This window comes from Durio zibethinus, chromosome 14 (genome assembly GCF_047325235.1).
Source record: "Durio zibethinus cultivar Kanyao isolate XHJ-2024 chromosome 14, ASM4732523v1, whole genome shotgun sequence".
NCBI lineage: Eukaryota > Viridiplantae > Streptophyta > Magnoliopsida > Malvales > Malvaceae > Durio > Durio zibethinus.
The window spans coordinates 7,698,293-7,842,471 of NC_143175.1; the positions used below are offsets into that span (position 1 = coordinate 7,698,293).

General features: G+C 30.5%; 4 protein-coding genes and 1 pseudogene across 8 annotated transcripts; 2 read left to right on the plus strand and 3 right to left on the minus strand.

Moving 5' to 3' along the window:
- Positions 1-22,703: 22,703 nt before the first annotated feature.
- GLU2 (glutamate synthase 2) lies at positions 22,704-60,297 on the minus strand. Of its 4 annotated transcripts, none has more exons than XR_016327477.1 (33): positions 59,896-60,297; positions 57,859-58,171; positions 54,316-54,758; positions 54,085-54,216; positions 52,834-52,932; positions 52,320-52,390; positions 51,745-51,841; positions 50,971-51,063; positions 50,478-50,623; positions 44,262-44,421; positions 41,756-41,866; positions 41,436-41,651; positions 40,691-40,848; positions 39,918-40,047; positions 39,112-39,170; positions 38,889-38,994; positions 34,983-35,079; positions 34,536-34,651; positions 34,238-34,435; positions 33,816-33,926; positions 32,946-33,185; positions 32,261-32,359; positions 29,456-29,551; positions 29,156-29,353; positions 28,971-29,045; positions 28,706-28,834; positions 28,519-28,617; positions 26,197-26,339; positions 26,015-26,108; positions 25,380-25,723; positions 25,215-25,293; positions 24,666-24,749; positions 22,704-23,375 (listed from the first exon to the last, which is right to left on the minus strand). XR_016327477.1 is itself a non-coding variant. In XM_022886924.2 (33 exons), exons 1-33 carry the CDS (start codon positions 60,175-60,177, stop codon positions 23,214-23,216), a joined length of 4,875 nt encoding a protein of 1,624 aa, XP_022742659.2. In that variant the 5' UTR covers positions 60,178-60,297; the 3' UTR covers positions 22,704-23,213. The 4 variants fall into 4 exon arrangements, 3 of the variants coding, with proteins under 3 accessions (XP_022742659.2, XP_022742661.2, XP_089599526.1); XM_022886924.2 differs by having other exon boundaries at positions 25,380-25,618; XM_022886926.2 differs by having other exon boundaries at positions 25,380-25,618; positions 58,936-60,297.
- A 5,985-nt stretch (positions 60,298-66,282) lies between these two features.
- On the minus strand, positions 66,283-70,420 carry LOC111294219 (phosphatidylinositol 4-phosphate 5-kinase 4-like). The gene is made up of 8 exons (XM_022887449.2): positions 68,726-70,420; positions 68,377-68,544; positions 67,847-68,012; positions 67,634-67,750; positions 67,269-67,462; positions 67,059-67,177; positions 66,895-66,967; positions 66,283-66,738 (listed from the first exon to the last, which is right to left on the minus strand). Exons 1-8 carry the CDS (start codon positions 69,904-69,906, stop codon positions 66,447-66,449), a joined length of 2,310 nt encoding a protein of 769 aa, XP_022743184.2. The 5' UTR covers positions 69,907-70,420; the 3' UTR covers positions 66,283-66,446.
- A 3,327-nt stretch (positions 70,421-73,747) lies between these two features.
- MRL7-L (Thioredoxin superfamily protein) lies at positions 73,748-75,523 on the minus strand. Its single transcript, XM_089743401.1, has 6 exons — positions 75,387-75,523; positions 75,172-75,307; positions 74,525-75,072; positions 74,328-74,409; positions 74,132-74,243; positions 73,748-74,043 (listed from the first exon to the last, which is right to left on the minus strand). The coding sequence occupies exons 2-6, from the start codon at positions 75,271-75,273 to the stop codon at positions 73,916-73,918; spliced, it is 972 nt and encodes a 323-aa protein (XP_089599527.1). The 5' UTR covers positions 75,274-75,307; positions 75,387-75,523; the 3' UTR covers positions 73,748-73,915.
- A 4,818-nt stretch (positions 75,524-80,341) lies between these two features.
- On the plus strand, positions 80,342-87,883 carry LOC111293832 (Transmembrane amino acid transporter family protein). Of its 2 annotated transcripts, none has more exons than XM_089743402.1 (13): positions 80,342-80,649; positions 80,757-80,964; positions 81,553-81,839; positions 82,151-82,365; positions 82,751-82,774; positions 82,864-83,044; positions 83,147-83,366; positions 83,444-83,579; positions 83,669-83,686; positions 83,774-83,921; positions 85,967-86,010; positions 86,438-86,500; positions 87,367-87,883. In XM_089743402.1, the coding sequence occupies exons 2-13, from the start codon at positions 80,762-80,764 to the stop codon at positions 87,457-87,459; spliced, it is 1,632 nt and encodes a 543-aa protein (XP_089599528.1). In that variant the 5' UTR covers positions 80,342-80,649; positions 80,757-80,761; the 3' UTR covers positions 87,460-87,883. The 2 variants fall into 2 exon arrangements, with proteins under 2 accessions (XP_089599528.1, XP_089599529.1); XM_089743403.1 differs by having other exon boundaries at positions 80,760-80,964.
- A 51,439-nt stretch (positions 87,884-139,322) lies between these two features.
- LOC149515009 (uncharacterized) lies at positions 139,323-140,450 on the plus strand (annotated as a pseudogene).
- The last annotated feature ends 3,729 nt before the right edge of the window (positions 140,451-144,179 follow it).

The window sequence follows — 144,179 nt, forward strand, 5'->3', positions numbered from 1 at the left end:
AACCCAAAACCCAATTACATCTTGTTAATAGTCCACTCACATATTCTCTTGATGTCTAACTATTTGGGATTATCAAACCAAAAGTAAAGCATCTTATTTATAAGGGTGAAATCCCTTATACTTTTACTAAACTCTCAATATAAGATACAAAACAAACTTTCAACTTTTATAACTTCACACAACTTTCAATGTGGGATTAAAAAATTCAAGGCAAACCTCAACAAATCTCTCTTGACTTGAATCTCCAAACATTTTAACAGCATCTGTAAAACTAACACACTTATCTTTTTTTTTTCTTTCATCGTAGGAATCCCAACAACTAAGCCTCCATCAAACATGTACAAGTGATTTTTTACCTTATTCTCTTGTAAAATCACACTAACATTATTGTGCACTTTGCACCAATCATTTCATACATAGTATGTATATCCACAAGAAGCTAACCCGCTCAAAGCAATCAAATTGTAGCTACAACTCGATACACATTAAGAGTCCTAACAACACCATTGTGATAACTAAAATGAACACTCCCAATGCTTTGAATCTAAACCTTTTCATTGTTGGCAACCACAATATCCACATTATCTTTGAACTCCACAAAGTAACTCTATCATTGTAGACATAAACAGTACCAGAAGAATCTAAAACCCAACTTTTATCACCCTTCAAAGTCTGAGTCTCATCCACATAAATCATCAAAAGGATATCATCATCATCATCAAACATAATAGCAGTAGTATCATTTTTTTCTTCATCTGATTTTTTCTTGTCATTCACCCTTTTAAAAGTAGCCATATCTCTTCTCAGCTTTATGCAGCATACTTGGATATATCCCTTCTTGCCACAGTAATAAAATTCTATATCACCTCTATCTCTTTATTTAAATCTCCCTCTTGATCTATCAACCTTTTTTTGAGTCATCCCTTAATTAAAACTCTCTACAACTAGTGCACTCTATCCAGGTGATGAGTTCTATGTTCTCATAAACCATTTGTTCTTACACAACAGGGCAGTCACACCATCCAACTTCAAAATAAACCTACCGACCAACAAAGTTTGAACTAAAGGTCTATATGACTTGGGCAAAGATGATAACAAAATTAAAGCCTTCTCTTTATCGTTTAAGTCATCAACATAAATAACCAGCAATTGATAAACTAACCTATTAAATTCATTCAAGCGATTATAAAAACTCGTACATTCTTTCATCTTCAAAGAATATAGATCTATCTTTAAACATAATCTATTAGTTAAATACTTCAATGCGTAGATACCCTCAAGCTTATCCCATAAACTCTTTGGAGTACTTTCAGTCAATACATTGTATTTTATCTCTAGGGCTATGATCAATCTAATAGTATTAACAGCTTTCTTTTAAATTTTATTTCAATTACTATCAGACACTCTCTCAAGATTACTATTTTCTAACGTTTGATCTAACACTTGTTATACTAACAGATCTTGAATAATACTTTGTCATAGCATAAAATTACTCTTTCTATTAAATAAATGATCTCAAACTTAGGTATATTAGACATACCTTCAGACAGTTTGAAATACTCGCACCGTCCTCACAATCTCTTAGGCTTGCCTTTTCTCATGTCTCGAACCTCGTTCTGATATCACTTATTGAGAAATAAACACACACAGCACTCATACACACAAACAATAGAGTAAACCCAAAACAAGAATAAGAACATACAAATATATTTGTTTCGGCCTAACTAAAAATAGCTTACTTTAAACCCAATCCACTAACAAATAAATCTTTACAATTTAGACTCTCGAATGAGAAAAGTCACCAAAAAACTCCTTACTTATAACTTAACTCAAAATCTAATTACATCTTTTTAATAGCCCACTCACTTAGCTAGTGTCTAATTATTTGGGATTATCAAATTAAAAACAAAGTATTTTATTTATAAGGGTGAAACCCTTTATATCTTTACTAAACTCTTGATGTGAGATATAAGATAAACTCACAACTCTTATAACTTCACTCAATTTTCGATGTGTGGTTAAGAGATTCAAGACAAACCTCAACAAAAATTAACCCCAAAGGAATACCAAATTTCAAACAAAATAAATCTTTGATTGAAATTCCCAATTCCAATAAAAAATTTTCTCTATAAAAATTCTCAGTTCATAATATAAAGAGCATTAGTATTTGAAACGCCAAAGAGGAGCTTTGGATGGTGATAAAGTTTGAATTGTGAAGAATCAATAGGTATTTTTTATTCATACATTTTTTTCTATTTTTTGTCAGTTCTTTTGTTCGGTTATATATGTGAGACAACACTCTAAAAGTTTGGGTTTTTCGTATTTTTTATGTCTTTTCTTTATTGGATTTTGTAAATCAATTTATTTTTATTTTTTAAGTGGAATTTTCATACCTTTTTTTTTTATCATTTTTTTTAATTGTATGACTTGATGTTCCACTGATATATTATTGTGTGGTTTGAGATTACATTATTAATGGGATTATACAAGGCTAGATAATCTACAGGAAACTCTTGGCTCTTTAAAGGTACATTTGGGTTAATAGTAGATGTGTTTTGAAATGTGCCATATGTATTCATGTATTTTTAGTTTTAAATAATTTATAAAGATGAATTGTTGAGAACGAAGCAACAAAGAACTAAAGGGCAAGGAAGAATTGACATCGAGACACTTCTATCTGATTTGCAAAGCACTCAAGAGGACAGAAGTGCAAAGAAAAATGCTCTAGGACTAAGCACTCAATAGAGCAGAAATTACAAGAACAACGCTCAAAGCAAAAGAAATGGTGTAGATTCAAGAAAGTGATATGATTTAATGTTTGATGTGCTCCTTTCAAAACTTATTCTTAACTTTTGTGGTTCTTATTTTGTTGACAATTAATGATCGGTTGGGCTCGTGGTAATTTGGAATTTGATGACTTTTTTTTTGTTGACTATGAATTGATTGGTATTTGTCTAATGAATGGATAGAATTTGTAACAAGTTTACTTTTATTCAACTTTACTTTTTATCAATCCAATGTCCAAATACTTTTTCCTGTAATGAATATCTTAATGTTTATTAAAAAATATATATTTAAACATGATATATTAATATTTATCAAAAAATATGTTTAAACATGATATATGTTTGTTTCAAGTACGTTAATCTGCTAATATTAACCATTAACAAGTACCAAAAAAAAAATTGTAGAAGTATATTAACCTGTTGGCATTACAATCCTAAAGCACCAAAACTGACATTAAGTTGGCATTAAGCAAAAAAATGGTGATTCCCTAATGTAAATGTTCAGTATGATGTGCCTTTAATGGCCTAGACAGTAGGCATCCTTGTCATTGATCTGGTCTAATTGTAGAAAATATCAAAGCAGATCATTGAATTGATCTAATATGTCATTTCAGTGAACCTCATTATGTTGAGCTTCTGCAAAAATTGTGGGCCATAATGGAGTATTAGCCATTTCCACTAATGCCGTTTATTAAACCGACGGGAATGCTTGAGCAGGGTCAAAGGTGAAATCAGGAGCCAATAGAAAACGTTCCATGAAAAACTTGGCCCTTCAGACAACTCCAATTTTGTCCGATGGCCATACTGAATCATCAGGATCTAATTCCGGTAGACTTGAGAAGAAAAGGAAGGTTATTGTTGGTTCCAATTTAGGAATTGGTATGTGTAGCATCCCAATCTATTCGGAGTTCTACTTAAGTTAATTTTATTAATCAAAAAATAAAAAAATAAATAGTTAAGTTTGTGTGAAATTGTTGGAACTAGTTTGTAAAGTTGGAGTTAGGTTTAAGGTTGAAATTCAAAGGAAATTAAGATTCCTTTCTGGATTTGAGTTCTTAGATTCAGAATCCTATAAATACATGCCCACATAGATCATAAAAACACACAAAAAAAAAAATCAAGGAGAGAAGCAGAAATCAGAGAAAGCAATCAAAAAAAAATTTAAAAGATTTTTTGGGGTTTTTTTCCAGTCTTTGTCTCAATCAAGCCAAGCTGAGTCACTTTTTGAGCCATTCCAACTTTTTTTCCTACAACCGAGCCAAGCTTCTAGCCGCTGAGCCAAGCAGTTTTTCTGTTTGGTATTTTTCATTTTTTATTTATTTATTTTTTTTATTTTCATAGTATTTTTGCATGATTATATTTAGGAAAAATAAAAAATGTAAAACCAAATAAAATACTTTTTGAGAATAAGTATTAATTATCCAATGATAGAATTTATAAAAATTTCAAATGGTAAATTTTTATAAAATTCTTAGGTGAGAAATTTTATCTAAATTTGTCCCAAATTGTGAAATAATTTATATAAAGTTTCAATAACAATAATTAATATTTATTTTCAATAAAAAAAATAAAAAAAAAATTTTGGTTGAAAATATTTGACAATTATCCAATGATGAGATTCTTAAAAATTTCAAATGATAAATTTTTTAAGAAATCTCTAGGTGAGAAATTTCTTTAAATTTGTCTTATATGGTGGAAGAATTTAGATGAAATTTTAATAAAAAATAATTGTCATATTATTTTTTTCCAAAAAAAAAGAAGAAAAAAATTTTCTAAATTGACCCAAATTGTGAAAAATTTAAAAATCTAAAAAAAATTAATAAATAAAAAGAGTTTCTAAATAGGTCCAAATGGTAGAGAATTTAAAAATTAAAAAAAAATTTAATTTGACCTAAATGGTGGAATAATTAGATATATTTTCAACAAAAAAATAAAATTAAAAAAAAATCTTTCCGACGACAGAGTCTCTTCAAGAAATCAAATGGGATCCTTAAATACTCTTGAAGTAAGAAAATATTTTTCAGAATTCTACAAAATTGATGGAAGAATCTTAAGAATTATTTTCAATATTCAACATAAAATTTGAACCCATTAGAATCAAAATCTTAGAATAAATTTAAAATAATATGGTACCATCTTTTGGATGGGCATGTGGGGATGCTATAACCTTCCCTATATGTAACCAAACTTTCGAACCTTGTTTTGGTTAATAGACCCGAACTTATTCTTTTAAGGACCTTTAGTTAAGCTTAGGAACTTCGTAAAATGATAGGTTTCTTAGGTGATCAATCACACCTAGATAAAAAAGATTGGTGGTGATTCCATCCATTTGTTAAGTCTAGCTATAGATTTACAGATCTATATGTTATGACAGTTTGGTGACTCTACTGGGAATAGCCATAGAAGGTCAAGCCATAAACTTTTAAATTTATCATATTCTTTGGTCTAATGATTTTAAATTGTAATGATTTGTGTTATTTATTTACTAACACTTTTGTTTTTTTTTTATCTTTTATTTTTAAGGCATGAAACCTATATGTTCCTTCACATACACTATCACATGCATTTGCATTAGATTAGCTCTATACCCGGGCTCTGTCCCTCTTAGGAAAGAGTAAAGTACCTACTCTCTCGTGAGATGATAATCTTCGCAATGGCTAGTGAAATACTCCTACTCAAATTGAATCATTTCCATTGGTAGCCGGTAATGGGTGAAAATTGGAATACCTTACTAGTCTATGATGGACTATGATGTAAAGAACAATTTGGGAACCTTTAGTGGTCAAAATCATCTAACCCTGCATATAGTCAACACCTAAGAAGACTAGTTTTAAGATAGAGCCTTTCCTACCCAGTGATGGATGTAACCCAAAGTTAAGACACAAGAAAGAACAATTTATGTTTATCTAACCATTTTGATTGTTTGACTTTGTGCATTTGCATTATCATATCATACATCATTTTCATTGTCATATGTAACATTGTGTATCTGCATCACTTTCATATTAGATTTCATCCATAAAAATGTACATTTCATTAATGCATCAATATACCAAACATAAAACATAGCATCTCATTTCTAATCATAATTATGGTATCAAGGTTCAAGGATAGCTCTACCAACCAAGAATCCCATACAATCAACTCACCAATATCACACAAGAGCTCGAACCAGATAAATGGAACAAAAAAATTTTAATCGTCTCGAGAGGATAGAGAAAGCTTAAGAGAAGCTAGAATGGGAGTTGAATAAGATTTTAGAGGCTTTGAACAAGTTAAACATGAGAAAAGGTATAGAAAAAAGTATTAGCCAACAAGACCATCCCTTATAAAAGATGGATGACCTATTGTACCCTTCTAGTTTTGGGCCACATCAAGTCCAACCCACACAAGATCCACCATCACAGTAGTTCACTTATTTTATAAGGTACACATACCCTATAATGCCATCAGCTTTAAATCTAAGGCAGTATCAGAGTTATATAAATTTTGTCTTTACTAAGAAGGTAGTAGAACCAATACCAGTCCCTAATTTGGATGATCCAGAAGAGAAAAAAAAGTTGAGGCCCAAGGAGAAGGAGACTTTAGAAGCCTTAAAAACTGAACAAAAGATGAACTTGTTAGAGAAAAGACTACGAGTAGTGGAAGGAGTTGGTTTTTATGGTTTGGTGGATGTTGCTAGGCTCTGTTTAGTCCCAGATGTGGTTATTCTTTCAAAATTCAAGGTTCTAGAGTTTGAAAAGTATGATGGTACAAAATGTCCAAAGACCCACATTACCATGTACTATCAAAAAACTGTTGTCCATGCTAATAATGAGAAGCTATTGATGCATATGTTCCAAGACAATCTCATGGGCTCTGCTGCTAAGTGGTATGTCCAATTGGATAGGATCTACATTCATTCTTAGAGTGATATGGCTCATAACTTCATTAATCAGTACCGACATATTATAGACTTGACCCCTGATCGCCTTTCTTTATAGAATATGAAAAAAAAAAAACTGAATCATTCAAGGAATATGCCTAGAGGTGGATGGATATTGCTTCTTAGGTGTAGCCTCTTTTGACTGAAAAAAATTACAATGTTGTTTATCAGCACTTTGAAATCTTCATATTATGAAAAGATGATAGGAAATACAACAAAAAATTTTGTCGATATGGTGATCTCAGGCGAAATCATTGAAAATATCATTAAAAATGACAAGTTGAAGTAAGAGAAAACCAAGAAGGTGCTAGAGAAAAAAGAGATTGAAGCCAAGTCATGAACTTTGACAAATAGTTCAAGGGATATCAACCCTATCCACTATAAGGTTACTCTCCGTACTATCCTGCTGTGAACAATATCTCACCTTACCCTTACCAACCATATCCATAATCAGTTTACCCACAATCAGCCTTTTAATTACCTACATCAGCTTAAAAGCCTAACAACTAAACAAGAGGTTTAAGGAGATCTCAAGATAAATAAGAAAGGGCACATATTGACCTTATCCCCATGACTTACACTGAGTTATTCCCAAAACTAATCAAGAACAACTTGGTATCTTCAGTTATTCTAGAACCATTAAAACCACTATATCTAAAGTGGTACGATGCTAATGCAACGTGCAATTATCATAATGGGAATGTAGGTCATTCTATTGAAACCTACCCTATTTTCAAACACAAATTGCAAAATTTGATCCGAAAAGGCTTGGTGAGCTTCGATGAATTAGAAAGATAAGATATCAATAAAAATTCTTCACTTGATTACACAAAGGCATAATTTTGAGAAGGATGTTAAGGCTGGTTGGAAGCTGCTTATCATTTTAAGATTTCTTTCATAGTAATGTTAGGAATTCTTTCATTCAATAGGATTTCACTTGTTATCATTTTAATAAAAGATAAGTTGATGCATTTCATTACATTTTCTCTTTCATCCAAGTTATTATTCCATGTTTTGCTATTTACCATATCTTTTTATTCTCATTTTTAAATTCAAATAATGAATGTTTAGACAATGACAATAATAATTTTGAGATTTAATTTTAAGAACTTATTCACATTGATTTATGAAAATAAGCCAGCTACCAGTAGATATGAAATAGATATGTCTTGAAGATGTGTAGTTCTTTATAAAGATTCATGAGCTTATTTTTGTTCAATAGATGATATTCAAGGAAAGCGTTTACATTTGAGATGAAAAATAACCATCTTTCTCTTACAATTTGAAAAACCATTCATTGTTACCCCTTTGAGCTTATTATGATTTATTTTTCTAAAGAACCCTGACCAAGGATTATGCTCCACACCGAGGAACAATTTTTGAAAAAAAAAAAAGAGATAAAAGACCATAAAATGTCTCAAAAATAGAAAACAAAAAAGAGAAAAAAAATAAAACAAAGAAAAAATAGAGAAAAAATGAATGCCACACATAATTTGGGGTAAAGTAATGAGAGTCTTTTTGTGAAGACTGTGAATGAAATAGGAAAAAAATAGTGAAATGATGTGGGGTAAAATGCCAAGTTACATCAAATGATGAGAAATGATCATTTAGTTTTGAAACCTTTAAATACATGTTTTGAGCTTATTTTATTCATTTCTTTCATGACCCATCACCATGGCTTGCTTACAACCTTTAAAAGTTCATTTAGATCAAATGTGGGTGCTCGAATTGAATGATCATTTGTTGGGCTAAGACATGCTTATGATGGAACAACGAAATCATGCTACATTACTCTAGATATTAATGTGAGAGAGATATTGTTAATGGATAAAAAAATACAAAAAAAATGAAAAAATGGGAAACGTAAAATGAGAGAAAAGGAAGACTCAAATTGAAAACTCGAAACGGCGATTTAGGTAGAAAAATCTTTAAGCTGAGAGTTAGATAAACAGTTCACAGGGAGAAAGGTCAAAGACATCTGAAGATACCTTAAAGTTGGGACAAAGTTCAATGAGCTTAAAAATGATCTCAAAAGTCAATGGAATGAGTTTTTGGAAAAGAATTCTTAATTAATGTTAAGAATTATCTTAGTATTCATTATTTGGATATTGTTACTCCATTTGTTCAATACCATTCCCAATGATATACTTTGAATTTACTCTTTTCCCCATTTATTTTTGTACCTGACTCACTCATCATTGATCGCCCTTTTGCCAATTCACCTTGTGCTTTTTTGTTCTTACATCCTCTAAATGAATCAAAAAAATGTATGACTACATTATAATTGTCAAAAATTGAAATGATGATGAATGAATGATAATGTGCATAAAAGATTCTTGAATTCCTTTGAAAAAAAATTCATGATGATAGGAGGTAAAAAAATGATGAAGAGATGTCTAAAACTTGAAAAGATGACCATGTATGGTGATGGATTAGTCTATATAACTTATGAGATGTGGTCAAATGATGAAAATAATATGGACCAATGGACGAAATTCATTCTGAAATAGTTAGTGCTGAGAAGCCTATAAATGGTGATCAAGTGATAAATATAATGTGGATCAATTGACAGAATTTATTCTAAGATTACTAATACTAAGAAACCTATGAGTTGTGATTAAATGATATGGGGCAATTGATGAAATTTGTTCTAAAAATTGCTAGTGCTGAAAGGCCTGTGAATCATAATCAAGTATCAATTGAAGAAACTTGTTCTAAATGGTTAATGTTGAGAAGTTGGAAAAAAGATTAGGAATGGTGGAGTATTGAGAACCATATTGCCACAATTAATTAGAATTTCATGACATGGACATCCGCATTATATGTATTACGTTTGCATTATTGTTTGGAAAATATTTGAAACTTTGGTTTAGCTATGCATTTGCATTAGGCAGTAAATATTTGAATCATGATTGAGAATATGGTATTGTAAGGGTCTAGATTGTTGCATTTGCATCATTAAGAAAGCATTTATATCATTGACCATGACATTCATTACATACAAAATTTTGACTTTGGTAAAAGTTTGAAAGTCATCTAAAAAAGAAATTTTGAATCTTTGGATAAAATCTTTTAAGATAAAATTGTGAATCTTCAAATGAGAATCTTTGAGTCATAAATGAGAATCTTTAAGAAATCTTCAAATGAGAATCTTTCAGTCTTAAATGAAAATCTTTAAGAAGAACTCAAATGAGAACCTTTGAGATTCTAGATGTGAAACTTTAACCTTTGAACTCAAATGAGAAGTTTTAACCTTTTGGATGTGAATCACCAAAATTCAAACAAAAAAGCTTAAACTTTTTGGATGTGAATCCCAAATTTGTCAAATGCGAACATTTGAACTTGAAATTTTTTATATGAATCTTCAAAATTCAAATGAGAATCTTTAAATGTTGGATGCAAGTCTTGCAATTTACAAATGTGAATCTTGGGATCTTGCAAATTTGAATTCTTGTGAAATTAAAATTTTGATAATCAGATTTTAGTAAATTCTTACGAAGCTAAAAGGTTCTTGCGAATCTGAACCTTTGAATTTCAAACTCAAATTGTGAATCTTTGAGTTTCCATTACAAATTTCATCAAATATGATCTATGGTTCCTCTAGACATGATTGTCAATGAGTAATTTATTTTTCAAAGTTGTGGTGCCTCTGTTTAAAGGAGCATTTTATTTTTCAAAGTTGTGGTGCCTCTGTTTAAAGGAGCCTTTTATTTTTCAAAGTTGTTATGCTTCTATTTAGAAGAGTTTTTTATTTTCAAAAGTCGTTAAGCCTCTGTTTAAATGAGCTTTGTTTACTTTTTCAAAATTAAAAATAAAAATGTGTGTTGATTCCTTAATGGGTTGTCTACGACTTTGCATAATTTTTGTTTCACATAAAATATGTAAAGAGGGGTAGCTGTAGACATCCCAATCTATTTGGGGTTCTACTTGAGTTAATTTTGTTGATAAAAAAATAAAAATTAAAGGTAGTTAAGTTTGTGTGAAATTGTTGGAACTGGTTTGTAAAGTTGGAATTGGGTTTAAGGTTGAAATTCAAAGGAAATTGAGATTCCTTTTTTGGATTTGAGTTCTTAGATCAGAATCCTATAAATACATGTCCACACAGATCACACATACACATAAAAAAATTAGGGAGAGAGGCAAAAATCGGAGAAAGCAGTTAAGAAAATTTTTTGAAGATTTTTTAGGGTTTTTTTTTTTAAAAAGATTTTTTTGGGAAAAAATCTGAAAAATTCTCATATTCTGATGACTTTTTTCAGTCTATGTTTCAAGTAGAGCCAAGCTGAGTCACTTTTTGAGTCATTTCAGATTTTTTTCCTACAATCGAGCCAAGCTTCTAGCCGTTAAGCCAAGTTGTTTTCCTGTTTGGTATTTTTTATTTTTTTATTAATTTATTTTATTTATTTTCATAGTATTTTGCATGATTATATTTAGGAAAAATAAAAAAATGTAAAACCAAATAAAATATTTTTTTAGAATAAGTATTAATTATCCAATGATAGAATTTATAGAAATTTTAAATGGTAAATTTTTATAAAATTCTTAGGTGAAAAATTTTATCTAAATTTGTCACAAATGATGGAATAATTTAGATAAAGTTTCAATAACAATAATAATATTTATTTTCAATCAAAAAAATAAATAATAAATAAAAAATTTTGGTTGAAAATATTTGACAATTATCCAATAATAAGATTCTTAGAAATTTCAAACGGTAAATTTTTTAAAAAATCTCTAGGTGAGAAATTTCTTTAAATTTATCCCAAATAGTGGAAGAATTTAAATGAGATTTTAGTAAAAAATAATTGTCATATTATTTTCTTTCCAAAAAAAAAAGAAGAAAAAAGAAAAAGAATTTTTAAATTGATCCAAATGATGAAAAATTTAGAAATTAAAAAATAATAATAAATAAAGAGAGTTTTTAAATAAGCCCAAATGGTGAAGAATTTAGAAATTAAAAAAAATTTTTAATTTGGCCCAAATGGTGGAATAATTAGATATATTTTCAACAAAAAATAAAATTAAAAAAAAATCTTTCCGACAACAAAGTCTCTTTAAGAAATCAAGTGAAATCTTTGAATACTCTCAAGGTGAGAAAATATTTTTAAGAATTCTACCAGATTGATGCAAGAATCTTAAAAATTATTTCTAATATTCAACATAAAATTTGAAACCATTAGAATCAAGATCTTAGGATAAATTAAAATAATATGGTACCATCATTTGGATGGACATGTGGGGGTGCTATAATCTTCTCCATATGTAACCAAACTTTCAAACCCTGTTCTGGTTAGTAGACCCAAACTTCTTCTTTTAAGGACCCTTAATTAAGCTTAGAAACTCCTTAAAATGATAGATTCCTTAGGTGACCAATCACACTTAGATAAAAAAGATTGGTGACGACTCTATCCATTTATTAAGTCTAGCTATAGATTTATGGATCTATATGTTATGACAGTATGAAGACAAGGGATTAAAATCTTCAAAAGCATGATTAGCAAATGGAAATGATGTTGTGCCTAATACAAAGCTTTCCTACCCAAGTGAACCTTTAAAAAAGCGATGCTCAATGGCTCTAGCATTTGATGCTAGAAAGTTGTTCATTAACAAGGTGGGGATAAAAATTCGAAATAAATTGGAAGAGATTAAGTTGGCTTCAGAGGCAGCTGTCGGAGCTTCATCAGTTAAATTAGGCATTGAAGATGGTCAACCACCAGAAGCTGGAAAAGCTCTTAAAATGACAAATTTGGCTATTTCTGTTCATTAGTTAACTTTAGATAAAAAGTGCACCAATCTTAATTAACAAATTCTTCAAACCAATGCCTCATTTGTATTGTTTAATTTGCCAGGTTGTCTCTGTAAAATTTGTTACTTACTTGAACTTCAAAACTTATAACGATTTCAGGTCAGTGAAATAAAAACAAATCCCATAAATGATAGAAGAATATTAAATACCATTTATAGCTATTCTAATAACTAGTAATACAAATCTTTAAAAGAAAACCCAAAATTCCTATGATTATAAAGCCTAAAACAATAAGAATTTTAAAGTTGAGTACCCGTTTGAATTTGACTTCCACAAAATCAAAATCTCCAACAAATCCCAAGAACTCCAAAACTGATAATGAATTCTTTGATGCTTCAAAACACTAATGTTATTTATATTCTGAATTGAGAATTTTTATAGAATTTTTTTTTTTTTGGATTTGGGGATTTCAATAAAAAAATTATTTGTGTTTGAAATTAGGTATTTCATTAGGGGTGTCTTTTGGCTTTTTTGTTTTCTATTTATGACGTTTATTTTTTTCCCAAGATGTTAATTTTGATTTTTCAAAAAAAAATAAAAGAAAAACATAGTAGTAAAAAAAACTAAAGCTAGAAAAAGAAATTATTAGACATTTAATTCACGAATTCTTAGGTTTTGGGAAAAAAAGTAATTTTGGGAAAAAATAATATTGAAGGTAAATGTATAATTCCTAAATTTTGTTAACCTAAAAAATGTAAATATTTTTGTGTTTTGTTAAAAAAAAATGTAAGACTATTTAATAAAATTTTTTATTATGTTATACTTGATAACACGTGAATAACACATTATTTTCGTAGCACGTGGTATGTAAATAACAAGTAACATACATAACATACATAACATGTGACATGTGAATAATATTATCTTTGTTGGAACTAAAAAATTCTAAAAAATAGCTTTTTCATATTATTAATAAAAATCACATTGTTTATCTTAAAATCATTGTATTTTTTGTTGAATTCTGAAAAATAATTTTTTCATATTTTTAACAAAAATCATATTTTTTTATATTTATTATACGTCCAATTTAAAATCAATTGTCAATAAATGAAAGGATCCAACTTGAATATACAACTATAGAAATTTACAAATTTATTAAGTTTGGCCGATAAAGATGTTCAAGAAAATCAACCTCAGCCCTACATGAAGAATCATATAATGTTACACTCCCAATTTCAGTAACTTACGAGGGTAGCATTTGACATATAATGTAAGATCATCATGGGAATGTAATTACTGGAGTGATCTTATTACTAAGATAATTTTAACACTCATGATCTGTAATCACTTTGTTTAGTTAACAATGATAAATTTTTAGGAATTAAAGATCATTGTGTTTTATATTATTAAAAAATAAATATTATTTTGTTTAACAGTACGAAAATAACCATGCATATTGTAATAGTTACACAAATTAATAATTTAATAATTATTTAAAGATAATAATTTGTAAAATATTAATAATATTTACTTATTTTGTAATAAATATAATTACATTAAATTAATAAATATATTCATTGACATAAAAATTGATTTTTATAATATAAATTATGTAAAAAAAACATTTGAATTAGAAAATAAAACCAATTTATTAAATTCATAATAAAATAAAAATAAAAATAATGTATATTGTATATAAAATATTAAAAAAAGTAAAAAAAATGTAAATTATTTTAAACTTATTGTAATGAATATTAGTTAGAAAATATAAAAATTTATAATTTAAAATAATTATAATTTTAAATGCAATAAGTTTTTAATTTACATATTAAATGGGCAAATTTAACTATTATTAATTTTACATATCACTTCACCTCATTAATAAAACTTTCCCACCCTTTTGTACAGGAATTAGATCACTTTTCAAAGTAATGATCTTATCACTCTCGGTGATCTAAGATCACTACTACTTAGAATCACTAAGTGTTTACTAAACATAGTAATCTAATCATCATGTATAGATCACAATAAATTTTTGAATAATCACCCCATAACAAACGCTATCTAATAATCTTTTCAACATTGAATCGACTAACCCGAAACACATTTTTCTACTAACCACCCATTATTTATGGCCTTGAAAACCATCTGGCTTCAAATTCTTGACAGCAATTGTAATCCCTAAATGTGGTTTTGCCGGTGCTATCCTATTTTCCTCTTTCCACCCCTCAAAGACATAGCCAAAACCATTGGTCTGAAGTTTCCTGTTGTAGATTTTAGCTTCTGAAAAATAAATTAAAAAAGTTGGCATGTAGATTTGTTAGCCGATGTTGGTGGATCAAAATTATCATATGAAACATAAGCCTCATTTGGAGGATTATCACATCAAAAATAATTTTTTATAAAGATAGTATTTTTTTTATCTTTAAAATGTCATATTTATTGAATTTTAAAAATTAATTTTTTTCATATTCTTAATAAATATCGCATTTTTTATCGTAAAATATTATCTTTGTTGAATTTTAAAAAATAAAGTTTTCATATTTTTAAAAAAATTACGTTTTTTATTTTAGAAACGTTATTTTTTTTTATTTTGAAAAATATTTTTTTATATTTTCAACAAAGATCACATTTTTATCTTAAAAATATTGTCTTTGTTGAATTCTAAAAATAAAAGATTCATATTTTTAACAAAACTTATGTTTTTAATCTTAAAAAGAAAAGTATAAAATTATTACGTTTTTAAAGTCAATAATGCGATCTATATAGTCTAATTAAGTGAGGGTAAATAGAAAAAAAATTTTACTTTGCCTCAAGAATCTAAAAGAACCTCAAGGAGATTAGAGTCTTTTATTCTCTTTCTTTCCCTTTCTTGACACTATTGGAAAGCTTAAAAATAACCTCAGAAATCATATTTCATAAGGAATTAAATTACGAAAAGTAAGATTTTGACCAGAAATCTTACTTTTCTCCAAACCAAACACTCTTTAAAGGTAAAATTCTTGCTCAAGCATACCAATATGGATGTCTTGTGGCATCCACATGGATTTTTATGTTGTGTTTAATAATTGTTTTAATTAACACTTGGCAAATATGTGGCTTGACCTTATTGGTTAGATGTAACATACGCAAATTAAGTTAACGGTGTTAACTGATGGACTAAAATATTACACACTTTGAAAGTGCAAAGGGTGATTTGTACATTTTATTTGTTCATATACCAATTTATACATTTTCTTAAAGTTTGAGTATTAAAACTATAATTAACTCTTTTCATTTATATATTTATACTTAGATCACTTTTGGACTTGAAAACATTTGTACTTCCTAGCATCATCTATAATGAAAAATAACAAATTTATTTTATTTTGTAGCAGATTTATGGGTGTTCTCTTTTGGTTAGATCTCTCTTGTCACTTGCAATTGAAGCAATTTTCAATTTTTTATATTTGATGCTATCAAGATTTAAATTTGATTATTAAAATTAAGAGTTCATGTAAAAAAACAACACAATCAGCTGAAAGGAAAATTACTTGTGTAATATTAGTGGGATTTAAAACCTCATGTAATTCCTTCCAAATCACTGTTTATAAATGCATTAAATTCATGCAAATTGGAGACATACATAGGTTTGGAGTATTAATCATGAATAATAAACATGGAAAGCATTTTTATTTTCTATTTTGGGAAATTTAAAAATAAAATTATCCTCTTCGATTTCAAGACTCAAATCCATATCTTCAAATTGAAATATCAAATTTTAAGGTTTCTAGATTATTTGGGACATAAAGATGTAAAGCATCGATTTGTGATAGTATTCTTTCTTTCCAGATAAATTAGTTATGAATTATAGAAAAAATATGGTAATGTATTTACCATTATTGTGTCTTTAAAGATACATTCCAACAATTGAAAAAAAGAGTTAATATTATGAATGACCCTTAAACTATAGTTAAATGTTTAATATGATATCTAAATTTTAAAAATCTCTAATATGGTACCTAAACTATAGATTTAGTAATTTTAAAAATTTACAAATAGAAAATTTTGCATTTGTATGCCTATAAAATGGCATTTGTACTTTTGAAAGGAAGTTTGTATTTGCATGTGGCATTTGTATCATGAAAAAAATTTTGACATGTTCATCTCTAGTAAGAATTGGTGCATAAGGCATTTGTATCATAAAAAGAGCATTTGCATTTGTATTGTTGGTAATGATTTTCACAAATCATTTGCATTTGAATAAAAATTGTTGCATATGCACTATCATTTTTAGAATAGGCATTTACATCATAGTCTCATTTGTCAATTTTGTAAATATTAAAGAAAAGAAAAAGAGAGAAAAGTTTTCAGGAAAGAAAACAAAAGAGCTCGTCAAGAAAAGAAAAAAAGGAAAGAGTATGTAAAAAAAAAAAATGGCTTACTAAGAGTTTGGAAAAGGTATATGGTATCTGGAAAATAAGAAAAACAAGAAAAGTTTTTCTTAGAAAAAATAAATGTTGATATTTTCAAGATGAGATTCAAGCCCTCGGGAATTTAAGCTCATAGCACCAATTGAGATTTTAGGCCATGGCATTGGTTAAGATTGTCGAGCCCAATGTAGCTAGCATAGCCGAGATTTAAACCCAATTTAGTTGGTATGAGATATAAGATTTTAAGTAGAATTTAATTGCCACAAATGAGATAAAAATCTAGTTAAGTTGGCACAAGAGAAGATATTGTTAAGCCCAATCTAACTAGCATAAATGAAATTTAAGCTTATTTAAATTAGCGCAAAAGTTAAAATTTTAAATCCAATTTAGATGGCACGTGTGGATATTGAGCTTAATTAAATTGGCACAAAATAAGATTTTTAAAGTTTCAAAACCTCTATTTATAAGGAACTTTTTCATATAAAAATTTTTAAGTTTCAAAACTTTTGTTTATGACAAGTTTTTTGGATAAAATTTTTAAAGTTTTAAAATTCTATTTATGAAAAGTTTTTTGAAAGATATTTTTAAAAGTTTCAAAACTTTTGTTTATGTAAAGTTTTATTTCAAATTAAATTTTATAGTTTCAAAACTTTTGTTTATGAGGATTTTTTTTAGACAATTTTTAATATTTCAAAATATCTATTTATGGGAGCTTTTTGAATAGGATTTATAAAATTTCAAATAAACAAAGAATTTTTTTTAAAAGATTCTTAAAAGTTTTTTAGTCTTTATTTACGATGAGCCTTCTTTCAAGTAAGACTTTTAAAACTTTCAAAACCTATGCTTATGGAATTCTTTTTTCAGACGAGATATCAAATAATGAAGAACTTTTTCAAATGAATCATGTTAAAAGTTTTAAAACCTCTTTCTATGGGAAACCTTTTTTTAGATGAGATATTAAAAAAATTCAAACCCTCTATTTATAAAGACTTTTCTTTTAATGAGATTTTCAAAGTTTTAAAGCTTTTGTAGAGAGAAATATTTAGAAAAACAAAACAAAAAAACAAAAACTATAGAAAAATGGAAAAAATTCAAAAAAAAAAGGAGAGGAAAAATATAAAACTTTTGAATTTCTTATCCTACACAAATTTTTTGTTAAATTTTTATCCTATTGTTGAAAATCAACAATGTATAAAGAAAAACAATGGTAAACACCTCAATTTATTTGGGTTAGCTAAAATGGATTGTTATTTTCATACCTAATTTGAGCACATTTGAAAAATTGTTAGACTTATTTGGGCTTTATGTTAGATCTACATTTCTTAGGCCATTTTGCAAGTATTAGATCCAATTAAAGTTGGGTTATATGGGCTTAGGAGCCCAGAATTCAATGAGGTCATATAAATCCAATTTAAGGTCCAAAATTGTTTGACTAAAATTAATTAAATTTTAATTAATTAATTAATTAATCTTAAAATTAAATAAAATAATAAAAAAAAGGTGGTGTAGGGTGTCGTGCACACTACCACTTACAGACCAGTCGGCCACCCCTACCTTGTCCATTCTTCGACCATTCCCTGCAATTTACCTTTCCTGAAGAACAATGATCAATTCTTTTTGGTTGTGACAAGCCAACCATCCCCTTAAAATACCTAATGTAAACCGAAATTAGGAAGACCAAAGTATTAAGCAAACTGTAATTTTTGAAAATCAACAACACAGAAAAAGGACTTGGAAAACCACCATTATAGCTAAAATTTAGCTGCCAACAAGCCCCATCTTACCCACATCTCTAAATATTTTTTCAGTTTTGCTATGAACCTAAAAGTTGAAGATGGTTATAAAATTGTGCAGAAAAATCGACCCAAGAAAAGGCCAATTTTTTACAGCAATTACACTCAAAAAAAAAATCCCATTACCCTTAACCCCGCAACCACCATAGCCTGTAACTACCTTGACCCTTAAGCCCACAGTCACCACCAATCACCGCCACCATACACAAACAATCAAAATCAAAACCCCCTCACTAACCAAAAAACCATAATTACCCAAACGTACCTGAATCTTACACTATGAACAACCTAAAAAACCTTTCCAAACAACAGTCCAAAACTAAAATTAAAACACAAAAAAAATTTCATTCCTATTAGAGGAAGCAGCAATCACACATGCACAAGAAAAAAAATCGAAAAACAAAAAAAGAGAAAAGAGGGTTTCAAAAGATTTTGGGTTCGAGGTATTTTAGGAGGTTTCGAGGCTTGATTCTTGGTGAGGTGAGAGGCTAGGGCTAGATGACGAACATATTGTGAGAAGAAGATTTTTGGTGCGACAGAAGAGGAAATTTCAGGTTTTAAAGCAGCAGGTTTTCAACGTAGATCTAGGCAAATCTTGGTCATTTTGGAAAAATCTAAGCTTAAAAACGAAAAGACGAGGAGAAAATGGAGGAATCCGTCGATCAAGTTTTGACACCAACGATCGACGACCAGTGGCGGAATGATGTGGCTGGCGCAGTTGCCAATGACCAAGATTTGAGTTTACGATTTGTGTAGGATGACAATGGGTCGGGTCGGGATGAGTTTTTTCTCACCCCGAACCTGATCCAAATATTTTTTTAATTTTTTATACTCGAATTTGATCCGATCTGATATTATATAAATCGTATCTGATTTAATACAATTTGAAATTAATAAAATATTATTTTTAAAAATAAAATATTAAATTTTTAAATATAATTATATAATTATGTATATAAATAATTAATTAAAAAATAATTTTTATATAATATCAAATCAAATTGAGTCGAGTTTGTCTAAAATTTAAACTCGTTTCGATCTCAATTTTTTTTTTAACATTATTCGATTCAATCCAATCTAAAATTAAATTTTTAAAATAAATCAAATTTATGAAATTGAATTAGATTAAAACTTATCAAGGATGAATTGGATTGTTAACCCTAAATTTGAGGATGGGTGAAGTTTTTTAATTTTTAGAGAGAGTGGCTTTTTATTTTTTAAGAGAATTGTTTTAAAACTTCGAATGAATTTAAAAAAAAAAAAAAAACTTTGGTTTTATAGCTATTTAAAAAAAAAAAAAAAAAGTTTACCTATGCTTATGCCCGACCCGACTCTACTCTTTGCAATTGATTAGAATTATTGACTGACTCACGACTCGTGTTTACCTGTTGATTGATCGATTTTCATTGACTTTTTTATCAATATTGACCAACGTTTTTTGCATAATTTTTTAAAGCTACTTATTTGTTTATATATACATATTTAAATTTTAAATTTTTAAAATAAATATATTTGCTTTTTTAAAAAACTAGTGTTATAAAATCTAGTACAATTTTTAAAAATAAATAATAATAACAAATAAAAATATTTTTAAAGATGGGATGTTAAGGAATTGGTAATGATTCTTTAAAAATTTTTACATAAAATTTTTTTCTTAAAATACTATATTAAAGTGTATTTAAAAAAATATTTAACATAAAAATATTTTTATTTATTTATTATTTTGTTTAAAAAGGATAAAAAGATTATTTTAAAAGGAATAAAGTGACATATGATAATCATGCTTCATTATTTACATTTCAAACGCATTAATTAATTTTTAAAATAAACATGAATTTTTGAATATGAGATTTAAAGGAATTCAAATATAAATTCTTAAAAAATCTTTATATGAGAAAATCTTTTTTAAAGTTATCAATATATTAAAATATTTTTAGAGTTTTTCAACAAATAATATTTTAGTTTATTTTTCAAAATAAAAAAAATAATACTTAATATTTTTAAGAAAATTTTGAAAATATAAAGCTAGTAAAAAACAAAAATTTTGATAATAAAAAAGAACTAAGAGAATTATTTTTTAATATTAAAATCAAGCTTGTTTTTGTCAAGATTAAATAATAATATATGATTAATTAGTATTATTTTTTAAAATAAATGTTGTGAGAGTGCTAATTTTTGTTTACAAATAATCGTATTCTCGAATTTAATTATTTTTATAAACAAAAAAAATTATTTTATTTTAAATCTTAATTAATTTTAAAATTTTGTTAAATTAATAATTTTTTTTAAAATGCCAATTACACGTAAAAAAAATAACAACTCTTTATTTTTTTTAAAATTGTCGAATTTAAAAAAAAAATCATTATGATATATGTATTTTTTTTCTTTTCTTTTCTTTTTTATTACCGTACACATTGATATGACGTTACATATATATGCATTCGTAGGTTTGGTCATGTCCAATTCACCTTTTGAAAACCTTATCAAAATCAAACCCATTTAAACTCGCCTAGTCACATGTATTTTCTGAGATCAATCGATTCCACTCAAATTTTAAAAAATTATAATTATAAAAATAATAGTAAAATTTATATAACTTTTCTTATTGAATGCGCTCAAATTCAATATAAACATAAAAGGATAAACAAATAAAATTTTTATTCATTTTATAAGGATAATAGTAATATCTAAATTTTCAACAAGATAAAAATCTTTACATTTATGTATAAATATAATCACATATTAAGCACATAAATCCCCAAAATATGCCCATGAACTTTACTAAAAGATGAAAATAAATTATCAATATTTTATTGCACTAAATCAATATATATTCAATTTAATTTATAAATTTAGTTATAATTATAATTATATCATAAGCATAATTAAAAGAAGATAATATTTCTAGGAGTTTTTTTATTTATTTAATATCTAAAACAATTGAATTTACAGAGAAAATTTTTTAATAATACAATGTAAAAAGTATTTATGTATTTATATAATATGATAATTTAGTATAAGAGTATGACTCACTAAAATTATTTTCTAGTTATTAAAATTATTTTCTGGTTACGCCACTACATCCAGCTCAAATAAACCAAATATTGTTTGAAATATATTAAAAATTATTTTTTATTAATACTTAATATTTTTAAAATTTTATGAATTAATTAATATTCTCAATTGAAATTTAAAAAATTCTATCCAAAATCCGAGCCAGGTTATGGAGAGCCAACAGATCTGGCTACTCTTTGCAAAGGAGATCTTTTTCATTGGTTCACGTAAAAGCAAAAGATATGCTCCTTCAATTTAAAATTGAATACTCACGTAAATTCAAAGAGCTAATGATTAAAAAGTTCTTGACAAAATATAAAATGTTTAATTTCGAATCAACACTTCTTCTCTTTTGTCCATGAGTTATGAATGTTTAAAAAACTTTTGTGATTTTAATTTTTTTATTTATTTTTAAAAACCTTTTCTATGAAATTAAAAATCTATAAGCTATAGTTTATAATATAATTAAAGATATCAATGAATCAAATTCTAGTCGAGTCGAAATCATTTGAAAACTTTGTTCGGGTGTGTCATACCTGAGTAGGCTAGACAATATTACAAAAATATTAGAAATTAAAAAAATATATATTAATATTCTAATATTTGAAAATATACATTTGAATTAAAATTAAATAAAGACTAATTATTTCATGATACCCTCCTCTCCCCACATTCTTTTCTCTCTTTCTTTTATTTTTTAAATTTTGAATTAAAAATAAGATATTTATTTTGATTTTTTTTTTGAATTTTTAATTTTTCAAAAAATTTCTTTCATTTTAGTTTTTCTGAATTTTTTTTTCTTTAGATGCTATCATAACAATGAACTCACAAATAATGTGATATTTGTTATCACATGTCCAGATTTTATTGAGGTTTCATACCATTTGATTGTTAGTTGTTAGCATTCAAAAATACATCGAATAAAAGATTTAGTATGCAAATACAAAATTTATTTTGTAAGCATCAAACTAACAAAAAATTATAGTATGAAGACTAAATCAGTATTTAACTTTTTTTAAAAAACATTATTTTCTTGTTCAACATAAATGAAAGAAAATCATTTTTTTCCTTCTTTCTCTTTATTTCTCGCTCCACCTAAAATGGCTCTAAAATGAACCGCAATATCATGTGGCTCACATGAATGGACCACATCACAATTGTAACTGATCCTAATTGTTACCTTTGAAAACAAGCCACGACAGTCTGTAATTGTTGCCAACCAAATAAGCATTGACAAGATTTGTGAAAACTTAAACTAACCCTGAATTTTTCAAACACAGATCACTATACAACTGCTACAATGCTTTGGGGCTGAATGCTCCGGGGATGGATATGCGATGGTTCAAAACCAAACACTGATAAACTACCTTTGATTAACAAAGTTAGTCCCCCAAGCATGAAATGCATTCATAACCCTCAACCCATCCCCTTTTGGTTGATCTGTACAGAGTGAGGCTGCAAAAAGGCTTTTGGTGAACATACCTGCAAATCATTATCTTATGCTGACTGGAATGTCACCTGCTCAGGAGTTGTACTTTGATATGTAGCACAAGCCTCCGGGGTATCTTCTTCACTAGGTGGAACCAGCTGCCAGAACAGTGGTAAGTACCTGTCCCACCCCTTCAGAATCGTAAAACCTTTGCTGCTCCCAGTTTTTTCCTTCACCATGAAGATTTACAAAGTAAAGACATCATTTCCGAATTAAAATAAAGGCAATGCAGTTGATAAAATGATTTGTAATTCTGGAACTACTTGACATCAGAGAGTTAGCATTAGGGTACCAATATAAAAGTTAAACCACAATTTATGAGCAACAAACAGCAAAGCTGATATTTATAAAACTAGTTTTTGGAGTTAATGTAATGACAATCCCCATTGCATAAAATACTATTAATTATAATTTTAACCAACATTATTCAACAATAACATCTCAAAATTGAAAAAAGGAATGTCCTTAACTCCTTACTTAATCCGCCTAAAGAAAATCAAAGATGTTTTCAAGTTGTGTCAGTAGCAGGGGATTAAATTACCACTTGCAAATATAATAAACAAATGGCTACAAGTTTATATATTCATGATATTGATTTACATCCTACTTTTTTTGAGACTTTGTTTTAGTTTGTGGAAAACATTGAGGAACATAAAATTTCAAACAAAAGAATAATATATACATATATAATGTAAAACTTAAAAAAAATTTTGATACATGTAAAAATTAAATTTATTTAGTATACAAAAGAGGCATTGACTTCTGGTGACAACTATTACATAACAAGCAAATCACTTAAAAGTAGAAACATAAGATATGGTTTAAAAAAATATACTCCTTGCATATCACTTTTTTTGTCAATTTTTTTATGTCCCAAATTATATGCTATTTTCTTTTTTGAAAAACTAATTCTCATTTTTTTCAATATTCCAGAATTATTTTTCATGAATTTTTTTACTTTTTGGAATTATATATCATGGTACGTTAATTTTATAAAAGAAATTAAAATTTTAATATAAAATATAAAATATGCCAAAATCAAAGCTTTTTTTTTTTTTCCTTAAATCCCATGATAGCCACATATAGACAAGTAAAATGACATGTAATTTGAGAAATTCTAAATTAGACTCATCATTATTTCAATATTTAATGCTTTTGGGACACTAGAATTTATAAATATTTCCTCAAATAAGAGAAGTTCCTATAAATTTTTAATATCATCTTATACTAAAGGTTTAGGTCTTGAGTGGGCAGATTCATATACTTTTTTGCAAAACCTAAACTAAAGTCCTCATGTATATATGAGAAAACTAAAAGTTAGGCAGCCCATGGTCGTAATGTGACTCTGCCACTTGTTAGCGAGCAGTGGCTCTTAGGGTAGCATCGCAATATGTGAAAGTCAAGTATTTCTGTGTTGTGCTCATTCATGATGATTGTTGGACAATTCTAGGTGAACTTACAACATGAGCCCCAATAAGACTCTTGAGCTGCATCTGTCCAACAGGGGCAGTTACTCTTTGGATCTTCACAATTTCCTTATTTACCTGATCAAACATTTATAAAATTGTAAAGATGAGGATTTGAAGAAATATTGATAATGATGAAGGAGATAAGAGGCAATAGAAGCAGGAAAAGCAGCTTTAGTCATAAAATGAAAAACAATTATGGCTAAATGGTTATGCCAAATAAGTACCGACAATGCAACATGAATGTGTTAAGGAGAGAAGGGGGTGGGAGGGGGATGCAAGAACAAAATTTAAATAAATGGAATCATTTATAAAAAAATCCTCTTGAATAAATAGACAAAGTGCATATATAATATATAGAGAGCGAGAAAGGGAAATCATTTTCTATAGCAGCAGAAAGGCCTCATATCAAATTTAAGTGCATAGCATTTCCAGAGATTATGCTAAAGAATGCAAGACCATTAAACAGGACATTTTCCATTGTATGATATAATTTAGAAGCCAGGGTATAAGAGAGGAAGATAGGCCTGTTGCTGCACAAACCTTGGGGATAAGAGTATCATCCTCGTCAAGTATGTAAGCTAAACCTCCAGTCATTCCAGCAGCAACATTTCTACCCACTCTGTTAAAAATAAATACAAATGTTCAATGAATTCCATCAAGATGCTTCATGATAACCAGTACAAAAAAGAAATAACCATTACTCACTTTCCAAGTACAACCACACAACCACCAGTCATATACTCACAGCAATGGTCACCAGTTCCTTCAACCACTGCTTGTGCGAGTGAGTTTCTCACAGCAAAGCGCTCTCCAGCCTTCCCTCTAACAAAGATTTGGCCACCTGTTGCCCCATACAAACATGTGTTTCCAACTATTGTTGCATCCTCGGGGCAAAACCCAGTATTCTCAACAGGAGTTACTACCAACTCACCTCCAGCCATACCCTTATAATATTTATAGAGCTCATGTTACATTCTATGAAGAAACAACGAAGAGTTGAATCATTGCTTGAAGGCTCAGCTTAAAAGTTGTCTTAAATTCCAATTTAACTAGAAAGTTGGATAACAATGTTCACAAATCAGTTTACATTAAATCAAAATGACTCCACTAGATAGTTTTTGAAAATGGAAACACTTTGATGCTCAGTTTATGTGTTTAGATTGTTTCATAAATAGTTCAGTTCATAGTTGCCAACTGCTGAGTCAATCAAAAAATCAGTTGAACCATAACAATGCAAATTATTGTACTAACCAACTTCAAATTTTGGAAAATCAAAGCATCTTTTTCCAAAGCCTTAAAATTATGCAACAAAGGATGCAGATTGCAATTAAATCAAATACCTTTCCCACATAATCATTAGCTTCTCCAATAAGCCGAATATTCATTCCGGGGGTCAGGAAGCACGCAAACGACTGCCCAGCACTACCAGTAAATCTATGGGCAACAAGAAAACTATTTTAGCTTGCATGAATAAAGATGTGTTTAAAGTACTAACATTGGCTATTAAGAAGTCGGATCTCACGTTATGTTAAGCTGCCCTGCAAAACCAGAGTCACCATATTTCTTTGCAATTACACCTGCAACACGACCACAAGCAGCACGGTCCACATTGTATATCTTTATAGTTTTATGTACCTCTTTCTCATTTTCAATTGCATTTGATATCTGGGAGGAATTAAGAAAGCTTCTTAATAGCTGGCTACTAGTAGCAACTCATGCCACAGATGTTGCAGAATTAATTAAATTCAATTAACATTTTTCATAACATCATTTAACAATTAAACCTATCTACCACTTTGTTTCTTTATTTTGCAATTTTGTGTTTCTATCAACCTATCTAGTTCTTATAAAGGCATCCAACCTAAAACCAATTGACAACAAATGGAGAAGCCCAATATGGAATATAAGGCCACAGCAAACTCAAGACTTAAACAATGTGTGATAATAGCGGCTAACAATCATCACTACATTTAGGTCGATTATTAACAACTGAAACAAAGGGGCCTAGCATGTGGGCAAACAAATAAAGGGTAGCAAACAACAAGAACAATAAGCAACATAACAATCTTGGACTCCAATACCATGTTAGCATCCTACCTAAAACCAATGAGCAATAGGAGAAGAGGGCCAACTCGAATATAAAGCCACAACAAGTCCAAAACCAATGTGGGGAAATACCAGATAATATAGGTTGCTAAGTCAATAAAAAAAATCATGTTTTTCCAAGTTAAAACTGAAAGCCCTTTCCGAATTCCAAACCATTTTATTGAAAGTTGGGAGATGTTGATACTCCTCCATCTATACCTCTTATCTCAACTTGTAGCTCAACTTAATAGTCCTTCTTATTTGGATAGCAACTTAGCATAAGGATTATTAACAGAAACAGCTACAAAGTCTATGACATTAGCAATTTTCTACAGTGCATAAAACTGAGACAAAATTGCACTCAGATATCAGAGATCATGGTCAAATAATTAGAGGACAGATTTTGATTATGAAACTTTGCCACTGTAACTACCAACTATATTGGCATGCTTCATTTGAAAATTCTCCTGGAGTCTTGGAAGTGCAGAAGTGCTGCCAAGGAAGCACAGATAATGACATGGGATAAGGGTACAGGTACGACATGATATGGTCATACCAACATTGCAACTTCTAAGAAATTAGATACAGGCAAAGCTTGATACTGTAACCAAAAATTATATTTTTAATAAATTTTAAATAAGAATACGGTGAAAAGTCATTTAAATAAATAAAATAAAATTTTTTTGTTGTAATAAGTTACTAAGGTAAATTTTGTGATTGTGAAAGTATCTTCATAAATAGACTTAATAGCCTTCAAGTTTGGGCTTTATGCTATTAAAACAGAATGCTATGAGCCAATAAGCTTAGAGACTTACTAGGCCCAGTCCATGCTATATGTGCTATGAAGATTATGTAAGTTGGTTTTTTTGCCACTCAGCTACCCTTGCTGTTGGCCAGAACAAAAGTACCCTTATTCTTTTGCAAAGCCACTGACTTCTCTAGTTGCTTTTCTCTTTTCCAACCCAGACCAATATCAATTTCCTCTCTTTTCTTCTCTTATTTAAGGCTCAAATCAAAATTATCTGAGATTAAAGCAGCCATGTACATCAAGACATTCCCTCTACTTTCTACTATTTCCCTTTGTAAACTCAAATTTTCTAACACCTTTCTGGTCAACGTGATGCCACTTCCATAGCCACTTCATGTGTTATCCCATTTTTAATCTTGTTTTCTGATTTGAATTTCTGGCGTCATTCACCATGTATGAAAAAAATTTTATTATGTTTCAACTTTTTTCCATATTCAGCCATGTTGATACATATCCTGGCGTATAGAAAGTATGAAAGTATCCAAAACAAATACATCACCAATATGCAGGAGGCTGAGGTGTATCTGTGCTTCATACACAATAAGATGACAGAACTGAAGAAGTAAAACTTGCAGAACCAAGTTAAAACAAATTTAAGAACATTTGAAATAGAGGGAACTGCTGGAAGATCTTTTGTTTGTCTAAATCTCACAAGATAGGGCCATTCAATGTCCCAGTCAAGAACAAAGGCATTGATCATAAATATAAAATAACATATATAAAGATTTAGACAACAACAGAAACCCTTAGATGAGAGACAATGTCAGGAACCGAAATCATTAATCAGTGTATGATATGAAAATCTAATCAAATGCCAAAATTCAATCTCAGCTTACCACAGAGCGAACCACCAACCTGAATACTCATAATGCGGAGGCTCTGGGTAAAATATACCACTAAGCATACATATTAACAAAATTATTCATTAATTATTAGTCATGCAAGTGTTACCTCAGGATCAGCAAGTAAAATATCATCCAGAACAGGACCGTTTGAGTGAACTTCTTGATTCCTGATTGCAGTACTGCTCCATTTTGGTAAGCCAACACTCTAGGAAACAAGGACAGTTCTCATGTCGAGTGAGCATATTAACGACAAAATACTCATGACGAGAGCAGGCAGTGATTTGAATACATACCGACAAGATATAATTCAGATCAAGATGCTGGGTTTTCACTAGTGAGATATCTCTTGGTTTTAATAAATCTGTTCGTCCAATTATATCATCTAGCTTTTCATAACCCAGTTGTGCTAAGATGCCACGAACCTACAAATAAAATTAATTCTATTAGAGAAGAATGCAGTAAAGCAAAACTGAGCATGATAATCTAAAATTGAGTCTTAATTGGGAAAAAAAATTTATGCAAAGCAAAACCCCATCAGGAATATGGATTATGGATTACCTCCTCTGCAACATATAAAAAGAAATTGACAAGGTCACCGGGCACACCAGGAAATCGTGCACGAAGTTCTTCTCGCTAAAATTAAATTAAAAGAAATATATTAATAACAAAAGGTATGGGATAATATATAAAATAAGAGCACAAGCAATCAAAGCATCAGATATGGAAAAGGTTTTTCCTAGTACCTGACTGGCAACACCAACTGGGCAATTATTTGTGTGACAAATGCGAGCCATAACACATCCAGTGGCAATCATTGCCACAGAACCAAAACCATACTCATCAGCACCCATTGCTGCAGCCATTAGAACATCAACTCCACTTTTGAAACCACCATCAACTCTAAGAATTACCCTTTCTCTTAGTCCATTTTCAATAAGAGTCTGTAAAATATCGGCAATTTGACATTTCTCAGATAGTCCTACAGTGTCTTATGAAATGATAAATAAATTTCCATGATTTATTTTGGTAGGATAAACAAATACCTGGTGGGTCTCTGTGAGCCCAAGCTCCCAAGGACCACCAGCATGTTTAATGGAACTTATGGGACTGGCTCCAGTACCACCATCATGACCTGATATCTGCCAAAGCAAATTAGAGTCGTTAGTCGACTTCTGATGGATTCCTAAGAGTTATGCTCAAAAACAGCTCTTTTAGATTTTGCTTTCCCCTTATCACATTTATGCATAAATTCACTGATATTAGATCTGTAAATTCATATTTAAAAAGAATATGTAAAGAAAATAGAAGCATTCGATAAAGATGCAAAAAATCTAGACAATGAACAGAGACACAAACACTCTATATCATGAATATACAAGGCAGATATCTCCCTAGCAAGGATGACTCCTTAACATCACTGGCTTCACTCCTTAACAAGGCCAAAAGTCCATTGGCACAAGATTTGTTTCATTTGGATGTGAAGGAAACATTTGAGAACCATGATCAACTTGAATAACTGTTATCTCAGTCTAATCAACTTCAATGCTAGCACTTTGTGGCAGATAATAGATATGCCAAAAGTTTAACTCCAAAATGCCGCTTTGATTTGGAAACGTTAAAGAACCAGATGAAAACTAGGACAGCAGTAGTGACCCTCTTAGACCAACCAGTTTTTGAATATTGCAAATTTCTTTTAAGCATCTACTAAACTCAATTTTTAGAAGTTCTGGAAGCAGCAAGTGTGTGTTAATAAGCTCGTAGGACTGATAATTTAAAGGGATATACATGAATTCAAAATTTATGATCACAGGTACTAAGCTTAGTATAGATTGTCTGTGAATATCATCAGTCTCATCTAGAACATTCAAAATTGAGGTTTTCTAATATCTGTTCACCAAGAAGCTCTATTTCAAGTTCTAAATTGTGATCATTATCTTTGCGTTTTTCCTCTTAATAACTATTTCAAGATTTAAACTTTAAAATACCTTTTCAGCATATATTTTCTATGCCACAATCAACCTAAATATAAATTCAGTCTGTTCAAAGTGCTTCCTAAACTTAGTTTTGAGTACTTAGAGCATTTCCTTTAAATTTGAATATAATTCTTACATTAGAGTTGCATTCTGTTTTTATGTTGTTTTAGGCACACTTAGAGTATTTTAAAGTCCTTTGGTCATCCAAATCTGCATAATGTATTTAACACATTTTTAGACATTTATGCACTATATGATCTTTTCTGACAAAATCTAACATTTTGAATGAATTTGAGATCCAACAAATGAGATTTTGAAATGCTATGACCTCTTTCTTTGACTACAGTAATTTAAAGTTAAGAAAGTAATTTGATTTTTGACCACTTATATACATCGATTAAGCCCTATTTATTGTGCCTGGCATAAGACCTGTTCAAATATTCAGCATGAGCTGTTCACTGATTGTTGTAAGACATTTAGACCTATAGCTAATTGGCAGAGCCCCATTGCGGGGGTTTGACCCATTTTTCACTATAGCCTAAACTTCATTGTAGTGTTTCAAGGAGGAATTATCAATTGCTGAAGTCTTACATGTATGACATGTAGGAGGTTTAAATGGCATAAGAATAATATTTAAAAATGCTCATTTCACGTCATAAATGCAAAATGCACTATTCTCCGTGTTGAATATGTTTCAAAGTGAATCTACGAAATCTACATTTGTCATCATGTACTTTTTATATCTGAGGCATCAATTAAATACTAATCCTTAATAATCTAAAATAAGTGTTTTTAAAGGCTTTTTCATTATACACTTACTCTAGTAAGTAAAAAATACGCCAATTTTGTCTTTCTTTCTTTCATGCATATGTGGTTGTCAATTTTGTTAACTAGGATTAGATCACTCACTAAGCTTTGCACCTTAATAAATTGCTTCCAGTTTCTTGTTAGAGCTTAGGAGAGTTTTAAGTGGATAGTTGGTGTGCTCCATGAATGTTATGGTGGAGGACTTTTTAGGAAGGTTTTATAGATCCTACTTTGGCATTAGGAAAACTTTCTTGGATATTTGAGTAGATATTCATTTAAAAAATTTATTCTTGTTATAAACCCTCTTTTATTTAAAAAAATTAGCCCTCTTTTATTCCCCTTTTATTCTATATCTCTTTATCCAATTTTATGGTGTTTCTCTAATTTGCACCCATGTTTTGTCATATTCATCTAATAAGGTTATTGTTGTTTCAAGAATTGTGTTTAGACTTCATGTTAGATGTCTTAAATTTGTGAAAATGGATTTTTTTTATTTTGTTTTTGTTTTTTTTTATATTTTAATTCCTCTTACATTAAAATTTTGCAGTGATCAGTTCTGACATAATGGGAAGTCATTCAAGTAACATCCATCTACTATGCTCTCCTCCACAATAAATATTTCTAATTGAATGACTTTTATATGCCCTTTTACTGCAGAGACCTTCCTCCAGAAAAATTAATTTTTTTCCCCTTAATGTTACTTTTTCTCTGTTGCACTTATTTTGTTCATCATAGTTGTCAATAATTGCTCTTCAAAATTATCAATGAACATATATCTTCATCATTAGGTAACAATTACACTAATCATTCAAACTTATAATCTGACATGAAGTGCGAACTAGAAAAAAGCATACTCTAATAATAGAAGTATGCATAAACGTTCAGAGCCCATTTGTCAAAGGCGCATCCTATGTTGGTAAACAGTCTTCAGAAAAGATTGATTAAAAGTGTTATGCAATTTTATCAGAAAAAAATAGTTATATTCAAGGTCATGCATATAAATAAAACTGAACAAAAAATGAAACAGTCAAGAGCTGAAGATGCTGGTAATAAATTGTGATGATTCACCTGTATGATATCAGCGTTACCCTTTGAAACCCCCGAAGCAACTGTTCCAATTCCAGCTTCTGCCACTAGCTTTACAGACACCTTAGCCTTAGGGTTGACCTATGTGTTTGGTAGATTAAGATATCATTCTTATCAGTAATTCGAGGATACTGCTTTTAGTAAGACTATAAAACAGATTAAAATGGTTATTGGTAGCTGAACAAAAAATGTGCGCAATTAGTCCCCTTAACATTCAAAATCTGTATCAATTTCGGGCAACCATTAACCTAACATGTTTATGTCACATTAAAATCAGTTATCAACATTTCACAATTGGTTTTTGAGGCAATTGAGACTTGAGGAAAACTTCTGCAACTTAAAATCCCTTTTGGTAAATCAATAATCAGTTGTCATGTTTCAATTGCCAATAATCCCATATTGATTTACCAAAATTGATTTTGAGTTTCCAGAAGCCTTCCTCAAGTTTCACTTGCCTAGAAAACCAATTAACATGTTGAAAACCTATTTGATGCCACATAAGCAAGTTGGTGCAACAGTGTTAATGGTTGAACTACCTTGATACATGTCTTGAAAGTTCAGGTGTCAATTGAACATTTTTTAATTTGGTTACTAAATTGTACATTTGTTATAGTTCAAGTACCATATGTATAATTAACTCTAGATTAAATATGAAGCAATCAATTACCTGATGTAGGTCAAAGATCAATTGAGCAAGATCCTCAATAGAATAAATGTCATGGTGCGGAGGCGGAGATATAAGTGGAACACCTGGTTTAGAATTTCTTAACCTTGCAATGTATGCACTAACTTTTTTCCCAGGCAGCTGACCTCCTTCACCAGGCTTTGCACCTTGTGCAATTTTGATTTCCAACTGATCAGCGTTGGCCAGGAATGTTGGAGTAACACCAAAACGACCAGAAGCAACCTGAAGAAATGGTGATGCATGAGAATAAAAGAAGCAATCTTCATAACCTACTTGATACGTTTAAAAGCACAGACTTCTCCTTACAGATAAAACCCAACACGTTTATCAATGTGATTCACATTTAATAAAAGAATTAAGGTTCATAGTGCACTATCCTATGTGTTTTTCCCAGTTGACTTTAGCACCTGCTGGAATAGTGACAGATTGCCTCCATATTGTATTCAGTATTTTATTTTTTTTAATTTTTCATTCAGAAATATATAAATGCACCAAAAATGTGGCCAACAGTAAAGGAGATTCAAGTATTAAAGGTCATTGTATTGTCTTTTTGATAAAATTTTTACTTTGTTTTACTATAAATTTGAAAAAGCAATTCTTATTTGTATTAATTGTGGCAGAATAAATGAGAAGGTTGCAAGGTAAAGTCACATTTGAAACCAAAGATAGCTAAGTGAAATTGCAGTTTGGGGGCTAATGCATAATTTATCCAAATATATACCATTCACATTTTGCAAGAAATCAACAGGTGTTTTGTTTCGATGTCAGTGCCCTAAAGAAAACCCCATGAGGGCTACATGACAAATTACAGATCATTTGAAAACTTTTACAAGCAAAATTCTGTTTGATGACCTGTTTAATAGCACTTGTAGCAGTATCACCATTTTGAAGACCTTTGAGATGTGGCAGCGTGGGAGAATACCCATCAACAACATCCGTAAGTGGGCTCCAGCGAATTGGATCCTTGGAGAAAATAAAACAAGGGATATCAGTTTCTTCATTTTTTTTCCAAATATTGGATGGTTTAGTTGAGGGGAGGAGAACTTGACCAAACCTATCAATGCTCTCTACCAATTCAACTAAGCCAAAAGACTCATTTCAAGATTATTGAACAAAATGATAAGTTTCAATATCATTCTGGGCTATAATTTGGTAGCAGAATCAAGACTATTCTGGTCTATATGTGTGTGTGTGTGTGTGTGTGTCTATATATAGTGCTCAAAAGAATACAAATAAGACAGAAACAGTATGATATATCACCAGCCCTGGATTACCTCACCACCTTCTCCTGAATTAGACTTTCCACCCAATCTGTTCATAGCAATGGCTATTGCCTCATGAGTTTCCCTTGAAATAGCTCCAAGTGACATTCCACCAGTGCAAAATCTTTGAACAATGGACGAGGCAGGTTCAACTTTTCCAACAGGAATTGGGGCACGGTCACTTTTGAATTCAAGAAGATCACGAAGAACCTGCAGTTAAAATAATAGGAACAAAATATCTAATGTAATTCCATAACGCTAGCAATGGCATTGAGACAAGAAAAAAGAAATATCAAATATATAGACTAACATTGACAGGACGGTTGGTCAAGTGCTGCTGATAAATTGAAAACGCACTTTCACTCTTCTGGCGTACAGCTTTATGAAGTAGTTTTGACATCTCAGGGTTGTTTCCATGATACTCCCCTGTTAACAATTAAAAAAATAATAATAAAGAAAATATAGAAGTTATAAAAGAAAATGAAACGGAATGTACTCAATAAACCATTGCGATTGAGAATATTATTAAATCAAGAAATAACTGATGTGACAAAATTCAGACTTAAGATGATATTACCTCCTTTAAGCTAATTTGCATGAATTGCAACTAAATCCAGCATATTGTTCACTCATTTCCAGATAAAAGTGTCTTAGAGGCACGAAATGAAGAGATACTAAATTATAAATAAAAACATAAAATCATCTATTTCTCATGACTGCCCATAAATGCATATGTATATTGAGAATAAGTGATTACCACCAGGTCTGAATTGTATAAATCCAAAATTTTCCAATCTTTTAGCTGTATCTGCGGAGTAAGCCTTCACCCAAAAAGACAAAGTCTCCCTCGCCAACTGTAGAAAATAGGGTTTGCAGAAAACGAAATCAATGGACATAGGAGTAAACAGCATCATAACACTTAATCAGAAAAATGGGATTAAAATGGCCAAAGAATGAAAGGACTTAAGCAAATTAAGTATGCCACCTGATGTAGGGATAGAGAAATAAATGAAAAAAAATTCACTAGAAATTCAAAAGATGTGGAGAGAATCTTTAAAACCAAGGGAAAATTCAAAATCTCAAGGTCTCAATATTCTCAATCAAATGCCACCAAGAACTGGAAGAATATAGGTACTTGCACAAGTCACGGGCCCACACTTCCAACCCAAAAGACATGACTATTAAGTGGAAGAAGGCCTTTGGTTTATAAGCCCAAGACCCATCCTACGTTTTCCGCTATGGGATCTGTGACATTCTCCCTCACCCAATTGCGCAACGCCCTTTTTTGCATTGGCTCTTTCACCTGTAGAGGAGAGGGACCCACCTTAGTCTTCAACCCTGGAATCTCTCATAAGAGGTTCACATCATTAAAGAGTTAGGTAGGCTATGATACCAAAAGACATACCTATTAGGTTGAGGAAGGCCCTTGACTTATAAGCCCAAGACCCATCCCATCTCATTCTAATGTGGGATCCATGACATATGGTACTTCCTAAACCATAGTACTTGGTAAATAGGAAAGCATGATAAAAATAATATACCAAAACCCTTAACTATATAAGAATTGCATGTGAACCCATAAAATATAGTAAAATTAATAAAAATGCATCCTCAAAAAAATTTTTTATTCTAGAACATCCTTCTGTGCTTCTCAGTCAAAATTCAATACTGGATCAGTTTTCTTTTTCTGAGAAATGAAGAACCAAACATTAAAGGCCACCTTGGGGGGCCAAATTCTCTACAGGGCAGGAATAAGAAAGCGCATTTGATGTTGACCAAAAACAAGGGATTGGTAACTTATTAACTAATGCGCTTAGAAGTTACATTGAAGTTAGTCCTGTGTAATCTCATAGTTAAAGTTCAGCTCCACCCTTATGCTTCTCAAGTTTTCAGTGCAACAAAAAGCTAAATATCACTTTCTTAAATCAGTGGTTATTCACGAAATAAACACTTCCAAGCCTGTCACTATTTATAAAATTCATGGTAAGCCATGAGAAGGTTTTAGTTGAATGGAAAAAGGACCCCATAAAAATAAATTTTGCATGAAAAGGGCCAGAAAAGACACCAAATGATTTTAATCCAAATATTAATTTCATCAATTAACCTGCATTGAGCCAAATTCAGTAGTAAGAAAGTCTCACCCACTAAAACTAGTTCAATTATCAGTAAGAAACAGTAATGTTAGATGTTTCTGCACTCTTGCTCACCTGGCTGTCAGTCTTCCAAAGGCTATGGACTAGCTTTCCAAAGTCGAGGTTTTCAAGGATGATTGCTTATTCAGAAATTAATGTCAAGGGTCAAGTGAATTAGTCCAGATCCTTTGAGAGTTCCCTATAAAACCGGTTTTTGTGCCACATAGTTTCAGGTTCATCAGACTTGAAACGTGTATTAAATTCCGATGCTAATGCATTTTCAATAACATTTTGTGCTAGAACAAAATAAGAAGCTGTTTTTTCTGTAAAATAAAATTTATTAATTAAATACAAAAGTCACAGATGACTTTAGGACTTGGAGATACCTCTTCTTTACAGATGTTGAGGTCATAAGGCCCTGTTTGAGCATTAGGGTAGGATGGGAAAGGAACATGGAGCCTTATTGTGCAAACACAACCTTACATTTTATTGGAAGATTAAAATGCAATTTCCCAGCACTCCAAATTTATAGGTGTTTGTTTAAGTTGCCATCTTGAGCCCCAAGAGTAAGCACTTTAAAAGTGGTGCACCTAAGCAAAGTATTTAAGTAGAATCCAATATTGTATGCAAAGGCCCTAAATTCTTGCAAGGGACCAATAATGATATTTTTCCCAACAATCATCCTTGGTCCCAAAGGCAAGAATTGTTGGCAGAATTTACAGCTAGAGTTTGAAACTGATACCAAGATAGTAACATCCAGATGTGTGTTCAATGAAGATGAAAGATTCCAAATCTGTTGAAAAATACTTTTTTTTTCTTTCAAAACTCATTGATGTCAATCAAATGAGAATTTATAGTTAAAGTATCACAAATGAGCAGATTATTTGAAAATCCATTCTTATCTTAGTACAAAACTTAGGTCATATAGTTATAACTGAGAAGAACAAAAGTCTCAACAGGCTATCCCTTGAAAAATAGGTAGCTTCCTGGCAATCCCATTGACAAAGATGATTGAGCATATTCTTGAATTGCTGGCCAAGGATTTGCAACAAAACTAGCAGTAATTTTTCTTGGATTTTTTGGAAGAAACTATTCAAATATCAAATGAAGGGTGCATCATCAAAAGGAAGGATAAGGACTCCAATTCAAAATACAAGAAAGTCGAATGAAACATGGTTTCTGGTGACTCTAATTCTTCAAGAAAAATAAATAAATAAACCATTAAATGTTACATGAAAATTACAATTTGGAATTGTAAGAAGGTTGAAAATTTTAAGAATTGTCAATTAAAGGAAAACAAACAAACAAACAAACGACTGATAGAGACACTTTTCCCTAATTTCCAACAAAGAATGATCTGTTATTACTTATTAGCTTAATTTTCATAAAATATCAAATCATCAGATTTAATATACAGAATAATAGAATTATAAATGATTTTGGACGTGAGGTGATCTTTAACATACAACAACAATGAAGAAGCTATGCTTTACCCTTTATGCTGTTGACAATTAAATTTATTCATATGTCATGCTTGGAAAGAGAATGACAGAAAAAAAGAGAAGGAAAAACATGTCATTTTTTATGCATACAAAAGCATATACTCATGACATTTTTTAACATTCCTAAACTAATCCATAACTTTCTTAATGTTGAACAGCTCCTGGAAGAGGCTATTCTTTGAGTTTTACAAAAAACCTGTTTTGGACACAAAGAATGTTGACATAGAAATCATAAAAAGCCTTTTTTCATGCAACTCCCAAAGCACAGAAAACACTAGAAACCCCAACTTGGAAAGAAAGATCAGCATGACTCTAAGTCCAAGGCCAAGAAGTTAACAAAGCAATCTGTTTCAAGAAAACAAAATAAAACTAGTGTATATGTATTTTCAGCATTTTGGAGTTTCTTATATATACTACAGATTAGCAACTTTGATCTGCAGCTTGTCAAAGAAAATTTCCAGAACCAGAGAAATTTCAAATCAAGCATATTTCTGTTAAGTGTGTCAAAGATTATTTTCAAAATTATATTGACTGGTAAAGAACACTGTTACGTTGAGTAGGAAAACTAGTTTTTGGCATGTGAGTTAAGGTTTTAAGACCCAAAATATTTATTAAGATAGTGAAGCAAAATTGCAGCTATTTTTGTCTTTTTATGCATAATCTACCCTTTCAAATTCCACCAAACACTCTTTCATAGCAAAAATAGAGTGGAAATTCAAGAATCCACTTTCTCCTTAAGAACTCTTGCATCTCAAATAACAATCAAATCCATTCATTTCCACCACACCTCCACTATTTGAATTTTTCTGTCACAATCACCTCCAAAATAGGTAAGTCTTTTAAGGCCTAATTGCATTAGACATTAGAAAAACAATTATCAATATAAATCCAACCACAACATTGACAGTTCATCTTAGCATTGTCTTAGAAAAGTTCTAAAGGAATGAACAGAGAAATTATTTCATAAGAAGCACAAATTTTCTGATAGGAAGATACTATTCAATTTAAAGAGAAAGTTCTTTTTCTAACCTCATCAAAAGTTAATCCACCAATTTTTGACACACTCCCACAAAATGAAAGATCAACTACTTCCTTCCCCAGTCCATAAATCTCAAATATCTGTGCACCACAATAACTAAATAGAGAATAACAAAAGTAAGTCAATTTGTACAAATAAATGAAACACATAACAATGCATTACAATCCATATTCAAACATTCATAAATAATTTTTTTCCGTTCGGAACTCATACCTTGAAAGCAACGAGATGCCCATCTTAGAAAGAATTTTGAGAAGACCAGCTTTGATTGCCTATATTGTAACAAATAACTAGCACTTATGCAAAACATAAGAAAGAAACTTGATTTAAATGCAATTTAAATCTCTCTCACTCAATATATACACAAAAACACAAGGAAAAGATCAGTGCTAAAGGTGGCTAAATATTTTCATGGACAACTAGGTTTTTTCTCATTAAAAACAAGGAAGAAGAGAACATGATGGTGGTAGACTGATAGTTTTAGGTCTCTTCGGGATTTGAAACAAATTAAGCTTACAGAAGGCAGAAACAAGATTTTAATTTAAGATACGTAAAATTGACAACTAGGCTCATTAGCAACTTAAAGATTAGATCATAAAAAAACTAACAGCAAAAACAAATTTTGAAACACTAGATGAATTTAATAAGAAGAACAAGTTTCCATTTTTTGACCTATACTTTACATTGAAGTTATATCTTTAGCTAAATGCTAGGAAAACTATTGTCCTGATTGACATCTCCAGCTGTTTCATAGTATATTATTTGAGAAGTATCATATCACCAAATCTATTGTATTATGTCCCTATTTTTTAACTATTGCTTCATAGCTATGATAGATGGTAATTGTTTTCCTTAGCAATATCACCCATTTGCTATTGCATGACATTCAAATATAGGAAAATTTGTAGCAAGGATTTAATACATAACAAGACCTAAAAGTCAATGAACATCACAAAACTATTGTATGAGAAGACAACAAAATAACATCCCAAAAATCTTTTTACCATTGGATATCATACCTTGCAAAAGTTTATCTGAGACTGCTCAATTGTCACAGTTGGCATTTTTCCATTCCGCATCAAATTCACAGTTTTAGAACTCAGCCGCCACTGCCGACAAGTCTCCAATGCCAAGTATGGACATACAGCACTTCAAAAATAATATTAACGAAAAAGGTGATGCACTTTCAGGATAATAAAGACAAAAAAAGGTTTTAATCCAGCATAGCTTAGCATTCTTGATAAGGCAAGCATTATGAACCAAAGAATAGAATGACAATAGATAAAATAAAACAAAGTAAATCCTTTGGAAGGGTTCACAAATCATAGCCCATCCATCTCTTTTGCACAAATTTCAGCTACAAAAAATCTGACATCTTTCCTAGTGTGTCATTCATAAGAATCTGACCTTAAGCTACTATCAGTTCAGGAAAGGAACCATGGCAGAAAATTTTATCAACCAAAAGCTCTTTCAAGAGAAGAGAATTCCTCTTTTCCTAAGCAAATTTTTTTAAATGGGCTTCAAGACATTGGCTCCTATACTGCTACCAAACCATCTAGTATTCCCATATGGTACAATCTTAAGGAATATTCAGCATAGTTTGCATCCACCATATCTAGCAAAGAACCAAAAGAGGGCTTTCTATCAATAAGTAACTAACAGACCAGTAAAGTATCCACTGGAGTTCCATCACAAACCTCTGGGGTTGTACATTACGCTTTTCAATAAAACCATAAAAAAAGGGAAACTATAAGTTAAAAAGGCTTCACATAGACATAAAAAGAGAACTGACCTAGCCCCATTTCCAATTAAACAAGCAAATTGATGTGTACTGAAGCACTGAGCAGTATCGGCAACTATGGAAGCTGACATCCGCAGACCATTCTGAATAAGATGTTGATGAACAGTAGCAACAGCTAGAAGTATTGGAATTGCAGGCTGAGTTGCTTCCTGGAGAGGTACAGAAAAAGGAAAAAGATATCCAGAATAAAGTTCTGTCAGAGATCTATAAGATCAAAAGAAAAGCAGCTGTTCTTTGAAAAGAGACTACAACAATACCGGTAAGTTACAAGTTACAAATATCCTTAACTCTCATAATACACAAAAATATAAAGACAAAAACAAATACAAACAGCGATGTGATAACCAAGTATAATGAAATTCTCAGAAATTGACAAAATGAAGAATTAGCGTCCCTGTTATTCAACTCTAGCAGGCCCTTTTGGCCAAAAAAAAAAAAAAGGAAAAAACTAGAACTTCACATATTTAATGAATTCGGGATGGACAGTTGAATAAAATGCAGATAACAAAACTACATCAGCATCAATCTCTTTCCCATATGCTAACGGAAAGGAATCCAAAAAGCACTTGACAACACGACAAACAAGAAACAGCAAATTCTATTATAATGAGTGATGAAGTACATGAAACAATAGCCTTTGATGATTACATACCCAAATAAGAGCTAAACTATTTCTCATAGCAGAAGACTGTTTACTGATTCATAAGGTTTTGTATAAGCATAAAATGGTGCATACCAGCTCATCAGCACGATCAGAGAGCACAAGCAGTTGGGAACCACTACGAACTGCTTCATCAGCAGCTTCACATAGTTTGTAAAGTGTCTTTTCTAGTGAACCTTCAACCCCTTTACGTATATCAAAAAATGATGGCAAGATTTGGGCCCTTAGTTGGGGATCCTTTAGCAACGACTTGAGCTCTCCTTCATTTAGTACAGGACTAGACAAAATGATCTGGTTCAGGAAGACAATTATTTGGATAGTTGGAAATTGATTAAAATTTAAATGATTTCCAATTTGACAGTAACCATCTGATGGCATCATGGGAATGTACAAACCTGAGAAGAATTTTCAGGTCCAACCTCCAATATATTTCCTCGTTTTCCAATATTGACTTCAAGAGACATAACTAATCCTTCTCGGAGAGGGTCGATGGCTGGATTTGTGACCTATATATAAACAGTACCAAACAATTTAAAAAAGCAAATGAAGTCAAAAAATTAGTACATAAAATAAACTTTGCTATGACATGGAATACCAAATTAAATTATCAGATTAAACAAGCCCCAAGTACTCTTGCTTTGCTGTGGAAATATGCATTGAATGGCAAAAAAATTTCTATATTATTATGAAGTGTATAAGTTAAAATTGACTTCATAAATTCAGATATTATTAAAGTTAAAGATGATTAAATTAGAAATATTGTGATTTTATATTCATATAAATTTAAGAACATCTATTATTTAGATTCTTACTTAAAACTGAACTTAAATGTTAATTTAGAAACTAATATTACAGTCTTTAATTCTTTTTTTAGTTAGTATATTATTGTCTCCATACTGGCTCTAAGATACAAACAAAATAAATAACATTATTTTAAATTGAACCCCTTTATAATGATGGATTAATCATTATACTTTTTAAGGTGATGATTTGATTAAATTCATAAATTTAGTCTTCACGATCTAAAATTTATATTCTTAATACTTCAATAAATATCGAATAATGTTCATCACAAAAAATTGGCTCTTCAAACTTCTATTCATAAATATGTTTGCACTTGAATGATTATCATTCAAATCACAAAGTACATGTTGATACCATGTTATTTTGTATAGTTACAAATAATATTAATAAAAAAATTAAAAATAAATAAATATAAGAATACATGGAATATGATTTGTTGAATTGATAATTAATGATTAAGGGACACAAAAAAGTACAATTCTAAGTTCACACAATTTAAACTTTAAACTATAGAGGCATGCTTAAAATGTCAATCCAACCAAAATTTACCAATCCATTATCATAATCGATAATTCATAATTTTTAAGTATAAGTAGTAATTAATAATATAAAAAGTTTGTATAGTTTGATTTAAGTGAACAAGAGACATTAATGAAGCAACACGCCATACATAAACTAGTCAAATTAACAATATAATAAGAATAAGAATGATAATAATACTAAGAACAGAAACATTAGTTGAAAATATGTAAATACAAATTTTAACAAATATTGAATTAAAATAATACAAATTTGTACATTAATTAGTTCATTCAATTTACTATTTTGATAATAAAATGGCTGATTTGTGCAAATAAAACAAAGTAGAGACAAAGAAGCAAATAGTATTAATAATAAACTAAAAAAGAATGAAGTTGAAAAAATGAAATGGAAAAGACAAGCAAAAGATAGAAAAGGCAACTAGTCGCTTAAAAGAAGGACAAAACAGAAGATATAGAGGGAAAAAAAAAAAAAAAAAACCTGTGACAGACAAAGAGTTGCCGCTATTATAGTAACAGTGCCCATGTCAGAGGGTGACACTGTTACCAGACCTAACTTTAGCATATATGAATAATTGGACAGCAAAGGTACTGTACTAGTTTTGGTGTTCCTAGGAACTTAATCTCATGCAACTCTATAAAGGTTTGCATAAAAGAACTGTGACAGAGTTGCCACTGTTACAGTAACAGTGCCCATGTGGGAGGGTGACACTGTTACCAGACCTACTTTATTATATATGAATAACAACTTGACAGCAAAAGTGCTGTGCTAGTTTTGGTGTTCCTAGGAACTCAATCTCATGCAACTCTATAAAGGTTTGCATAAATAACATCGATACAGAAGTCTTTATCCATGGTCTTTAATTGAGTGCCCCACCACCTCCTCCCCCAATAGAAAAATAAATAACAAAAATAAAAACCCTTTAGTGTCAGTTTCCAATTTATTTGCAAGTTTCTTTAAAGTTTATGTCCCTTCTCACTTTTGTACTTTTTTGTTCTCCTTTCTCCAATAGCCGAGGAGCAGAATAAACAAGAAGACACCATTCAAGCTAACAAAGTTTTTTTTTTTTTTTTTTGTTTCCTAGGACGACTGGAGGGGAAGCAGATTGCTCATGAACCCATAAATAGCTGCTATGTCTGCCTCATTGTTGTCCGAATGTCAAGTGCAATTTTATTCCTCAACCTCAGTGCAAAGAACTCATTTATCTTGCATGCTAAATCTTGAACTTAAAAAATTGTCTAGAGTTTCTCATCAATTAGTGCATACAGCATAATCACCAAACAGTGATATTGTATATTTAATCAAACTCAATGTCAAGCATGTAATGGAAATATTCCTTGTGCATCTTAAATAAAAATGATGCATAAAGAATAGCAGAAGAAAGACCAAGGATCATCCAAAAACGAGAGAATAAGGACCGAGGAATGCTAGCTTAAAAAGGAAATATATAGGTAAAACCAAGCATATAGCAAATCAAACACTTAAAACAACATACGATTGTAGGATTTCTAGGCAGAAAGTTATAAGTTCATCAACTTGATTAAAATTCTAACAAACCTGTGCAAAACGCTGCTTAAAATAATCATAAAGCATATGTGGCTTTTGAGACAATATTGCCAATGGAATATCATCACCCATGCAAAATGTCGGCTCCTTCCCTTGTGAAGCCATAGTCTCAATAATCATTTGAACATCCTCGCTTGAATAACCAAAAGCCCTAAACATTATAAAAATAATAAGAATAGTTCAAAGAGTCAATCTTTGGATATTTGATGATAGGCTAAATTATGGTCACTCAAAACCAAGATACTTCGATCACAGTCAATCAAACTCAATAATCGATATACCAACAACCAACACGATGATTTTACATTATATTCAGCTCACCTATGACGATATGCTTAAAACACACTAATATAAAAGTATCATACAGGTGGATACACAGGCATAAATTTGTTAAGCATGCTTTGCCCAACAATTAGGGGAAATTTGTTTTACCACCCTAAGGTTCTTTTATAATGCTTTGACACCTGCTAGGCAGAAATGTGCAGAACCCAAAACATAAATGCATGAAGGTTGATTCAAAGATGTTGTTCCAATCAAGACATGTTTTTACAGTTCGAACATCAAACTTTGAGCACTGTTCTCTTTTTCTTTTATTTTAGACCTTTTGAACCTCTAAAAACTGAGGGAAAAAATATTAATATCATGTGTCTATTAAAATAGCAATACCATTTACAAAAACATGATAAGTCCTTTTAAAACTAATTTTTCGACTTATGATTATAATTTTACAAAAGAGTGAGTATTACCTTACACCAACTTCATCCCCACTCATTATTATAAAGCATACTGTGGGAAAACACTTATTTACAGCTGATTGTAATCTTGTAATCTGTATATTTATATTTACATCTCTAGAATTAAGTATTTGTATCCCTAGAATTAAGGACAAAAAATTAGGATAGACAATCGCTCAATTATAAGATCAGTTTTTAGGAAGAGTTAGTTTCCTAGTTTAACCCCTAGTTAGTTGTATATAAACCTAAGGTTCTTGTATAATTCTTAATGAGCAATTTTTCAATATACATTCAGTTTTACTCTTAGTTTTTCACACAGTTTTATTTCTTAGTTTTTCCACATGGTATCAGAGCTTTAGGCTCTTCTTGGAAAGTAAAATTTTCAGCCTTCATTGTTGACTTCTATTTTAGGCCTTCATTGCCGAACCCTATTTAGGCCTTCATTGTCGAACCCTGTTAAGACCTTCATAGCCATTTTCCCTTCTTTAGCCTTCATTGCTATAAGTCATTTCTGGTTATATCTTAAGACTTGTTTCAGTTTAAAGAAAGATATCACTAACATTCAATTTGACGAAGTGTCAACTGGAAAAATCACCAGAGTACTACAGATGTCTCGCAAACAAGGAGAGTTAGACAGAGAAGAGATTGAGAAGCCTATTGAAACTCTTGAAAAGCCTATTGGGGTATGTTCCTTGGGTAAGGTCTCTAGTTCAGGTAAAACTTCTGGTTCTCATGGATTAAATGTCTCGGTTAAGCCTATTACAAGTTCTTGTGTCATTGACTCAGGAGCCACAGACCATATGACACATTCCTCACAGAAGTTTAGTACATATGCCCTATATCCTAGTAATAAGAAAATTATTGTTGCAGATGGTTCACTTGCTACAGCGACAGGATTAGGAGATTTTCAAATTAATTCTTCGTTTGTTTTTAAAAATGTTCTTCATGTTCCTAGATTGTCTACTAATCTAATATTTATACAAGAACTTACCAAAGATATGAACTGCAAATTGACTTTTTACCCCCCTTATTGTGAATTTCAGGATCAGAGTTTGAGGATTGGACTTGCTAAGGAAAAGGATGGACTATACTATCTTGAGATATCAAACAACACAAGTAATATCAAGAATAGTTTACCTTTGTCATTTCTTTCTAAAAAATCTTCCAATAAAGACAAAATCCGACTTTATCATTTTCATCTTGGACATCCTTCTTTTGGAACTTTGAAAAACATGTTCCCTTCTTTGTTCAAAGGATTAAACGCGAAGATTTTCATTGTGATGTTTGTGAACTTGCAAAGCACAAACGTTTCTTTTCTAATTAGTAACAAAAGAAGTTCTACTCCCTTTTACTTGATTCATAGTGACATTTGGGGTGCCTATACAATTCCTAATATTTCTGGTGCAAGATGGTTTGTTTCATTCATAGATGATTGTACTAGGATTTCTTGGGTTTTTTTACTTAAGTCCAAATCAGATGTGAATAGTATGTTTTTAAGCTTCCAAAATCAATTTGGAGTGAAAATCAAAAGATTTAAGTCTGATAATGCAAGAGACTATTTCAACCGGAGTCTATCCACCTATTTCCAAAAAGAAGGGATTATCTATGACTCATCTTGTGTTAATACTCCACAACAGAATAGAGTGGCAGAGAGGAAAAACAGTCATTTACTAGCCACAACCCAAGCCTTCTTTTTTCAAGCAAATATACCTAAATCTTACTGGGGGGAAGTTGTTCTTACTGCCACACACATTATAAATAGGTTACGTTCAAGGGTTTTGGGATTTAAAACTCCTATAGAACTACTCTCACAATTCTATCCCAACCTTAATACCACAAACAACCTCACACCTAGGATATTTGATTGTACATCATTTGTTCATATTCACAGTCATAATAGGGAAAAGTTGGATCCAAGAGCAATTAAGTGTATCTTTGTGGGGTATTCATCAACTCAAAAAGGGTATAAGTGCTATCATCCTCCTACCAAAACATTCTATGTGTCTGCAGATATCACTTTTGAACAAAGTAAACCATTTTTTACTCAACCTTATCTTCAGGGAGAGACTTCATTCATGGAAGATAAGGATAAAGACTTCTTTTTGCTTGATTTGTCCTCTTCTTCAACATTTTCACCCATTAATTCTTCTGAGTCGAAACCCATTTTTGCTGAACCCAAGTCAAACACTGAATTTTCACCCATTAATTCTTTTGAGTCGAAACACGTTTCTACTGAGCCCAAGTCAAACACTGAATTTAAGTTTGAACCCATTCCAAACATAGAAGATGTGACAAAGGATAATATTGTTTTTGATTCTATAAAGGAATTACAGGTGTACTCAAGAAGGAAAGTTCAAGATCCTGAACCAGTGCTAGTCCAAGAACCTGATCCTAACTTTGGAAATGAGGTAACTACAGTTTTTTACTCTGTTTCTCAAAATGAGCATGAATCTCCTAAAACTATAACTACTGATTATGATCTGCCTATTGCCATTAGGAAAGGAACCAGAGAATGCACCAAGCATCCACTATACCCAATCTCTAATTTTGTGTCATTTGAAAAATTCTCACCATCCCACAAATTTTCTTGTGAGCCTAAACACTATTTTTGTTCCAACTACATTATCTGAGGCATTATCCAGTGAGAAATGGAGGCAAGCCATGAAAATAGAAATAGAGGCCTTAGAGAAAAATAAGACATGAGAACCAGTAGAGTTGCCTAAAGAAAAAAATCCAGTGAGGTGTAAATAGGTTTTCACTATAAAATACAAGACGAATGGTATTGTTGAGAGGTATAAAGCTAGGTTAGTGGCTAAGGGCTACACTCAAACCTATGGAGTGGATTATCAGGAAACCTTTGCTCCAATTGCCAAGATGAATACAGTTAGGATTTTGTTATCATTGGCTACAAATTACAATTGGCAGCTTCAACAATTTGATATAAAGAATGTTTTTCTACATGGTGATTTGGAAGAAGAAATATATAGGAAGATTCCACCGGGATTTAGAGGTCCTCTAGAAGCAAACAAAGTATGCAAGCTAAAAAAGGCTTTATATGGCCTTAAACAGTCTCCTAGGACTTGGTTCGAGAGATTTGCCAAACTGATACTAGCAATGAGATATAAACAGAGTCAAGGAGATCACACATTGTTTATCAAGCACTCTGATTCATGGGGAGTCACAGTTTTATTAGTGTATGTTGATAATATAACTGTAACTGGAGATGATGAAAAAGAGAAAGAATACCTAAAACAATGTTTGGCTAGAGAATTTGAGATAAAAGAGTTAGGGAGATTGAAGTACTTCCTAGGAATTGAAGTAGCTCACTCACGGCATGGTATTTTCAACAGAAATATGTAATGGATCTTTTGAAGGAAACTGGGAAGCTCGCATGTAAACCTGCAAATACCCCTATAGATCCTAATCATAAAATTGGATAAACTAATGAAGATGCTGCTGTAGATAGAAAAATGTACCAAAGATTAGTTGAAAAACTCATTTATCTCTCACATACTAGACTTGATATAGCATATGTTGTAAGTGTGGTAAGTCAATTTATGCATAGTCCTAAAGAAGTGCACCTACAGGCTGTCTACCATATATTGCACTATTTGAAGGCCAATCCTGGTAGAGATATCTTATTCAGAAGAAATTCGATGCTTGTTCTAGAAGCATATACAGATGCTGATTATGCAAGTTCAGTAACTGATAAAAGATCCACCTCAAGCTATTGCACTTTCTTAGGTAGCAATCTTGTGACTTGGAGGAGTAAAAAATAGAATGTGGTGGCAAGATCAAGTGCTGAAGCAGAGTTCAAAGCAATGGCTCAAGGAATTTGTGAACTACTATAGTTAAAGATTATCTTAGAAGACTTGAAGATCAAGTGGGATGGACCAATGAGACTCTACTGTGATAACAAGTTTGCAATAAGCATTGCACACAATCCTGTGCAACATGACAGAACAAAACACATTGAAGTAGACCGGCATTTCATAAAGGAGAAACTAGACAGTGGGTTGATTTGTACACCTTATGTATCAACCAAGGGTCAACTTGCAAATGTGTTGACTAAAGGTCTCAACAGTGCAAACATTTCAAGAAATTATTTCCAAGCTAGGAATGGAAAACACCTATTCACCAACTTGAGGGGGAGTGTGGGAAAACATTTATTTACAGCTGGTTGTAATCTTGTAATCTGTATATTTATATTTGTATCTCTAGAATTAAGTATTTGTATCCCTAGAATTAAGGACAAAAAATTAGGATAGACAATCACTCAATTATAAGATCAGTTTTTAGGAAGATTTAGTTTCCTAGTTTAACCCTAAGTTAGTTGTATATAAACCTAAGGTTCTTGTATAATTCTTAATTAGCAATTTTTCAATATACATTCAGTTTTACTCTTAGTTTTTCACACAGTTTTATTTCTTAGTTTTTCCACACATACTTCAATTTACCAAACTCTTTCAACACTCAATTGATCATAACTTTCTCTTCAATTTAAAAAATATATAAAATAAAATAATAAAGAAAAGAAGACTCTAAATTCAGTAAACCTTCCCCACATTTCTTAATCATCCTTATTTACTGCCACATTATTTACCTTTGATTTTGTGATAACAAACAGCCATGTATAAAACACCCAAGCTGATGGTTCAACTAATGTATCATAACATTATTAGGTTATCTAAAGCACATCTTTTCATGTTACTAACCCTTAACTATATATGATAGGGGAAACAAATTTAGATTCAGTATCCCCATATAATGCCCTATCCTATACTCCATTGTTTAGCCCTAATAAGTCACCATGCGGCATCTGATTATACCTACAGCCACAAAGAAATGTTAATAAATATTTGAATATTTCTCAGCAAAGAAAACCTTGCAAATGAGAAAACCAAAATAGTTTTTCCTCTCTATATATCAGTATAAACCTTGAAACCACTTTCCAATTCAATTAATATGAAATTTCTGAAAAGTAATGTGGTGCTAAGCAGATCCATGGTAAACGGAGTGATCAAGAAGCAGATATGACTAAATAGATACCATAGTTTCTTGCATATGACATCAAATCCTGGTCAACTTAATTATTCATTGATAGAAGCATTTAGATATTCTAGATCTCACTAAACAAACACTGTGAAAAGTGATTCTGAAGTTTGTATCCAAACTTCAATAAGCAGCAAAAAACCTCCCTGTTAAAATGACAAGCTTTCTTTAGATATGGGCCTGTTCTTAGTTGACAAGGATGTAACTCGCTTTAGCATGCCAAGGTACAGAAGCAATACCACTACAGACATGTCAGTCATGAATCGATAAATCTAAATAAATCTCTCATAAGACATCAGTAGCTATTGGTTTTAAGAGGCTAAGAGCATTAAAGGAATTAAAATCAATCTCTTTTGCATTCAGCACAACACCATGAACTACTAGGGCATCTCAAAGTATCTAATGGAAGTAAAATACTTACTGTTGGCGTTTTAAGATAGTTTCGTTGTCCAAAACTGTTGCAGAGAGAAACTTTTCCGGCTTCAAGGATCGCATGTTTTCACTAACCCATTTTCCATAGGGATTTAATGCAGCTACTCGCTTTTTAACCTTTGTATTCTCATATACCTATAAATTAAAGTACTTAAGATGTAAATAAGTATGTAGAAGCACAATGGTGAAATTATTCAGCATTTGAGAATTTACAGATCCTTTGCAAGGAACATTAAAAGAATAGTTTGAAAAAAAATATAGATGGAAAAGCTTATCATAAACCCCAGTATCACACATAGGTTGATTTTGAATGACATAAAAATAATTTTTTAAAAGAAACCCACCAGAAATTCAAAAATAAAAGGAAAAAAAAAAGTTAATATAAATGGAAAGACAAATGATCACAAAATGATCATTATGAACACTTGCAATGCAAAGTTAAACAGGCGCCACATATAACCACAATAAATTGCTATACAAACCTGACCACTTAATAAATCAGCAGTTATCATCATGCCAGGACCTAAGCGGCCCTTCATGGTAACTTTTGAATCATCCACTGGTACAACACCAACCTAATAAGAATATGTAGGGTTGTTATTCTTATGCAGTGATCCAAAATCAGAAGCAAAATGCATAAAACACCAAGAAAAGGTAAGAAATCTATTATTTACTGTCATTTCATATGCATGTAACAAGATACTATATACAATTTCTATGTGCAACAAGAAGAAATAAAATTATGGACATTGAGATCATTGGATATCTAAAATGGCTTAAATTTAGACATAATAAACCTGCAAGGTTTCCTCATATGTCTCTGCAAGAGAAGTGACTCCTTTTCAACAAGGAAGTCATCCAAGCACGTTATTTCATGGAAAAATGAAAATTATTATCATAATAATCTCATCATATTGCATTAATATCATTCAATATAGACTGTTCTAATCTGTTTAATGCAGTAATTTCCCTGCATACAATGAGACAGTTTCATCCTTTAATGCTAGCTCAAGTGCATCAACCTTTTATGTGTAGACTGAACTAAGACAGCTTATATTAATGATGACAGAATTCATTTTGACTCACTATGACATAGCAGTCATCAAAACCGATTAATCAGGAAGTTTCCCATCCATAAGCAAAGTCTAATCTTCTATGTTTCTGAAAGCCAATATCTAAAACTGCTATTGGACAGACTTGGATTCTGACTATTATCAATCACAAGGAACTGCAATTGGTAAGGGATCAAAACACACCTCAGATGCCACGTATACAACATTGTCAATTGTCCTCCAATACCTAGCAGGGCGAAGTCCATTCCGGTCAAGACATGCCCCAACAGTTTTTCCATCACTGAGCCACATGAATTAAAACAGCACCTATTAGAAAATAGAATTAAAAATGCAAATATATATATATATATATATATATAATATAGGAAAGTGGAAATAAGCAACAGACCTATTTACTAGAATTTGTGTGCCAAAAGTTTAGAACAACTATTTACAGTTGAATGTAACAACCTGATGACATGACAAAGGCAATTCATATACACTTCTCTCTTTTTTTGACCATGCATTAGGAACTCTAGTTCTTTTTTATTTATAAGTTATCACGATTCTGTTATTCTGCTAGATAGACACAAGAAAAGAAAAAAGATTACTACCTATCAACATCTCAGTAAATCCACTCAACATGATAGACTGTAATATCAAAAATGCAAACCATCATCCTTAACGTATCAGTTAAATTGACCAACCTTTAAAGCCTGACATAGACAAGAAAACTAACAAGTCCCCTGAGTAGGTAGATTAGTCCCTGAAAGAATTACCTAAATAGGAGTAAGGCAGGTCCATCCCAAGCTTCCATCTGACCTTTGTAATAGTCATAAAAATCTACAACCTAGGAAAAACAATTAACTTAGTATTGTCAGGAAGAAAGATAATTAAATTAACATAAAAAAAAAGAACCTCTAGCAACCAGAAGTAGGATAACTAGAGACATGTTAAACAATGGATAAAACACGCTATCAAAAACTGTCTCAGCATTGCAAGGAAAAAGCAAGTGACACAGTGCTGGATGTGGTTGAGGCACAATTAATAGTTGTAAAATCAAGAGGAATCATCCAACTGACCAAACAGATGGATATACAGATGATTATTTATCAGATTTAATTAAGCTAAAAAGGTAACCTGGAATTGAAAACTAATCTGGCTAAAACTCAGAGAATTCATTATACTTAACTAAAAAGAAGGAATTTTATTTAATGGAAAATAACCACATTTTTTTCCGTTGCACAATTTATAAGCAACTTAAATAAATCAGCACAGTCTTGAGATAAGTACTTCAGGATATTTAATTGTCAATGTTGGATGATTCTTGTATGCTTCCGGGACAAGAATCATGAGAGCCTCATCAGGAGTACGGCCACTTCGTATCAGTAACTGGACAAAAAAAAGAGCATGAAGTAAAATTCTGGCAGCTCATGAATGAAAGTGAATATAAGTACGAGGGAAACATGATTTTGTCAAGGATTCCTCATAGCTCAACTTCAGAACCATAATCTTGACGCATGACAAGGAATAGATAGCCATGATACATGTGGCAAATGGACTGAAGCAAGGTAAATATTAATTCTATTATGCATGACATAAACCTTAAACCACAGTACAGATTCTCCCTCATAACTCAAGCTCTACTACCAAACTTCCAGCAACTCATATGGTGATTCAAAGGTTTTACAATTGGCAACCAAAGCTGAAACAAGAAACAAACATAGAACCTAGTTTGCGACTCTGCAAAGGCTATGGTTCTATGTTAGACTGAAATGGCCTCTGCTAAAAGGCAAACAGTATGCCATTCTACCACATCAAACTGACAAAAATAGAATCATATCCCCACTTTACCATCACATATTGAGAGCATGAGTACAGTAAAAGATCAAAATTGTTCAGAATGATTTTGGGCCAAGTAAAGATTTCGCTTCACCAAAAGTTTACTCTAAGAGACATTTCTAGCTTTTCAATATTGGTGCACAAGAACCGACTCCCTCCTCAAGGACGCATAGTGTTAGATCTTACATGATTTGCCCAACCACATACAAGGAAATAAAATTGCATTCAATGAGTAAATATTTAACTGATGGAAAATTTTTATGCACCCTTATTTCCAATATGTAAATGTCACCCTCACAAAAAAATCATTTTTTACTAGCTTGTATCAGCAGTCAAACAAATTATCAAATTACACAAACTACAACCTATTAGGTTCAAACAAAGCCAATTCCATGATTATTTGCATTCATGCAGGTCCTTAGCAATTTCCATCATCTATGGAAATAGAAGTTATCTTTCCTTTGGTAATGAATTAATTCCACAAACTACAGTTTAGATTTAGCCACAGGCATTATAAAACATCATTCCACCCTCAAACGCTCATCATATTCAATACTAACATATAGACCCAGATCCACATTGCACCAAGACTCTAGTCAAACACTTAATTATGCCATGAATTGTAGAAAGATCACTAACCAATCATTGATATATTATCATGCCAATAGTATTACACTGTACTAATAAAGTCATAGCTCATACTTCTGCTGCACTATCAAGATTTGCTGAGTCAGATGCCTTTGGGTTGCCAAAAGGGCGAATTTCATTTTCCCGACCACACCAAACAGGGGACTTCAACGAGGTTTCTCGAGACTGCATCCAATTCAAGTTCCCCTGCATAAAAGTTCAGACTTAATACATAAAGAACAAATCATACATGTACTTCTGGAAATAATATTTCTAGACAAGCGCAAAATTTAAAGATAAAATAACCTGTATGGTATTGATCTCTCCATTATGACCAAGAAACCTCATTGGCTGAGCAAGAGGCCATCTGGGACTAGTATTTGTGCTATACCTTCGGTGATAAATGGCAAATGGAGACTTATAAAGATCATTCTGAAGGTCAGAATAAAATAATCCAAGAACTTCTGAACGAAGCATGCCCTTGTAAACAATAGTTTGATTGGACAAAGAACAGAAATAAAGCTCACTTCCCCAACTCTCTGAAGCTGCTGCTCTTTCAATCAATTTCCGGCAGATGTATAGTTCCCGTTCTATGTCATCAACATTCTCTTCCTTAACAACTCTAACAAATACCTGCTGTATATTGGGCATGGCTTCTTTTGCATAAAAACCAACCACAGATGTATTTACAGGAACAGGCCTCCATCCAAGCACTTCAAGACCCTCTTGTCTAAAAGTATTTACAATAACTACAGAAGGAATTAAAAATTACAGTCAAAAACCAGAATACACATGTAGAAGACAGATTAGGTCACAATGAAACAGAAACAGAGAATATACTGAACACAGATGAGAAATTTTATTTGCACAGGATTAACACTCTTATGCATTACTGGAAATTCACAAAAGCTATAAAACTAGCGTTAATAAATAAATAAAGAGACATGAGCTTCATAAAAGCTATTAACTGATTAAACTGTTATTAACTGATTAAACTGCATTTCAGAAAGTCCCTTCAAAGCTGTTTAATCAATTTGAAACTGAATCCTCATATACCTAATTCAACTGATCTATAACTCCACTTCATCAGCCGAAAGCCAATAACAATAGCTAATTGAATAAAACCATTAGGAAACTAGTAGCTCTTTTGTTCAAATTAAATAAAAAGTGACCTAAGAAATGTGAAAGAAAAGCAAAATTACAAGTTTCTCTCCTTAAACATTTTTATAACAAAACTTAATGGGATTTAATTCTGTATTAATTTGATTGATGTCAAATTTTAGTTGGGTATTAATTTCTCATCTTAATTCCAAAATAAACTCAATAATGGAAAGCAAAATGCTTTGAAACAGTTAAATTTTACAAAATTCAACCATCACTTGAATTCAAGTTTCTTAAACGTTCACATAGACTCGCAAAGAAAATTCTCTAGTTCAATTACACATTAAAGGTACATCAATAGCTTGATTAGATAAATCCCCTTTGGAATCTAACGGATAAAGTCAAGGGCTCTTCAATAGCACAAAAGTCCTTTTTATCCAAGGGAAAGTTTCCTTTGTTTTTAATTGGTCATCATTGCATTTATTTTCCATTCAGTTGAGTCATTGTTCAGGGATAAATTGTTCACTTTTGGTTATTCTGGTACACAATCGTGGTCCAGCGGGTCTCATATTGGACGGTAAGGTACCTATAATGGGTTTAACTCCTAAAATTAACCGATTTAAGAATCATTTTCCAATTAGGATAAATTTAGTATTTGCTGATTTCTATATCTGTTTATTTCCAAAACGAGTAGAGTTAAATTGAATAAAAATTTGGGTTACCAAAGAGTTAGTCATAGTTGAGTGTTTTAAAGTTAATGTTCACATCAAACTAACCAGTATCTACAGCATCAAAACTAGTTTCCTCTTGTCTTCTCCTTATAAAATCCCCTTTCATTTATATTTCAAACCCAAAACATTCGAAACTTTTAGACATATCTGCACCAATTAAACCCTTTGAATACAGCAATTGAACCCCAACACCACATGGCTCAGAACTTTCATTCCATGATCAAATCTTAATTAATCAAACCATAATTGATGCCCAAACCTAAGTCTAACTCCCACAGCTATAAAACCCTATTTTCCAATCCCAACCAGCACAAACCTAAGTAACCAAACTTACCTGAATCTTTCCTACATCATATGATCGTTCTAGCAAAGGTCCTTTGCAAAACCAAGCCCATATATAAAATAGGTTTCTGGCCAATGGACAGCTATCTTTTAGGTAAAGCTCATTGTTGATATAAAAAATTTGAACCACTGCCTTCATAATATCATTATATTAAAACACAACATCACCAACAAGAAAGTGAAGAGAGAAAATCCTCCAATATTCCTTATGTTCTATCAACAAAGAGGCCAGCCTATAGCTGTCAAACAAGCCATGAAAACAAGAAGGAAAACAAATTTTGTCCAAACCAAAAAACAAAATAAAGAAAATTCCAGCATAAAACTTCTATATGACTAAATGAAGGACATGAAGATGGCCCAAAGGTTATTGTAATAATTCAGCAGATGACAACAATATGACCAATCAAGTCAGCTCAACTAGATCAGAAACCAATTCAGCTGCATCTCTAATTTATTAGTGCCGCAACAATTATGTTTGAATTCTTAACTATCCAAGACAATAAAGCATTTACCAAATGCATCTAGATGATAAACCAGAGGAGCTTTGTGTTTCAACAAAAATGAATACTATAAGTTTCAGTTCCAAAGATGACCAAGGGAATGAACAAACAAGCTACTAGGTTATCAAATTGTGTTTTAAGAGGATTGAAAACTACACCCTAAGAGAATTGAGAATTTTGACATAAAATAATTTCTAGATGAGTAGGAGGATACCGTATGACCTATGTTACTTAGACTTTGGAGCGACTGTAAACTACAGGTATGTGTTCAGCACTGGTACATTCAATTTTTTCTTATGTTCTTACATACATTTGGACAGTCAGACCTCCATACACCATGTTCATTGAATATGTTTAGGAAACAGGTACTTCAAGGAAAATGAAGAATTGTAACACATAGCACATGGCTATAGCATATCTTTTACTTATAGTTCAAACTTCAAATTTCAAAAAACATCATTAGAGATCTTGATAAAGCTATTAAACAAGGAAGGTAGTATGGCATGTCAAAAATTTTGTTCTATTTCGGCTTTAAGTTAATGGGAAAAGCGAAAGAAAGAGGGCAAAGAGAAAGGACAATACTTCTAATATTAAGAACTATACCTAAAGATAAATCTAGATTAAATGCAAGGTTCCTTCATTAGATTGGACTACCATAAGTTACAGGGAATTATCCTTGGCTTCCTGCAGTCCTCATTTAAAATCATAGTGGACTATATCACATACCATCAACAATTTCACCACTTCAAAATGTAATTTTCAGAATTTCAAGAGCCAATATGCTGTTGCACATAGCATGGACTCATTTTTGCGCAAATGATTAAACAATGCAACTGTGAGGACTCTTTGATTAAATCAAGTCAATATATGATTTATATCTCTGAACTCACATCACTATTCCAAATCATAACAAGTTCTTGCCCACATGTGGATATTACTGCTTTCACAACATTTCAAGAAGTCCAAGTAGCTTTTATAGTATATCCTTAATCTTTTTCTATTAAAATCAAATCCCAATCAGGATTTTTAACATCTACATAACAGAACAAAAGCTTCATTCATACCCTAATAATATGCATCAAAAAGGCCTCAAAAATAATTCATTCACACATGTGCACCCAATTTTAGGAAACATAGAAAAGCAAAGGAGTGATGTAATTAAAGCAACCAATTACCATTTTTTGATTTTTCTACCAGGTTATCATCTTTGGGAAGAAAAATCATCCCAACACCAGTGTGCAACTTATCAAAGGATGCAATGCCTTGATTTTCAGCCCAGTTGTCAAACAGATCCCAAGGGATTGAAGTCATCAATCCTGAACCATCACCAGAATCATTATCTGCTCCACAACCCCCACGATGCTCCATGCAACTAAGAGCTGCAAGGGCATCCTTAACAATTCCATGTGATGCTTTATTTTCCAAATTGGCAATGAATCCAACTCCACAAGCTCCTCTTTCTGATATTATATCCTCCAAATTTGCAACCTATGTAAAATTCAGATCATAGGGACAGAAAAGAAAACGCATGAAATAGCTTATTTATGAGAACACAAATGAAGGAAGTGTAAAGAAACGCAATGTTGACAGAAATTTATATTTATAAAAAAAGTTCATATTTGTGTTCTAGAAGTGAGGTGTATTCCTGTTTCTATTAACCCCACTGAGTCCTAGAAACAAAAAGGTTTTCATACCATCATGAAGAAAAACCAAGAGAAAAGTTACAAAGAATCAATACTAAGAAAAGGAGATTCTAAACAAATAAAATTACAAACCCCAGGGATCGTGCATTTCTTCATGAAGCAATGGGAGAGAAAATAACCACTATATAAGAGTACAACCATCATATCTCAAAAGGCAATTTTTTTTTTTTTGGGGGGGGGGGGGGGGGGGGGGATATGTAACATCACTCTTTGACGCTCATACCTTGATTATACATATCATAAGGTGAACCAAACTTAAACATGCTCCCTAGGTCTCAAAAAGTCTAGTCATTTAACCCCTCTTATCTTCTAGAAAGCTTTATGAATGTTCGACCATTTAACATTTGGAAATTATATTGAACACTGAAAGATGAGGAAAACATTATAGGACACATTATTGCTTATTTGTTTTTATCATATCTCCATCTAACAGTAGAATGCCTACGAGAAATAAAACTGGAAAAAGAAAAAGAAATAGAGAAACTTTGGAAACAGAAATAAGTAAATGAAAGCTTATAAATACAAAGAATTGATGATAAAACAACTTACAATTCAAAACACTAGAAACAAAGATCTTTAGGCATCCTAATTGGCCTCCATACTCTGCAAACCGTTCACTACCTAAATCCAATAAGTTGCAGACTATGCTACCCATGTGACTAGCACAAAAACTAGGTTGCACAAGAAGTTGAGATAACAAGGTAATACACTGTTAACCAGTGTTAAAAGATTCAAGAGAATTTTCATCCAAAGACAGCGTTGGAGACCCACTTCAGAGTCCGAGGCATAGAGGTGGCAAGGTGGCCTATTGCTAGACTACCCTTGCCATTATTCATTACATAAAAATAAAAAATAAAAAATAATCCTCAAATTTCTATTTGAATATGCTTTGGCTATTGTAACTACTGAAACTTGAGCCTTTACGAAAGAATTCCAATTCTAAACATGGAGTAAGCATCGTATGGTTATTACACCAAAACTTATGTTGCTCTTTCTATGAGAGCTAAAATTACTTGGATTGTAGACAACAATAAATAAATAAATATATTAAAAGAAATATTAAAAACTTAGTCATTTTTAAACAAAATTTCAAAATCCATATTTGATTTAATTTGATCCTTTCAAAAGTAATTTTAATACATCACTATCGTCATTTAATAATGCGCGGTTTACTTGTTACTTTTACTACTTACATTTTATTTTTTAAAAGAAAAGCAAAATGTTAAAAAGCAACATCATCTAATAATAATTCCTATTAAAGTACAATCGTACAGTTTTTTTGTTCTATTGAGAAAAGGTAAGACTTTCAAATTTCAATTTTTGAACAGAATAAAAACGAAGGGCGCGTTTGGTTCAATGGTAGCCAACCATTGATTGCTTTTTGTTTTGTTGAAAATATACACGTGAATCATTGCATTGAAAAAGTCAAAACCAAACGTGGCCCTTACTAACATTATATTTTCAGTATTATCGTAGAAAAATATGATTGATGGAGAGTGGAAATTCCACCTTTGGTTGAGGAGTGGATGATCGATGATCCGACGCAGAAAAGGAAGTAGGAGAAGATGGAAGATCAAGAATGGCTCTAACAGAATTGTTGGCGGCGGCGGCGGTTGAAAAGCGGCGCTTACTCCGAGTATTGGCGGAGAGGGCGAGTCTCCGGCTGGCGGTAGCCTTGGATTTACAGTAAAAACAGACGAAGTCGACGAGCAGCAATCCATTGTCAGAGGAGAAGAGTGAGGTTGGCTTGGAAGAAAGGTGAGGAATGGGAGATAGAGATTGGAGAGCCATGATTGAGAGCGAGAGAGAAGAGAAATAATATTTGTGGGTGAGCGCTGAGGAAAAAATAAATATGGATTTTGGAGAAGATAAAATGGGAGAGAGCCACCCGCCTCTTCCTCTGCTGTCTACTTCTTCACATTTGTTCCGCGTTTTTTCCTTTTAATTCGATTTTATTATTATATGCTTACGTCAATCTTTTCTGACTTTTTTATTTAGGTCTAGTTGTTTGCCTTGTTTTATGTTGAGATTTAAAAAAGGGTTTGATTTTCGTATATTTTATATTAAAAATTAAATATATTATTAGAAATAAAAAATGAAAAGTATAATTTTAAAATACCTAAAATTAGGACAAAGTGAATATTTGACTTTTTAGCATTTTCATATCTATAACATAATCTAATATCAAGTACAAAATTTTACTGTTTAATAATTATTTAATTTGTTAGAGATATTTGTTGAAATTTTACTTGTAAATGATAGAGATGGAGTCAATTTAGTGTTGATCTTATCTAAATCTTAAGCTGTCTTTTTTTTTTTTCAAACTAATTAATTGAGTAATATTGATCTTATGTAAATCTTCACAAATTATCAAATGAGTTTTAAAAAGTTTTAGAAGTTAAAACACCCTACTTAACGGCCTCTCTTTTTTCCTTTTTTTTTTTTTTTCTTAAGTAGTATTTGGTAGGATGATCATTTTAAGAACTATTGTGGCCTATTCATAGTGATTTTATGTGATAATAATATTGAATCAATGAGAATAGTCAATTTATTATTTTAGAAAATGATCTAATTTTTATTAAAAAATAAAAATTTTTTTATCAACGATGTGAATTAATATGTAAAATTATTAATAGTCAATATTACTTATTTAACATGTGAATTAAATTTTTAATTTTTTTAAATATTATAATTATTTTATATTATAAATTTTTATATTTTCAATATAATATTCATTATAACAAGTTTTAAAATAATTTTTTTATTTTTTTATTTTTTCAATATTTTATATATAATATAATTATTACGTATATAACTTAAAATCAATTAATTATAAATGAAATTGTTCAACTCGAATATAAAATTATAAGAAATTTGATATTTATTAAATATAAGATAATATCGCTTTAACAAGTTTCATTACGTGTAAATAGAGATGAAATAAACATATTACGTGACAGATTTAAACAAGATAACATAATATGATATATTTAGAAAGGATAACAAAAAGGAGTCTACACGTAATAAATTTGAAAGTCTATCGCATGACAAATTTGAAAGTCTATCGCATGACAAATGTGAAAAAATCATTAAAATGTGACAAATTTAAAAAGAATAATATAAAAAAGCCTACACATAACAGATTTGAAAAAGCTAACAAAAAGAAATATTAACTTTGATATTATGTTAAATATCTAATTTAAAGTTATTTTGTTGTAAATAAAGGGACCCAACTTAAATATAAAATTATAAAAATTAAATATTTATTATATTTGAGATCACACCACACTAACAATAATGTCTTTATTTTTAATTGTGATTTTAAATTTTATTTTCAAATTTAAATATTTTTTTACATAACTTGTATTATAAAAATTAATTTACTTAACAAATAAATAAATAAATTTAATTTAATTTAATTATTTTTATTATAAAATAAATAAAATATTACTATGCTTTATAAATTATTATTTTTAAAACAACATTTTAAATCATTAACTTGTTTAATTATTATAATAAAAATAGTTATTTTCATATTTTAAAATAAAATCATATTTGATTTTTAATAATATCAAATATAGTAATCACTAATTCATATGAATTAATAATTGTTAATAAAATAAAATGATTTTAAATTACGAGTGATACGATCATTATAACAATAAGATCAACTCGGTAATTATATTATGATACTAATCTTAAAAATGATATCAAATAGTAACTTATTGTATTTCACCTTTTTATTTTTTTTTTACGTTTTCCTTCTCTATTTTTTATCTTTCATATTTCTCATGGTTTGCAGGTAACTTTTTATTGATTTTATTTTTTACTAAACTTTATGATTTTGAGCAAAAAGCATAACAATTTTATAAACACCTATTATTTTAATTTTATTTTCTTATTTTTTATGTTAATGTATGAGATTTTTTATAGATTTTTTTTACACAAATTACTAATTATTCAATTTCTTGAGATTTGTAGGATTTTTTCTGTTTATTTTTGGAAATCAATAGTGACAACTGAGCGTAGAGGATTGGCTTCCCTAACTCCAACAATGTAGTTGTTGGAGTAGAGTAGGACTTGGAGACAAATTCCTGCACGCTAGAAAACGGAATGCTTAATACTGGAAATAACAAGATCAACTTATTCCGACTATTTTTTTAGATTTAAATTTTTATTAATAGAATTAAACTTCAACACTTTATTAAAAAGTTGACTATTTAAACTCATTGGTATTATAGCTTCTTAGGATTGTTTAGCATTTGTACATGCTAATTTCACAATTGCCACTTTTTTTATAAGGAATATATCATTTACATTTTTATTTATTATAATATTATAATTATTTAATTATAATAAAATATTATTTAGAGGTTTATCTTTATAAATATGAGTTTCATATAAAATTTTGATTAATTTCACATAATTATAAATTTTGATTAATTAATTATATTACAATTATAGCATGTGATATGCTAATCAAAATGTTTTATTATTAATACTTATTTTTTATTTAAATTTAATCTTAAAGTATATTCCAAATATTAATGTAATGATATATTTTAATATTAAATTTTAAATTAAATAAATTTAAATGAGTTTTATTGAAGGGATCGAGCTTGATCTTGAACAATTTATTAAAATATTAATCAAGCATAATTTGTCACTTTAATTTTTTAATATATTATAAAAATTTAACTATAAGATAGATAATAGATTGCTTAAAAAATTTACGTACGTGACAAGAATAAATATGTTGTTGAATTATATTTATTTAGTTTTAAAATAATTTTTTTTATTTTTAATAGCTTTTATTCGTTATAAAAACACAACAAAATCACTCCATTTAAAACTTTATAAAGCTTCATTTGTTTTAAAAAAAATGACTTTTAAAAAATGATTTATAAAAAATGTTTTATATTTTTTGAATTAAAAGAGATTTTTTGTTATTTAAATGAGTTACTGAAAAATATTTTTCATTGTTTGATTGTTATTGAAAAAAATTTATTTATTTTTCAAATAATATTAATAAAATTATTAAAATATTAAAAATTATTTATTATTAAAATATGTCAAATTTATTTATTATTAAAATTATTAATATTTAAATCTAATTATATCTTAATAATAATATTTAATATTAAAATTTTATGTTAATATAAAAATACTTAAAATAAAACTATTTATTATTCTTTTTATTATTTATTAATATATTAATATATTATTTTTTAATATAATATTATTTATAAGTAAAATTATACTCAAAAGTATTGATAAATATTATTTTTCATAATATTATATTTCAAAAAATTGATAAATGTCCATCCCTTTTTAAATTGATAAGATAATTTATAAAAAAATTATTTCATTTTTTATTAATTAATAAATTATTATTCTTTGATTAATTAAATTTTTACTAAATAAATATTTAAAAATATAAAAAAAAATTTTTACAAAACAAACAGAATCTAAATATAAAACATTTGTCAATGAACATTTGACTCTGCAGCATGTCGAGATGGCACTTGAGAAGGTTGCCGGAGAAACTTAATCATTTTCTCAAGTCTTATAACTAAAGAGATAGGTTGAAATCATGAACAAAATAAAATAGAATAAAATATTTAAAAAATATATAAAACATTTTACGTCTCCATGGTCCACTGAACGTATCAAAGTCCAAAAACTTAAAAAGACAATATGCACTTTCATTGTACATTATTATTCTTTTATTTTTATTCTGTTACTTATTAGAAAAATATAAAATATTAAAATACATAAAAATTGTTGTCATATTAAATTGAGTAATTTATAATTTGAATTAATAAAAATATCGGGTTATTACTAGAAATAATAATAATCTCGATAATTGTTGAGAAATTTGTAAATAAACAAGCTTGAGTTAAAAATAAAAAAAAAATTCATATATCATAAATATAATAAGCTGAATATCTTTTTTTTTTAAAGAGAATATCATCTGTTTTCGGCTGTATAGAAAGGTCTTTCAATACATCAGAAAAGCCAATTCCATGTCTTCGTCTTTGTCACATTTAATAGGGCCCAATTAGCAGAGACCTTTTTCTTTATGAGCGCTTCTACATACACGTTTACGTCGCCCACCGCCACATGTGTTTCATCCACATTTCCCCCACTTTTTTATTTAAACGTTTCATCTATTCTCAATCAGCCAATGAAAAAAAATTCATAAAATCCTTCGTATGGTTAAAAATTATCTTCTCGTCTCTGTCTAAGGGTTCCAGTTACGCCTTACAATTTAAAATATGTTACGAGACAAAATAATATTAATTAAATTTTTAATAAAAATTATATATAAATTTAATAAAATAAAAAAAATAGATTTTTTATTTTTTGTCTGAATTATGACATTAATTTCATATAAAATACTATATAAATTATTAGTATTTTAATTTATATAAATATATAAATTATCAGTTATAGTTAAACCATCACACAAACCAATAAATTAGACTTGCTTCACAATTCATACTTGCCTGTTAACTATTAAGATTTATAAGCTTTAGTTTAGAATCTTAGATCTAATTTAAAGCTAATTATTCTTGTGGCATCTAAATTTTTAAAATTTATTTTTTGATTAATCAATTCTAAAAAATCATGTTTCGTTTGTAAATAATTCTTTGATTATTAATTCCTTAAAAAATAAGGAATTTTCCATGTATCATCATATCTTATTAAGGCCTCATTTTTTTATAAAATAAAACAATTCAAATAATAAAAATTTATTTTATAAAATTATGACATATGACAATCAAATGTGCACCACATAATTAACTTGAAATTATTTCTGTAAATGATGTGATAAATATTAAGACACGAGCTATCATCTTATTCGTCGATAGTTTTATTATTATTTTTAAATAATAATATTAAAAGTGAGATGAGATTAACATATAGAATGATAATACGTATATCATATTATATATTTTAAAAATACATGTACCATATTAAAAGTTTTTGAAGTATAGAAACTAAATATGATTATTTTTAACAAAAGCAACCATACTTATAAAATATGTTATTTTTCAAAATTTGTGACCAAATTAAAAAATCCAGAAAAATTAGATAACTCAAAAAAGTAATTTACTTTCAATTTATTTGACTCAAAATATATTTTATTTAAACCAACATTCAAAGAATATGTTTAGAATTATTAAATATTAATATAAAATATTTAAAATTGTTTTAGTAAGAAAAAATTGAGGCCTGCGGTGCATGCTTAAGCTTAGCTTTCTACAAGGGCCCATTGTAGGGTGTATATTTCTCAAATCAATATTTTTTTCATCTTGGACCATAAGACATTTAAAATATTACGTGGTATTTTTAAAAAAATATTTATAATTATAATTATTAAAATAATATTTTTTTGAATTGGTTGATCACGTACTGGCGTATTAATTAGAAATGACAGATTTTTTATCATAAGCAAAGAAAAAATAAAAGAAAAAGGAAAATGAAAGCACAAACTGGAAAAGAAAATGAGAATTAGGGAGGGGGCATTAGAAAAGGATTTTAAAATGAGGAAAATAACGAAGAAATTTGGAAAAATAAGGGAAAATGAAAAAAAAAGATTTAATATTTTATTTCTTAGATTCAAAGTACAAATAAAGTTTATTGTTATAGAACAAACAATCTTCAACCCGTGTTACATCCATAAGAAGAAAGTAAAATTCATTTCTAATCTTTGAACTTTTATTAAAGTTTTATTTTCATTCATGATTTTTAAAAATTGTATTTAGTATATGCGATTTATATTAATATTTTATTTTCATCTATTATATTGAAAAGTTACATTTATCATGTGCAACTTTTCAAATGATTTCACTATATATATGTATATATGTATGTATGTATTTACTTTCTATGCATATAGCAATACATATTCGTTAATCAAGGCTACAGGTTGACTGAAAGAGTTGACATTCTTGGAAAAATTGGTGCTGAATTCAATTACATGAGATGACATGATGTTGATAACAATGGCTACAACAAATAAAAGCTCCTTCTTCAAAGTTGAAATCAACGTCCTAAGTATCTTCAGCAAAAACTTTAAATATGAAGTCTCGGAATCGCTTAGAGTACTGCTTTGGATCCACAGCTGATATTGAAGTAGGATCATAATGGATGGATTTATATGCGTGTTCAAGCTTCTTAGTAATGTCATAATCTTGAAGTATGTCAATGATGCCGAAGAACATTATCACTTCGTAACATTCCCCTGTTTGTTCACCCACGAGCTGCAATAATTCGCATTCAGGTTTTCTAATAGTTCTTTCTGCTCGCGCTGGCATGTTGGCTCCCAGCTTGATGCTACCCCACCTGCAATGTTGGTTTTTGTTCTTAAATGCAAAATTCTTTTACCTTTTATCCATTGTTGTGCTTGTTGATAGGATAGGAGTAGTGACCAGAAAGTGGTTAAAAATTGGAAATCAACGAGATTATATATGGAGATATATATATATTTATATATTTCACCTCTTAGGGTCTAGAAGAAGTTGATCCATCTCTGCTCTAGAAAGACGAGGAGCTGATTCATTCTCGGAATCGCCTGCAACAGATCAGAAAACAAAACTTGTTAATCAAAATAAGAGAAATTAAGTGTGACAGGACAAAAATGTTAAGAAAGATGGAGTACGTACGTCTTCCACAAGGAATTAGCTCTCCATTAGCTGATATATCTCTAAAGTAAAGACCCACCAGAAGACTATAGTCCATAGTTCCCACCTGTTCAAGAAACTCACAATCCTTATCTATTTGCCTGTGATAAAAAAAAATGGTAAAAATTCAGTACTGTAGTTGATCAAGAAAGATTAATAGAAAAATAGAAAGCATGTTTACATATATTTTACCTATAAAACTCTTGAAACCAAGTTTTCTGCAGTTTGAATATGAAATTCAGATCAAGATCCTTAAGTATTGTTGTATCATCGATCTCGGACTCGGGCTTCTCTGTTATGCGTCCTAAAGAAGATCCTTTCAAATCAAAGCGTCTGTGAATTGTATACTCGGAGCGTAAGAGGTTCCCCATAATAATGAACCGTACCTGGATTTTCAACCCTATCATTTGCATCCTTTTAAAACTGTTGTAACTTTCTTTAATAAGTTAAAATGAGAGAAAAAATGATTATTTTTCTCTAGAACACATTTCTAGCAAATATATATATATATATATATATATATATAACTAGATTGTATGAAAATATTGTTTACTGACCTTTTTTTGAGTTGGCCCAGTTAACTTTACGCAGTGCAAGCCATAATATTTTATCACCAAAGTGTTCTCAAAGGATCTAACATGATTATAGTAGGCTGAAAGCATCCTTAAAAGCACCTGTAGAACAAATCCAGGGCAATTATTAAACTGCATTTGCAACAATTAATCAGCATTTCTTTCAAACTATAATGGGTATGAAGATACAGAACTCACTTTAACTTCTGACTTCTTCATTGTCTTTATCATGTATCGATCATCATCGGTCAAGTAAAAGAAGCTACCACTTTTACCAGGGGAAGACAGTTCCCTAAGTGCATCGTTTCCACAAATAGATATCATGTAATCTGCAGGGTCCACCTTGAACAACTTCCTCAAAGTCCTGGAGTTAATTAGCATGCATGATCTAATTAAGAATTCTTAATGAGAATTTGAACATCTAGAGCAATTGTTCTCATCAAGAGAGGTATTTGCTGTAAAACATCGTCATGATTATATAATTTAATATAGTTTGATTCATTTCTTTAGCCTTAAAGAAGAAAAAACGGGTTCCTTGTATTTTAAGGAAATATAATGCTTCACAAATTTGTCTTTAGTTAGCCCCATGAGATGCTCTTTTTAAAGTTATTTGCAAGTTTCATGCCGAGTTCACGTTGCATGATGTGAGGATTGTAAGAAATTATAACACACTTTCTGCATTAAAATGAATATGAATCACATATAAATTCACTTGTAAAATGCCTTACCTGAAAACTACAGGACAATAATCCTTCCATTTAAATTCAGAAGATTGGTGTGGTGGAGTATATTTGCTCCCTTCTGGAGGAAATCTTGTCCATATTTTCTCCTTGGGGTCAAAAGCTGAAGCCTTAAGATCAAGAGCTGTGGCTGGAGCAGGTCTTCCTACTGAATGCCTGTGTAATCACTCCAAATACTGATAATTAATAAATGACAAATTAACTCCACATTACATATATAGAGCATATAGTCTATTTTCTAATATTTGGATAATGATGTTCTTAGACAATTATTTAAACTTGAATATAGTTTAAGATGAGAAAAAAACAAGTTAAAGAAATAGTAGAATACTGATACCTGATTCCTAATTGAAGATTGAGCATAAGTTCATAGTTCTTGTGTCCTTTGGATATTGTTTCTCCTTGCCTTTTTCCCGGCTTTGGCACTTTCAATGGCAATTCGAGGTTAAACTTATGGTTTGTATCGTCATGATGTACAGTACCTAACAACTCACAATCCAAATATGATCTCCTCACTTCTCCTAAATCAAAGCTATCACCATCACTCTCCCACATGTTCATTTTATCAAATGGCATTTCTATGCCTACGCTTACTCTCCCATCAACTGACATTCTCCTTGGTTTGTTTCCACCCTTGGTTGAATAACATATTGCAAGTTTCTTTTGTGATGGCAAAATCGGAACCCTTTCTCCAGGGCAAATCTTGCAGTCAGCCAAGTCGTCATACACAGTTTTAGGATCCCATTCAAGATTTGCAGCTAAGGAGGATTCTGAAGGGTAATATGTCTCATTTTGTTCATCTGGATCTATACTCCAATTTCCTACGTAAAAGCTTCCATCAGGCCAATGATAAGTTCCATTTCCTTTTGGAATACCATCTTCCCAATAGCCATCATACTTATTCCCATTACTCCATACAAAAGTCCCCTTGCCAAAAATCACACCATTCTTCCACTCCCCTACATAATGGTTCTCATTCTGCCATTGATACTTCCCATGTCCTTCTTGCAAACCGCGACGCCATTCCCCATCATACCAATCTCCATTTGAATAATGCTTAACGCCATGGCCATGTTTCAAGTTCATCACCCATTGTCCCTTATAAGTATCCCCATTGGATCCCGTATATATACCATTGCCATCCATATATCCGCTTTTGAACTCCCCTTCATAAGTAGCACCAGAGGGCCAACTAAACCTTCCCCTCCCCATAGGTTTGCCTCTATGCCACTCTCCTATGTACATGCACCCGTCAGTCCATAGATATTTCCCTTGCCCGTTTGGAAAATTATCACACCACTGCCCGGTGTAATAATCCCCATTAGGTAGAATTTTCTCTGCCAAGTGTTCTTCCCCTGAGATGCTTATTCTTTTATCGTTATCATCTTCAAGATCATCGTCCGCTGCACTTGCCAGAGAAATTGTCCCGAAAATGCTATTTGCACGTTTTTTTGCCGCTTGTGTTTTGCGCACGGTGGCCTCCCATGCCCTTAGAACACCACTTTGCTCCTTGTTCATCGCGTGTAACTTCTTTTACACGTTACAATTAACATGATATATATGTTTAAACTGATCACTAGAGTATAATTACGGTTGTGTGCAAGAAATCATGACTACTTTGAAAGAAAAATGTCATACCATTGTTGTAGTTCAATGTTGCCGAGAACTGATTATGCGAAAAAAAAGAAAAAATGATGCGGAAATGAACAAATTGTATGAATCTTACAATGTTTCTCTCCCTTTTTCTCGTCTCAATGAAGGGAAGCTAAAAGAAGGATTGAACCAAAGACTTTCATTTTCTTCTCAGCCCCAACAAAATAAGATTGAAATTTTTTGTATCAAATTCATTTTTCATTGAAAATTTTGTGGAGGTAAATGTTGTGGTGAAGTCACCAAGAGTCACAAGTAGACCGTACAATCAGCATGCATGGGATTTGTGACAAATGAAGCGATGAAGTGGCAATCGATCTTTCCATTACTATGTTTAAAATTAAAATTACATGTTTAAATCCCCGTATTAATCTTGTTAATTGACAACATTTTGGGTATGGGTTTTAATTTCTTGTCTAAAGAATGTTAGAGCGAGGAGCACAATTTTCTCCTATATTCTTTCTCATTGTTATTCAAAGGGTGACTTGTTCATTTCCTACAACCTCTAAAAGCCCCGAATTTGGAGGGACAAACCAAACTAAGATGCAAGTTTTACTATTTTTAGTTATCTTACAAAATAGTTCAAGCAAAATGAAAACCATTCCTAGGACTCTGCATTACCTCCAAAATCCATTTACGGGAAAAAGAACGACTGATTGTTACAGTAGCATTGCAATTTCAATTAATCTGGATGTAAATATACAGTACTGCTATTAATCTTATGCAAAATATCAAGGGAAAATATGCATATGCATATGCATGTGAGAATATAATATATATATATATATATAAATACCAATATTTATTGGTTTGAGTGTGGTAAGGAGTTCGGTTTCCTTAAACAAAGTTTCGATTTTGAGTTTTATGAATGGAAAAAACAGAATGGGGAGAGCTTGCCCCCTTATGGGATCATATTTGACTCGACTCCAGATTAATTGGGACTCAAAGTGATTATTGGAGACCGAGATTTCTAGACAAAATATATATATATATATAGATATAAATGAATAACAATTAATGTTGGCAATAATATGCTTATTGAAGGATTAATCTATTTAAACATTAGTTTTCATTAATCATATATGGATTTAATTGTAATTTTCTATATTTAACCAGTAATTATTTGTGTATTTAGGATTTCATTATTTAATAATTCCAATTTATTTGTGTATTTAGGATTTACAAAATAGTTCAAGCAAAATGTAAGATATTCAAACCAGTCGTCCAAATATCCTGACTAGAGATGAAGATTTTTAAATTTTTTTAGGGACTATAATAGCCTTAATCGGTTTTCTTTTCTTTTTTTTTTCCCTTAAAAAGTCACATTACCCATGTAACATCTGCTAAAAAAGACAAGTATTTTATTTTCTTTATGAACAAACAGTTTTTTCTTTTTTTGAAGAATGCCCTTTCATGTCTTCTACTATTGATGCAACTTTTGATCCAATGTTTTAGAGTTAATTGCTTGCTATTTCAATGATAATGTTGAAATGCCTTATTGTACAAAAAGAAAGGTTTATTGGGGATAAAAAAAAAAGATTATAAGTGTTGAGATTAAAATTTTAGATAAATTAAATTTTATTTTTTAAAAATAATTGTATGAACTATCTAAGTTAGATATTGAATTTAAAGTTTTGGAGTTTTATGAAATTACAAGAAAATTAAACTTTTTGTGAAAACTTATACGAACTTTTGACTGAACCCTTTGTAAATTGCTTGTTTAACCGAGCAACCTTACTTCTATACTCAAGCTTCATTGCCTCTCCTTGCTACAAAAGGGATTAAGCACAAGGTCTACAAGAGAAAGAATAGCATATCAATATCAAAACTAAACGAAGATTTCAGTTATGCAAATACGGTTAAACAGCAATGATTTAACATGAAATCTTAATAATGACATGCCAACTATCTAAATAGGGTACAATTACTCCAAGTATACAGAGGAAGTAATAATAGACTGTCATGGTAAGCGGCTAGCCATATATGAATTTGAAAAGAAACAGATAAAAACAATATATATATATATATATAACTTCTTTACAATGTACCTTTATATATTTATATATATATATATATATATATAACTTCTTTACAATGTACCTTTACTTCATCAAAAGTTTCTTTTCCCACGCTAGCAGCCTGTCAAGAACAGTGGCAAAAGTGCATCCCATTTTCACCATTTTTCATACCTCTGAAAGTTCTATTCCTTGTAATAACAGGCATGACCCTTGCAGAATGATCAATATGTCCTATGATCAAAAGGATTATTAAGATGATCAGTTTTATGCTTACAATATAATACATTAAAGCATTTCTCAATATAATTGCAATTACAAGACAACATCTTATGCCAGAACCCATAATTTCAGCAAGCCGTAAAGAAGAACTCTCAAATCCCCCCAATAGAGATTCTTTTTTTACTTCTAAAAGCTAAATGAGAAGTTTTATGACCGCTGCCCTTCCGAATAAAAAGAGAGAAACCTTAGAATTGTCAACTATCAGGTTCATCTAGGTATAGAATAGAAAGATATAGTATCAAGGTCAGATACTAACAGAAAATTAAATCAAGGACGACAAAATCTAAATGCAAAGCCACCTTTCACTGAAAGCCCATTTGATCATTCAACCCTTGTCTCTTTTTTTTTTTTTTTGGGTTTCAGATCTAATCAGACTGCAAGCTTCAACCTTTCACTTAAAACATATGCAAAACCTCCCCCCCACAAACAACTGCAGAAGATCAACTATGCAAAGCTCTAATTTTCACACTCAATATTTATAACAAACTAACCAGACTAATACACACTTTTATGGATATGTGAATCTAGATGTTGAAATGATTGAAAAACTTGAGCAAGGTCCAATGGAAATCCATTTTTCCACCAATAAGATGAATCATGGATAGGATTCTGGGTATCTCTTAGTACAAGAAAATCCCTTACATTCTATGGGGGGAAGATGAAAACAAAAAGGTGAACTGTTGATGTAGCAAAATGCAAATTTGATGGGTCAAAGTCATACCAAATTTTTGCCTTTCACTTCCAATGCTGAAAAAATTTAGCTGTTCTGACATTTGCAATGATTATATTCCATATGATGGCAGTTAATAGTGATATCACATTAAAGGCATTTCCTAAGAGAAACTCTTATTGACACTTTTCTCATGTCATTCTGATTTAATATACCTCAAGGTATTTCAAAGTAATGCATCTTCAAAGTAAATAAATGGGTCTTAATAAATAGCTATGCCATATATCCAAACAAAGATCTGGGCAGTGCTAGATGATGCCCAGGAATGACAGATAACAGGAGCAGTATATGCTCATGTCATCGCACAAGGTTCGAAATCATCATAGATTCTACCTTTTAACAGGGAATGAATGTAGAACAAGTGCAATGGATCAAACAAATTAAAGAAAAAAGGTTGAGTTAAATGCATACCTCTGCCAAAGAACATTATCCAATGGAGGTAGAAGATGTGTATTGGATCAGAAATAGGGTGATGAAAATGTTGATTTAAAAGAAAGAGTTCAAGAAATATGTAATGCAAATTATCATAAATTAGTGCTTTGTTGTTGCTCAGAGACTGCAGATTTTCCCATCATTCCTGCAGCACACTTGATTTCTTTTGATCTCCAAGGACAAAAGATGCCAAATATCTAGAACTTCAATTTCAATTGAATTCAGGCTGTCGTAAATTTGGATTTAAGAAGAGCAATAAACTGAAAACTCTCAATATAAACCTAAACAGCATGGGCCAACCGTTTTTATAATTTACAATCATACAATAACCACCATTTAATAGATAAAGTTAGCCACATCCACATCAATATTTTTCATACACAAGTTTAAGGCAGCTGCTAGCAACTACCAAATTGTTTTAACTCTTGATGGCAACTGATGGGATCATTTCCTGGCTATTTCCATGGCAATCTAAACAAGGTGGCTTGGCAGCACCATAATAAAAAAAAGCCATAATTTTCGACAGCTCATCTGCAGTTCGAATTCCTGAACAAACAGCAGATTACAAGTTCATATGGTCAATAATAAAACAGAGGCAAGAAGCCAAGATTATTATTTTTAGTTAAGCAAGTACCTTGCTCACGGTATAAAATTTTCCCAGCTTTTGTGAATATTATTTCTGGAAAGACAGAAACTTTTAGAGCAGAGACCAAAGCATCCTCAACTACAGCATCAACTGCTATGCACTGATAGAGTAATTATAAATTAGGACCAATGAATTAAAGAAAGAAATGAAGGTGTATCAGAAACAATAACATAGATATACCCACTCTTGGTGAAGGCAGCCTGCAATTCCATATGATGTTTACAGCTTTCTCTAGCTCATCCCAAACCCTTTCATTTTCTTTTGGCCTGCCGAGTTTCCATATCTTTAAAAGAGATGATAACATATAGCAACTCATTTGAGGTATTTCTGTTTGTATATTGATTGGTGAAAAGGTAAAGAATGAAGCAAAGAAAAACTAACCTTTTGTAGCGGTTATGCACAAGAATGATTAAAGGACTAATGTCCTTGAATACAGTCTCTTCCCATTCAGCAGTCTTAATGTCTTTGATTGGACGAATATAGTTATCATCTTGCCAAACTATTTCATTCTCACTATCATAATCATCATCTTCGATATCTTTCTTGACATTCTTGATGGTTATCTTATCAAAGAACTGTCCCAGGTTGAAACCCCAGCCATCAGCATCTTCAGGCCAATCCGGATCGTCCTCTTCTACAACCAGGGGATAATCAGCCAGTAGCTTTTGCATCTTGTTCAACTTTTCAACAGGGTCAAGTTCCTCCTGAATTTCAGGATGCTTATAAAGGACTTCCCTAATCTTGGCTCTCCATTCACGTCGCTTATCAGTATCAAAATTATATGAATCATCCATCTGACCCTTTTTCGTTGATGGACCATTATCATCATCATCATCATCACTGTCACTTAATTCTCGTCCCATAAATTTCTTTCCAAATTTTTCTACCATTCCATTTGCTCTTACTCCATTCCCTATCGAACTCCGATTCTGCATTTTCTAACCATTGGTTGTAAGGTACATTTGCACTTGGAAATTTATTTATTTCAAAAAAAAAAAAAAAAGAGAGAAAGTTCAGTTCGGACATACCCAGGAAGGCAATTTAAGTGAGTTTGAACGTACGGCCTTTAGTTTGTTCTGTTTTGCTGGAGAAAACCAATACTGCATATGGATCGAGTATTGCAGTGCCATTTCTGTATCCGTGAAATCTTTACCAAAATTCTCACTGCAAAAACACAGAAATATAACACTTTAGCATTTGACAGGAATCAAAACTTTAAATCAACATGCTAAATTTAAGTCACCAGTTTCATCAGCCAAAACGTTCGTCGTCTTCTTCTTTCCTTCTTCCACAAAACTAAAACCCTCCGCTAAACCACGCAATATGGTTTTGGGAATGTAGATAAGGGCGAGGGAACCTTTTCAACAAGTCTTAACCCACGTTGGGCTTATTTCCATATAAGAAAAGCCCATTTCACAACTAATCCAAACAGCCATATATTAAAACAAAACCTGACGGAAAATGGTGGATCATGTAAGAAATTGGAGGTGCTTTCCTTTGAGTCTGACGGAACTGTTAAAATTTAATTATAGCAATTCCTCAATTTGAGACTCATTTGCTTGGAGGGCAACTTAAAATATAAAAGTGACGTAATTTCAAATTTTAATAAAAATTATATACAAATTTAATAAAAATTAAAAAATATATTTTGTGTTTTTCATGTGAAGATGAATATATCTAAAGATATATAAATTATCAGATTTATCTCGTGATTTTTAATTTTGAGAAAAAAAAAAGTAGCAAATTTTCAATTCAAAGAAAAAACATAGAAAAAAGTTACAAAAAGTGCAAAGAAAAAAAATAAAAAACCAAAAATACAGGAAAAAATCAAATAAACAATCAACAAAGAGAAAGTGATAATGGTGTCAATGAAACATTAGGTTTTAAAATAAGGTTTTCGGGTTAATTAAGGATTTCAGTTTTTGGGTGAGGAACTGAACGGAAAAGAAAGAGAGAAGTAAATAAGAAAAACAAAGTTTCATTGATGGTGACACAGTGTGGTAGTTGTTGGCGGCGAAAGTTGCAAGTGCAGCCACTGATGAAGTGGCTATAAAAGAGAAGTGAGAAAAAAAGGAAAAAAAAATCATAACTTTAATTTCATATAACAAAATATCAAACACTAACAAAGTTTAAAAATTTATTTGACTACTATCCGTTTTCTATCTAATTATAACAAATACAATTTAAACATGTAAATTAATTTTTAATTTCATCACCATCATTTTTGAGACTCATTTTTTTATTTATATATAAAAAAAAACTCATAATTTTATTATATAATAACTTATTTTATTTATTTTCATGCTTGAGACTCTCATTATTTTTTAGTTAAATATAGAAAAACTCATAATTTTACTATATGATAACTTGTTTTATTTTTTTCATAACATTAAAAATAAATTTGACAAAATTTAAAATTAAACCATTAATTACTATAAATTGTGAAAGTACATAATTATCTTATTATTGAATTAAAATAATTTCACCGCAAAGAGTGAGCATGTATCTAGTATGTAATAAGGGTAATGTCTTTTGAAATTACCAAGTTATCCCTAAGTCCATGTTTGAATTGTGATAAGTGAAGGGAAAAGAGAGGAAATGAAATGAGGAAGGGGAATTTTATTTACACTTCATATATTATTTTATACATATCACTTTTAAATATATCTTAAATTCAAAATTTTATTTACTATTTCTACTAAATGCATTTCATCTCTTATTTTTTATTTTTTGAAATTAAATTTTTCAAAAATAAATATTCAAAAAATTTTAAAAATTTTCAAAAATAAATATTCGAAAAATTTTAAGGATTCTTGAACTTACACTACATAGGCTTTATAACTTACAACACCTAAGAGATCATGTAACAATCTATCTAAGGTAGAAGGAGGATAAAATAACTTAACAATGTCAAAATCACCGTCATGAGCATAATTTGCTAACAAATCTATACAAAAATTGGCTTCTTTGTAGATGTGAACTATGGAGCAATTCCAATTCATGTGAAGTAGACATTGGCAAGAATGAACAACCTAATACGGTAGATTGTATCTTCTTGTAAACCCAAACATCAAGTAACCCCTACTATTCCTGCACAAGCCACTTGTAAAGTTAAAAAAAAAAAAATATCGAAAAAATTTAAAATTAATTAAAAATTAAAAATTTTAGTTTGATTTAAATCGATTTTTTTATTTAATTCGGACTACATTTGGATATTAAATTTATATACAGATTGGATTTCGGATTAAGGAATGAAAAACTAAAAACTAAACCGTATTATATATTTTTATTAGTTTTATATATATTTTAAATTTTATAAAATAAAAATAATTATTTTGTATCTAAATCTATTTAAATATATAAAAATTTATATTAAAATAATATATAAAAAATAAAAAAATTCAAAAATCGATTAATCGAACCAATAAATTTCAATTGGACTAAGTTAGGATATTAAATATATATACAGATTAGATTTTGATTTGAGAAATGAAAAATTGAAAACTGAACTAAATTGAATATTTTTATTAGTTTTTATATATTTTTTTAAAATTTTATAAAATAAATGTAATTATTTTATATCTAAATTTATTTAAATATATAAAAAAATTTGTATTAAAATAATATATAAAAACAAAAAAATAAAAATAAAAACCTATTAACTGAATCAATAAATTTCAATTGAATTAGATAATATGAAAAGTCAAATCAAATTTGAATTGAATTTTAAAAATTTATAATACTGTATATTATTCAAAAAAATCAAATCAAATTATATTTGATTTGAACTGGTATTACGTTTACCAGCAACTAACTCATTAGGGTTAAATTTAGTTGTTGCATCAGCATTCAACTTGACAAAAGGTTCAGGAGGACATTGCCAAGCAATATAAATGAGTTTTCTAACCGGAGAACAGCCACTGATACTCTTTTACTTTAGTTAATCTTTCATACAAGCGATGATAGAATTGTAGACATTACCTGGCCATACAAACCCAGCTTTAGAGAGGACTTTGTTACGCAATTTTCATGGATACCAACAAGCAAACTCAAAGAATAAAAACCAAGGAATTGAACTCTCAGTCAACTTGTTCTTATTAAATAGGTTGAACCTCAACCATTCTGTCAAAGGCAAAGAATTGAATTTATCCAATTGATCACCATGCAACCATCTAGTCCAGAGTAATTAAGACTCATGATAGTTTTTTAAGACATGCAAGATATTCTCCAAAGCAGCAACGCATCTTGGACACCGGGTTGAAAATGAAATTCTTCTTATGGCACAACTTCTTTAGTAAGAACTCGATTATAAATCACTAGCCATAGAAAGTAGTGGACTCTAGACGACATTTCCGATTTCCAGAATCGGTTTCAACAAAAATCAGCATTAGGATCCCCCTTAATAAGATTATAAGCCGACTTACATGAAAATTTTCCTCTAGGAAAAGCTGTCCAAATAACCCTACCATCCTTAGTATTTATTGGATGCACTAAGGATAGGTGATTAAGAATATCATGACAAAAAAACTGACAATCTCTGCCAATTCCAATCTATATTCTCATCCAAAAGATCACTAATCAAATCTGGCTGACATTGGTCTAATCCAAGATTCATAAAATTTAATAATAAATTTACTTCCAAGCCATTTATCATATCAAAAGGAAGTATTCTGTCCATTACCAACCAATTTCGCACAATCCTTCATCAGTGCCTCCTTGCCCGAGAAAATACCTTATGTAAGTGTCTGAGGCTCCCCGTATAATAGTAGCATAAAGAAAGGTGGAACCTTTCAAATATTTTGAACGCAAAACACGTGCCCAAAAACATGATTTATCCTCCTTTCCTACTTTTCAAAAAAACAAAAAAACTTCTTTGTATTTCAAAAGAGCTTTATCTACTCATTAATCGCTTTACAAGTGCTAACTTTATGCAGTTTCAGAGTTTCAAAAAAGCAAGGCACCGAATGATGAGCAACACAGGTTTACCCCTCTAGGAAAGGTTGTCTCTTCATTACCCAATTTTGGTTTTGTCCTTCTGCGTTCGATTGCTCCCAAAAAAAAAAACAAAAGCATGAAAGTGCAAGAAAATGAAAAGAAAACTGGACAAGCATTAGATATTTAGTTGGTATCCTTGTTATAGAGTTTGAATTAATTGTGCTATGTCTAATTGTATCTAGTTGTATTCTAAATTGTATTGATTGTATCTTTTTGTGTTAATAGTGTTTAATTTATTAATTTTATCATATTACGTGTATAATAAACGTCATATTTATATTTAAATTTTTAATAAATTAAATAATTTATTTATTTATATTATATCTAATATAATATAATATAAATGCACAAATCATCGAGTGTAAGAAGCCGACAAGGGGTTCAAAATTTTGAAATGATCACGTGAAACAAACAACCGTGGTGTAAGAAGTAATGGACAAGCGTAGCAAAGAAATTGCGTAGAATAGAGGAACATCGGAGAACGTGTAAATATGTGGCAGCGGCAGCAGCTCCTATGACTGGCTCACATGAGTAAATAAATGCATTTTAAAAAGCTTCGGCCCAAAACCATTATTCACAAACCGACAAACAATACCCATCAAACGTTCCATAAATTTTGTAATCCCAAACTCCCATGAATCGCTGCATGATTATCGACCATTCCATTGCTATCCCACCCGCAATCTTACAGCGTCTTGCTTTTCTTGTTTGTTTCCTTCGGTTTCTTAGTAACTCCTCCCCCATCTTTTTTTCCTTTTATTTTTTGTTTTGAAGGACTCGTAATAATTTATATATTTTTTATCATATTTAATATATATATAATGATATAAATTATTAAAATATAAAATAATTTAAATTATAAATTATATTTAAATATTAAATATAAATATAATAGTTAATAAATATGTTATATATAATATAATACGATTAATATATATAATTAATTTATTTAAATATAACATAAATAAATATGAATAATATAAATATAAATAAATAAATATAATTAATATGAATATATATCATTATATAATTAATATAAATATATTATATAAATATAATTAAATAAATAAATAATTATAAATTATTTATAATTTATAATTTAATAAATTTAACATATTAATAATATAAAACAATACTTATGTATTAAAAAAATAAAAATTTTTTTCCGAAGGCATATATATTAATGTGGCAACGCCTTAAAATGGGAAGAACAAATGTTTTGCCGGAAGCATCTAGTATCATCTTATCTCTCCTGTATTAAAAAAAAACCCTTGATTTCCTATTCTCCTTATTTGTCTCCTTCCATACTTTGCATTCCAAAACTGTCCCAACTTCTGGAGCTTCATTCACATCCATCCATTCCCCTTGAAACCCTGCCATTTTTTTTTTTTAAATTTAGTAAACATACAACCCGTCTAACTAAGTACCAATATTTCCAATTTTTTTTCATATCTCTCTCACTCTTCTCTCAACACTCACCCAAATCCTCATTGTTTTGTGTCATTGATCAGGTGATTGATCCTATCTTTTCTTTCTTCTTCTTTTTTTTCTTGATTTATTGGAATTGGATTCCAGGGTGCTAGAAGCCTTAAAAATCCGTTGCTTTTCTATTTTATAGCAGTTATGGCTGACAAGGTTAAGGAGATGGATAACGAAGAGTTCTTCATGGAAAATGATGATGAGGACGACCTTGAAGAGAGCAAGATAGAGGATGGTAGTATCAGCAGTAGCAGCAGCAGCAAGAACAATAGTTATGATGACGGTGAGGGAGGCAGAAGAGGCCCTTCTGCCGCTTTCTCTTCCCAACAATGGCCACAAAGTTTCAAGTATATATGCCTCTTTCTTCTCTTCTCATTCTCTATCAATTTACTGCATTTAATATATATCATTTCAGTTCGCAGCACACCATTTTTTCTTATAATATTGATTGTTGAAATAACTAATGAAAGAAACATTATTTAAGCCTGGACTGAACCCTCCGTTAGTGATTCTGGATTGCATAATTTCTTCGTATAAAAGCAACTGAGCAAGTAATGGGTTGTTGCTTTTAAGTATATGACATGCTTTTGACTCAATAAAAGGTTCTACTTGGTAGATAGCATGGAAAGAAGGAAGGAAAATATTTAATCTAATGGTTAGGCTAGAAAATAGGAGCGTGGTCAAATTGTTCAGTGGATTAAAACATTTTATCCTTCTTCTTTCCACCCTCCCTACCTCGAAAAACCTAAATGTTGGCACTTTGCTTCGTGTATATAAAAGTTATAACTTTCACTTATCTTCTATAAACAATTGTTAACCATTTACCTTTTTGTCAAATAGCTGCGCTTTTTGGATACATTCTCTGTTGGCTGATGCTTCACCTAATCTTTTTACTTTTCTTTCTTTTTCTGCTTACTTCTTTGTGTTTGTCCCAGAGAGACCATGGATCCTTACACAATCACAGCATCACCAAGCTTCGGAGTTCTAGGGGGAGTTCCAAATTTTGGATATTTGAGTTTTGGCAGTCAGAGCAGAAGTAATTTGGACCTGGATGGAAAGCTTCCTCTTCTGTCTGAACATCAAAAGAGTTATGGGAAGGGTTTTCTAGATAGCATCTCAAGAGCACAGTCATCATGGTCGCAGAAGTATTCAATTCATAAGCAACTTACAGGAGAGTTTTCCGTTGCTTATGGATGTAGTGTGACCCAGACGGTATTTAATTGTATGCTATGTCGATATCATGATCTATTTCCCTTATTTATGATATCTTTGAGTACTTTTGTTTCCTTTATGTCTATGCTTGAAAATGGTTGAGAACCTCTTGTCAAATGATCTAGAAGGAAAATTTGCCTAGTGTTGTCTCTTTATCTGTTCCTATTCATTCCTACGTGCATCCGCGAAAAGAAAACTGGCAGTTCACCACTTCACCTCTTATTACTCTAATCATTGGAATTTAGAAATTAAGAGATAACGGTTATCTGGATGTTCCCTATGGTTCAAATTTTTAACTCCGCATTTATTCTTTTCTGACAGCGGTAAATGTAATGGTTGGAGTTGGGCTTCTATCCACACCTTATACGATAGCAAAAGGAGGCTGGGCAAGCTTGTTGATGCTAATTCTTTTTGCAGTTGTATGTTGTTATACAGCCACACTGATGAAATACTGCTTTGAAAGCAGAGAAGGAATTATATCTTACCCTGATATGGGTGAAGCTGCCTTTGGACGATTCGGACGCCTTTTTATATCTGTCAGTTATCCTACCTTCTTGCTTGTTAGTTAATAAATAGTTTGTTAGGCTAGGAGGGCATTGCTGACAATAGCCTACTATGATAGCGTACATACTGATATCTAACAGTATGCATCTAAATCTAGTACACATTGTTTATTGTCATAAGCATGATTTCTTGTCGCAATTTCAATGTTTCCTCATGCCTCTGCTCATTTGCTAGAGTATAAATATTAAATTTTATTTCAATAATTATTTCTGCTACATCTAACTATCAATGGTGATGTTGATAATAAATTGTGAAGTTGAATGGAAAAAGAAAAACCATTTTTTAATGTAGATTATATTTATTTTCCTTTTGTTTGTAGCCAAATTCTCTAATGCTGTATTTGTTGGGTTGATGCAGATTGTTCTCTATACAGAATTATATGTAAGCTCGCTCTTCTAATTTAGTTTTTATTGAATTCTATGCTGCGAGTTCTCTATCTAATTTACAAAATTTCATTTTAACCTATACAGTCATATTGTGTGGAATTTATTATCATGGAAGGTGACAATCTTACAAGGCTATTTCCTGGAGTTTCTTTGGATTGGCCTGGTTTAAAGCTGGACTCAATTCACATTTTTGGAATTCTAACTGCCTTTGTTGTTCTACCCACTGTCTGGTTAAAAGATCTCCGCCTTATTTCATATCTTTCAGGTGTTGCAACGTTATTTCAAAGATGCTCAATGTAGTCAACTATCTAAAGTGTTGAAGATACATTATGAACTAACATCAGATTTCACATTACTTATTTTGCAGCTGGTGGGGTTGTTACAACATTGGTGATAGTTCTTTGTCTGGTATTCCTTGGTGCAGCTGGTGGTGTGGGCTTCCATCATACTGGTAAAGCTGCGAATTGGAGTGGCATTCCATTTGTAATTGGTGTATATGGATTTTGTCATTCGGGGCATTCTGTGTTTCCAAATATCTATCAATCAATGGCTGATAAATCACAATTTAAGAGGGCAATGCTATATTGGTAAGGATATTTGTTGTGGCATGGAAGGATGTTTCATGCGGTCCTTTTGTTCTGATTTCTTCTTACATCTTGTGCAGCTTTCTTTTATGTATAGTATTGTATGGGGGTGTTGCAACCATGGGTTTTCTTGAGTTTGGTCAAGGCACCTTCTCTCAGATAACTTTGAATATGCCACCACAGGCTTTTGTTTCTAAAATTGCATTGTGGACAACGGTAAGTGTGAGACTCTGCATTTCACTGGTATTTTCACCCAGAGAGAGATTTGGTTAGGTTTTTAAGCTACCTTTCTTGTTGTGTTCCAGGTTATCAACCCACTCACAAAATATCCTTTTGCTTGTATATATTAGAATTATGAACATTAAATTTATGCCATACCAATACACCTGTTTTCTTCCTTGACATTGACCAAATATGCATTGTTGATGATCCCGTTGGCAAGGAGTATAGAGGAGCTGCTGCCAGATGAAGTTTCAAATAGTTTATGGTGTTTCATTCTTCTGAGAGCAGCACTTGTCTTTTCTACTGTTGGTGCTGCATTTGTTATGCCTTTCTTCGGTAAATTTTGGAATTTGCTTTCTTTCAGTGTTCTAGACTTAGTTACATCTCATGCTTCATGATGCAATAAATCATAAAAGCTAAGAAATAATCATAAGTAAACTTAAACTCTTTTGAATTGTGGACACATTACTTGTCTTCCTATTTTATTTTGTTAATATTTTGCAGAAATTATTCCACAAGAAACTTAGAGATATAAATAGCGATTTACTCAATACACTGCACGCAAGCATTATTTTTTTCCAAACTTGTGCTGAGTTATGATTGTGAGAAAGCAACCTACAAAAATAAGAATGTGACTTACTGAAAGTCACATTCAGGGATTATTACCTTGTTGCCACTGTACTCTTGGTTGATAGTCAATCATACCACTCTACTTTCGTTTGGTTCAATTCACACATTCAACTTTTATTTTGGTCCAAATTTGGTCAAAAGTTAATGGAAAGGGATATTTTATGGAATATTCCCTTTCAACCATTAAAAAAAAAGTAAATTTGCTGATTTGAAAAAAAAAATAAAGTAAAAGAAAATTGTTGATGTGGATTTTGAAACTAAAGTTTTATTTTTTCCTTTCTTTTTATTTTTTCATTTTTCATTTTTTATTTCCTTTTCCTCCCTTTCCTTGGTCACTGGCCGCCAGTGTTTGGCACCAGTCCAATGTTGAACTGGCAAAGGCCTAAGGTAAGCTGGCATTAGTGCCATATGATTTTTTTCCATTAATTCTTTGTAACCCATCCTAGCGGCATATTTGGCTAAAGTTAATGTCAAATTTGGACCAACATATAAGTTCATTGAGAGATTTGACACAAAATGGAAATAGAGCTGTGACACTGGATATTGATGCAAAGTACGATGGCAAATTATCCCTAAAATTTGCGGTATCATTTAGCAATTAAAAGTAATTTGAACTAGTCGTGTTAGATATCTGTAGTTCAATTAATTGTCAGGCATGTGAATCAACAATACAAGGATTATTCTACAAATTAGAACAGGCACATCTACTGATAACTATATTTAAGTTGACAAGAAAAGAGGTGTAATATTAAACCATAGAAAAGATTTGTTTTCCATTGTTATAAAAGAAAATGCCGACACTAAGTTAGGTGAGATGCATCTTGTTTTGTTTACATTTTCTTCTCCTTAGGCGCATTCCTACCTTTAAGCTGTTTTCAGTGTCCACTATTGATTTGTGTGTTTGTGTGGGGGGGGGGGGGGGGATTGTACTGGTCCACTTTGGATAAACTAATCCATCTAATCCATTTAAATTCACCTCAAACTTTATGAATATATTATTCAGTCATCTGGCAACCGGTATATATGGTTTTAGATAAATCTATATTGTGCCCATGAAGATGAGGGTGTGAGCTTGTAGCAAAGGACAAGTCTGCTGGAACCTTTAGGTTGGCTTGGAATGCATGCACGAACAAATTGCTCGGTTGTGTTAAGAATTAAATCTGTCATTTAATTTCTTAGTGCCCAGTTACTGCTAAATTGAGGAAAAATAAAGAAGAAATAGGGATAAGAATTGCAGAAATTAGTTGGTTGCTATACAGCCTGACCGTATTATAATTAATTTCAAATCATTCATCTGCAATTAAACAATTTTGCATGCTTAACTAGTTACTGCTGTCAACTATTGTTGTATACAGAATGACTATCTTTTGAAAGCTTCTTGTCTAGTACCATACTGTATGAGTGGCCTAATGAATCGGATTTGGAATTTGTATAATTTAAATGAGGAAGTTCAGATAAAATCAAAACCTAATTTGGTTAGGTTAAGAGAATGAGTTCCTGTTTGGAATGATGCCAAAGGTTAAAAATCTAAATTATGCTTCAAAATATACTAGTTATAACATGATCACAATTTTAGCTAACATTTTTAATGTTTTAGAATTTTGGAAAATGGTTGTATAATGACTCGAAATAGATTTTTCTTCGTGATTTTGAGTAGCTTCAGCCTTTTTATTGGTACTTTATTATTATCCATACCATTAAATTTATTATTAGAGTTGAGTGATTTAAATGTGACATTGCTTTGATCACAGGTCTTATGATGGCTTTAATTGGTTCTCTTCTCAGCTCTATGGTGGTAAGTACCGTGTTCTGTTTATTCTTTTATTAGAAATGAAAAAAGCTATTTTTGTAGCCTTCATCAAATGTACTGAAAATTTTCATTTATCTGCTACTAAGGACTACCTAATTTCCTTTTGGTTACTTTGGAACTTAACTTTTATTTTTTATTAGTAAAACTGCCCAAATGTAGCCGCAAGTACAATTTTTTTTTTTATTAAAATGGACAAATAATCTCACCTATTTTGAAACATACTTGTATTTCATCAAGGGTTTTGACATGCATTAATGTTCACGCAGTCAAATTTTGCCAAAGATGACAGTCTAGTTTAAGAAATAAAATAAATAGCTTTGATTTCTTTTTAATCCTGGTATTATTCCAAAATATTAAAAGGATTGTTTCTGGACCTTGGCATTCTGTTTATGCATTATTTGCTTTATTTCAGGCTATAATAATGCCATCACTATGCTTCATAAAGATTGTTGGAAGAAAAGCTACAAGGGCACAGGTAAGCAGAATAATTTGTTACTTAAATTTCTGCTCTTTTTCTTTTCTTAAAGAAAAAAAACTTGTTACTTGCATGTGTCTTTTAAATATTTTCTTATGTAAATGGAATAGGAAAAGTAGAATAATTGAGAACAAAGATAATAAATTGAGGTTAAATTTTTCATAGATGCATTTATGCATTGAACAACCATTGAGATTATTTTAAAGTTGCTAGCTTGCATCAGTTATTATTTAAAGACAAAATGCATAATACGTCACCCATGTTGGTTGATGCATTGTAGCAGACAGAATTACATCCAAATGTAGCTTGGTTGATGTGTAGCAATGTTGGCAATGAAACTAGAATATAACAACACTTACATGTGAACCAGAGTCATTATGTACGTATATGTGAATGCATCTGTTATCACGAGTTGAAATTAACTCTTGGCCGGGTAGATTAGAAGCTTGAGATTTTAGATATATTGATGCTTTCTAATAAAAGAAAGATAGCTGTTGGCATCATTAATCCTAAGTTCTAACAATTGATGGAATGCAATTTTAGCGCTAACATATTCTTGGCTAACTGCTTCAAAACAAAAGCAGATGTTGCTTGGATCATGATTAAAAATAACAATGGTATTGAGAAGAATTTGGTGGTTTAATTATAAATTACCACTTTGAATATTTGAGACTAAAGCATGTAGTGTTCTTTTATGTTATTGGTGTCTTATGTGAAAGCCCTTGTTGAGAAATTTCATTGTGTTGCTTTAAAATACCATGTGATCTTCTTGGGTTGCTTCATCTCCATCATATATATATATATATATATATATATGCTCGTATATTGTGCTCACCATTAAAAGAAGGTTTTCAACATATGAACAGATTGTTTTGAGTGCCACAATTGCTGTATTTGGTATTGCCTGTGCTATTGTTGGGACATATTCTACATTAAGAGGAATAACTAGTCATTACTGAAATCTAGAGCATGGCTTCCTCCCTGCTGATTTACAACGTGTAGATTGTCATCATGGTGATGCTAATTCTCGTCGCAGCATCACTACAGTTACATAAATCAATGTCTTTCAGCCGTGAAAAGGACCTTTCACTCGCGAGCTGCCCGGAAAATCTAGTTCCAAATACATTGATAAGGCATTAAAGAATATTAGGATTAAGACATGCGCTTTTTGTTGTTTGTAATGGTGATTGTTTGGATATTTCCCCTGTTTACTTTGTCACATTTTATTTTAGGTAAAGGCCTTGGTTTCCTGGAGTTGAATCTGGCCTGTTAATGACCATGAACTAAGATTTTTCTGAATTCTGATTGTTGCCAATATTTTCTATCTTATTGTAGCAATTACCAAATGAAATTGCTTGAATTAACATGTGGCTTGAAATCTTGGATAGTGGTGTGCACATGATTTTATATTTTTAAAGAATAAATGTGAATATGTAATTGGGAAAGGAAAAAAAAAAGCAAGGGACAATTCTTCCTAGAGGTATTATTGTTAAGGAACTCGAGATTGTGAATGTGGAATATTCTGTCATTGTTTATGGAGTTTGCTAATTCTCAATTTATGAAATGCAAAGCAAAAAAAAAAAAAAAAATGCAAATTTACCATAACATTAAAATTATTTAACATGTTTTAATTATGTAAAATAACGGATTATATAACTAAGTTTCATTACATCAGCAAAATAATAGAAATTATATATACATTAATCGATTAATTTTAAAACCAATAATCATTACTGTATTATGAAAAAATTATATAAAATATAAAATTTAATTTAATTGATTTATGTTATGATCTTTAAAAAGTAATTTTTAACGAATATAAGGTTTGAATCTTATCTTGTACAACCTATTCACTTTATCCTAATATTATAATTTTTTATATAAATTATAAGAAATAAAGATCAATTTTTTTAAAACTATTAAATAATTAACTAACATTATATCAATTTCTTTCCAAACTTTGAATCATGGTTAGTTCGAGCTTAAGTTAACAATGTTTAATTTGCTTTATCTGCCAAAAGAAAATAAAATAAAATGTGCAAAAAAAAGTGTTAACGAAAATTAGTTAAAGAAAAGGCTATTTTTTTTTTTTTTTTTAATTCTTCTTTCTCCTCTCTTTTGTACTCTCACTCTTGATCTCCCTTATCCCAGTTGATTTTGACCGGATAAGGCTAACGGAGGCTGGATCCGACATCAATATTATCAGAAATGACCTTTAAAATAGGTTGGAAAGGTCTAAAAGAAGTCAGACCTCAAATAGATCTCTTTTACTCCAATTGGTGTAGAAATTATTTTTGGTCATGCTAGCTCCTAATCAGGTTTTCATTAGTTTGATCCGATTAGAACAAATTCGGATTGACAAAATTGAAAGTGAAAATAGGAAACAGATGAAAGAAGAAAACAAAAGAAAAATTAAAACATTTTATATTTAAGAAATATTTATTTATTTTTTTTTTGGCCACAATATCTTGCCACATCAACTTCCATGCAGGTAAAAAAGCAACTGGTTAGGGACAACTCGAAGCTTACATCTTGTCAATCTTCGGTTAAGATTAAAAGGTTACATGGGTACAACTAGAAGGATAAATAGTTACTTGGATACGAAAAAAAATATAAAAAATAAAAATTTTTATAATTATTTTAGTATTAAAAAAAAAAAAACTTGAAAAATGGAATTGAGTGCTCTAAACTAGTTTACGTTCTCCTTTTCAGGATTGAGTGCCCGATAGAAGTGACAATAATATGAACGAAACAAGGCTCAAAATCATGTTCGTTTCGAACTAAAAAGTCAAGAATTTAATTTAAAAAATTATGAATCCAACACGAATTAATTTGAAATAATTTAAATTTCGGAGCAAATTAATTCCAAAATAATTTAAACTGAATTAATTCATACTTAAAGTAGTTTTGAAGAGACAAACTTGATTTAAAACTCATAAAAACTTAAATTTTTAACCGAAAAAATCCATTGCGTAATTAAATAATTTTTGTCTCAAATAAGTAAACGAACAAATGATAAACTCTTTTTTAATGAATATTTTAATTTTAAAAAATAATATTATTTATAATTTATACAATTACATAAATAATGTATTTTCAATTTTTCCATGTTGAATAATTGAATTGGATTACTAAAATAATTTAAGACAGTCTAAATATGAATATAAAACGATTTTTTATGCAACATCTGTTATTTAAAAGAGTTAACTATAAAATCAAGGCTGGTGAGAAATGGGTAACTTGGGGGGAGGGTGTTTTGCCTCCTCAGTTGCCACCATTTTATTTTTGTTATTTTAAAAATTTTTTTCTCGAAATTTTAAATCCAATTTTATAAAGGGAAAAAGATTTTAATAAATTAATATTTTAGTTCCATTTGAATTTTAATTAATTAATTATTATTTATTCATAAAATTAAAATTGAATTGAGAATAAAGTTATTTCTTAGCCTAACATAAATATGTACAAATAAAAATTTGTTCTAATTTTAAATAATATATTTTTTTAATTTATGAATATTAAGAATGATTGTATTTAAGTAATTGTATGCATTGAGTTTCTTTAAATAAAATTTAAATGCTTTATTTTTATATTTATATAAAATAAAATTAACACTAAATTATTAAGTGAAAAAAATTTAATCAACCAAGAAATCTTTGTTCTTCAGTATTAATGTTCAAATCACCAAAAGTTAAAATTAAATCAATATTATATGAATACTTTTGGTTTTAAATCTTGTGATTAATTTCCTATAAATTATAAATAACAATTAATAAGGTTAGCAGTAAGACCAATTAATTAATTGATTAGTTAAATATTATACTTATTAAGCCATTTCAAATCAAGATAATAGATACCTTAATTATTAATTATTAATAATTATTATTGCATATATGATCAAATGTTAAAACAAATCTACATCTAATCTAATTATAATTGGTAGCATTACTTAGCATTTATTCATTCGCTGAATTCCGAAATTATTCTGTCATATAATTATAAAGCTTATTCTTACATATAATTATAAAGTTTAAATTCGCTCAAAATATTAATATTTAAAATTAAAAAAAATAATTTTTTTCTTTTTTTTGTAATTTATTAATTTAATTAATTTTAATTGAATTTATGAGTAATTTGATTTAAGTCCAATTTAATTTTGTTAAATGTGGTTTAAAATTAAATCATTATTTTAATATTTTGCATAAAAAATTAGATATTATCTTATTATAAGTAATAAAATAAATATATTTTATCTATTATAAAAAATAAAATAAATGAAGCTTATCCCATTATAATAAAAATATTTTAAAAATTTTTGAGTTTAATTAAATCGAATCTAAATCTCAAACGATGAAACTCAAACCTAATTTTATTTTTTTGATCAAATCTTATTTATTTTTTTAAATTTTTTAACGAATTTAATATTAATATTCAAATCTTTTAAATTGTCGAGCGAACTTTGAGGTTTGGAAGAATCTTCCAAACCATAAACAAGTCTACGTAGCAGCAACACGCGGGAAATAATATTATTATATTAATTAATTTTAAACATCACATGCGTTGTCGGAAACTTTGATTAAAGTTACAAAAAGGGATAACTTCATAGTCAACCCATTTATTTTATCAAAATTTTCAATGTGGTGCTTAAATTTTAAAAATACACAATGTAGCTCTCGTACCATCAGTCCGTGTGTCGATGTGGTACCATGGGTTAACACTGTCAAGTAAACATACTGACGTAGCTACTATCCAATGAAATGGTAATCCATGACAATTTTTAGCCATGTCATCTTACCACATCATCATCAAAATTTGAAGGAACTGTACATGTGGCATTCAAGTGGTTGCCTCATATCATTTTTAATAAAAATAAAAATTTTTATTTTTGAAATATAAAATAACATCAAAATTTTTTTCAAAATTATTATTTTTCTTTCTTTCGTTTTTTTTCTTTCTTCCTTTTGTGAAAAAAAATATTTTCTTTTTAATAAATTAATAAATAAATATTATATTATGAACTTAAAATAAAATTTATTATATTATATTATTATTTTAACAAAAAATGAATAACTACATAATTAATAAAAATTGAAAAAATGATAAATTACTATTATTTTTTATTACTTTTTATTATTTATTAACAAAACTATTATTTGACATAAAAAATTTAATAATTTCAATTATTTAATAATTTTATAAATATTAAATAATTTAAAATTTTTATTACATATACAAATTTTAATATAACATTTTTAATAATTATTTTCTCATCTCATTATAAATTATTTTACTGCAACTGCTGTTTTTATATCTAAATATATATGTAAAGATAGATCTAAAAGTTTTACTCATTGAGAGCAAATTCTTAAGTAATATTTCTTTACACTATTTCCTTTAACATTATTTTAATTTAAAAATAAATTTCATTAACACAAAATATCAAATACTTTTAGAAATGTAAAATAATAAAAGATTAATATAAAAATGATAAAATTATAAAAATTCAATTTTATACAAAAATAAAAAACTCTCTACAAGAGTTTTTTTTTTTACATTTTCTTTCATAAATAATTGTTTTAGAAACAACTTTTATCTATAATTTAAAAGAATATATATTATCCAAGTTTACTTCTAGCATGTTGTAATTAAATAAATTCACACTACCAGGAATACTAAACAAGTCACATAACTTCAAAGAATAAGAAAAAATCCATAACTTCATAAATGTTAAATCTTTATATCATGCTATCAAAATTAATCCAAATCTAAGAACTTAAACAAAAAAAATTTCAAATTATCAAATAAGGCTTACTAGATTGGAAAAATGTAAAAAAAAAAAAAATGCATATATATTTTTTGGTAGCAATGTTATTTGGGTCTTAGTTTTTCTTTTTTTTATTTTTTTATTTAGTTGTTTAATTCCTAATAAGTAATTATCTTTTCTTTTTTTTTTTTCATTATATTTTTCTTTCTTTGTAAAATCTTCTTAACTTTTTTAAAATTATTTTTTGGAGTTAATTTCAACAAGTGTCAAAAGAAATTATTATATTAACTAACAATAATAATTTTATATTTGCATTGTAAAATATTATTTTACTCAATTGCCTTTTTTTGTTAATACATCTATATACCTTTTAATATTATAAAAGCTCCATACTTATTTTTTTTTTTTACAATTTAATGGGGAGCAAAAAAAAAAATTGGGTTTGTTTCTAATAATTCTACTTATTTTTTGAGATTTTAACGGGGAACAAAAATAAAAATCACTAAAATTTTGGATATTTCATTAATGATAATATTTAATTTTCAGGATTCTAGTAGAGTCATTTGCCCTCGCTACCTACTACCCTCAACCTAAATCCGTCTCTACACATATCCAACTATTTTTACTCTTTTCACTATAATAATTAATCTTATTTTTATTATTATTTTTAATTTCATCACAACCAATTGATCTATATATCTGAATGAATGTTACTCATTTATTATCATGCAAGATGATAGACTCTTCCCTCAAAAGCAGGTCAATATTATAAGGCAACCCCACTTACATCAATCTGGAAACTTAGGTTTAAAAGAGAATGCACAGAAAAAGGACAGTGGAGTTCATTATTTGTGGGCTATCACTCTGGACCAGCTTTACTTTGATCGGTACAAAACAATAAATGAATTTTAGCTGAGGGACATCGGACCCCAATTGTTACAAAGTCTGTTTTAAATGCTTCCTTCATGATTTTACTTTTTTTTGGCTTTATGATTTATTGAAATGGCTTAATTGCAGATCTCATAAATTAACATTTATAGATATACTATTTCCATTTAATTTCCCTATACTATGTATGATTTAATCCATATTTTCCACTATTTAATTTTTGTTGGCTAAATGTCATGTCGGTAAGCGCTGGCACAAGCAATTTTGGTTCATATTCAGGTTGCAAAACTAGAGATAATTAAACAACTTGAGTAAATAGATGTATTGTAAGTAAGAGTATAAATGATATATTAATAATAATAAATTATTTAAGTTTGATTCGAATAAAATTTAATTTCGATTCTATTATTATTAAATCAAATTTAAATAATTCGATTTATTGATTGAATTAAATTTAAATATTTTTATTTTTTATTCGAATATATATATATATATATAGAGAGAGAGAAAAGAGAGAGAGAGATTGTAAGCTTAGTATAAAGACAAAAATGGAGCTCACTTAATCTTCAGGAGCAGGCAGAAAAAGCACCATGAAAAAGATGCGGAGGATTGGTCGAATACTTCAATAATGGGAGCTGGCAAGCATTAGCTACAGTCTGAAGGCAAAGCTAGGTCGAGCTTCCCGTGACCAAATTGATTGATAGTATGCATTATGGAGCCCTACTTGGGAAAGGCGTTTGTCCATTTGTTGCAGCAGGGCCCCGTTCTGCATGCCTTCACTTTATATATCTCCCATTTGTCGGCAGCGTAAAATAAAAAAATTTATATATATTTTTATTAATTATTAATTTAAATAGATTCAAAAGAATTTTTTTAATATTTTTTATCTCTCAAATTTATTGTAATCTATAATTAAAAAATGTAAAATTTTTTAATTTTACATTAATATAAATTGATATCTTCTATATATATTAACTATGATATTACTTATTACTAGTTTAAAGCTAATTTAAAACTGAAAAATTAATCCAACTTAATCTGGTTCAATTAAAAAATCAATATCTCTATGGAAATAAAAAATAATTAATTGGTTGAAAATTAATTAATTAATGGTTAATTAACCAATTAAGAGAATGAGTCATAATTTAAGGCCAAACCTGGAAAGCCAATATTTCTAGGTTGTTGTGTACCTAAGGCTTCATTCGGAGTTGAAAGGACGACAAAATTGATTTTAGTTAGATTGAAAATAATAATAAAAATGAAATTAATTATTATAATGGTAAAATTAAAATTAATAGTGAAATATATATATTTAGATGTAAAGATAATAGGGACAATGAGATGAATTATAATGCAAAGAAAAAATAACAATTAAAAACATTGATTAAAGATTGTATATAATAAAAAATTTAAATTATTTAATATTTATAAAATTAATAAACAATTAAAATTATTAAATTATTTTTAAATTAAATAATATTTTTGTTAATAAATAATTAAAATTTATTTATTAGTTTATTATATAATAAAAAATTTATGTATTTATTACATAATAAAATTTATTTTTATATTAAATTAATAAAATTAATTTATAGTTTTTAAATAAAAAAGGAAAATAGGAAAAGAAAAGGTGTGAAACTACTAGCTTATTACAATAAAAACTAAGTTTTATATCCCATAACTTTGAAATTGGTTGTATAAAAGATCAAAAAATGAATCATGCTAAATCATAGTTTTGAATTTTCTTGCACCACTCATTTTTATCAAAATAATATTTTAATCTACTTCTTTAACTTTCATATTATTTCTTATTACTTGTATTCATGTCTTTCACGGTCTACCTCTTTTAAGTTTTGGTCTCTTCTAAATCTAAAAACTCATTTATCTTAATTGGTTTACAAATAGGTCTACATTTCACATGTCTAAACCATCTCAAACAAACCTTTCTCATCTTTTTCTCAATTCGGACTACCCTTAATTTTTCTTAAATCTCTTTATTTTTATTTTATCTCTTCTAATCTTACCACACATTCATCGAAGTATTCCTGTCTCAACTACACTCATTTTTTTCTTATGTTGTTTTTTAACGGTCCAACACTCAATCCCATACAACAATGCAGGGCTTAAAATTATTTTATATAACTTCATCTTTAACTTTAAATGCATGTTGTAATCACACAATACACTTAATGTATTTCGTCAACTCACCTATCTTGTTTTAATCTTATGATTTACATCTCTCTCTATCTCAGTATGGATTTGAATAATTGATCTCAAATATAAAAAATGACTATTATTTGGTACTATCTTACCATCTAACTTAATCACTTTAGCACTTATTTATTTATGACTACTAGACTTTCATTCCATATTTAGTTTTAAATCTACTCAATTTAAAGTCTTGAGCTCTAGCGTATGCATTCATAATTCTAATTTCGTATTAGGATTATCACTAGTTTTAGCAACTAAGGCTATACCGTTAGCAAATAACATACACCATGATACTTTATATTGGATATCTAGTGAGTTTGTCTATATCTAATGCAAAATGTTAGTTTTTTAAGTGAGATGGTGATCCAAGAGGAGTTGAATTGGATTTCTCCAAAATTTTCTCAAATAATAATTTCAAGATAATTGAATGAGAAATTAAATCAATAAACACTTTTGATGAAAATATGATGTAATAAAAAATAATTAATGAACCTAGAATCAAATATAAACAATAATAAATGTAAAGAGTGTAGGGATAGAGAAATCAAACATAATGATTTATAGAGGTTCAGTCTTTCTCCACAAGGCACCTATATCTTCTCTCTTAGTTGTTCACACCAAGGCTTTAATCCATTAATTAAAGAGAGATTACAACCTTTTTTTTTATTAAAGCTTAGGACAGAAACCTAATAATCCTGTTTTTATAGGCTAAGTAGCAACCTTTCACTCTTACAAATTCAAGAGGATAACTTACCTCTTGATTACAAAATCATTCAATAAAAATCCAAACATAAAAGATCTCTTAAAGGCTAAGTATTTGCCTAATGATATACAAAGAAATATGAGTAATGAATAACACAAATAACTTGGATACAACAAATACAAAAGATATAGATTTTAAGCTATAACAACTTTTGATTATTTGAGAGAATGAAAATATAACTTTTTGGTTTTTGGTTTCTTGATTTATTAGCTTTTTGGTGTGTTGAAATACCTAATTTATAGAGGAAAATGAGGACATAGCCATTAGGAATGCTTAGGAAATGAAAAACCATATTTTCCTCATTTAAAACTAGCAGTTGGAACTTATTTGGGATGAAGGGATCGATTGGTATTGATAGATAATCAATTGGTTCTTGAATTTCACTCAACTTTTAACCATTACAGCTAAGTGGATCGATTGGTTTTACTACCCAATTGATTGGGTCAGCCAGGTTTTGTATCCCCAGTGGTTTTAGATGAATAATGCCACTAGTAGTATTTTATTTTGTACTTTACTCACTAATTTGATCATATCTTGAGTTATACAACTCCAAATAAAGAATCGTTTGAAGATTTAGAAACTAAGCTTAAGGAGCTTTCTATCCATATACAATTCATCATTTAATTCAACGTATTAAAATTATAGTGAATTTTCAAATCTACCTATTGTGCAGTTATTAAATAACTGTATAATGTTTAGTAAAAATTTAAAATCTTTTCTTAGAAAATTTGGATTTTGATTTTGTTTAATCTATTAGAAAGGGATGTCTACAATTGCCCACATTTGCATATTTTCTATGAAATAAGAATTGTGTAAAGACGTAGGCACCTCTCATATGCAAATAATCAATTTGATATTTTTTTGATTTTTTAAAATGGATACTCAAACCTTTTGAATAACATAAAAACTCCTCTAAATAGAAGCTCAACAACTTTGAAAAATAAATAAGGTTCCTCTAAATAAAGGCTTAACAACTTTGAAAAAATAAATAAAGCTTTTCTAAACAGAGGCTCAATGGCTTTGAAAAATAAATAAGGCTTCTCTAAGTAAATACTCAACAATTTTGAAAAATAAATAAGGCTCATCTTAGCAAAGACTCAATAATTTTTGAAAAATAAATAAGGCTCCCATAAGCAAGGGCTCAACAACTTTGAAAAATAAATAAAGCTTCTCTAAGTAAAAGCTCAATAACTTTAAAAATTAAATAAAACTTCTCTAAATAGAGGCTTAACAACTTTGAAAAATAAATAAGACTCCTATAAACAGAGGCTCAATCAATTTTTGAAAAATAAATAAGTCTCATTTAAGCAGAGGCTCAACAACTTTGAAAAATAAATAAGGCTCATCGACAATCATATCTAGAGGTCTTATAGATCATCAGAAGAAATTATAAGAGATTATGCCCTAAGGTCTTACAAATCATTCATAATAATGAGAAATATCCTTTTTTAAGGATTAAAATCTTATCTCAAAGATTTTTTTTTTCAAATGAGAATTTGAAATTCATTCATTAGAAAGTTTTCATATCTATCTTCATGTGAGATTTTGAAATATCCATACTTTCTAAATTCATGCACAAGACATTCTTAAATGCAATGCATGTTATGCAAAATGTTAATTAATTAGTTTTTTTTCAACCATGGTACTCAAGTTTTCAAGACACTTTTTTTTAAATCTTGAACTCTTCCAACTTCGAACAAATTGACTCGATTCTCAATCAAGTCCAAAGATTCACATTTGATAAATTTTAAAGTTTCACATCTAAATTCAAAGGTTCTCATTCAAAAAATTTAGAGGTTCACATCCAAAATTTCAAAGCTTCTCATTCGAAAACTTTTGGCGATTCACATATGATTCTTTAAAGATTCGAATTCAAAAAATTTTGAAGATTCACATAAATTCTCAATATTCTTATTTAATACTCAAAGACAAATTCTTATTCAAAGATTCTCATTTAAAACTTCTTAAAATTTCTCAATCAAAGACTCTTATTCAAAATTCAAAGATTCTAATCATTTCTAACATTAAAAATGCTCTTTTAGAAGACTCCACAACTTTAGAATTCTAAATGTTTTCCTCATAAAACATTTTTCCATTTAAGGATTCCTAACTTTATCTTAAAAAGCTTTCCTCAAAAAGTTTTAAATTTTTTGTCATGAAAATTCTCAATTTTTCATCAAAGTCAGAATTTTGCATATAATGAATATCATGATAATGGTGCAAATGTTTTCTTAATGATGCAAATGCAACAATTTAGATTCTCACAATAATGCAAATGCCATACTTTAAACCATTATTCAAATGTTCATTACTTGAGGTAAATGCATGGCCAGCCAAGATTCAAATATTCACCAAATTATATACATATATTGTTCAAACAACAATACAAATGCAATGCATGTAATGAAAATGTCACTAACATTAATATCATAAAATTTTAATTAATTATGATAATATGGTTCTCAAGACTCCACCATCTCATATTTCTTTTTTAGCGTCTCAACACTAACAATTTCAAAACAAACTTCATCAACTGATCTATGTTATTTTCATCACTTGATCACAATTCACAGGTTTCTTAGCACTAGCAATTTTAGAACAAATTTCATCCACTGATCCACATTATTTTTATCATTTGATCATAAATCATAAGTTATGTCGATCAATCCATTACCATATTAGTCACTTGGTCATCTTATATGTCTTTTCAAACCATTTTCTTAGGCTTCTTCCATTTTTTTTTTCATTTTTTTACCCTCTAAATTCTTTTTCAAAGGAATGCAAGAGTCTTTTATGAGCATTATCATTAATTAATTATCATTTCAAATCATGATAAATATAATGCAATCATATATTTTTTTGATTTATTCTAGGGATGCAAAAATAAGAGAGTATAAGGTGAATTGAGAGAAAAATAATAATACAAGAATAAGTTTAGTACAAAAATAAATGGGCAAAGGAATAAATTCAAAGCATGTTATTAGGATAAATGGTATTGAATGGTACAACGATGTCTAAACAATGAATACTCAGACAATTTTTAACATTAATTTAGAATTATTTTTCAAAAACTCAATCTATTTACTTTCAAAATCATTTTGAGCCCATTGAACTTTGCCCCAGCTTTGAGGAATTTTTATATGTCTTTGATCTTGCATATATTTGAATTGTCCATCCAACTTTCAATTCATATATTTTTATACCTAAATCATTTTTTTGGGTTTTCAAATTGAGTTTTCATTTTCTCTCATTTTTACATTTTTTACATTTTTTACATTTTTCATTTTCATTTTCATTTTTTATTTTTTCACTTTTTCATTTTTCATTTTTTCTTCATTTTTTATTTTTTTATTTTTTTCTTCATCCATTATTGATATCTCCTACACATTAATCTTTAAAACAACATAGCATGATTTCATTATTCCATCACAAGCATGTGTTAGCCCAACATATGATCATTCAATTTGAGCATTCATATTTGATCAAAATGAACTTATAAATGTTATAATGTAGGTTATGGTGAGGGGTCATGAAAAAAATAGATAAAATAGGCTCAAAACATATGTTTAAAGGGTTTAAAACTAAAGGATCATTTTTTATCATTTGATGCAACTCAGCATTTCGCCCTATTCCACATTATTTCACTATTTTTTCTTTTTTCATTCATCTTATTCCTCATAAAATGATTCTTATTACTTTGCCCTAACTCATTTGTAGCATTCATTTTTTTTTCCTTGTAAGGGGTTCTTTTTTTTTTCTTATTTTTTTGACTCTTTATCTTTAAAGCCTTTTGTGATATTTTGCCTCTTTCTTTTTTCAAGTAGATTTTTCAAAATTTACCCTCTAGTATGACGGGTGATCCTTGATCGAAGTTCTTTTGAAAAAAAAAATCATAATAGGCTTAAAAGAGGTAGCAATTGATGGTTTTATGAATGTTAAAAGAAAGACGATCATTTTTCATTTCAAATATAAATGCTTTCTTTGAAAATCATTTATTGGACAAAGATAAACTTATGGATCATTATAAAAGACTATATATCTTTAAGACATATCTATTTCATATTAGCTAGCAACTTATTTCTTTTACTCAAATAGTTTCCATAGATTGAGCTTTATCAATGAGAATGAGTTTCCAAAATTAAATTTCAAATTTATTGTTATCATTGTCTAAACATTAATCATTTAAAATTTGAGAATGAGAATAAAAAGATATAAGAAATAACAATGCACGAAATAATGGCTTGAATGAAAGAGAAACTGTAATAAATGCATCAATTTGCCTTTTATTAAAATGATAAAAAATGAAATCTTATTGCATAAAAGAAATCCTAACATTACTTTGAAAAAAATCTCAAAATGACAAATAACTTTTAACTAGCCTTAATATCCTTGTCTTTTTCAAAATTATGCCCCTATGTGATCAAGTGAAGGGTTTTTATTGGCATTTGGCTCCCCTAATTGGTTGAAACTTACCAAGCCTTTTTGGATCAAACTCACTCTCGATCTTCACTTAGAGCATTGACATTGTGATTGGGCAATGGATTGATACTAACATTAGGTGTTGTTATCCCTTCTAAATCAAAGTTTATCATTCATCATTGTTCAATCATTGCATCTTATGTTTTAGGGCAGTGTGATTTTTAATGGAATAACCACCGATTTTATAGTGCTAGTCATAGTGAGTTGTAAGATCATACCACTTAGGATAGAGTGGCTTGAGTGGTTCTAAATGGTTGAAGGCAATTAGGTGATTATTGTAGAGCTCTCAGTATAACTTCGTATAGGTCATGAGGATTGGGTCAAATACAAATTTTTCTTGAGTAGTTTGTAGCTTTCATGAACCACTTGTCGGGTTAGTAGGATGAATTTGAGGTCTTGTGAGAGGTTGGGTGTAAAGACTATGCATAGGTATGCATAGGGGTTTAGGGTTTGAAAGCGAGTTGATATGTTAGTGGGTAAGATGGTTGTGGAGTTGGCTAGTATAGGTAAGTGATGTATTATTCACAATAGGGTAGTATATGGAATAAGCTTGTGGTGGATAAGGTTGGTAACCCTTAAACTATTATCTTTCAAAGCTTACAGCTTGAGCTTCAATTTTTTTTTTTGCCTTTTTGGTGTGAACTTCTCCTCTTTTCAACTTGCCATTTTTAATGGCATTCTTAATAATTTGCCTGATATTCACTATGTCAGTGAAATCTTTTGTTACATTTCCTATCATCTTTTTATAATAAAGAGATTTTAGAGTGTTCACAAATAATACTGTGGTCTATTTTTCAGTTAAAAGAGGCTAAACTTGAGTAGTTGTATACCTCAACCTCTGGACATACTCCTTGAATGATTTAGTTGTAATATTTTCTATATTCTGCATAGAAAGATGATCAGAAGCTAAATCTATGATATACCAATACTAACTAATGAAGTTGCAGGTCATATCACTCTAGGATTGAATGTGGGTCTTATCTAACTGGATATACCATCTAGCAACAGAGCTAATAAGGTTATCTTAGAATACATGTATTAATAGCTTCTTATTATTAACATAAGCTGCCATCTTTTGAAAGTACATGGTAATGTGAGTCTTTGGGCACTTTGTATCATCATATTTTTCAAACTTTAAAATTTTAAACTTTAGAGAAATAACAATATTTGGGACTAAATAGAGCCTAGCAGCATCCACGAAACCATAAAAATTAATGTTTTTATTGTCTGTAACTTTTTTTCAAGCATATTCATCTTTCTGTCAGCTATTGAGTCCCTTAATAACTTAACCACTTTTGGTTTTAATTTTTTTTTATTTTAGATCATCTATATTAGGGACTTAGTTTACTGCTTTTTCAGTAAAGGTAGTATTTACAATCTTTGGTACTATCCTAAATTTAAAGTCGATGGCATTTCGAGGTATGTATATCTTATAGGGTATATGAACTATCGTAGTAGTGCATCCTGTATGGACTGGGCTTGATGCAGACCAAAACTAGAAGGGTATAGAGGCTTATCCACTTCTTGTGATAGATGGTCATGTTGGCTACCATTTTTTTCTACATTCTTTCCCATGTTCAACTTATTCAAAGCCTCCAGAATCTTATTCAACTCTCTTTCAAGCTTCTTTTGAGCTTTTTTTATTTTTTTAAGACGATTGAAGTTTTTTTGTTTCATTTGTCTAGCTCAAGTTCTTATATTGTATTGGTGAGTTAATTGTGTAGGGTTTTTACTTGGTGGAGCTATTCTTGATCCTTGAGTACCATAATTGTATTATTATTAGAAATGACATGCTTTATGTTTGATATTTTAATGCATGAATGTAATGTACTAATATTTTCCACATAACTAAAATTGATAAAAAAAATCTTAATTAAAAATTTTATTTAATAAAATTTCAAATCTACATCCTGAAAAAGCCAAAACAATATTTTAAAATCCTAAACATCAGTGTAATATTTCCTAAACATCATTATAATGCCTCCTTATGAATTTCCTAGCTTGCTGATAATGATATTGTGCCTCATCTAGGAAGTCAAGTAATTGCTACCCATGAGCTCCTACTGGTTGCACCACGGCCTTCAATTCCTTCATTTTTTTTCCATTTTCAATGCTTTGTCTACAACTATGCATAGCTGATCGAACAAGTGTTTTAAATATTTTTATTTTTTCGTACACATGCCTTTTCATTGCTTACTTTGTTCAACATGTTTCTTGCATTCACTAGTCAAAACTTCTACTTGTGCTGTATGTTGATCCACTATCATTTGTAGAATCTGGTTATGTCTTACACTCTAGCAGTAGCCTTTTGACTTTCTTCCACCCTTGTTTTCAATAATTCATTTTCTTTAAAAGTCGAGCAAGCTTGGGTGTGACTAATGAGTGTTTCTTATCTAGATCATGGAATAAGATTTTCTATCGATCTTTTTACTCATTGAGGCTTTGGATTTTTTGTTCTTGTAGCTTCAAACTTTTCCCTATTTCTTTCTTTAATAACTTATTTTCTTATTCAAGTTCATCTTTTTCAGTTTGAAATTTTCTTTTAGAAATTTCTACCTTCAGCAAAGGATCTTGAGAAGTTGAATTTGGGGAATGGTCAACTTTTTGTTTTGAAAGCAGCACAATGTCCTTGCCTCTTTTTGCATGCCATATAACATATTCTGAGGTAACATCATAAGTAAATCTCCCCTAGTTAACCCTGATGGTTTGTTTCTATGCCTTTTTTATTATTTCAATCATCCCATACGTTATTTTTTTTGTGAAGAAAAATTCTCACTGGTTTAGTCCGTATGTTTTTGGAATAAATTGTTCACATCCAAACTATCTACTTACCAAAATTGGGGCATAAGTAACAGCACCCCATAGGCCCAATAAAAAATCCCAAGGTTGATTCCTACAACTATATAACACTATATCGTGATGCATCCAAGGTGCTCTTCAAATTATCCTTTGGCTATCAAGGGCATGAAAATAAGAAATTCATTCTTTTTTTTACTTTGCTTTAGGCCATGTGCTACAACAAAACTCTTTAATTGGAACACTGGAACGAATGTATGGTTTGCGAAACTTACTTTCTTCACACTTAATATAACTCTTTTTCCATACATAAAACTGTTGTAAGCACCCATTAAAATGACTTTTACCATTTTTGTGAGAATAATTCAAGGATTGAATGGTTTTTGACAAAATTGTTGGTGTTGCATTGACTTTGTGCTCTTACTAATCAATAAAATCTATCACTGCAACATCAATATATCCAATGACCTTTGAAAATATTACTAATCCATATAAAGCTATAGCTATCGCCATTAATCCCTGATCATCACTCAAATGTTCTTAAATGAAGTCTTACAAAAAAATCCCATGGAATACCTTTACTCTCACCTTTGTTTTGACACGTGCATCAACTTGAGGCAAGCTGAGTTTAAACATTTGCAGAAGCCTCTTACGATAACCCATCTTGTTTGACCAATAAATTGTGTCTAGGTTTGGCAAATCCAAGTAGAGTAAGATCATGTACTCTTCAATTGTGGGTACCACATCTATCTCATTGAAGATGAAACACTTGTAAGAAATATCCCAAAACTAAAGGATAGCTCTAATTAGATTCTTATCCACATCTACTTGATGTAATGAGGCTATGTTTTCATATTTACCCTCAAATACCTCTTATCTTATTCTACATATACATCTTTAAACATTATTTAAGTCAGCTAGGTCATTTTGTTGGAGATCAAGATGAACTTTCTCAGAAAATGATGAGATAAAACCTTCAAGTAGGCAATTACCCTTTTTTCTTTAACCTTATTTTGACTTGATTTTCAATTGGTATGTAGATTCAAAATGAACTGATGTAGACTTTGATTGCATTTGGCTTTCCATGGATGTAAGTATGAGATTTGATTTATCAATAATTGATATGTGGCAAATATTCCCTATATAAAAATGATGCAAATGCATAATGTTAAATGACAATGAAAATGATGCATATGATGAGAAGGCAATGCAAGCACTAATTAAAATGATACAAATGCACAAAATCAAACAAATAAAATGGTTAGATAATCAATATATCACACAAATTATTCCTTATTGTGTCATAACTTTGGGTTACATCTATCAAGAGGTTGGAAGGGTTCTATCTTAAAGCTGACCTTTTAAGTGTAGATTATATGGTGAGTTAAGTAATTTTGACCACTAAATGTTCTCAAATTATTCCTTATATCAATGTTTATCACAGACTAGTAAGGCATTCCTATCCTTACCCATCATAAGCTATCAACGAAAAAGATTCAAATTGAGTAAGAGTATTTTGCTAGCCATTACGGAGATTATTATCTTTGAGAGTGTAGGTACTTTACTCCCTCTTAAGAGGGACAGAGCCTGTATATAGAGCTTATGTATTGCTAATGTATGTGATAGTATGTGTGTGTGTGTAAAGGAATATATAATTGTCAACCCCCATAAATCAAATGAAAGATAAAAAAAAAGTGTTAGTAAATAAATAACATAATCATTACACTTCAAAATCATTAGACCAAAGAATAAGATAAATTTAAAATTTATAGCTTGACTTTTTATTATCCCCAATGGAATTGTCAAACTATCATAACGTATAAATTCAAAAATCTATAGCTAGACACAACTTAAAGAATTGCCACCAATTTTTTTAAATAGGTATGATTGGTCACATAAGGAATTTATCATTTTATGGATCTCCTAAGCTTGACTAAGGTCCATAAAAATAGGTTCTGATCTACTAATTAGAATAGGATTCAGAAGTTCGATTACATATGGAGCATGTTATAGCAGTCCCACATGCCCATCAAAGGATGATATCATTTTATTTTAAATTATCCTAAGGTTTTGATTCTAATAATTTTAATGTTGAATATTGAAAATAACTTTTATGATTCTCTATCAATCTAATAGAATTTTTAAAAATACTTTCATCATCTCAAGCGTATTCAAGAATCTTATTCGTTTTCTTGAAAAAGCTCTATCATCGAAAAAAGATTTAATCATTTTTTTATTTTGATTTTTTTATTAAAAATATATCTAATTCTTCCACAATTTGGGCCGAACTAGAAATATCTTCTCACTTAGATTTATCTTAGATAGTCATTTATTTGTGATTACTAAGAATTTCATCATTAATTTTTTTTTTATTTCTAAATTTTATACTATTTAGTCTATTTAGAAAATTTTTTACAAGTTTTATTTCTAAATTTTCTACCATTTGGGTCTATTTAAAAAAAAAACTTTTGTTGGTTTCCTAATCTTTGGAAAGAAAATAATATGATAATTATTTTTGAAGTTTCATTTAAATTCTTTCAGAATTTGGGAGAAATTTAAAGAAAATTTTCACCTAAAGATTTGTTAGAAAATTTACAATTTGAAATTTTTAAGATTTTCATCCTTGAATAATTGTCAAATATTTTTCCTTCAATTTTAAGTTATATTTTTTTATTTGGAAAAGAATACAATTATTTTTACTAAAATTTTATCTAAATTATTCCACAATTTGGAACAAATTTAAAGAAATTTCTCACATAAAGATTTCTTAAAAAATTAACCATTTGAAATTTCTAAGAATCTCATCATTGAGTAATTAATATTTAATTCCAAAATTTTTATTAAAATTTATGTTTTTTATTTTTATTTTTTAAAATTGAAAATAAATATTAATTAATATTATTGAAGCCTTATTTAAATTATTCCACCATTTAGGACAAATTTAAAAAAATTTCTCACCTAAAAATTTTATAAAAATTAACCTTTTACAATTTCTAAAAATTTCATTATTGGATAATTATTATTTATTCTCAAAAAAATTTATTAATGTTTTATTTTTTTTTATATTTTGTATTTAATTTTTTAATTTTAAAAAAAATTTAATCAGGAAAAAATACTTTAAAAATAAAATAAATAAATAAATAAATAAATAAATAAAATAAAAATACCAAAATAGGAAAGCGACTCGGCTTAGCTAGAGAACTAGCTCGATTGAAATGGCTTGGCTCACAGCTCGGCTTGGTTGGAACCATGGGCTTTAGAACACGAGTTAAGGTGGGTTAACGCTATGGGTTGGACTTCCAAGTGGTAAAATGAGCGGATCTTAGGCTGGATTAAACGTTAAAGTGACATCATTTAACCATGCGTATAAAAGGCTAAATTTTTTCTTTTCTTTTCAAATATCCTTTATCCTTCTCTCTCTCTTCTTTTCTTTTCTCTCCCTCTCTTTAGACCAAGAAGAACTTTAATTGAATCTTCATCGAATTCTAAAAACTCTTGATGGAATCTAGGTTGAGTCACGAAAGTTTATTAGCTTTTAAAAAGCTAATGCTAGAAAACTGAGAATCTCATCGAAAACTAAGATTTTTGCCAGAAAATCATCGAAATCTTCAAAGATCACAAAAAAATTTCATCAAAAATTGAGATTTTCAAAACAAATTCAAGAAAAAAATCTTACAAATCTTTTTTTTCATACCTTTCTGTTCCTTTGTATTTTTCTCTATGATAATCTATGTCTTTTGCTGTTTGGCATGGATATGCATTTATAAGATTCTAATCAAGAAAACTTTATACCAGAAAGGAATTCAAATTTCCTTTAAATTCCAACTCAAAATTCTAAGCCTAATTTAAACTTTTCAGTCTATACAAATAATTTCACACAAACTCAACTATATGATTTTTTTTGTTATTTTTTATTTTTATTAACAAAAAATAATTATATCCTAGATAATTTGGGGTGTCTACAAAATGTTCTCATATGAGTCACCATGCAAGAATGCAGTATTGACATCAAGTTGCTCGAGCTTAATATTCAAACTAGCTACTAATCTCAATACCACTAGAATAAAACTCATCTTCACAATTGGAGAACATATTTCATGAAAATCGATGCTAGGTTTTTAAGAAAAACTTTTTACTACCAATCAAGTTTTGTACCTCACTAGCTTGTCACAATCTTTTTTCAACTTGAACACCCATTTATTCTTTAATGGCTTTTTCCCTTTTAAAAGTTTAATAAGATCATGTGTACCATTTTTTTACAATGATTTCATTTTTTCTTTTATTGCTTTTAATTAGTGCTCTTTATCTGGAGTAGTTTGTACATCTTGGAAGCTTTTTGGCTCCCTCTCATTGGTAACTAAAATAAAATCTAAACTTGGATACTTGGTGGATGGCTATGTTCTCTAATAGATCTCCTAGGCTGAGACTCTACACCACTTAATGCTAAAGGTAGCTCCTCTTGTTCAACAATCTCTTGTGGAGAGGATTGTTCACCCTGTTCAACATTCTTAGGTAGAGAAGATTACTCTCTCTATTTAAAACTAATTGTATCTAGCTCATCACTAACTATAGCTAGCTCATTTATATCACAAAATTCTATTTCTTGCTTGTTTTTACCATCTGTGGCTCTTTTTTGTGAAGCTTCTATCGATGTTGAAATATCATACTTAACAGTAACTTGTGTAGTCTTCTCATTTTTCTTAAGGTTTGCTATAGTTTTTTTTTTATGAAAGACCACATCTCTTCTTCTGACTATCTTTCTCTTCACTAGATCCTATATCTTGTAGTCAAATTTTTTAACACCATATCTTACAAGCACACACTGTGTTATTTTACTGTCAAGCTTTGATCTCTACTCTTTTGGCATATGCATAAAATGCTTTACACTCGAAAACTTTTAAGTGAGAGTATGAAACATCTTTTTCTATCCACACTTTTTTTAGAATGTCAAAGCCCAAAGGAATTAATAGTGATCTGTTAAACAAATAACAAGCTATGTTAAGTACTTTACCCTAAAATGGCTTTGGTAATTTTGCCATCTTTAACATACATTTGATTTTTTCATAATGGTGCAGTTCATCCTTTCAGCTATACTATTATGTTGCGATGTTCCAAGTTCTATCATCTCAAGCCTAATTTGATGCTTTGAATAGTATTTTTCAAAGTCTTTATATGTGAGTACTTTACCCTATGTTGAGTACTTTACCCTAAAATGGCTTTGGTAATTTTGCCATCTTCAACATACATTTGATTTTTCCACAATGGTGTAGTTCATCCTTTCAGCTATACTATTATGTTGCGATGTTCCAAGTTCTATCATCTCAAGCCTAATTTGATGCTTTGAATAGTATTCTTCAAAGTCTTTATATGTGTATTCTTCACCATTATCAGTCTGAATATATTTTAAGGGTAGCATTGTCAACCTTTCCATCATGGCATGAAAATTTTAAAAATAGTACAGTATATAACTTTTACTTTTCAACATTACACCTAAGTTTTATGTGAAGCATCATTAATAAAAGTAATAAAATACTTCCTACCACCTAATGACTCAATCTCAATGGGATCACATACATCAAAATGAATCAATTCCAATCTATTTTCTTTTTTTCTAAAAATTTTTACAAAAAAAAAACTTTACGATGCTTGCCAAACAAATAATAATCATATGAAATGAGAGACATACCTTTATTCAAGGTAGTGAGAGATTATCTTACCAAAACCTGTAATTCTTGTTTGCTCATATGTGCTAGCCTCTTATGTCACAAGTTTGCTAAAGCATCACCTTCAATAGTATTTATCTGGTTGTCGTTCAATTACATTTATGTCTTGTACATTGTGTAACATAGTTTTTCTCTTGCAACAACCATAGATCCTTTGAGAAGTTTTCATTGTTTATTTTTTTGTCGACTCTCATATCCTTTCTTATCAAGGACATTAATAGAAAACAAGTTCATTTTCATATCCGAAATGTGTTTGACATCTTTTAAAGTTAACTTACAGCCTGTACTAGTTTGTACAATAATATTATCAATTTTAACAATTTGTGACACACTCTTGTTCTTATCTTGTTGTAACCAAAGTCTCTTACTTTGTAAGTTGTAAACAACTCTCTTAGAAACACAATGATATGTCGCTCTTGTGTCAACTATCCACTTAATGCGAAGATTACCAACATGATTACAATCACTATGTGTATAAGTCAAAGAAACTGAATCACTATCTAAATTCATTGCTGTAATATTGTCATCATCTGAACTCTTGCCTTTATCATCTTTTTGCTTTTGCTTCAAAATTTTGTAGTATCACTTTATATGACTTATTTTACCATAATGAAAACATTTTATTTTATTTCTGGACTTGGATTTATGTTTAAACTTACTACGATCTTTTGAGTTCTGACTTCTATGGATATTTTTACCTCTATTTTCTATGACTAGAGCTCGATTCCTAGGGTCTAAATCTTTTCACCTTGCTTTTCATTAAGCATACTATCCTTTACCATTTCTAAAATCACCTTGTAATCAAGATTTGAGTTAAGAACAGTCATAATTAGAGTATTTCAACTATCTAGCAATGAACCCAAAAAAAATAATACTTTCATTTCATTATCCATCATAAGCTCCAAAGTAGTCATTTGATTAAATATATCTTGAAAATCACTTAAGTACTCTATAATCGATTATTCATCCCTATACTGTAAAGTTGCAAACTTTTTAACAAGCATAACTTTATTCATACATGTTTTTCTCTCATACAATGCTGTAAATTTTTTTCAAACAGTGTGGGTATCTATTTCCTACATTACATGATAGAACACACTAATATCAACCCATTTTTTTATTGTAGTCAACATATTTTTCCTAACTTCTTTCAGTTTTCATTTTTCATATTTAATGGTTTAGCCAAATCACCCGATATTGACTCATACAGATCTTTGTAATATAAATGATCATCCATCATAGGCTTCTAAATGGAATAATTTGATGTCGTTAATTTTATCATAGAACTTGTATCACCCTTAATGATCTCAAATGGAATTTACTTCTGTCCTGTATTATTTTTGTATTAATGTCTCAAAAATAACCCTTGCTTTGATACCACTAGTTAGGCCTAAAACAACAAGCATAATAATGCAAAAGCACTATATTGTAATAAACCCACAAAAATAGACAATAATCAACAATTAACAACTTAAAAAAAATAAAACACAATAAGATTTACATGAAAAATCCTTCAGTGTAGAGGAAAAAAATCATGAACCACCAAAAAAATCTTCACTATTAAATAATAGATATATAAAGTTCTCCTCTAGCTAAAACTAGAGCTAATCAATAATTAGAGAGACAATTGGAGAAATCTCACTAAATAGGTGATTCAACAAGTATACCTTAGATTTGTTCCTAGAGAGCTTCAAACCCGATCTTTACAATTTAGAATGTAAAACTTTGAATTATAAACTTGTTGATAAAATTTTAGCTTAATTAGACCACATATCAACTTTCATTCAACTAACTCTCTCTTTTTTATTTTCTCTCTATTTTGTTTTTGCTTTTCTTCTTTCTATTCAACGCCTCACCCTTCATGCCAAAACTGTCCACTTTTTTTTTTATTGTAAGGCTCTTTTTCTAGGTCAAAGACTAAAGGCTTTAGGCTTTTTAATTGTCCAAAACCAATTACATGGGGTTGGACCTCACATATTCCTAACAGATATGGGGTAAGTCCTCGGGTCTAAACTTTTCAATTGCAAGTGTCTTTATTTTGGTAGCTAGCTATTAGTCGAAAAACTAGTAAAAATTGAAAAAGAAAGGAAAAAAGAAGAAGGCGTATGTAGGCTTTGAAAATTAGGCTGAAGTGTTACTGATGGATTTTTTAGTAGTAGGTAATGGATAGGGGGCAGCAGAGATGAAGAAGATGCTGAAGGTAAAGTGGGTAGTAGTGTGCACACCCAAACAATTTGGAGGCTTGGGCATATCAAGCCTAATAAACAAAAATATAACCTTACTATGTAAGTGATGATGGAGATACATGACAAAGAATGTTGCATTATAGACAAGGCTGATTGAAGAGGAGTACGGCAAAAGTGAGTTGCAATGGATCCTTTCATATATGTAGAAGAAATATGACGAAAATAGAAAGGAAAGTGATAAATATAAAAAAAAAAAAGAAGAGGAGGGAGTTGGAAACATGATAGATTTAGAAGGCAATATGTGGATAAGTGGAAATAGGAGCAGCATATTATTTTGGCTAGACAAATGGATTGCTGACAAGCCACTACAAGAAATTTTTCCAAGACTTTTCCTGTTGGCAACCTATTGGGGGCATTTGGTGGTCAAAAGGGTATAGTAGTTTTCTCTTCATTAAGAGCCTTCAAAAAATAGTCAAGGGTAATTTCGATATTTGTGTCGACTTGACATACTCAGTGCCATATCAGCTTGGCCATGTCATTATTGTTCCATGATGGTTCCTTATCTCTTATTTATAAATACACACATCTCGGCATCACTAAGGCAAGTTCGATCTACTTTTAATTCCTCTTACCACTCTCATTTTGACCTCACTTATTTTGACTTATGTGTCAAAGTGCAAACGCAAGGAACACTCTTTGTCTTTCCCTGTAACTGTTATTTTCTTTTACCTTTCCAAAAATACCCTTGGATCAGAGCTCGATACAAACATAAATGATAAAGAAAGCAGAGTATCAGATCGAATGATTAGGGCAGAAGGAGAATAGCAGATTGAATTTAAAAGAGAATTATTTCAGTGGGAGAAGGAACAACTAAAGATTTTACAACCTATGATTAAAGAAGCGGCATTAAGGCCTAAAGTGAAAGACATATTGGTGTAGGGAGCTGATATAAAGGGAAGATTTTCCGTTAAAAGGTTGGCAGCTTCACTGGAGAAACAGGTGTGGTTTTCATTCATATGGAAGTACAACACCCATCCTAAATGGTGTAAAGATGCTGAGTAAGACTGTTATCATATTCTTATAAATTGTCAGTATGCATGGATTGTGTGGCGCTCCATATTTAGTTGTTTAGGATTGAACTGGGTGGTACCGTATAGAGTGAAAGATTTTTTATGCCAGTGTGAAGCTGTGGAGCGGTATGGATCTATAAAAAAGAGATGGCTTTTGGTGTGTGGGGATACTTTATGGGGGTTGTGGCAAGCAGATTCCATGCTTGGTTGTAATTGATAAGATGGTAATGAGAAGAAAATATGTAGATGCTGGTTTACTACCAGAAGAGGACCATTAAGGTGCAATTGATTTTATAAGTAATAAAATGATTTTGGCTGAGAAAAAAAAAAAAGACTTTTGGAGATATAAAACGAGTTTTACAAACCACAATCAACATTGCAATTTCAAAAATTATCGTAGTTTTCAATTTTTTATTATTTAATTTTACTTTACCATACATTTTTCATTACCTTTTTCAGCAATAGGCTTAATTGTAACTCAGAAATATATCCTACGTACCTTTCGTCTTCATGCAGTTGTTTTTGTTCTTGCTGGAGTTGTCAAGGATGAGAACCCTTAGATAGCTTGAGCAGACGGATTGCTATAGGTTTTCCTAAAATTTCACCCAACAAAACCCAAACCTAAAACAATTAGAACTCAAGAATGATATGAACTAGAAGTGATCTGAGCACGAAATGGTTTGAGCTCAAAATGACTCAAACATGTACAACTAAAAAAATTAACCTTGAAACATCCGAATTTAAATGAAGTATAATTTTACTTTTAAAAATATAAACACATAATCTCATTTTTTAAAATATTCATATGCCAAAAGAAATAAGTCATTTACATCAACATTTTTTATGGAAGGTTATAGATATATATATATATATTTATATATTAGTTTCTGTCTATCAAACTTGGTTCACGACAACATAATTAATCACACCTTATTAGAAAAAAAAAAAAAAAAAAGAGCCACCAAAATTACATAGATCATTAAAAACTAAAATATATGTGTAAAGTATTAGTCAAGATTATTCAAATTCAGGCTAGCCGAATTTGTAATCAAATTTATAATCTGAACTTGGTTAGCTTTAAGGAACCACAAATTCAGCAAAACCAAATCACAATATCAAATTCAACCACAATAATTTTCGTTCAAAAAATAAATAAATAAAATTTAGGCAACACATAAACTGCTTTTATTTTATTGAATTGATTCTCAATAGAATCGCGTGAAGTACGATTAGGTTTGATGTATGTTGTTTTTAATTATTTTTTGCCTATGCATATTAATGAGGTGATACGAATTAACATGAGCATTAAGTTTAGGAATTTTAATTATCTATTATAAAAAAATTGAGTTAGAAGAATAAATAAAATTAATATAAAATACAGCAAAACATAAATGTTTATATTGTTAAAATTTACTTCAGTCCCAAATCTTTTCTTCCATCAGTTATGATAAGAAAATGAGACCGCAATTAGAACTAGCTTAAAAACTTAAAGGAGTAGAATGAAATTAAGGTTAAGGTCAATATTTATATGATGTTAGACTTTTATTTTCAATAATTAAGACTTAAACCCTTTTTTTTTGCTAAGTCAGGTTTTATTTCTTTACTGCAACCAGTAAGAGTGAAGCCACCCTTCCTGGTACAGAGCCAAGCTTCACAATACAAATAGAGCATAGCAAAACAACTTTCATGACACCGCAGCTCACTCTGTATAACATGACATACAAATCACAATCCCATGATTCATCAATAACAACACCTATAATTTCACATATACCTATGGTTCACACACAGAATCTTACCACCAGGCCACAAGCATGTCCTCTCTCTCCACCCCCGCGCTTTGCCAATGCATCAGCCCTGCTGTTTGCTTCGCGGAATATATTGGTAAAGCTGACGTCTCCCAGCTCCAATACTAAAGCGTCAATCTCAGAGAAAATGTTCCAAAACTTTCCATTTTCTTGTCGTCCCATTCAACACCCAACCAACCGCAATCGTTGAATCTGACTCCACAATAAGTTTTTTTCCTAAGCTTCCACTCAGTCTGTTTAAATACTTCCAATGCCGTTTTGATCGCTAGTAACTCCACCATATATGGCTTTTGAGAACCGCATGGCCCTGAAACATAGCCACCACCATGCCTTTATCATCGCGCAGCACCCCACCACATCCCGTCTGTCCGGGGTTCCCTCTTGGCGAACCATCTAAGTTGAACTTTAACACTCCTGCAACAGGTGGCATCCACTCAATATGTTCTTTTCTGCGTTTCCCATTTATCACAGGCACACCCTCACGTGGATCGGACCACCAAGTTGATTCTACTGGGCAATCATCCTTGCTAATAGCTTTGATCCAATAAAATGCTCTTAATTTTATCACAAAAATAATATCCTCTGCGGACATGCTTTTCTGCTTAAAAACCAACTCATTTCCTGCTAGCCATATAGACCACAAAGCTGCTGAAAAGGAAGCATACCACCATGCTTTTACGGCCCCAGTAAACGGCGGTTCCATACAGTTCAGCATGAACGATCTCAATGTCTTCGGTTGGCACCATGTCAAACTCCACCATCGAAAAAGGTAAACCCAGATTTTAGTGATCCATTAACAATTATATAAAACATGATCTGTGCTCTTAAGAGGACTTTTACACCACGGGTACATACGATATAAGTGACTTAGGATTCATTTAGATGGACAGTGAAGTTAATTTTGGTGAAATTGAAAATAATGATGGAATTGAAATTAATTATTGTAGTAATAAAATTAAATATAGTAGTAGTGAAATTAAAATAAGTGATGAGATATATGTTTATATATTAAAACAATGATGATGGTGAAGTGAAAAGAAAAAATGATCATTAAAAACATTAGAATAAAAATTATATTAACAAAAAATTTAAATTATTTAATATTTATAAAATTAATTCGAATTTTATTTATTAATTAATTTATTATATAATAAATAAAACTTATTTATTATAATAAATTAATAAATTAATTTTATAATTTTAAATAAAAAACTAAAAAAATTAAAGTATAAGGATATTTTTATCTTTGTAATATAAAATGAAAGATGAAAAAGAAAAAAAAAATGAAGTCCATTGCGTTTTTTCGACTGGAGTTAAATCCTCCAGTGAAAAAAAATAGATAAACGTGACGCAGCTTTGACTTCCAAATGGATGTTAAACATCAGTGAGCAAAAATTTTGTTGGCAATTGCATCTCACTTGAGGTGCAGTTGAAACCGAATGGAGCCTTAGTGATAGACCTCTCCGAATAAGGAAATCTTTTGTGGGTAGTCTGTCTAATGTCTCCAACCAAATAAAGCACTGAATTTTTTGGGGAATTATGAACGACCACAACTTGCTAAACTCAGATGGGATTGTTCAAATGAAGTGTTTAGTATACTTTTGGCCTTTTTAACCGATAATACTCCATGCAAGTACTGTTCCCATATTATTTTGTCATTCTTACCAATTTGTAGATGACAATTTTGTACCATACTACACATACCTCTAAGTGTCCCTTTTTCCCACTTAAGCAGCTCTCTCCTGAAATATCCCTGCCACTCCTGATGATCCAAGAAATTGTCCCTGGTATATTCGGCCACCTCTGCTAACTTGTAATTTGCAAGATAGAAACGTCGAGGGAATACTTCTTTGAACGATCTTTCAGAGCACCACCGATCAAGCCAAATAAAGTATCCTGCCCATTGCCCACCAACCATCTACAAGAATCGTTCCCAACCAGTTTTTTTGTTCCCTGTTCCATTGCTATTCCAACCACATCACGCCACACAATTGACATCGTCCTAACATACAGCTCACACGGCAACCATTGTTGTATATTCTCCCCATATTTTGTGACTACCACCTTTCTCCGCAAAGACTCTTTTTCGTTTGCATACCTCCACCACCACTTAGCTAACAGGGCTTGATTTTTCACTTGTAGCTCAGTTACTCCAAGTCCTCCTGATCTTTTTGGATGACAAACGTCAGACCATCTCACCTTTGCACTTTCCACTGAGTGTCACCTCCACCCCAGAGAAAATTCCTCCTTATTTTGTCAATTTTCCTTATTACTCCTTTAGGCGCTTTAAAGACTGACATGCAAAATATTGGGAGACAAGATAGGACCGAATTTATGAGCGTTACTCTACCCCCAAAGGACAGTATATTTCTTTTCCATAGGGCCAATTTTCAGTTTATATAATAATTTTATAATATTTTAAAATATTTTGATTGGTCCAACATTGATGACTTAATAAAAGTTGTCACTAATATAATAGCGATTGAGGTATTTGAGATGACAAGTGATGACTTGAAAATTGATCATTATAAACTGTAGTGGCTAAAATTTATACCTTTAGTGACTATTTTTTCTCCAAAAGTATTTTTTCTTGTAGTGTGAGCTAATACAACACGTACGGGTATTGGAGTTGCAGATTTCCATTTGGCATATGTATGAATTTGTCTTGCTTTGCTCTTCTGTGTTTGTTGTTCCTTCATATATATGTCTGCAATCCTACAAAAATAAAAACAAAAAGATATCAAAATATAATTGTTTTACATTAAAAATGCTATTATCCAAAAATAAAAGAAAGGAAGTAAAAAAAAAACAAAATTAACGCAGATAGAATAAATTGTAAAGAGTTATCCAACTAAACCATCTCAACAAAACACTCTAATTAAACCAATTATGCATGCGTCCTCCTATTAGAATAAATTTCGAAATTTTAAAATTTAAACTTGAGTTAACTGAAAATGAAAGTAATAAGAGTAATTTATATGTGAAATGTAATAATAATTGCCAAACAATAATATTCTAAAAGATGTAGAAATTTTCATAAAAGAAAAGAAAAAAATGGAACATGTAGAAATTATATTCTAAAAATGTACATGCCAAATATAAAACTATAAGCATTTGACTTATAAACAAAAATACAAACGTATAAACACAAATACCAAGAGGCATAACAGTAAATATAAAGAATATATAATACATTTTTTATACTTAATCATGCAGAAGATCAAGCAAATTTTTTTAATTTAAAATGTATAAAATAAAATTAAAATAATTAAATGTAAAACATATGGTTTTTATTCAAGAGTATTCACAAGTCTAAAAGTTAGACTATCCAAATAGGACAATTGCTTTTTTTGCCAAAAATTTTAACTTGTATATATTTATATATAAGATTAATAAACGTTCATATTTTATTTTTACAATTATAACTTGAAAGTCAAATCCAAATATAAAACGATTCAAACCTAAAATAACTCACTCAATATGATAAAGAAAAACTATATGAATTTCTTTCTATATGAAATGACCTGACCAAATCCCAATTGATCTTATTTGGCACCTCTAATTGCGAAATGCATATGCTTAGTTTAGACTACATATGAAGATAAAAGTCAATGAAATTACATAGATATGATCACGTTAATGCAAATTTGGCATTAATCTTTTAGACTATTAAGGCTAATCTATATTTTATTTCAAATTTCTTAACTTAATAGTAAAAAAATTATAGATAAGACCAAATGTATGAAAAGCTGGCATCTATTTTTCATAGCAACATTATTTAATTTCTTCAGAATCAGGTTCTTATGGCTGGATACAGTTAATCATCATTGAAGTGTTGTGTTAATGGAAATCTCTCTCTCTCTCTCTCTCTCTCTCTCTCTCTCTCTCTCTTTAACAAGAATACATTAAGCTAGCTTTCTTATTAGATTGCCTTTCCTAGAGGGCGTCGGCCATCCTTGAATTAAAGGATATTATAATACATAGGAAATTAAAGAACACGTAGAGAAAAGAAACTAGCCTAGTCATATAACAAGTTGCAGCAGCAAGTGGCCTTGTAATTGTGACAGTACATGCTATCTGACAAAAGCATCTGAACAGTGAAGTAATCTGTTTTGTGGTGGACCATTGATGGCCACCTACCACTATAACTCCATCTATAATTTCATACCCTATGCTAAAAAGGTTTTTTTTAAAGGAGAAATTAAGATTCAAATTTTACTTTTTGAGTAAAGAAATCATACATTGAATATTGAGTCAAATGCTCAAAGGCTGAAAAAAAAAATCTTATAACTATTAAAAAAAAGAAAATAGAAGCAACACATTTAAACTCCCTACAATGCACATATTATATATAGCTATAAATTAATTCTCTTTTTTTGCAATAATTTTGAGTGAATATTGAAGAGGAATTTGAAATCGATTTTTTTGAATAAGGATTTATGTTGAACTCACTATATATGCATTTCAAACCGGGCATTGTGAAACACCTTTACCCAAAAGGCGGCTGGAATAATATCCCAAATTTGTGGATATTAGTTTGAAGCAGCCACTATCTATCCATCCATGTGTTTCTCACAACTTTTGTTTCCACTTGCCTTTTACCCTTTTAACCAAATGATTCTTTTTATCAAAACTACTTTAAAAAGGCTTTTCTTCATTTCTTTCTTCTTTTCCTTGTATTTTTTTCCCTTTCAATATTATAAATAGGCTCTCTCTCTCTCTCTCTCTCTCTCTCTCTCTCTCTCTCTCTCTTACAAGCGACGCAGAGCATAGTACTATACATATATTCATTCCCCTTTACGTATAAGAGAATTGCCAAGTGGGATACAACTCGCATATATATAAACTTTAATAGTAGATAAAGGACGAAAATGAGGGTGCGCACTAGCTAGTAGGCTTATTGTATATCCATCCTCCCTGGAGAGGAAAGCATCTTTTCATGGGACTACAAGGTTGAGAATGAGAGAGACATTTCCTTCCCATAGCAAGCCAAAAGTAAGGAAAATGAACCCTAGAAATTATCGCTACAAGGACAAAATGTAATGAAATATTTCAAAAAGCTTTCCCGTCTCTCTATCATGCATCACAATTATCAAAGTTATATATAAATATATAGCATAATCCCAACAATATGAAATGATGAGTATATAAATATTACCACTACTATGGCTACATGAATAAAGTAAACAAATCTAATTACCTGATTGCACAACATTGTATTATAAAAATTTATGTAATGAAATCAAAGAAAAATAAAGTTTTTCCAAACTCTACGGACTACCCAAGTTTAGATTTGGTTAGTATTTTCAGCTTTATGGGTTCCCCTAGAAAATCTTACTTTTTCGGGACCAGGAAAATCGATTTGAAACCACTGGTTTGCCTTTAGCCTTCAAAAACCAGTCTTTTCACAAACACGGCAGCACTTACTGTCACATGTTTTTCACATCACCCCATACAAACGAAGGCTTTTGGTTTTACAAAGGGTGAGGTTTTCTATTTGCTTAAGGCCTCTTTTGAATTGAACTTTTTCCATTAAGTGAGATTTAGCATCTTTTCGATGCAATTGCGCCATTTGGTAACCATCAGTGCAGTTGGGCTCTGGTGCTTCAATTCAGACGGGAGAAAAAAGTTCACAGAGTTATTTCACTGACTTTGTGTATAATACCTAATTTTTTATTTTTTAATTTTGTTTTATCTACTTAATTAATAAGGTTAATTCTCATGAACATCAAGTCAATACATGTTCGATTGTCACATCATCACGAGAAAAAGGTTGATATCTAGATTTCTCGTCACAAAATGGACTCACCCTAGTCAAGGAAGGACTCGTCCAATCTACTTCCACTAACATTCCATCGAGGTATCACTTCACAACAGGCTAATTGATTTCGAATTTTTTTTGAGATGATTAAATGTAGCTCACATTTACCTAAAATCATTCAATGCAATCTACACTCACCCAAATGACCCTTTTTTGAATTTTATATTGACTTATCATTAATTATCAGTTGTCCTAATCATATCATTGTAGACATCAATTTTGTCCGGGTCTACTAATTTCAATCCTTGTTAATATTAATAAATTAATAATAATAATATATATTTTAAAAAACTTTAATTAGAAAAAAATGAAAAAACAAAAAACAAAAAGTAGGGTGGTTGGTATACGATGCCATTGTCGCCCCTAACCAGCCACCCTCTACAACATACCCAGCCCACCCACAGCCTACCCCTACAGCCACCCTACAATCCACCTATAGCCTACCCCTACAGCCACCATGTAGTCCACCTACAGCCTTGCAGTCCACCTACAGCCTACCTCTACTGTCACGGGTTGAGACTTAAACTCCAAACCCACGCGGTTTCGGGACTCGGGCATTCACCCTTCCGGCATTTCGAATCAGCCTGACCATCACGGTTCACACCCTTGTGAGGTATTGTCCGCTCTGGCTCCCTTGGCCTCACGATTTTGTCCTACAAAAGGCGCCTCACAAGGTTGAGGTTTTGTGAATCTTTTTATACCCCAGTGACCCTACTATTATATTTGATGTGGGATTCAGGACTCTTCCTTAGGTCCGTGACATTCTCCCGCACCCAACCTCGTGACGCCCTCGTCACAGAGGCTGACCACCCTACCTACCTCCCTCGAGGTGTTTGACGTGGATCGAACAGTTTAGGGCTGGCTCTGATACCACTTGTCACGGGTCGAGACTTAAGCTCCAAACCCACGCGGTTTCGGGACTTGGGCATTCACCCTTCCGGCATCTCGAATCAGCCTGACCGCCACGATTCACACCCTTGTGAGGTATTGTCCGTTCTAGCTCCCTTGGCCTCACAGTTTTATCCTACAAAAGGTGCCTCACAAGGTTAAGGTGTTGTGAACCCTTTTATACCCCAGTGACCCTTTTATTATGTTCGATGTGGGATTCAGGACTCCTCCTTAGGTCTGTGACACTACAACCACCCTACAGCCACATCCTATTCCCCTTTTGAACTCCTTAAAAATCCCCTAACTTTTTCCCCTTGAGCTTTCTCTCGGACACCCCCTTTCGAAAACCTTCAGACAGATTTTCAAAACCTTCAGACATACTGCCCTTAGCAACATTTCGTTTCGAGCCTAAACACCAAACCAAACCTTTCCTTTTAACAACCATAAACAGACCTACACCAACCACAAAAAAATCAAACAAAAAAATCAAACAGAAAAACAAAAACAAAAAGACAAACACAGTCTTTCCTGCAAGGAGGAACCCAGGATCGAGCTACCTGCAAAAGCAAAAAAAAAAATCAGTCTCATTTCAAAAAAAAAAAAAAAGAAGGTAGAAAACTTCAAGCTTGATCTACGACGATCAGGGCTATTTCTGGCAAAACAGACGTTGAATCTAGAAAGAGGGCATTGAGGTGAACGTTTGAGAATATTTTTGACATTTTTCGACAACTAGAGACCACCGTCAGTAACTGTCGACAGTGACCCAGGCGACGGTCGACGCGACGATCCGACGCCGGATTCTGGTAGAAGCCAGAGAGGATTTTTTTGGGCGAGAAATCTTTTTTTTCTGAGAAAAGGGTGAAATGAATTAAAAAAATTAACTTTTATAGAAAATATAGGAGCAAAACGACGTCGTTTTGAGCATAAGATCAAAACGAAATCGTTTCAAGCATAAGATGATCCGCGTGTGGATTGAACCTGACCCGAGATCCGCGTAAACCGACCCACCAACCCCTTCGATCATCTTCCAGCTGGTTCGAACGAGCCACAGTGAACCAATCCAACTAAACCAGATCGAACTGCCCTTAGTCGACTCAATCGAATGCACGCCAAACTGAACCTTTTTCGATCCAACCGAACTATCGTTGATCGAACCATTGATAAGTTCGGTTCAGGTAAAATTTTTTTTTTTACATTTTCTAATTTTTTTATATATTGTTATTTTTGTTATTTTAAGTATTTTCTTTATATTTATGCATGATAAATTTTTAAATTTGTTAGGATAAATATTTAATTATTTTAATAATAAAAATGAAAACAAGGAAGATAATAATTAAAAATATATATTAAAAATGCTTTAAAAAAAATAATTTTTCTTATTTTCCTTACCTAGAAGTTGGAGGAAATAAAACATATTCCTAAAAATAATTTCACCTAGATGTTGGGGAATTATTATTAATAAATTTTCATAAAAAAGAAATATATAAGAAATTTTTGATTAATTTTCAAAAATTGTTAAAATCGAACTTGCTTCGAAAATCCACTTAGATGTTGAAGATTTTTAAAGATGTTCGTATTTTCTTAAAAATGAAACCTTAAACACTCATTCTTAAATCCAAACCCCTAAAATCCAAACTCTTTAAATCCAAAACCCTAAAATCCTAACCTTTAAATCCAAACCCCAAAATTCAAAACCTTTAAAATCCAAACCCTTAAATCAAAACCCCAAACCTCAAATGTTAAAATTCAAAACCCTAAAAATGAAACTCTAAATTTCCCAAACCCTAAAATTAAACCTTAAAACTTCCAAACCTTCAAATCCAAAACCCTAAAAACGAAACTCTAAATTTCTTAAACCCTAAAATTAAACCTTAAACCTCCTAACCTTAAAAATGAAACCCTAGAGCTTCCAAACCTTAAAATTAAAACCTTCACCTTCTAAACCCTACAATCAAAACCCCAAAACTCCAAGTTCTAAAATCAAAACTCCAAACCTTCAAACCCTAAAATTAAATCATAAATCCTTTAAACCCTAAAACTAAAACTTTAAATCTCAAACCCTAAAATCAAAACCTTAAATCTCAAACCCTAAAATAAAAAACATAAACCCCAAAATCTGAAACTTGAAACCCTAACCTTAAAATCCAAAATCCTAAACCTTAAAATCCAAAATTTTGAAAACCCTAAATTTGGTACAAAATCCCAAATCATTGCCTGAAACTCATCAAATCTTTAAAACCTCGACCCATACCCAAATTTAAATCCATTCAGAAACTTTAATGATATGTGTGAAAGTCTCATACGAAATAATTTGTTCTCGAATGTCGCCTAGATGATGGGGTATTTAAGAAACTTTATTTCATTAAGTTCTTCATGCCTGTCCTTAATTCGCTTTAACAATATAAGTAAAACTTTAATAAAGAGTAATAATAAATTGGGATATTAAATATGAACAGTCTCACTTAAGCTCCGTCTAGATGTTGAGCAGTCAAGATGGTCTCATTATATTTAAGAATCCAATTTCAAATTTGTATTTCATTATACATAGCATCTATTAGCTTACATGCATTTATTTGTTATTGTTTGCACTTATTTTGCATATTTGTGTGTTATCTGATAGTATCATCCTTTATTCTTTTTTTTTTGTACAAAATGTTTTTTTATTTACTTGTTTTTAAAAATATGCAATTTTAAAACAAAATAAAAATAATATTCTAAAGGAAATAATTCTTAGTACTCTGCCTAAATGTTGGAGAGTCATTAACAATTATCTTTTATAAAGATTTTTATTTCATTTTAAGGATTATCGTGTTAAATCTTAAGCGAACAGAGTTATTTTAAATTCTACCTAGATGTTGAAGAATTTTAAGATAATTCTTTAACTCAAAGATTTTCTCAATATTTCTAAATAAAAATTTTTGCAAAAATATTTTTTTAAGCGAAGGAAATTAATATTAAATTTCAAGTCAAAACCATTTTATCCAACATCGAAAATAGCACATGATTAAATAGTACCAATTTATGGGCGTTATGGGGGTGTTAATCCTTCCCCACAAGTAACCGACTTTCGGACCCAATCTGATTTTTCGTAGATCAAAAAAATTTTTTTTTGATAAACTTTAAACTTGCTTTTATAGTTTTATTAAAAAAAAAACTTTTAGGTAGCCAATCACACCATAACAAAGATTGATGGCGATTTCCTTTTATTTTTCTTGATTTTAAAACACTTTACATCTGGCAGTCTCAAAACCGTTACGACAGCTTGGCGACTCCACTGGGGACGTTTGAGAGTTAGGCCAAAACTTTAATTATGTGCTATTAACAATAATTGGATTTAATTGGTTTTATTTGATATTTAATTTAATTATTTAATTTTATTTTTTCGTAAAATATATATATACAAGTTAATAAATAAAATAAATTGCATGCTAGTCATTACTTTATTTTGATTTTATGTTTATGATTTATTTATGTTATTTTAATTGATATATCTCTTTGCACACATTTTGCACATTCATCCATATACATGAGCCATAGACCCAGGTTCTTATCTTTTATAGGAGGAAGTAAAGTAGCTACGATCTTGTGAAGTGATAACCTCCATATTTGCTAGTGAAATACTTTCACTCAAATTGAATCATTTTCATTAGTAACCCGTAATGGGTGAGGATCAAGGAATCTTACTAGTCTATAATGGACGATGATGTGAGGAATAGTCTGGAAACCTTTAGACACATAAATCTTAACCTGACATATAGTGAGTCGTAAAGCCTAACCTTCGATAAAGCATTGTCCTTTTGTGGAAATAACAGAAAAGTATTTTCTTGAAGATTTTTTTTCTTTTCTTTGGTAGTTATCCGAAATTTACATTTTCATGAAATATTTTTGAATTATTTTTAGATTATCCAATAAGCAAAAGGTGAAATCTTTTTTAAAATTTTTATTTATTGGTTAAATAAAAATTAATTATTTTTTTTTAGTCCTAGTTATTCTTTATGAAAAAAAATGTTTTTCCTTTTAAAAAAAAGATTTTTTTTCTTTTTTTTTTGAATGATGTTTCATTTTTTTCATTTTCATTTGATTTTTAATCTCATCCCATACACATCATAATAGGATAATATGAGCATTCCATCCCATTCATATCAATGGATAGTGCATGCATTCCATGTTATGCATATGTTGATAAATAATACATGCCTTTCATATGCATCTTAATAGGTAGTGCACATATTCCATTTTATTACACATTTGAAGGTAGTGTCAGTTCATTAGGATGACATAACACAATCATTTCATGTAAAAATATAACGTGTACTTGATAGGTTCATGCATTTCATATAACTATGTTGCATTATTCATAGGTATACATTTCATCATTCATGTAAGTATGTCATTGCATTTCACGCATATAGATTCATGAATAATAGGGTTGTATGAAACATACATTGCATTTAATATCCCACTATCCCTGTAATATAACATTATATTCCTTGCATACACATTCATGACTGACGAAAATTTTTATTTGGGTCCTTGTACATATAAAAATCTATTGTCATAGGCATATATGCATTTCATGACATTCTTTAGCCATCATATTCATGTGTTTATAAACATGCTTTGTGTGTTATTATTTTTATGATATTCATTCAATAAGGGTAGTAACCAAGAAGTTTTGATCTAAGTCCCAGAATAAAATGTCTGTCTTGGTAAAAATTAGAATGGTAAAAATGAAAGATTGATTGAAAGCAAGGATTAGTGCTTTGGAGTTGAATAAAAAAGAATTATGGCTCGAGATTCGGGAGATGAAACAACAGATAGCTCAATTGATAGAAATGGTTAAAAGTAGTGGTATGGTTGAGTTTATTGCTCCTCAATGATCATTGTCACTTTCATTAAGTTAAGATCAACTAGCTCTTATTAGTTTCAGTATTCTTTTAGAGCATGCTAAAGCATTGGGTGATTTGAACAGTCACTAAGGTTTAGACAAACTTAAAAGAGGAATTGGTGAACTAGCCAAGCAAATGACTGAGCTTAAAATTTTTATGTCCAAGAAGGAGTCACATGGCTTCAAACAACCATCACCAACTATCTTGAGTCTAAACTCGCACCCAAATCCTTCTTATCACCACTTTTAACCTCCTTTCCAAGCACCTAGGATTGGGCCCTCAAATTTCATCCAACTTCCAAGAATATCACACCTGAATCCACTTTCACAACCTCATATTTCACAATCGTTTGTTTAGTATGCTATCTCATCACCACTTCGCAGTCCAATCTTTGATTTAGAGTTTTTCAATTCACTTCAAAACTAACTATACCATCATCTTTTCAGTAAAACAAACCAACCATAGGACAGAAGAACTCTAGCAACATAAAAAAAAAATCATATTAATCTAGTACCAGTGTCTTACACGAAGTTATACCCATTGCTCTTAGAGAATTACCTTATCGCCCCTATCACTACTAAACCTCACAAACCACCTTTCCTTAAATGGTATAACCTTAATGCCTAATGTGAATATCATTTTGGTGTTATGGGCCATTCTTTGGAAGACTGCACAACTTTGAAACATAGGGTGCAAGGATTGATGAAAGTTGGATATTTGAGTTTTGATGCCAAAATGAAGTCAATTGTTCACGAGAACCTTTCATTAATCCATGCTAAGATAGTAAGTAATGCTGTAAGTAACAGTAATGTTGGCTATGATGATGAATAAAAAGCTTTTAAAGTAAATAGCTATTTTCCCCAACAATCATAGTCAACTATTTTTAGATTTTTTAGGTGAAACAAGAGGGAGTGAAAACATGTATAGCACTTTTTGGCCATAGCCCTAGAATTATTCATGATGTGTAAGCTTCATACTTTTACGAATGAATGAAAATTTCTTTTGACCTAAATTTTCTATGAATTGATGCCTCTGTCCACTTTTAATAATTGGATGTCTGAAAGAGCTTGTGAAAAAGTGTTGTGTGAATATACCTTCACCAAACTTTTAAGGAGGAATGAATGTCTTTAGATAACCCAACCAGAATATAGGATGGAACTTTAGTTTCCCCTCATTAATAATAAAAAATTTAACTTGCACATCATGCATCATTTGTTTGATTTCATTATTTTTCATGCTAGCTAAGCATAAAAGATGATGATTGCGAATATGCTTTTGTTAAGCCTTCAAAGCCAAAAGATTTTTTATAATAAAATTCATGTCATGCATTTTTTACTTTTGATAATTAATAAAAAGTTCAAGGATAACTATCCTAGAAAATGAGGTCAGTTGAGTCTGCACATTAATAGCACTCGAGTCAGTACCAGAATCATGAAAAATGAAGATACAAGTCAAATGGATAGAGTAGAAAAAGTTTAATAAGAGATCAATGAAACAGTTATGAAAATGCAGTAGAACGTGAATAGACAGTTGACAAAATTAAAACATATGTTAGCAGAGTTGACAAAAGGAAAAAAAAGTTATTGAAATACATAAGGCAAGGGAGGAAACAATTGTTGAGACACCATCATATCCATCTGAGTCCACATATGTTCAAGACCCTCATATGCCACAAGTACCTCCAACTACTCATCAACTTTTTACTGACATTTCTGTCGAGTTACCATCAATTCAGATAAATGTCAACCCCAAACGTACTCTTCATGACTCCACTACTGTGCCTAATGTGGATGATCTTAAAGAATCAAAAAAATTAAAAAAGGTGCTAGATCCATCAAGATATACAGTGATAAAAGATAAATTTGATCTACTAAAAGAGAGATTGAAAGCAATTGAAAGCCATGATATGTACGAGAATGTTAATGCTAACGAGCTTAGTCTAGTGTCTAATCTAGTTATTTCATCAAAATTCATAGCCTTAAATTTTGAGAAGTATGATGAAACGAAATGTCTTTTAACACACATCACTATGTACTATCGAAAAATGATAGGTTACACTCATGATGATAAGTTGTTGATCCAATACTTTCAAAATAGTCTCACCAAACCTGTAGTAACATGGTATGCTCAGTTGGACTGAAATAAGATTTGCTCTTGGAATGACTTAGCTAGGGCCTTCATAGAATAATATAAGCATGTTGAAGATATGACACCAGATAAGATATCTTTACAGAACATGAAGAAAAGATCAACTGAAACTTTTAGAGAATATGCACATAGATGGACAGACATAGCAGCCCAAGTACAACCACCCTTGTCTAATAAAAAAATTATTGTTCTGTTTGTCAATTCTTTGAACACTCCCTATTATGAAAGAATGATTGGGAACGTCTTTAAAAAATTTTCAAACATGGTAATTTCTGGTTAAATTATAAAAAATACAATAAAAAATGGTATGATTAAGTTAAAAGAGGTGACAGATGTTGAAGAGAAAAGTACATCATAAAAGAATAAAATAGAGGTGCAAACAGTCATAATGGAAAGGCATCTACCTAATAGTTTTATCTCGTACAATCATTATCCTGTTTATCAACCTCATCATCTTGTCATAAGTTATATCTCTCAAAACCTATATCTTTGCCAACCAAGCTAGCATTTGGGCTTTCTAGTAAATTTCTATCCTCAAATGGCCATTCATGATCTTGTTCTTACATTTGAACTCACCACTCGACCCACAAAGAATCGAAAGAGACTAAGGAATGATAAAGAGAAATTACCCATCCCCATTTCTTACCTTTTGTCTTTGCTAATAAAAGGTCAATATCATACTCCTGTGCCTCTAAAAATAACATCAAATCCATCAGTAAGGAGTTATGATCCCAATGGCAAGTGTGATTACCATATGGGGGTAATTGGCCATTCAACTGAAAAATACATACAGTTGAAAGAAAATGTTGAAGATCTTATCAAGAACGATATTTTGACTCTGGAGGTAATAGAACAATGAAAGTTGTTGACTCCTTCCAATTGTCAAATGTGAGAAGTTGAGATGAAGAATGAGGTGTCAAGTTTTAAAAATCAGGATAAGATTATTTCTTTTTGATTTTTTTTTACTATGTATGTATGACATATGCATTGTGTCTCTAGAAGTTATCTAACTTATTTTGAAAGAATTGAATGTTTTAGATCTTTTTTTTTTATGAAATTTCTCTTTATGCATTTGTTTGAATAAAAAGTCCCACATAAGTAACTTTTAAGATTTCAAAAAAAAAAGAGAAAAAAGAAAAAAGAGAAAAAGAAGTTTTTTTTTGAAATAAAGATGAAAGGATTCTTAAGGGAAATGGTGATTACTATTAGGAAAAAGCTCATCAAATACCTCCATACCTTTTCAAATACTTTCATGCCCTTAATCACTCAAATGATTAAACTTATAAACCATAATCTTTCAGGGAATATGAGTTTGAGTTCATACCTTAAAGGGCTGATAATCTCTTCTTGAGCAAAGAACAAAAGAGATTAATTTTGAAAGTTTGTTTTGAATTTCAAAAATCAGATGCTCTTTCAAATTTTCAATTGGTAATTCAATGTGTGTCAAAATTTTACCATGATCATAGACATAAAAATACCTGAGTTTTTTTTCTCTCTTAAACAACCTTTGTTCCATGTCTTAAGGCACATTAAGGAAAAGAAAAAATAATCCCTTTCTGCCTAAGACAATTTGTTTCATACTTTTATACATTTTCTCTTCCTTTTACCAAAAAATACCAAAAAAATTTTGAAGCCCAAAGAGCTTTTTTGAACTATGCGATCGATCATATTCCACTTGATCGTCATATTCCACTTGAACTAAGGGGCATCACAAAAAAAATAAAAAAAGTAAAAAGATAAAAAAAAATAAAAAAGACATTTTCGATGATTTGCTCTTCTAATCAAGTAATCATATTTGAAATGATAAATAGCCATCTTTCTTTATTCTTCTCATATATAAAAATTATCTGTTTGTTACCCATTTGAGCCTATTAAAATTTTTATTCTAAAATGAACCCTAGCTAAAAATCATTTTCTATTAGGAACAAAATTAGGATACATTCAAGATTAACTTCAAGAAAAGTATCCGATATTGAAAGCGTCTAACCCGCCCCTCAAAGGTGAAAGTCTGGGATAAAAAGTGAACAATACTTCAATTAAAATCTCAAGATTCAGGAAAATAAATAGCTAAAGATGAAGTTAGGTATTTCCAAGAAAGAGCAAAGAAACCTTGGAGATAAGAATCTGAAGCTTCAATTAGAATTAAAAAAAAAAGAAAAAAAATATATGTACCTTGAAAATGAGGATTCAAGGCAAAAAAAGGGGGTGAATAAAGTTGCTGAAATTAAAGCTAAATATTTCAACAAAAAAAGGGCAAAGGAAGAAAGTCAAAGAATGCTCCTCAGGATCCTTGGCCTAATTACCCTAAATAATATATTTTGAGCCTATTTACCTATTTTTTTAGAACTCTTAACTGCGGCTTACATTACACACTTTGAAAAGTCTATTTTGATCAAATGTAGACATTTAGATTGAAGAGCAATATCCTTGAATTTGTATATACTTGTTGAATTCTTCATTGATAGAAAATATAGCTCTAAGGTGAAAACTCAAAGAGGGCAGTTTAGAGCTAAAGTCATTTTTAAGGCCTCAAAATGAATTTCAAAGTTTCAAGGTTCTATCCGAAATAAAAAATCTCGATGCAAAGCCATTTGAAAGACTAGTACCTATTAAAGACCTTTCAAAAAAAAAAAAGAAAAACCAGCCTTATCTTCTTCCCAAATCTTGTTTGGAAAATAATGGCTAGTTTTGACTCACATTGAAGTATCATGTTTTCAATAAAAAAAAAGTGTTTTAAAAAAATTATCTCTTTTGTGAGCCCAAGATGAAATCTTTGCAACCCTCGTCGAGCCTTTCCATGAGATAAGCCCACCAGTAAAAGGAGATGAATTGTCAATTACCCTCTCATCCATAAGCTTTCCAAATAGTAGTCACTGACTTCCAAAAGATTCGAAAGTCTTGAGTTATAAATTTTTCATTAATTACGAAGACACTTTATGTGAGGTAATTTTTTATCACTTTTGAAAATTTTTAAGATTATTTAAGCATTTTGTACATAATACTGAAATCATTTTTTGGGTGAAAATGAAGCAATGAAAATTTAAACAAAATTTTTTTTAAAAAAAGGGGCAAGAAAAGTATTTGTATTTGCATCGCTTACATTTGCATCACAAAAAAGACATTTGTATTTGCATCATTTGCATTGGCACTTGTATAAGACATTTGCATTCACACTATAAGAAGAATTTGCATTTGCATCATGGCATCTACATCCTAAGAAAAGGTAGTTGTAGGGGCATTATTGTTAATTGCATTGTGAAAAAGTCAAATGTATTTGCACCAAGCATTCGCATTCTTGCATTAGCGTTTGTATCGACATTTTCATTAGCATCATTTGATGAGAATGGACATTTGTATCATGATTGCACATTAGCAGAAAAAAAGAATATATATATAAAAGAAAAAAGAGAGAGAAAAGAAAAAACAGGATTTTAAAATTTCAACACCTCTATTTAAGGGGAACATTTTTCAAACAAAATTGTGAAGGCCCTGTTTAGGAGAAACCTTTTTCAAACAAGACCTTTAAAGTTTCAAAAATATTTGATCATGCGAAAGCCATTTTTAAAGTGTCATTGCCTCTGATTAAGATAAGTGTTCAAAGATTTTGAGATTTGCAAGACCTTCGCGCATAAACTCTAATACTTTCGAGCATAACTTTTAAGACCTCCGAGCAAAAGATTTTTAAATTTTTAAAAGTTTTTAAGCAAAAGATTTTTAAATTTTCAAAGTTCATAGATCTATTATTAGAGGAGATCCAAAAATGTTGATTCCTAAGACCTCCGAGCATAAATTTGATTCGTGGTGTTATCCCAATTAATTTATTATTTTTCAACTTGTGGTATTGTCCAGTTGATTCCTAAGACCTTCAAGGATAAATTCAATTCGCGGTGTTATCACAATCTATTCATTATTTTTTGACTTGCGGTGTTGTTTTATCGATTCTGTAAAACCTCCGGACATGATTCCTATGACCTCTAGGCATAAATTCAATTCGCGGTGTTATCCCGATCGATTCATTATTTTTTGACTTGCAGTGTTGTTCTGTCAATTCTGTAAGACCTGTGAGCATGATTCTTAAGACTTTTGGGCATGATTTCTAAGATTTTTGGGCATAAATTTGATTCGCAGTGTTATCCCGATCGATTCATTATTTTTCGACTTACGATGTTATCCAGTCGATTCTATAAGACCTCCGGGCATAAATTCGATTCGCGATGTTATCCCAATCGATTTCTTATTTTTGACTTGCAATGTTATCCCTTTCAATTCTGTAAGACCTTTGAGCATGATTTTATAAGACTTCCAGACATGATTTCTAAGACCTGTGGGCATAAATTCGATTCGCGGTGTTATCCCGATCGATTCTTAATTTTTTTATTTACGGTGTTGTCCCAATCGATTTTGTAAAACCTTCGAGCATGATTCTTAAGACTTCCAGGTATGATTTTTAATACCTCCGGACATAATTTTGATTCACGATGTTATCTCGATCGATTCTTGACTTTTCGACTTGCGGTCTTATCCCAGTCGATTCTGTAAGACCTCCGGACATGATTTCTAAGACTTTTGGACATAATTTTTAAGACCTCCGGGCATAAATTTGATTCGCGGTGTTATCCCAATCAATTCTTAATTTTTTGACTTACGGTGTTGTCCCAATTGATTCTGTAAGACCTCCGAGCATGATTCCTAAAACCTTCGAGCATAAATTCGATTTACGGTGTTGTCCCGATCGATTCATTATTTTTTATTTATGGTGTTGTTCCAGTCAATTCTGTAAGACCTCCGAGCATGATTTTTAAGACTTCTGGACATAATTTCAATTCGCGATGTTGTCCCGATCGATTCTTTAAATTCAACTCGCAGTGTTGTCTCAATCAATTCTTTAATTTCGATTCGCAGTGTTGTCCCGATTGATTCTTTAATTTTGACTAACGATGTTGTTCTCTCGACTTTTTATTTTTTGACTTACGGTGTCGTCCCAGTTGTTTTCTTTATCACTTGACTTGTGGTTAAAAAAAAAAAAGAAAAACTTTTTTTAAAAAAATCCACGATTTGCTTTCGGACAAAATTGTTGTTTTTGTCTTTGCCCTATTCTTAATTCTCAGTAATGTGTAAAAAGAGACAGCTGAAAATACTAATTTTGTCCGGGTTTACTAATTTCAATCCTTGTTAATATTAATAAATTAATAGTAATATATATTTTAAAAAAATTAATTAGAAAAAAAAAGAAAAAAGAGAAAACAAAAAGTAGGGTGGTTGGTATACAGCGCCGCTGTCGCCCCCGACCAGGCACCCTCTACAACTTACCCAACCTACCTATAGCCTACCCCTACAGCCACATACAACCACCACATGTTCCCTTTTTGAACCCCCCTAACTTCTTCCCCTTGAGCTCTCTTTCGGACTCCCTCTCTCGAAAACCTTTGGACAGATCTTCGAAACCTTCAAACATACTGCCCTCAGTACCCTCTCATTTTAAGCCCAAACACCAAGTTAAACCTTTCCCTTCAACAACCCCAAACAGAACCCATACCAACCACAAAAAAACAAACAGAAAAATGGAAACAAAAAGACAAACACAGTCTTCCCCGCAAGAAGGAACCCAGTGCCAAGCTAGCTGCAAAAGCAATAAAAAAATCAGTCTCATTTCAAAAAAAAAAGGGCAAAAAACTTCAAGCCTGATCTATGACGATCGGGGCTGTTTCTGGCAAAATGGACATTAGATCTGGAAAGAAGGCGTTGAGGTGAATGTTTGGGAGTATTTTTGGCATTTTTTGGCAACCGACGACCATCGTCAGCGACTGTTGATGGTGACCTAGGTGACGACAAGCGCGACAGTCGGGCACCGGATTCTGGCCGAAGCCAGTGAGAAATCTTTTTTTTTCTGAGAAAAAGGTGAAATGAATTAAAAAAATTGACTTTTATAGAAAACATAAGAGCAAAATGACGTCGTTTTGAGCATAGGACCAAAATGACGTCATTTCAAGTATAAGAGGATCCGCGTGTGGATCGAACTTGACCCGAGATCCGCGTAAACCGACCCACCTCAGTCACCCTCTAACCGGTTCGGACGAACCGCATTGAACCGATCCAACTAAACCGGATCGAACCACTCCTCAACCGACTCAACCGAATCGCACGCCAAACCGAACCCTTTTCGGTCCAACCGAACTGCCATTAACAGGTCTCGTTCAGGTAAAAAAAATTTTTTTTGCATTTTTTATTTTTTTATATATTATTTTTTTTGTTAAGTATTTTTTTATACTTATGCATGATAAATTTTTAAATTTGTTAGGATAAATATTTAATTGTTTTAATAATAAAAAAAAAAACAAGTAAGATAATAATTAAAAATATATATTAAAAATGCTTTAAAAAAATAATAAAATAATAATTTTTTTATTTTTTCTGCCTAGATGTTGGAGGGAATAAAATATATTCCTAAAAATAATTTCGTCTAGATGTTGAAAAATTATTATTAATAAATTTTCATAAAATATATATATAAGAAATTTTTGATTAATTTTCAAAAATCGCTAAAATTGAACTTGCTATGAAAACTCGCATAGATGTTAGAGATTTTTAGAGATGTTCGCATTTTCTTAAAAATGAAACCTTAAATACTAATTCTTAAATCCAAACTCCTAAAATCCAAACCCCTTAAATCCAAACCCCTAAAATCCAAAACCCTAAAATCCTAACCTTTAAATCCAAACCCTAAAATCCAAAACCCTTAAAATCCAAACCTTTAAATCAAAACCCCAAACCTCAAATTTTAAAAATCAAAACCCTAAAAACGAAACTCTAAATTTTTCAAACCTTAAAATTAAACCTTAAACCTCCTAACCTTAAAAATGAAATCCTAAACCTTCCAAACCCTAAAATTAAAACCTTCACCTTTCAAACCCTACAATCAAAACCCCAAACCTCCAAGCTTTAAAATCAAAATTCTAAACCTTCAAACCCTAAAATTAAACCGTAAATCCTCTAAACCATAAAACCAAAACTTCAAATCTCAATCCTTAAAATCAAAACCCTAAATCTCAAACCCTAAAATCAAAAACCTAAACCCCAAAATTTGAAACTTGAAACCTTAACTCTAAAATCCAAAATCCAAAACCTTAAAATCCAAAACCTTAAAATCTAAAATTTTGAAAACCCCAAATTTGGTATAAAATCCCAAATCATTACTTGAAACTTGCCAAATCTTTAAAACCTCGACCCATACCTAAGTTTAAATCCATTTCGAAACTTTAAGGATATGTGTGAAAGTCTCATATAAAATAATTTGTTCTCGAATGCCGCCTAGATGATAGGATATTTAAGAAACTTTATTTCGTTAAGTTCTTCATGCTTGTCCTTAATTCACTTTAACAATAGGATTAAAACTTTATTAAAGAGTAATAATAAATTGGGATCTTAAATATGAACAGTTGCACCTAAGCTCCGTCTAGATGTTGAGAAGTTAAAATGGTCTTATTATATTTAAGAATCCAATTTCAAATTTGCATTTCATTATACATAGCACCTATTAGCTTACATGCATTTATTTGTTATTGTTTGCACTCATTTTGCATATTTGTTTGTTACCTGATAGTATCATCCTTTATTCTTTTTTTTTGTACAAAATGTTTTTTTATTTACTTGTTTTTAAAAATATGCAATTTTAAAACAAAATAAAAATAACATTATGAAGGAAATAATTCTTGGTACTCTGCCTAGATGGTGGAGAGCCACTAACAATTATCTTCTATAAAGATTGTTATTTCATTTTAAGGATTATCATGTTAAATCTTAAGCGAAAAGAGTTATTTTAAATTCTGCCTAGATGTTGGAGAATTTTAAGATAATTCTTTAACTTAAAGATCTTTTCAATATTTCTAAATAAAAATTTTAGCAAAAATATTTTTTTTAAACGAAAGGAATTATTATTAAATTTCAAGTCAAAACCATTTTATCCAACACCGAAAATAATGCATGATTAAATGGTACTAATTTATGGGCATTGTGGGGGTGCTAATCTTTCCCCACAAGTAACCGACTCTCAGATCTAATCTGATTTTTCGTAGATCAAAATTTATCTTTTTGATAAACTTTAAACTCGTTTTTATAGTTTTATTAAAAAGAGAAACTTTTGGGTGACCAATCACACCCTTTTATTTTTTTTTTATTTTAAAATACTTTATGTCTGGCGGTCCCAAAATCGTTATGACAATCATTACCTTTCATCCATATATAAAATAAAAAAGAGGCCTAGGTATGGTATAAACTAAGAATCCTTTCCACTTAAGCTTTCTAAAAACTCTTTACATTTTACCTTGTTCCTCACTTAAACCTTAAGTACCTGACTGACTAAAGTGTTAGAGTGCATCCCGAAAATCTAACTCTGATGCCCTTTAGTTATGTTTTCCTACTGCAGGTTCAAGTCATCCTTCATACAATCTCTAAGTCATCTTTCCTCTTACCAACACCTAAAACACCATCAATAATTGGTGTCGTTTATGGGAAACGACAATCATATCTCACCCTTACTCTTATGAAACAACAATCTCAATTATGAATGTGACTACCCAATTTGCATATGCCTTTGATGCCGCAGCCATGTTCCCGACTCCCCTACAAATCCAATTAGCAAGCCTCCCCTCATGGTCACCAAGGTATGATAGCATCTTCCCATTTCCCAACAACCCTGTATTATTAAATGCTTAGAGTTCATAGCCAATGGGCTATTACCAAAACATAATGAGAGTTTTATCTATAAGTATAACTTGACTATTGCATTGGCCCACACTACTGCTGTTGGACCTTCGAATCTAACCTTATAACCATTCCCACAACAAATGCAATCCTCACAACCAATAAATATAACTCACTGTTAAAATGTTCCTTCTACTATCTCCTCTATGCGAGTTACACTTCTAGCCCCATAGATCCTTATGTATCAATAAACATGCAATAAACTTTTCTAGAGTTTTACCATGCATTAATGACCTAGATTCAGCTCTTAAATGCCCAAGTAGCTACCCAACAAAGATTACTTCAACACTACCAATAGGCCACCCAACAATCACCATAACAAAGACCTTATCCTAGAAAAAGCTCAGCCTCTTCTTTTCAAAAGCCACTCTAAACCCCCTTAACATCTAAAACAATAAGCCACCCAACAATCACGATAAAAAAGACCTCACTTTAGAAAAAGTCCAGCCTTTTTTTCTCGAAAGCCACTCTAAACCCTCTTAACATGCTAAAAGCTACCCCCAACCCATCCAAAATAATATTTACCCCACCAAACCCATAACACAAAACCAAACCCTCAACACAGAACCAAACCCTCATTAATATCAACCAGAAAATAAACTTGTAGCATAGGTTACAGCTTTTTAAAAGGAATTGGCTAACATAAAAAAAAAATAAAAACTTATAGTGGTTAGAAGATAATCACAACCTTTTAATCACCCTTATAAGATAAGTCGACATCCTCACCTCTTTGAACCTCCGTAAAAAAACCTATAATTGGACTATTGACTTAAAAAACCACCTTTTCCATTTCAAGACATTTATGGACTTTCACAATGCCTTAGATGCAGTTAAGTGTAAAGTTTTTACTAAGAGCTACAAGGTAGAGCCCACGCGCAAATGCAAAGCTAATGGGGTTGGCGGAGCCATGGCCCCAAAAAAAAATGGATAATAAGGGTTACTTTAAGGTAGGCGTAACTTGGGATGTGAGATGGCAAAGGCCATGGCCCCTCCAAAGGCATATAAAATGTGTAAATTTTATGTTTTGTATATTATTTTATTATTTTTATTATTTCATTAGTTATTTTTTATTTATTTATTTTGCCCAATTTTAAAATTCAAGTTAAATTGAAGCCCAATTTATCATTTAACGTAATTAAAATCCAAGTCAATTATTTTATTGTTATGTCTATGTATCTTATTAACATATCTAGTTGTCATCTCTTTGTAGCTTTTATCAAAATAAGGTTTTTTTTTTAATTCTTCATCTAATTCTCAAATTGGCCATATCTTTGTTTTAGTAAAAATAAAATTTTCATTTTAATTGGTGTTGAGCGGTTGAAGTACTCTTTTGACTTTTGAGAAGACAAATAAACAGTCACATCATTTTGTTTGCCTTATTTTTCTCTTAAATAACAAGCCAAGTGGATGCTTTGGATCAACTATATTTACTCATAGTGATTTTAGAAATTGAAAAAAGGTACATGAAGAACATAATTGTGTTTTTTTTTACTCATATGGGAAAAGGTTTGAATTTAACACATAATAATGCATAAAGAGTTTAAGTAGATTTAATGAATTAAGAGCAACATATAAGAGTATCACTTGATAGGCACACAACACAACAAGTTGCAGTTAATAATTTATGTTTGAAAACTAGTATAGATGTTGTTCAATGGTTGACATTTTAGGTTATGCCTTTAGAGGTCATGATGAAAGTTTAAAATGAAAAAATTGTAGAAACTTTCTTGAATTGGTAAAATTGTTGACATCTTATTATAAAAAATGTTATAAAAAATGTTATAAAAAAAGGTTGAAGATGTTATAAAAAATGCTTTACAAAATGCTACATGTACTTCTTCAACAATTCAAAAAAAAATTTTTTTTGCACGTTTATGCTAAAAGGGTTTGTGATGCAATTCATTAAAAAATTAGTGATAGAAATTTTTGCATTATTGTAGATAAAGCCAGAGATGAGTCAAAAAATGAGTAAATGGTAAATTTTTTAAGATTTGTTGATAAATAAGGGTTTGTGAAAGAAAGGTTTTTTTTTTATCTAGTTCATGTTAAAGATACTTTAGCATTGACTTTGAAAAATGAGATTTTTAATGTTCTTTCCCATCAAAGTTTTGACATATAGAATCTTTAAGGACGTGGATATGATAGAGTGAGTAATATGCGTAGGGAGTTAAATGGCTTACCAGCCTTGATTTTAAAGGAGTGTCCATATACTTATTATGTTCATTGTTTTGCTCATTGACTTCAATTAGCATTGGTTGCAACATCAAGAGAAGTGACAGAAGTGCATCAATTTTTTAAAGAATTGATTGATATTGTTAATATGGTTTGTACTTCTTCCAAATGTCATGATGAATTACAAGAGCTCAAACAGTTGAAATTGCTCATTTAATTTTTATTGCTGAGTTAGAAACTGGAATAGGTATAAATCAATTAGGTACTTTACAGTGTCCATGTGATACTCGATAAAATTTTCATTTGAATTCAATTATCAGTTTAATGAAGATGTTTTGTGCAATATGCACTATTCTTGAAAATATAAAAAATATTATACATAATTATTCTCAATGAAGAGATGCTCATGTTGCATATAATAAGTTGAAATCTTTTGAATTTATTTTTATTTTACACTTGATGAAGGAAATTATGGGGATTACTGATAATCTTTGTCAAGCTTTGCAACATCATTCTCAAGACATATTGAATGCCATAAATCTCGTGTTGACAACCAAAGAATTGATTCGAAAGTTCAGAGCAAGTGGATGGGATGAATTATTGAATAATGTGACGTTATATTGTGAGACTTGTGAGCTAGATACTCCATATATGAATGCTCTATACATAGCAGGTCGTGGTCGTAATAAGAAAAAATATGTTACATGAATCATCATTATAGAGTAGATATATTTTTTGCTACAATAGATACTCGGTTGCAAGAATTGAACCATAGATTTAATGACCATGTTATTAAATTGCTTTATCTTACTACATCTTTAGATCCCAGAGAGTTTTTTAAATCATTTGATGTTGAAAAAATTTGAAACCTTGTTAACAAATTTTGTCTAGAAGATTTCATTCACTAGGAGAAAGAACACCTTCCTTATGAGTTGAGACATTATAAAGTTGATGTATGTCAACATTCTGATATGAAAAAAATATTGACACTTTATGAACTTTATAGAAGATTAGTTGAAAGTGGAAAGTCAGAGGTATATCCACTTGTTAATAGATTTATTCATCTCATATTGACTCTTTCAATTTCAATTGTATCTATAGAATGTGCTTTTTCAGCTATGAATATTGTGAAGACTTAACTTCGAAGTAAGATGAAGGATGATTTTTTGAAAAATTCTTTAATTGTCTACATTGAGAAAGAAATTATAGAAAAGTTTAATACTGATGTAATAATTGATAAGTTTAGTATGATACAAGAACGAAGAGTGCAATTTAAATATTATTTTTATTTTTTTAGTCTATTCGTGTTTAATAGTATAATTTTTTAATTTTATTTTTAAAAATTTAAAATTAAAAATAAAATTATTTTGGTCCCCTTTCATCCTAATGATGGCTTTGCCTTTACTCGTACATGGTTCTACTCGATGGCCCATGAGACTATTAACAACTTTGATATGCTCAATTGATAGTTCTTAGCCTATTTTATTAGTAGCAAAGACGTTGTATGCTCTTTTGAGAGCTTATTTGGTTGTAAAGTTAAAATCTGATGAAACTTTACAACAACACCTGAGAGGTTATGTGCGATAATCTTGGAGACTAAAGACCTAAACAGGAAGTGGGCTATTTAGGCATTCACCTTTAGGGTAAGACATGATCATCTTAGGTACTTTTTCACTGAGAACAAGCCTAAACAATTGTATCAACTTTATAAAAAAGATAAAAAATTTGTTGTGGTTGAAGATCTTAAGGCTAAAGATAGAGTTAAAATGTCTGAATAGTGCCTTGAAAGTCTGTAAGGTGACAATAAGCAAACAGAAACCTCCAGTCAATGGTTCTATGAGAACCACCAATTTTATAACCAACCTCTTAAAAAAAAAATGGCATCCCAACACTAACTAAAGCTCCTAACAATAGCCCAACCACTACCAAACCATAAACCGAACCTTAAATGCTATCACTCAATGACCCACCCAAAAAACTAACTAAAGATTCAACTAGATAGACCTATGTGTAGAAAGCTAGAATATCTGTGACATTTTAACTATCACTCAACATGCAACATCTATTAATGAGTGTATAGCCCTCTAAAAAGAGAATGAAATACTGAAGGGCCTAATTAGTGGTCAACCTATTTACCATGTTGAGTGCTAGAACAACCTACTAAACTATTTGCCTAAAGACACGCTTGCACAATGTTATGGCTACCGACATGGCCCCTTAAAAACTAAAGATGGACAATTAGCATATGGCATTTTTTGAAGATGATATTGACATCTTGGTTTGACAATGGCAATGACCTAATTTTGGTCTCAATGACAATCGCCAATTTTCATGTGCAAAAGATTTTAGTCGATAGTGGGAGTGTTATTGACCTAATCCAATATTAGGCCTTCAAACAAATAGGGTTTTTCGATAATGATCTCCAACCATTATGACCTATATTCGGCTCTGCCAATCAACCTATTACTATAAAAAGGTCTATCACTTTGTCAGTTACAATTAGGGATGAAAAGCATACTCTAACAATAATAATATACTTTTTTATGGTAAACCAACCCTCTATAAACAATGTCATTTTTTACAAATAATTGATTAAGAAAACAAATATAGTTATTGTCATATATTGCCTTATGCCCATAGAACGTGGTTTATGCAAACTAATTAGGGGACCACTCAACAATCCCACCTATTTTCCCTATAGTTAACACAAAGGTGAAACTAGTAGGAAAAAGAGCCCCAAGCCTCTAAACAGCCCTCAAAGAACAAATTGGTAGGCAACCTACATCCCTATAGTAGTACACTTTATTGACCCTACTTAGGCACAAACCTTCAGCCTCAATAGCCTAGACACATACAATGAAACAAGACAGCGTAAAACTTGCCCTGTTGAAAAGATTGTACCAATCCAATTGTATCCCCCAACCTAAAGTTTATCACTCAAATAGGTTCCCTATTAGAAGCCAAATCTAGGAACATGTTACACCGATTTTTGTAAAAGAATAAAGATGCCTTCGCTCGACCACTACTAACATTGTAGGCATTTATGAACATGTTATTGCCTACCATTTAAATGTAGACACAATAGCTAAGCTAGTTAAACAAAAGAAAAAATGTTTTACCCTTAAGCGTATCCAGGTAATTTGAGAAGAATTGGATAAATTGTTGGCAACAAACTATATCAGAGAAGTAAAGTATTTAGAGTAGCTAGCCAACATGGTAATGGTGAAGAAGGCTAACAAAAAATGGCACATGTGTGTAGACTTCATAGATTTTAATAAAGTTTGCCAAAAATACAACTTTCTTTTACCTTCTGTTGACAGACTGATCGACCTTTTTACGGGTCACAAATATTTGGGCTTCATGGATGCTTTCTATGACTATAATCAAATCAAGTTGGCAAAGGTGGACTAGAAAAAGACCATGTTTTACAATTAAAGATAGTTTGTTTTGTTATACGATCATGCTTTTTAGGTTCAATAACATAGAAGCCACCTATCAGTAGCTTGTAAATAAAATATTTAAAAGACTAAATTAGAGAATTTTAGACGTTTATGTGAATAATATGCTAGTAAAAATCCTCACCTTGAAGTAGAATGTATAAGACATAGAGGAAACCTTCTATGTCCTTCACCACTACAACATGAAGCAAAACCTTGTCAAGTGTACATTTAAAGTGAAGGCAAGAAAATTCTTAGGGTTTATGGTCTCTAACAAGGGTATTAAGGCTAATCCAAAAAAAAAAATCATAGCCGTCCTGAATATGAACCCTTTGAGAACCATTAAAGAAATGTAGAGGCTCATAGGGCAAGTGGTAGCTCTCAATAAATTTGTGTCTAAGTTGGCAAATAAGTGCTTACCTTTCTTCAAAGTCTTTCGAAGTGCCACCAAATTCAAATGGAAAGACTAGTTCCAAAAGGCCTTTAAAGAACTCAAGCAATATCTCAGCTCACTTTTATTACTCGTCAAACCTGTCTTTAAAAACCTTTCTACTTATAAGTAATTACGTCAAATGAAACTGTTGCTATAGTACTAGTTTGAAATAAGAATAACAGCTAGATATTCTATCATGGCATTACAAAATTAAAAAGTTAATTACACAAAGTTGGAAAAAAATGACTTTGCACTAGTCATCACCATTTGTCAATTGAGACAATACTTTTAGGCATACACCATTATTGTACTTACTAATCAGCCTCTCAAAAAAATAATACACAAGATAGACACTTCAAAAAGAATGATGAAATGGAGTTTGGAACTCAATGAGTTTCATATAGAGTACAAACCCAAGAAAGTTATTAAAGCCTGAACCCTTATAGATTTCATCACTGAATGCTCTTACTGTTAAGACCATACCAATACTTGTTAATGACCCCAACCCTCAAAATATTAACAAAAAAAAAGAGATAGACAAGCCAACCAATACCTCTACCATTCCCTCTAGTTTATCAGATGCCCTCTGATATCAAGCTCTCTGTCATAGCAAACTTGGATGCCATATGCCAATGGCTCTTTAAGAAAATATGGTTTTGGGGTTGGAATTTTATTATTAAACCCTTGAGGGCAAGAGTGGCAATATAGGTTATGTTATGAATTTTTTATCTCTAATAACGTAACCGAGTATGAAGCATTAGTAGTAGGGCTATACTTTATTATAAGTCTAAATGTGAAATACCTCATCATCTATATTAATTCACACTTGCGGCCTACCAAGTGAATGGTGAATATAAAGTTTGAAACCTTACATTTGCCAAGTACCATGCAATCATTCGTCAACTTAATCAGCCCTTCACAACCTTTTCTCTTGAGCAAGTCCTTTATATCGACAACACTAAGACTGACTCCTTATCTAAACTGACGACTTCTATAGAGATAAAAACTTATGGCAAAATCTTGCTGGAGTACGTACCAACTCTTTGATACTTACAGCTTGCCCTAGTTCTATGTTTAGAAAAAGATAGTTGGATAAATCCTATTATATCATACCTTAAAGGCGAATACTTCTTTGATTGCTCAGTGAGCAAAAAAATTACAAAAAGAAAAAAGTAACTAGATTTTCACTTTTAGTGGACACACTCTACAAGAAAGCTTTCTCATTTTTTTTTCTCATATGCTTGGCACCAGTCGAGTTAGAATATGTTTTAAACAAAATCCACGAAAGGCTATAAGGCCATCATGTAAGTGGACAAGCATTAGCATAAAAGGCACTGAGACAAGGTTATTATTGACCCACTATAAAAAAAGATGCAGTTGACTTGGTTAGAAAGTATGACAAATGTCAGTGATTCACTAAAGTCCCATGACAACGAGCAAAAGCAC

Bases quoted from the DNA above. Each gene is read 5' to 3' on its own strand.
- GLU2 (XM_022886924.2), bottom strand. From the start codon at position 60,177: ATGGCTCTCCAATCTCTATCTCCCATTCCTCACCTTTCTTCCAAGCCA. The intron at 50,624-50,970 runs GTTTGTATAGCA...TTTAATTTATAG, and splicing joins CTGATTTATTAAGTGGTCAG to GTATATGAGAATACAAAGGT. The intron at 33,186-33,815 runs GTCATCAAACAG...CCATTTCTTCAG, and splicing joins CTACAAGTGCTATTAAACAG to GTTGCTTCTGGTCGTTTTGG.
- LOC111294219 (XM_022887449.2), bottom strand. From the start codon at position 69,906: ATGAACAAGGAGCAAAGTGGTGTTCTAAGGGCATGGGAGGCCACCGTG. The intron at 67,751-67,846 runs GTGAGTTCTGTA...TTTGTTCTACAG, and splicing joins TGAAGAAGTCAGAAGTTAAA to GTGCTTTTAAGGATGCTTTC. The intron at 66,739-66,894 runs GTGAAATATATA...CCAACATTGCAG, and splicing joins CTTCTTCTAGACCCTAAGAG to GTGGGGTAGCATCAAGCTGG.
- MRL7-L (XM_089743401.1), bottom strand. From the start codon at position 75,273: ATGGCACTGCAATACTCGATCCATATGCAGTATTGGTTTTCTCCAGCA. The intron at 75,073-75,171 runs GTATGTCCGAAC...TAGAAAATGCAG, and splicing joins CACTTAAATTGCCTTCCTGG to AATCGGAGTTCGATAGGGAA. The intron at 74,244-74,327 runs GTGGGTATATCT...TTACTCTATCAG, and splicing joins GCAGGCTGCCTTCACCAAGA to TGCATAGCAGTTGATGCTGT.
- LOC111293832 (XM_089743402.1), top strand. From the start codon at position 80,762: ATGGCTGACAAGGTTAAGGAGATGGATAACGAAGAGTTCTTCATGGAA. The intron at 83,045-83,146 runs GTGTTGCAACGT...CTTATTTTGCAG, and splicing joins CCTTATTTCATATCTTTCAG to CTGGTGGGGTTGTTACAACA. The intron at 86,011-86,437 runs GTAAGTACCGTG...GCTTTATTTCAG, and splicing joins CTCTTCTCAGCTCTATGGTG to GCTATAATAATGCCATCACT.